At 44.7% G+C, this 144,179-nt stretch overlaps 1 protein-coding gene across 2 annotated transcripts; it reads left to right on the forward strand.

Moving 5' to 3' along the window:
• Positions 1–30,929: 30,929 nt before the first annotated feature.
• Positions 30,930–108,272, forward strand: COL6A3 (collagen type VI alpha 3 chain). Of its 2 annotated transcripts, XM_068544172.1 has the most exons (42): positions 30,930–31,047; positions 38,637–39,239; positions 42,887–43,471; positions 45,169–45,768; positions 47,047–47,619; positions 49,086–49,694; positions 59,463–60,068; positions 61,435–62,049; positions 63,286–63,885; positions 64,528–64,865; positions 65,960–66,038; positions 67,046–67,191; positions 68,530–68,622; positions 69,136–69,189; positions 70,713–70,784; positions 71,936–71,962; positions 72,053–72,097; positions 72,217–72,270; positions 72,725–72,787; positions 73,401–73,466; positions 73,901–73,954; positions 76,166–76,201; positions 76,799–76,861; positions 77,358–77,420; positions 78,743–78,805; positions 79,693–79,755; positions 81,207–81,257; positions 81,449–81,484; positions 81,965–82,027; positions 83,057–83,119; positions 84,378–84,410; positions 84,492–84,528; positions 84,632–84,643; positions 84,741–85,234; positions 86,808–86,904; positions 87,522–88,220; positions 89,415–89,517; positions 92,041–92,630; positions 93,990–94,253; positions 95,287–95,385; positions 106,569–106,733; positions 107,480–108,272. In XM_068544172.1, exons 1-42 carry the CDS (start codon positions 30,960–30,962, stop codon positions 107,518–107,520), a joined length of 9,105 nt encoding a protein of 3,034 aa, XP_068400273.1. In that variant the 5' UTR covers positions 30,930–30,959; the 3' UTR covers positions 107,521–108,272. The 2 variants fall into 2 exon arrangements, with proteins under 2 accessions (XP_068400273.1, XP_068400275.1); XM_068544174.1 differs by lacking the exons at positions 38,637–39,239; positions 45,169–45,768.
• The last annotated feature ends 35,907 nt before the right edge of the window (positions 108,273–144,179 follow it).

Below are 144,179 nucleotides of genomic sequence, written 5' to 3' on the forward strand. Positions count from 1 at the left end.
ATATTTAAGTTGGGGTTCTTATAGAAAATATATAGTTGGGTCTTTTTTAAAAATACACTCTGACAATCTTTATCTTTACTTGGCACATTTGACTATTCCCATTTATTGATATAGCTGGATTAGTATCTACCATGTTTGTAACTGTTTCCTATTTATTGCACTTGTTCTCTATTTCTCCTCCCCACCCCCATCCCCGGCCATTTTTATGCCTTCTCTGGTTTTAATTAAGAATTTTATATAATTTAATTTACTTTCTTGCTTCAGGATATCAGTTACACATCTTTTTAAAAAGACTTACTGGTTCTTCTAGAGTTCACTGTACACATTTACAAATAATCTGAGTCCACTTTCAAATAACACTATACTGTTTCACAGGCAGTGCAGGTATCTTATAACAGAGTATTTCCATTTCCTCCCACCTGTCCCTTATAACATTGCTGTTATTTATTTCACATCCATATGCTATAACCACCTAATATATTGTTTCAATTATTACTTTGAGCAGTTATCTATTATATCCATTAAGAATAAGAAAAATAAAGTATTTTGTTTTACTTACATTTGTTCTTTCTCTGACACTCTTCCTTCCTTATGAATAAACAAGTTGTTGATATCCTGGCCTTATTAAGCCCAAGGGATAATCTCTGGCTCGTACTGGAAGAACATTAAGAAAGCCAGGTACTATGGAGACAGAGGAATGGGGAGCAAGGGCTAGAGGTGATGGAGCACAGCAGTCTGAGGTTATGGGCTCCAGTGGGGCCATGGGGCCAAGTTTGCTTTGTTGGGTGCTTCCCTCCTGGGATGTGGGTGAATTCAGGGTACTGACAACCCCCAGAGTCCTATGGGGCTGTTCAGCAGCCTTTGCTAAAAGTTCTTGCCAAGTTTGGGACAAACTCACGCTTATTTTGGGGCTAATGGAAGAGAAGAAGTTTGGTCCCAACTCTATACTTATTCTGACTTTAATTTTTGTACATCAGACTTGGGCTACCTACATGTTCATTACCTGGGAGACTTGTGACCCCAAACGATCTTCTTAAAAGCTGCATCAAAACTTCAAATGTCTTACTCTTGGATATGAACCCAGGGCTAGAAAGCTAGCAAGGAAAGGCAAAAAAACTCATTTCTTTTCCCAGGAGCATTGCAGGGATGTGACTCAGAGCCACTTAGGTGTTGCAGATGACATGAGGGAAAAATCAGGGTTGAGTTGTTCTGTGAAAGAAAAATCTCACCACAGTGTATCTTCTGATGAAGATTTAAATAGTGAAAAGCTGTCTACATTTGGAGGCTGAAAATAGGCAGGATAGAGAAAAACTCCATGTTCTTTTCAGGCAGTTTGTGGTTAAGGGTGAGAGAATGTATCAGCCCACAGGGAGAACTGCAGAAAAATGAGAAAGTCATCAAGAGGAACCCTGTGGGGGCTTCCCTGGTGGCGCAGTGGTTGAGAGTCTGCCTGCCAATGCAGGGGACACGGGTTCGAGCCCTGGTCTGGGAGGATCCCGCGTGCCGCGGAGCGGCTGGGCCCGTGAGCCACAACTGCTGAGCCTGCGCGTCTGGAGCCTGTGCTCCGCAACAAGGGAGGCCGCGACGGTGGGAGGCCCGCGCACCGCGATGAAGAGTGGCCCCCGCTTGCCGCAACTGGAGGAAGCCCTCGCACAGAAACGAAGACCCAACACAGCCAAAAATAAATATAAATAAATAAATAAATTTAAGAACAGTTTAAAAAAAAAAAAAAAAGAGGAACCCTGTGACCTGCAGGGCTGGGGAGCCTGGAGCCTGAGTTCCAGAGCTGGCTCTGCAGCCAGATCTTCCTGTGGCCTGACGAGTCTTTTCTGGCCTCGGTTTCCTCACCTGTACAATGAAGAATTTGTGTTAGATGCTCTTTCAGGAGACCTTCAATTCTCAAATCCCCTAATGCTATGGATTGACACGTTTTGACGTGAGGTGAGGTTTTCCTTTTTCTGTTGCACCAGTGGTTTGAACAGACTCATGGGACTAGACTGAAGAGCAAGTTGAGTGTAAGCATTTGTCTCCTTTGCTGACCGACAGCATCCAATTAAATTGCAAGGAGAAGAGGTTTTGTTTGGCAAGGCATTCGTTTGCACACCAGGAATTGAGGAAGCTTGATTTTCTTCCAGCTCTATTCCAGAACTAATCTCAGCAGACATCAGGATATTTTAAGAGGAGGGAGAATGGAGGAGTTTTGAGAAAAAGTTATGAATGGAGGAAGAAAGCACAATGAGGGGCTGGGGCTGTGGGACTCTGTCTGTCTGATTCCCAAGCACCCTTAGGACTAAACTCTGGATCCAGTTGATGTCTTTCTTCATCTCCCCCCTTGGAAGAACGTATAGGGGCCAACTGCTTGGGTACAAATTTGTGCCCTACTATTTATTAGAAGGGTAAACTTGGGCAAATGTCTTAACTGCTCCAAGCCTCAGTTTCTTCATCGGTAGATGCCAGTTATGACAGTGGTATCTTCTGGGGTTGTCATGAGGTCAGAGGAGGCAAAGCATGTGATGCCCTTGGCGTTGGGTCTGTTCAATGCTGGTCGTTATCACCTGAGGGTGCAGACATCCCCACAGATCTCTCAGACCCTATAGCAGATGAGGCTTCCTGACCTCGAGCCCCACTGTTCAGAGACTGGGCCCCCCAACAGCGACCCAGAGAGCTAAGCATATGCTGATGACTCAGGGACACAAAATTGGACGTATTTAAGGAAAAGAGAAAGCACAGACTATCTTCCACCATCTTTGGAGTACATACCTGTTGCAGTCATACTACTATCCTAGTCTAGTAGTCAGCTCTGCTGTGATAACAAACAATCCCTGAATCTTAGGGCTTTCAACATTGAATGTTTATTTTTTTTGTCATGTTGCATAAAAGTGGCTATGGGTTGGCTGTAGCAGCTCTATTCCATGCGTCCTCTAGCTTGGAGAAGCAGCTCCTGTCTTGGACACACTGGTTTTGTAGCCGATGAAAAAAGAGTTAGAGGGCTGCAGAAATCTGTGAGGCATTTCTTTTATATGATGTCCTCACACACTCCACTGGCCCAAGCTAGTCATGTGGTCTAGCTTGACAATGGGATGAGAATTATAATCTGCAGGAAGGTAGATGCTGTAAATCAATGACCATTGGAGGGAACACATACTCTTCTACTGGGGAAGAGGATGAATATTAGGGGGACAATTATATACTCTACCACACCCAGCATGTTTTCCTCTCTTTCTTGTAAACAAGGGAAAAACAGAGAATACTGGGAATTTCAGATAGACTTTAAATGGTGGAGTGGGCTGTTCATTAGATGGAACCCTTACATTTAATGCAGTACCTACTGCTTACTAAGCGTTTGTTGAGTTAAATAATGACACAATACAGATGTACTCGAGAAAATCACTAGTAGCTGTTTTATGTGTGTTGTTTCAAATATTTTGAAACACAGAAGCTGCAGTGAATTTCAATGATAAAACAAGGTACATTTGGGGAGCAGCTCTCAAGATTACATTTTGACCTTTTCTAAGCAAGGAAAATTCCTTGGAACACAGAAATGGCAGTTCATTTAGAATTAATGAAAACCAGATATTTATAGCAATGTTTAGAAGGGTTTGGAAACCTTCCCTGAATAAGCCTTTTGTCTTAGAAGAGTGATTAAAGACACTTTTTGAAGACAAAATGGCATGGCACAGCTAAAACGTCTCAGTCCATGTAAATATCAGATGTGAGTTGTAAACAGCCCTGCTCTCTTTGGCATGCCGCCATGCTCCGTATGCAGTATCCCACGCTACGCCATGAACATTCGCTTCAGATCACCAGGGAGGAGGTTTGCTATTGGTTTGTGATGAGGTTGGACTCTGTTTCACAAAACACAATGTTTTAATCATGACAGAGACTCAGTTGTAGAAGAATAGATGAGAGAAAAGCATTTTAGATGGAGGTTCTCCTTGCTTCAGCCTCCTGTAGGACAAATCCTTCAAGCTGAGACCTCAGACACAGTAAAGCATCCTTTGGTTATGTTCAGGTTATTACTCATAATTACCTGCTAAGGCTGTTTATGAAGGGTGTTGAGTTTTGGATCTTAAGAAAGTGTGTCAACACTTCTTTTTTTAAATGATGGAAATGTGTATATAAATTTATGCCCCGAAGTTTTGAACTTTATGCCAAAAAATCCATTCCTCCAAATCAAAAAGTAGTACTTTGGGACATATAAACTTGATGCTGTTGTTAGGGATCCTGCTCAGAATTTTCAACCCTTTAATCATCTTCAGAAATTTTGGAAACCAAGTATTAAACCTAGAGCTAAGTTATTTGATTTTCTTCCTGATTTTGTTTTTCTCTCTTTTTTAAAAAGGGAAGAGAAAAAAATTTTTTTAACAAACTAAACCCAGCAACCCTTTGTCCTACCCTTCCTGAAACCATTTTAACTCTTTTTTTCTTTCTTCTGATATTTGTCTCCATCTACGTGTAATACTTGTACTGTTCTTCTCAGCTTTTTCAGTCACAGGTGTCTTCTGACTTCCTTCCGTGGAAATGAGTGCTCAGCTTTCTTATGTCCACCATTCCCCTCCCTACTGATAATTTTATCATGTGTTTTGCTTCAACAGTTCTTCCGTGTTTACATTTTTAGGAGAGTTACTAGTGACCTCTTCTTTGTTGTGCTAGTCTCTGTACCTATGCGTATTTCTTCCCCAAACTCCTTTCAATAATCACCCAACATAACACGAATCTATCTGTTTCCTAAGTTCCTGGGGGCCTCCCTTTTGGACCCCACCTATTGTTCTGGTCCTGGCCCGCTAACTTCCAAGCTGGCTGTACAAGCTCTTGTTTTACACCAACTACCTGGAAATGCCCCTTTCCTGCCTTTTCTGTTAGATCCCTCTCTCCCAGAGCCCTTGTTTCCCTCTTCCTGGTTTTCTTTCTCATTTTGGTGGAGCACATCCTTTAGTAGACTCCTGAGAAAAGGTACTGGAAAATAATTTTCTGAAATCTCACCTAATGGTGTCTTTGCTCTTACCTTTGATTAGTTGGGTGTGGCATTTTAGGACGGAAATATTTTTTTCCAGACTTTTTTTTTTAATTTTTAAATTTTAAAATTAATTAATTAATTAATTAATTAATTAATTATGGCTGAGTTGGGTCTTTGTTGCTGCGCGTGGGCTTTCTCTAGTTGCGGCGAGCAGGGGCTACTCTTTGTTGCGGTGCGTGGGCTTCTCACTGCGGTGGCTTCTCTTGTTGCGGAGCATGGGCTCTAGGCGCACGGGCTTCAGTAGTTGTGGCACGTGGGCTCAGTAGTTGTGGCTCGTGGGCTCTAGAGCTCAGGCTCAGTAGTTGTGGCGCATGGGCTTAGTAGCTCTGTGGCATGTGGGATCTTCCCAGACCAGGGCTTGAACCTGTGTTCCCTGCATTGGCAGGCGGAGTCTTAACCACTGTGCCACCAGGGAAGTCCTTTTCCAGACTTTTGAATGCATTTCTCCATTGTGTCCCTGTTTCTGGTATTATTTTTGAGAATGTCTGATAGGTCTTCTGATTCCTAATCCTTTGTGTAAACCCCCAATCTTTTTTCCTTTTTGACTTTCTATAAGTTTTCAGGATCTTCTCTTGATGGTCAGTGTTTTGTGAAATGTGGCAAGGATGTGCCTTGGCAAGGATCTTTCTTCATTCATTGTTTCATTCATTGTCCAGAAACTCAGACCCTCCAATTCTGGGAAGTTTTTTCATATTATTTATTTGATAATTTCCTCCCTGCTGTTTTCTGTTCTTTCATTCTGTACTTCTATTTCTTAGATTTTGGGCCTCCTGGATGGGCCTATAATTTTCTTGTCTTTCCTGTTTTATTTTCTCTCTCTTTGATTTTTGTCATACTAGCTGAGGGATTCCCTCTTGTTAATTGTCCAAACACTTCTATCGAATTTTTTAGTTTTGCTATGATATTATTTTGCATATTACCACAATCAAGCTAATTAACACATCCATCACCTCACATAGTTACCATTTTTTTGTGTATGTACTGAGAACACCTAAGATCTGTTCTCTCAATAAATTTCAAGTGTCCAATACGGTTTTGTTAACTATTATCACCATGCTGTTCTGATCCTCAGAACTTATTCGACTTATAACTGAATTTGTACCAATATCTCTCCAACATCTCCCCATTTCTCCCAACAACCAGTCTCTGGAAATCACCATTCTACTCTCTGCTTCTGTGAGTCAACTTTTTTAGAATCCACATATAAGTGAAATTTGCTATGGTATTTTTAGCTACTAAATGCTTTCTTAGCCAGTAAATATTAAATATTCTCATTTAAAAAGTAGCATCCTTTTCTTGTTTCATGGATGCAATATCTTTTCTTGGATTTCTATGAATGCTCACCATTACTCTGTAGAAAACTTTTCTCTGCTCCCTACATTGTCTTTGTTTCCTATAAGTTTAATTAATTTATCTGTGCTCAGGTAAGGGGCTTGTTGAATAATGGGTTCCACAGTGGGGTGAAGACCTGCCTATCTTCTCAGCTTTTTTTCTTGGTCCAGTGAATTTAGTTATGGAGGAACTTTCCGGTTTTCTGTTGGGAGGGTGTAATGGGTTGAACTGTGTTTCCCAAAAAAGGGATGTCCAAGTCCTAACCCCCACTGCTTCACAATGTCACCTTATTTGGAAACAGGGTTGTTGTAGATGTCATTAGTTAAGATGAGATCACAGTGGAGAAGGGGGACTCATCCAATTTGACTGGTGTCCTTATAAGAAGACAGAAGCACACAGGGAGAAGCTGTGTGATGGCAGAGACAGAAATTGGATGGAGAAATGCCTGGGCACCAGCAGCTGGAGGAAAAAAGGGAGGATCCTCTCCTAGGGGCTTTGGAGGGACCATGGCCCTGCTGACAACTGGATTTTGCACTTCCAGCCTCTAGAACTGAGGGAGAATAAATCTCTATTGTTTTAACTTTACTTACCACGTCCCCTCATGCTAGTTCAGGGTCTCGCCCTTGCCCTATTCTGTGCCCGGTGTCCCTGGACCTGGAGTTCATTGCTCTTGGAATTAAACTTCCGGTTCCTCTTGGGGTGAGGAAGGCGTGAGTCTCAGGGGGCAGGGATCTGGGGCTGTGTCCTCCTCACTCAGACTCCCAAGTAGCCTCAACTCACTCTTGAAAAGTAACTGGAACCTCCTGTTCCTGAAGGACCTGCCTCTGCACACCAATGTCCCGTTCTCAAGTCCCGCAGCCAGAGGTCACAGCTTCTAGGAATCCCTGAACCTTCCCAGACGGAGACGAGGGCGCCCTCTCCTGGCCTCCCCAAGCATTTTCTCTGGGCTCCCTTTAGGTCTCACTTGGACCATAAGATCCTGGAGGGAAGCCTTCCTGTCGGATGCATCCCAGCTCACCTCCGCCTCCCAGCAAAGTGCTTTTCTACACAAAGGCCCCTCAGTACATGTCTGCTGAATGAATGAAGGAATGGAGATGGCCTGAAGCTAAAATGAGGAGACATTTGACTTTATGACTAAGGCTAAGATTGTTAAAGAAAGAACCAATCCACCCATTCTTTATGAATGGAAATTTATATCTCAAAGCTTGAAAAATGAGTCAAAATTGGTGTCGTCTGATAATTATAAGACCAAACATCTCCTTGCTAGAATTTTTGAATTCCAATCAACTGCAAAAACTTTCTTGGCCACTCTCACAGTTGGGTTTGCCATCCTTAAAATGAATCAGCTGAGCATGGTTTATAGCTCACGAAGTTCTAGGAAGAATGCTATAATTTTAACTGGGAAATTTTACACAGATTTTCCTAGAGCCGGCTCAGTGCTGGCAGATTACCTCTACTCATTGCATCTTCTTATTCCCCCAAACGGAGCGGGTTAACATGTTCCCCCAAAGTTACTTATTCAAGGTAAGTATAAAATTCCTCTTGTTAGGCAATTCTTTGCAACAACGTGTATTGTTACGAGGTGTTTCCCGTGCACTTAAAGTTGAAAACTCTCTTTAGGATGCAAAGCCCTCCCCCATGTCTTGCTGGGTGGAGGCTTTGGAGAATCCACTGAATCTCTAGTTTCCATGGCAGGCTTTTGAGTCTATGTGATACTCAGTGACAACACTTTCTGTCTGTTTGATTAGAAAAATGGCTTTAAGAAAAAGCAAAGAATTAATGGAAAAGAATCTGAAAAAGAATATTTCTATATTCAGATATATATCTGAATCATTTTGTTGTAAACCTGAAACTAACAGAACATTGTAAATTGGCTATACTTTAATTAAAAAAAAAATCAAGGAAAATAAAGACGGGGTACATTTTTACTGCAGCAGACGTAATCATAGACTTGCCATGGTCATTATTGCAACGGTCTGACTCATCTGCTAGCCTAGGACATAAATTAGAAGGTTGCCCTGTGAACAATTTTTATTAGTGCATCAGGCAAGACTCTTTTGGTTGCAAGTCTTGAGATCCTAACTCGAATTAGGGTAAAAATGAATAAGTTTTGGCTCACATAATCAAAGGGAGAGTTGAGATGTGTAGGATGAGACCAAACAAGGGGGTAGGCTCAGTCTTGGGACATCTGGAACCAGGAAGCTGATGGTACTCATTCTCCTTCTCTCCTCTCTGCTTCCTTCCCTCTGGCTGCCTTCCTCCCCACGGCAGGAAATGCGGCAGCTTCTGGGATCCCGAGATGGGCCGGCTCTAGGCGCGAGCTGGTAACCCCGGGGAAGGGCTGCTTGGACCACTTGTGTCACATGCCCATCCCTGCATCAACCAGCGGAGGTGGTGCTGGCAGGTTCGGCAGGAAGATGGCGGCTCCCTGTTGAAGCACATGATGAAAGCAGGGGAAGGGCCTTTCCCACAATAAGGGAAGTGCTGGTCTAGACAAATGACGTAACAGATGTCCCTCCACGACCCGCAGATATTTTCCTTTGTAGCCTGCTATACTTTATTTATTTTTATATTTTTTATTTAAAAAAAATTTTATTGGGTATAGTTGATTTACAACGTTGTATTAGTTTCAAGTGTACAGCAAAGTGAATCAGTTATACATATACATATATCCACTCTTTTTTTTAGATTCTTTTCCCATATAGGCCATCACAGAGTATTGCGTTCCCTGTGCTATACAGAAGGTCCTTATTAGTTATCTATTTTATATATAATAGTGTGTATATGTCAGTCCCAATCTCCCAATTTATCCTTCCCCACCCCCCTCTCCCTTATTACCTGGTAACCATAAGTTTGTTTTCTACATCTGACTCTGCTTCTGTTTTGTAAATAAGTTCATTTGTACCATTTTTAGATTCCACATATAAGCAATATCATATGACATTTGTCTTTCTGTGCCTGACTTACTTCACTCAGTATGACAATCTCTAGGTCCATCCATGTTGCTGCAAATGGCATTATTTTGTTCTTTTTTATGGCTGAGTAAGTATATATGTACCACATCTTCTTTAGGTAGCCTGCTGTATTTTAGTAATTGGAGGTGAGATGTCATTTAACTTTAGACTCAAAAATTGCTGCAACAGCATTATTTGAACAGTAGACCAGAGTTATGGGAAGATTGCATCAGGGCATGTGTACCAAGTGCACGGGGAGCAGGGAGAAGGGGCAGCGAGCCCACCGTGTTTTTTATCCTTGCCCCTGAGACTGGGGTTGGATGGGGCTGAATCTGGAGGTGGAGAGTCTGAGTTTGCATCCCGGGGCCAGGGAGGAAGTAGAGGCTGGAAATCAGGCCGAGGCAAATGTGCTGATCTAGCCCCAACTCCCCAGGGGCTGATGCTGGACCGTCCTGGACACCTTGGTGCACAGCTGCCCTTGGTCTACAGATGAGGAAGTTGAGCCGCCCTGCCCAAGACCTGCAGTTCATTAGTGGCAGAGAAGGACTAGGGCCTCGTTCCTAGCCGGGCGACCCACTTTCCACGGTGCTGCTTATGGAGGCTGAAAACCGGCATGGGGATGGAATGAGGAATCCCAGCCGCCCTCCAGCTGCAGGGTGAGTGGAAACCTCAAAGCCTCCCCGTTGGTTGGACTCACAATCCTTCTTCTCTTGAAATAGTAATGCCTCTGTGAAAATTAATGTGCGGTTGTTGACAATGTGCTTTTCCTTTTAGTTTAGGATTTGTACGATCTTTTAAGATCGGGACGTAATTATGCAGAATTGGGATGCTTCTTTTCCCACAGTGCTGTAGTCTCCATGTCTGCTTGTTATTTGCCAAAGCTGTGGTTGCCTGTTGGGAAGAGCTTTTTGGTCTCGAGCAGCATCCTGGGGGCTGAGGAGTCGGGGATGCTGGCTGTGACCCAGAACAGGCCTTTCCATTGTGGAAGCCATCGAGGCACCTCCCGACTTGTCAAGGGACCATGAGCTCAGAGGACCAGGCCCCCGGATCACGTTATCTCTGAACTGGAGACCAAAGTCACAATGGCGGACTTCCGGCTCCCTTCAACTCTGTTAGGGCTACCAGTGTCTATTATGGGATGCTGGTTGTTATGACAATGGGGGTTGGGGGTGGCAGTAGGGAACTGATCTGAGGGGGGTTATTAAAGATGTAAAGTGGAAAAGGGCTCAGCTCACATGCACTTCCAGAAGCTCACTCCTGTGAGCTGGTTGTGAATCATACAACCCCTTCCTCCCAAGGCATCTGCCAGGGAAATTTCTTAAGATTCTCATGAGCTCCCTGGGGGTCCTTCTCAATGGAGATCCAAGTTACAATTTCAGGGTCATGCGAGTTGTGGTATGTACATTCTCCTCTCCATCAGCATGGACTTATTATGTTGAATTAAAAGAAAGAGATGGCACTTGAGGAGAAGTCATTTCACATTTCTTCTAAAAATGTACTAAAATTCCATTTAAGTGTAGACTTCCACATGTACGATAGTATAGCTGAGACATGGCAATTCATTGTAAGAGTCTGTATCCATGTGGGCTGACTCCGTGTGTTTGTTAGTGTGATGAAGTCTGCAAAAGGCAGAGAGAATTTATCAGTAGTGCCAAGAGAGAAGTACAAGAAGAACAATAAAGGCCATCTTCTTTTTTTGGTTTCCTATGTTTTTTTTTTGGCCACGCCATGCAGCATGCAGGATCTTAGTTCCCTGACCAGGGATCAAACCCGCACCCCGTGTAATGGAAGCATGATGTCTTAACCACTGGACCGCCAGGGAAGTCCCTAAAGGCTGTCTTCTAGGGAAGAGACCAAAGGCAGAGAGGCCACCAGTTACAGAATAATCTATGTATGACTGAGCCAGAGACTAATTAATACAATATTACATCTACAATCCCATTTGGGCATAGTGCTATTTTCGTTTTGTTCTGTCATATAAAATATATAAGCACAGGCTGTTGGAACTGAAAGAAGCTTTAGAGCTGATGTAATACATCTGTTCCAGTCGGGGTTCCAGGCAGGAAACAGAAACCGCTTTTGCTACTGTGAGCAGAAAGGAATTCTTCACTAGGAATTATCAGGAAGGGCCAGAGGAGTGGGTTTGAGGCGGGGCCTCCAGTAGTAATTCCCAGGGCATCCCAGCTTGATCCTCTGGCCCGTTCTGGGAGGGAGGGAAGCATGGGGCTGCACTGCAGAGCCTGAGTTTAGGATCACAGCGGCAATCCAGGGGTAAGAGAAGGAAGATGGGGGAGGGGCATTCCCCAGCCACCACCCGGATGCTGGGCTGAGGGGTCTGACTGCTGCTACTGCCTTCACCAATTCCCTTCAACTCACCCTCAGCACCTGGGAAGCTGGCGTCTCCCTTAGACCTACCACACACATCCCAGCCTCCCCAGAAGAGGCAGCTTCCAGCAGGAAAGAGCAGTCCTCCAAAAAGGGTGCTGTGTTCCAGCCTTGGAAGGGGTCTGGGAGGGGCTCCCTTAGGACCTCTGCACTATACTTGCCAGGAGGGAAAAGACCAGATAAAGTAGTAGAGAAATCTCCATGCCTCTCCCCACCTTCCTATATATCACAGCAGTGCATAGGGAAGCCCTAACTACAGCGGAGCCTGGGAAATGGGGTTTGTAACTTTCTAACTTGTGCAGAAGGAAATGGGAAGAGGTACCCAGGTTCAACACAACATTTAAGAAGAAACTGGACTGAGAGATTCTGTAAGGTCCCTTGGGTGGCCAGGCCCAGACCCAGGACCCTTGATGTTGAGGTCAGTTCTCACCTTTGAGATGGTTTCCTCTTGGGACCAGATGGCAGGAGGAACTGGTCATTTCACCGAGAATCCCAAATCCCAGTGATTAAGTGAGAAAACCATAGGAGCCATAATGCTCTCTCTGGTGAGTTCAAGGGAGGATGTGGGAGGTTTTCCACCAACGGCTGCCAGCTTCCAGAAGTTTCTGAGGCCACAGACAGTGTTGGCGAGGGTCTAGATTGTCAATGATTAGTTACAGTTAAATATTACAGAGAACCGTTCCTGCTTGAGCAGGGGTTTTTATTTCTTTAAGTCTTGTTCTAAACGATGCATCACCCTTGCCACTGAAATAGTAGAAATTCCTAATACCAAGGAATGTGTATTCCTAGCTATTTTGAAAAGCAATAGTTGTATTGGTATTTGGGAAAAAGAACCACTGAATGGAAGTACATAGGCCACGCTTGTTCCATTAATCTCTCTGAGCAGAGCTGCTTGGAACAGAAAGTTGTAATCAATCGTTGCCTTAATTTGCAGCAGGCGATGTGCCTCGGAGAAATGGTTCGCTCCAGAGCTGAACTTGCAGATGCCAACCGATGAAGTGGCAGCACATGTCCCAGCTCCTTGGGTCCAAGTCCACGCCTGCCGCCTGGAGCAGGGACTCTGGTGGGAGACGAGCTGCCCTGCGTGAGAACATTGTCTTCCCACACGTCACACAGGCAATGTGGCTCCTTCTCAGAGCCTCTGCTCATTTCTTCTTCCTCTACAGGTGATGGACAGGGAAACCCTCAATCCAGGTCTCCATCCCCATTCTGACATTCCTCGAGCTGAATCCCCAGGGTGTAGAGAGGGGGTGAGTCTTCCTGTGGATGAGTAAGGGGGCCCTGGAGCTGCAGGAGGGGAGCAGGCACTGTCTCTCCTGTACCATCTCCCCTTCCTCCCTAAACCGGAAGGACATCGTCTGTGCAAAGGAGTTAATGATACCTTTACTCCTCAAACTTGGCTTTGGAAGGATCTCCAAGTCAAAAGTATCCTTCAGATGTCTCTCTCTTTTTTAAAATTTTTATTGGAGTCTAGTTGATTTACAACGTTGTGTTAGTTTCTGCTGCACACCAAAGTGAATCAGTTATACATATACATATATCCACTCTTTTTTAGATTCTTTTCCCATATAGATCATTATAGAGTATTGGGAAGAGTTCCCTGCGCTATACAGTAGTTCCTTGTTAGTCGTCTATTTTATATATAGTAATGTGTGTAGGTCAGTCCCAATCTCCCAATGTATCCCTCCCTCCCCCTTACCCCCTGGTAACCATAAGTTTGTTTCTTCAGATGTCTCTTGATATCTCACATGAATGGAATTTTCAAGGGGGGGCCATGTGATGGGTGAGCAGTGAGCAGTTTGGGGGTGTCCACGGTCAGGGTTCTGATCTGAGCTCTGCTACGAACCCAGATTCTTCTCATATGTAAAATGAGACCATAATCTCACTTAAGAAAACACGACACATATCTCTTTAACAGGTGGAGATGTTCTTGGTGCAAGAGATAATGCATATCAAAGTGCTGTGAAAGGTACAAAGCTTTGCCAAAACACAAATTCTTTCTCAAGAATTTTCCTGTAAATCTGAGCACGATAACCATTCTTGTTCCCCTTGCATGTGTCCTGGAATTGGGACCATTAGCTTCATGATCAGAATCATTATATACAGAATTACCAAAAAAAAAAAAAAAAAAGTATTCTTTTTTTTTCCTTGTCTTCTCACCGGCAAACAGAACTTTGGTTAGCAGAACGCCAAGGCGATTTTAACGGCTGGTTTTTTATATTTGAAAGGGGAGGTTATTAGGAGAAGTCTCACTTCAGAAACTTCAAGAAGAAATGGGAGGGCGTGGTGAGGGGGGAGGCGGGAGACTGCATTTCCTGTTTTCCTTTCAGATGATGTTGGAAAACACTGCAGCAAAACCATGGAGACCCACGGGAACATTCCAAAATTCATTCTCTTTGTGGCCAGGGACCCAGCCCCAAAGGTGATGAGTAGAAGGGGTGGATTTTTTTTTTTAAGAGTTGAGGTTTGCAGGCGTCCAGCTACGGGCTCGTAGGGTGAAAACAGCCTTCCGAGGTGACATCAGCCTGTGGCTGGGCCAGAAGCAACAGAGTGAGAGTCTGGTTTTCATTTACAGTGTGGGGCAGGCCCGAGTGGGGAGGGGGAGAGGAGGGGTCGGAGGAGGGGTGGGAGGAGGGAGGAGCTGGAGGGAGCCTTGGCTGTATCCCTGGACACGGTCCAGTTTGGAGCTCAGTCCTCCACCGAAGGCCGCTCAGCTCTCCCGCTCACCAGCCCCCCACAAGGACCACAGGGGGAGTTTTCTGCCTGCTCGGGGTCCCCTCTCCTGCAGAAGGAAAAGGAGACGCAGCCAGTGGGAAAAACATGTGTCAGATTCGCACATAATTGAATAGCGAAGCCCAGGGACACACACTTCTCCAGGTTTGCTCAGGGTAAGTGCCACTTCGCCCCTGTTCCCCCTGTGTTGGGTTTGTGGCCAGAGGGAAATGCTTTAAACCCCGCTGACCATTTCTTGATGGCTCTCAGGTTCGCTCCCATAGTCTGTTTTCTGTACACGCTGCTGGTCTCTGGAAGACCCAGCCGATTTTTCTTTCTCAGTTTGTGCCACCTGTGTTTCCTTAGCTGGGCCGAGGCCCTGCTTGCCCACGAGTCGTGCCGTGCCCCCCGCTACCTCCCCCCCGCCCATCACCCTCTGATCTCCTGACTGCGGTGCTCTTCGGCTCACGGTTTATTTATTTGACATAAATAAACTGAAGCTCAGCTGGAATCTGAGAATCTGCTTTGTTCTCAGAAGTGTCTTTCCGAGGATTCGAGAGCTACCTTGGGGAGACCCTGAGTTCTCCCACGTCCCTGGGGCGTGGGCTGGTTGGGTGTATCTGTCACCTCCGGGGGATCGTGGTGACTTTGGTGTCCAGGAATGGGGCCAAGTCAAGAGTTACTCAGCTATTACCATCAGGGCTCCATCTTTTCAGGAATCTGAAGTTACTGCTGGAGCTTTAGTCCTCTGGGGCTGCTTAAAGGAGCTGCAGGGGTCAGAGGAGGAGAAGGAATTTGGTGTTTGGGCAGCACTCCCAGTGGCTAGGGCAGGGCCCCTAGGGCCACGGGCTGGCCTGTGTTGCCCAGAAGTGGAGCAAGTACCAAGCCCAGAGGCCGGGAGCCCGTTCCCCAGCCAGGAGGGTGGGGTTCCGGCCCCCTCGCCCAGGATGGAAAGTGTCCTCTGACAGTTGCCAATCTACTCTGGGGACCTGTTTCAGGGGATACCGTGTTGGAAAATTAGGACTGAAGCAGGGGTGGGGTCCCTAGGAGGCCCCAGAGGAGTACTGGGGGGTGTAAACAGAAACTGGCATTTCACAGCCAGCCCAAGGAGCGAATTGAAAGGCTGATCTGGACCCCAAGAACAAACTGCTGTAGACGGAGGGGAGTGTCCCCCCCCCCCCCAGTGGGGACTCAGAGGAGCTGGCCCATGCCAGCCTCCACACAGCTGCCTCCACACGAGAACCGTAGGGTCCTTGAGCTGCAGGGGTGCTCAGAGCTCATGCAGATAGACTATTCTCACACTGGGGTCCCCCAACTTCCCAGGGGACCCATTCTTAATACTTCAAAAAACTGAAGTGGCTTTAAAATCAGGTATTTTTTGTTCCTAAGCAAAATGATGTTGAAAACCACCAGTTGGCTGTTGGACATTATTGAAACTTCTGAGTTCTTTGCTGGGCTAAAGATAAAGGAAGAGATTCTTGGTTAGAAGGCACTGAGGTGTGGTTCCCTGGCTTTAAAGATGAAGGCTCAGGGGCTCTGAGATGCTCAATTACTTGCTGAGGCCACAGCACCAGTAGGTGGCTCAGACAACAGTAAAGTCTTTACCATTTCAGGAAAGCAGATGGCCCAGCACTGGAGGATCCTGAGCTAATTTACGTCTAGATTTGGAACATACTGTTTGATTTTTCTCCCAGAAGACAGCGTCCTCCTATCATATTCTATTAAAAGCGATGGGGAAATTGGATTATGCTTCCTGGGGCCTCTACCAACTAACAGGGAAAGAAGTGCCAGAGAAGAGAGCTGGTGCCCAGGGACCGACACTGGCTTTGTGACCAGAGTAGCTGAGCAGGCATCCCTCATCCAGGCCACCTCTGGGGATGGGGGCCTGGAGGGACGGCACCAGCGTTTTGCTTCATTCTTTCTTTTTAAAATTTAATTTAATTAATTTATTTTTTATACAGCAGGTTCTTATTAGTTATCTGTTTTATACATATTAGTGTATATATGTCAATCCCAATCTTGTGTGGGCTTTGCTGAGGGTGAAGGCAGAAGGGTGGGGGGGTGAGCGATTTTGTAGGAATTCAAGCTATACGAATGGTCTTGTGGTCTTGATCTCTTCTTTGAGGAGGCAAGGGTTTTCCATTACCATAAGGTTTATTTTTCTCTTTCTCCACTCACGGCAGTGAGGAAACCATTAAGAAGATACCTGGTGGAGAGGAGGACTTGGGGAAGAATCCCATAGCAGGGTGGTGAGTGTGGGTGTCCTGCCCTTTTCCAGTGGGGGAATTGGAGGGTGTAGCTACTCCCAACTTCCTGGGAGGCAGCTGGGGAAGTCTCTAGAATGTTAGCCCTTGGCCCGGGCTCTTCCAGCACTTGGGAGGGTGTGTGCCTCACCCCACCATGCTTTGTGGTCCTTAGGTGATGGGATGTATGGTGAATGTCCAAACTTGGGGTCTTAAGGATACTTCTGATGTAAGGCAAGAAGAATTCCTATCTTTCTGAATACGAATTGTTTTTATTTCTGCACATCCCTCTATTTTCAAAGTGTTGAGGATTCACTGCATCTCATTCTGTCATCATAAGTGCCTTGTGTGATTTTGTGCCTTAGAACCTAATACAACACTGATGATAAAGTAGGAAGAAACCCCTCTCTTCAACTGATGATTGATGATGGATTCGTGACTCAAATGAGGCTCCCCATCTGACCTTAGTTTTAGGTTAGGTGGTTACAGATGCCGCCGCTTAAAGCCAGCTTGAAATCAGACCTCCTTCCCTTTTGAAAGTTAGTAGACTTTTGCCCTGGAGGCTTCATCTGTGCTATTGCTCAGAGTATTTAGACAACTGGTTACAGGGGTCTTTGTCATTACCCACTTTTTAAAAAAAAAAATAATTAATTAATTATTTTTTTGCCTGCGTTGGGTCTTCGTTGCTGCGCGTGGGCTTTCTCTAGTTGCGGCGAGTGGGGGCTCCTCTTTGCGGTGCGCAGGCTTCTCATTGCGGTGGCTTCTCTTGTTGTGGAGCACGGGCTCTAGGCGCGCGGGCTTCAGTAGTTGTGGCTCGTGAGCTCTAGAGTGCAGGCTCAGTAGTTGTGGCGCACGGGCTTACTTGCTCCACGGCATGTGGGATCTTCCTGGACCAGGGCTCGAACATGTGTCCCTTGCATTGGCAGATGGATTCTTAACCACTGCGCCACCAGGGAAGCCCTCATTACCCACTTTTATGTGAAATTCCACATTTAGGATTTAAAATATACTGGCAGGTCACGAATTCTGTTGCATGAGACTGTCTTGCAGGAATGCTAATCACTTTAGGCAAAAGTTTTATTTGAAAATTAGTTCTTGTCACTGTTCTTTTTGGAAGAAACTGAGGATTTGTTATCTCTTGGAGAAGAATCGTGGGCTGGTTCCCATCTGAATGGGACTTTGTGTCTTGGGCAGCCTTTCCACGGAAACCCACAGGAGCAAACTTTTCTTGGTGTCTTAGCTGTGGAAAGCAGGCTGTAAAAACCACACCACTGCTACATAAATAGTTGACGATTTGAGGAGTGACCTGGCATTTAAAAAAATCCTATTAGTAGCTCTCACTGAGGAAAGGAAAGCTCAAAATGATTCAGGTTTTCAAGTAGGGAAGCTTTAAAAATTTCCTGCTTCTTCAGACAGCCTTGAGTGAGACAAGGAAAGGTTCTTTTCATCCGCATTTCTAGATATGGATTCCCTCTTTCCAAAAATCTGGGAGATAATCCTGCCCTTTCAAGAAAAGACACTGCTTGTCCCCTCCAAACCATGGGTGATGACCGTCTCACACTCAGGGAGCGCCTGCAGCACCCTGATTTACAAAGAGGGGTTCTTTTCAGGAATTCATTATATTAATTTTTGAAAACGCAATTTTAGTAGCTTCTGGTCTCATCAGACTATTTTAGGAAGGAGATGAAATTGTGAAGTAGCACCTTCGTCCTGGTATAGTCTTTCCTGAAAGTGTAGAGGAAAGATGCATTGTCCTTTAGAGGACAACGCATCCCTCTGAGCTCCAGAAAAATCTCCGTGCATTGTAGGGAGTCCCTGGGGTGGGGTCGCAGGGAATCTGTTGATACACATCTCAGCAGAGCTTGTGGGTCACTTTGGGACTCACCTGGAGACTGTTTCAATACATAATTTTTAAAAATGTGACTGTAATATCTGAAGTAAGTGTACATTTAGAATTTTATTTTTTCCCTATGCTCAGGTATGCATGTATTGAGGTGAACTTCTGCTTGCAATGAAGCATTCTGCTTTCTAAAATACCTTCATGACAAGGGCATGAACCAAGTGAGGACTTTTAAAGGAAACATTTTACTGATATCTACTGAGAAAAAAGTTTAAATTAAACGAACAAAAAGGTGTTTCAGAACCAGAGTAAGGCTGCCTATTCGTGCAATGCTGTATCCCTGTAGGAGTTTTGAATTTTAGAACTGGAAGAGATGTTAAGATGAACTAATCCAGTAACTCCCAAACTTTTCCTTACCTGCCCTTTGTCTATGTGTCTCATATTCCTTTAAGCTTAATAAACCCCCTTGTGCTCCAGGGCATGGAGCTTTGCGTCAAGGGAGGGGAAAAAAATGACTAAGACTTAGGCCCTGCCCTCTGGTTGGCAAATATGTGATTTCCGTTTGGCTACTGGAAATATCCCCAAATTACTACCTTGGTGGATGCTCTCCCCACACCCTTGACACCTCAGATGAAGAAATGGAACACAGGGAGGTGAATTGCTAGTTTGAGGTCCCAGTACTAGAAGGAAAGCAAAATCAGCATTTCCTGGGCGCTCCTGTACATGCTCATGTGTTCTCACAGGTAGGTGTCTAAGGCCAGACAATATCAAGGGAATACAAGGGAGTACAAGTCTTCAGGAGTATATTTTGGAGTTTCATGTGAAGAAAGGCACTCTTTGCCATCGACCAGTCTTTTATAGAGTAGCATATTTTAAGTTTGTTTAGCAGAGAGGTAATTGTTGTTTCAAAAAATCTGGAAAGAGAAAGCAAAGCAGAAAAATAGGACAAATATGAAAAGTTCTGCCAAACCCTCTCCCAAAGGCAGATTGTTAGTCTTTTGTAGGGGTCTGGCTGCATTTTGCATAGTGTAATCCTGCTGTTCTCCTGAATTTTAAGACTCATGAAGTACAGAGAAACATTTGCGAGGTAGGAATGGCTAGGGAATGGTACAATGGCAAATGTTTCTGTCAGATGCCTCTGGTTTGACCCATACCTTCAGTTTTCATGGACCCAGAGCATCGAGAATTGGCCACTGGATGGAAGAGCTCGTGGGTTGGTTGCATTTCAAAATTAAGAATTGAACAGCAGCTGGAGATGACTCAGGTCTCAAGAGAAGCCATTCCAGGAAACTGGTTTTTCTCTTCTGGAAACCTCATCAGTTGATTCAGCAGTGCAGTGCCAGCACCCAGAGCCAGCTCAGCTAAGCCCACAGACTGCCCCGCCATGCACTGCGGGGCTCTCTGTTTCTTGTGGGGACAGCAGGAAACCCACCGGTGGTCAGAGCCTAGGGTAATAGATGAAAGAAAGCGGTCACAGAATCACTGCCAGTTAGAGCACCAGGCCATCAGCCTCATTTTACACATAAAATTAGTGAGGCTGGGAGAGATTAACTGACCTTTACTGATAGAGACAGGAACTAAGTAGAATTTTTCCCAGATATTACACTAAATACAGTGTGGGTGATATTTTATCTGATGTTTCAATGTAATTTTTAAAAAAATCTCTTAAATAATTTCCTCTTCTAGACTTGATCACGAATCAGACTAGAAAACAAAATGTTTAGTTTTTCCTTACAATAGGAGGACATTTTAGCCGCTGTGTTTGGACAGTTCTACAATGGAACACCATGGTTTTGGAGAGGCCAGTAGCCCCAAAAGTCCATGGCCAAGGCAGGAAGGGAGGATTACGCTGGGATCTACCCTGGAGCCGACGGCACTGTGTGTGTCACGGGGCAGGAATGGAATGGGTGTTTGTGCAATTCCTTTTGAAGCGTCTTCTAAGGCATTCTCTGCCCTAACATTAAATCTGAACTAATCTCTGCTTAATGTTTATAATTAGCAGGAAAAATGGAGGAAATGCTTTGTCTGGCTGCCTTATATTTAAGAGGGTAAAATGTCTTTTACATGTGCATCGTGGTGTCTAGCTTTTCCAACTATAGCAGATATGGAACTTTCTGCTTCATGTTTATTATCTTGGACCCTAGGAATATGTCTTTAAATAAATTTCCAAATATCTGGGCAGTTAATCTGGAGGTTCTTCAAGTTGCCTTTATGAGGAGAAGGAAGGTAACCCCGGATGGTGCACGGGACATCCTCACGTGACCTCATTCCGGGAGCAGGCTAACTTGCCAAGGCACAGCCAAACCCTCCCCTCCTGGATTGCTCTGTTCTAATGCATGAGCTGTTGAACAGACATTGTTTATTAACAAGATAGACACTTAAAAAAAATTGAAGTATAGTTGATTTAAAATACTGTATTAGTTTCAGTTGTACAGCAAAGTGATTCAGTTATACATATGCATATATATATTCTTTTTCAGGTTCTTTTCCATTATAAGTTATTACAAGATATTGAATATAGTTCCCTGTGCTATACAGTAAATCCTTGTTGGTTATCTATTTTATATATAGTGGTGTGTATCTGTTAATCCCAAGCTCCTAATTTATCCCCTTTCCTCTGGTAACCATACGTTTGTTTTTTATGTCTGTGAGTCTGTTTCTGTTTTGTAAATAAGTTCATTTGTATCATTTTTTAAGATTCTACATATAAGTGATATCATAGGATATTTGTCTTTCTCTGTCTGACTTACTTCACTTAGTATGATCATCTCTAGGTCCATTCGTGTTGCTGCAAATGGCATTATTTCATTCTTTTCATGACTGAGTAATATTCCATTGTATATATATACACCACAACTTCTTTATTCATTCATCTGTTGATGGATACCAAAAGTCTACAAATAATAAATGCTGGAGAAGGAGTGGAGAAAAGGGACCCCTCCTATACTGTTGGTGGGAATATAAATTGGTACGGCCTCTATGGGGAACAGTGTGGAAGGTCCTTAAAAAACTAAAAATAGAACTACCATATGACCCAGCAATCCCACACCTGGGCATATATCCAGAAAAGATGAAAACTCTAATTTGAAAAGATACACGCACCCAATGTTCATAGCAACACTATCTATAATAGCCAAGACATGAACAGACACTGTTTTACTTGAGCCAAAGATCTTGGGTCCAGTACTCAGTGTCTAACAAGGATACCAGTAGGTGGCAGTGAGACCAAGTCGACACACAGGATCAGAAGACTTAAGTTTTGCTATCACAGAACACACCTTCAGAGCCTGGGTCAAGCAGATAATTGTTTACAGATGGGTACACGTGGCTGATATTTTCTCCTCTAGCACAATTTCATAGAATGGAAATGAGAGATTCAAGTTGTAAAATAAACTGTAAAAAAGCAGCTTCCGATGCATTTCTTTGGAGGAATCTTCTTAGAGTTGTTCCAAATTGTTTGCTTTTGAAGATTCCCCCAAAGCTCTTTCAAGTAACAATAACATGTTAAATTCCGCTCTCCTCCTTCGCTAACCGGAGGAGAATAAGTCCTCTCTTAGCTTCCTCTCTGGGGACAAGAATGGGGGCTCTTTTCCCAAGATTCAGGCAAGAAAGAGAAGAAGGGTAAGAAAAAGAGAGAGAACTAGGGTGGCTGCAAGCTAGAGACCCCTAGGGTTTACTGAAATGTGACTTTTCATTTCACGGCAGGTGGGCATAGTTCTGTCGCTGTGGTCTTCCAATATTTCTGCAGCTCCCACTTAAAATGGGACAGTTAGGAGTTAACAGAAGTCCTAGAACTTGTTAGGAGGACCAGCCTGATTCTAAAAAGCAGTGCTTGGAGAAGACCAAATAAATGACTTCAAAATGGGAGCTCTGGATGTATTTAAGTCTTTGTTTGAAAGAGATTGCCTTGTGTGCATGTGTGTGTCTCTGTCTTAAAAGAGATTTCCAGACATGGAAAATGAAAAAGCTTCTGAGGAGACTTAATGAAAACTAATTTCATGGAATTGCACAATGGCTGGGGAATGTCACTGGACTCTGAATACAATTTTGAGTTGAAGGCCCATGTAGAGCAGTCTTCATAATAAGAGGTATCTTTTTAAGTTTCAAGCGGACAGCTACAAAAAGGAAAAAGGCACCTCAAATTCTTTTCAGAATGAGGCCGAGTAAAAAAAGGAATGACTAATGCTCAATAGAAAGATAAGAATTTAATGAAGTTCTCTGGTTGAATCTATTGCCTTTAGGACAGAATCTGTGACACAAAGCAGCTTGACACCCCACCCAACACAAGGGTCTCAAGCAGCCAATTTTGACTTTTTTCGTATTTGAAAGAACAGCAGCAGACAAACGGAGGCTGTTGATGCAGAATCTGTGGTTTGTCACCACCAAAGAAATTTAGTGTATTTTTTCCCCAAAAGATGTCGGGAGTTTCTTTGAGATTGGGGCCAAATCCGGCACATACTCTTAGGGTTTCCTGGGGTTCTTCCCTTGGGCTTTGGAAACACAAATTTTCATTAGGATTCTGGTTCAATTTTTAAAAAAATTTTTAAAATTTTTTAATGTGGCAGTGGGCAAAACACTTTGTCTCACCTGCTTTCAGTTTCCCAGCTATAAGATGGGGGAAAATGCAGCCATTGGGCTACTGGGAGAAGGGCATGAAATCCCACCCACGAGACAGGGGCCCAGCAAATATGACTTGTGCTCTCTTGTCTCTATTTCTTGGGGGTGGGAGGGAGAGTTAAGGAAGAGTAATGGGAGGGTGGCTTGTTCCCCCTTATTAAAATGGACAAACTGGGTGATCATTTGAGGAGATGCTATTTGACATCTTTTAAATCTAAATGAAAAGATTCTCCAAGCTTTGTTGCCAGGAACTGCAGTTTTAAAAAGTGGGATGCCATGACATGGTAAACACTAGGAGAGATTTAATTGCAAACAAAAACATTAACAAATATTCACCAGCTGGTCTAGGAATGCTTGAGCCGCATGACTGGCTCCTAAGCCCTGTGGCAGGAAAAGTGTGTGGATCTAAAGGCCTTTTCCCCACCTGGGAATTCAGCTCAACTGAATATGAGAGTTCATTAATCATCAGTGGAGCCTGGATAACTCATCATCCAACAAACATCATTTTCTGTCCTTCACTTTCAGAGTTGGAAGAGCTTCTCCCCTCTGCCCTCCTGTGCCCTCCTCTGCCTTTTCCTCCCCTCCCCTGCTTCCTCTCTCCCCTCTTTCCCGTTCCTCAACATCTGGTTAGGTTTTAGAAAAGATAACTCCAGTGCACTGAATGTTTTTTCATTACTTTGTGTCCCAATGAGAAAGAATTCATTTAGGGATCTACTCTTTTATAAGATTAAGATCTTGGAAATAAAAATCTTTACATATAATTTTCAACCAATTTAAAATTCATTTTCCTTAGAGAATAGTTGAAGTAACTCCTTAATGCCTCAGAAAGACATTAAGACTTTGTTCTATCATGATTTTGATTTTATTGAGCTCTACCAAAGACTACCAGATTTTGGAATTTGTTAATAGAGATCCCACACAGGGATATAGGGATAGTATAGGGATAGTATAAGGACAGTATAGGGACAGTATAGGGATAGTATAGGGTTAGCATAGGCATAGTATAGGGGCAGTATAAGGACAGTATAGGGACAGTATAGGGATAGTACAGGGACAGTATAGGGATAGTATAGGGATAGTAAAAACAAAACAAAACCAAAACCAAAACCAGTGAAACCTACTCAGTGCACAGTTCATCCATGTTCTCTGTCAAGGTTGTCTGCAGAGAAGCCTGAAGCTCGTCCCATCCCACACTCAGCAGTGGTCATGTCCTATTTCCTCCACATGGATTACATTGTCCAATGCTTTGCAGTGAGGTCCTATACTATTTTTTTGCCCTCATTCCAAAACAAAAATACTACTTTAAATCCTGCCTCTTGTGCATGGATCAAATATTTAAAACAATTGAACTGGACCTCCCGGAAGAGTTGCATCAAATCTTTTTCTCGAAGGAATGGTGCTTGAACTTTAGTGGGGAGTTAGAATAGAGGCGGTTAGAATCACATGTGAACTTGGATGCTATCCCCAGAGACTCCCACATACACAGATACAATGTTGTACACTTTTGGGGGAGGTTGACAGATCCTTTGAAATCTGTGGATCCCATATTAAAAAAAAAAATCTGTGGATCCCACATTTAAAAAAAGTTCTCGACCAATTAGAATATTACAGGCTGTCTTGGAAAGGACAGTATATATTTCTGGAAAGAATCCAGTAAAATTTAAATAATGTGAGCGGACAATTTTCCCACAAAATAGTTTTCTAGTAGGACGCTTATTGCTGGTAGAGAAACCTGATGTTCAATTTTAATGGAAAGAATCAAGAATAGCATATGTATGTTATACTTTTACATTACTCTAAAGTGTATATCCTCAATTAAGAAAAATAACAAAGACCACAAATACTGCGTGTGCTTTTTTGTTTTTCTTCAAAAGGCAAACTCAGGAATAGGTCTAGCAGAGTGTGGGGAAGAAAGGTGGGACTGGATGGAAAGGCCTAGAAGATTCCTAGAGTAGAGCATGGTCTTGCAGGATTTCTAGAGAGCAATGGGGCAACATTGGGGCGGTGGCTTGGGCATTCATCCTCATTGAAGAAAACAGACCAACCAGCCAAGCGTGGGTTTCTACACTGCCTGAGGGAACTCCCTTGAGCACTGACCAGGACTTGGGGGCGCTGTGGAACCGAAGCGCTGCGAGCTGAGGACTGCCCTCCTATATCGTACAGATCCGTGCCTAACACGTGTTGACCATTTCAAGCCAAGAAAATTGGGCTGTGTTTTTGGAATGTCACCATTATCACCACTGGCTGTCACTTCATTGTAGAAAGAAATACGTTCTCTTGATGACTGGCCTTCTGATCATCAAAAAAACCTTTCCTTCTCACTGTTGATACATTTCCAAGAGAAAGTTGTATTGACAGGTGGTTTTGTATTACGTGCTGGGGTTGTATCTTCAAGCTCTCAGAATTTGAATCACAGGGTAAATTTGTTTTATCACAGGTGATACTTTTGGTTTGACCTCCCTGGAAAATCCAAAGCAACAGTGGGTCTTGGAATCCATTCTCTTGTTTATGGTTTTGTCTTTTTCTATCCCACCAATTTGGCTGACTGGGCTGGCCTGGGGCCCACACTCTGTTGTCTTGCTGTTCCTCACAGCTGGGCCACAGGATCTGGACCCCAGCTCCTCCCTCCGGGCCTGATCTCTGGCAGGAAAAATCATGGGACTGAGCCCACTTCATCCACGTCCTTGGGTGACAGCTTCGATAAGGGGCTGCCTTTTGCTCTCCTTGGCCCTCCGTGCATCTTGCTAAGAAGTCCAGCTAGACACTAGTCCCCGGCCAAGGCCAGGTCGCTAATTAGCCAGACAGATTTTCCTTTGCTGTCATTATTTCTGTTGCTCTAGATGGCAAGGTTGAGAACCTTAGACCACCCTTAACATTGTCTTCCTTAGCAATGTGGGGAAAATGGGATTCCTGAATTATATATACAACGGACAACCACAAATAGAATCACCAGGCCCGTGGAAGGCCTATGGCGAGAGGAAGGTCAAGGTAGGAAGGTCAAGCAGGTACAAAAGCCTAGGCCTTAAGCGGAGCTGATTTCGTAGCTCTAATGACACTAGTTGGGGTAGAAATAACTTTTGTACCACATCTCAGTGTTCATGTCAGATTTTTTTCGCTTTCCTGGGACTGAAGTCTTCTTCCCCAAACCTTAATATTTTGCTGCCAAATACTTCTTTTCTTCTTCCTTTCCAAATATTATTTAGGAGCAAGGACAAATGTTGTGTTATTTAATTATAGGGGCACATACATACGCTTTAAGAAGATATGTGCGGTTGTATTGTTTTCCTGTTTTAGCTCTTAAAGACTTATGCCTCAAAAAAAGATGCCACATTTATACCATTCCTGTTAAACTGATGGCTACATTTTAGGGGTACGGAGTAACCCATACTTTTAAAAATCTCAGGTAACTTTTCCTATCTTTTTAAAGATTGTAGTAAAACACACATGATATAGAATTTACATGATTCTAAACTGTATATCCTCAATTAAGAAAACTTACAAAGACCACAAATATTGCATGTGCTTTTTGTTTTTTTCAAAGGACAAACTCAGGAATAGGTCTAGCAGAGTGTGGGGAAGAAAGGTGTGATTGGATGGAAAGGCCTGAAAGATTCCCAGAGTAGAGCAAGTGAGCAAATCTTAATCATTTTTTATATTTATTGTTATTTATGGCTGTGTTGGGTCTTTGTTTCTGTGCGAGGGCTTTCTCTAGTTGTGGCAAGTGGGGGCCGCTCTTCATCACGGTGCGCGGGTCTCTCACTGTCGCGGCCTCTCTTGTTGCGGAGCACAGGCTCCAGACGCGCAGGCTCAGCAGTTGTGGCTCACGGGCCTAGTCGCTCCGCGGCATGTGGGATCTTCCCAGACCAGGGCTTGAACCCGTGTCCCCTACATTGGCAGGCAGATTCTCAACCACTGCGCCACCAGGGAAGCCCCCTTAATCATTTTTATGTGAATAGTACAGTAGTGTTATCTACATGTACCTTGTTGTGTAACTGATCTCTAGAACTTTTTCATCTTGCAGAACTGAACCTCTGTACCCTTTGGACACTAACTCTCCTTCCCACCTCCCCCTCCCTCTAGCAACCACCATTCTATTTTCTGTTTCTAATAGTTTGACTATTTCAGATCCCCCACATAAGTGGAATCTTGCGGTACGTGTCTTTTTGCGACTGGCTCATTTCACTTATCATGATGTCCTCAAGGTTCATTCATGTTGTAGCCTATGACAGAATGTCTTTCTTTTGTTTAAGGCTGAATAATATTTCATTGTATGTATATACCACATTTTCTTTATCCATTCATCCACTGAGGGGCATTTATATTGTTTCCACGTCTTGGCTATTATGAATAATGCTGCATTAAACTTGGGTGTATATATATATCTTCAAAATCTTGTTTTCAATTATTTTGGATACATACCCAGAAGCTGGATTGCTGGCTTATATAGTAATTCTATTTTTAATTTTTGGAGGAACCTCCATACAGTTTTCTAAGTGGTTGCAGTGTTTTACATTCACACCAACAGTGCCTAAGAGTACCAATATTTCTACATCCTCATTAGCACTTCTTGTTTACTGTTTGTTTGATAGTGGCCATCTCAGTGGATGTGAGGCAATATCTCATTGTGGGTTTTTGTTTGTTTGTTTGTTTTTGTTTTTTTTAACATCTTTATTGGAGTATAATTGCTTTACAATGTTGTGTTAGTTTCTGCTTTATAAGAAAGTGAATCAGTTATACATATACATATGTTCCCATATCTCTTCCCTCTTGCGTCTCCCTCCCTCCCACCCTCCCTATCCCACCCCTCTACGTGGTCACAAAGCACCGAGCTGATCTCCCTGTGCTATGCGGCTGCTTCCCACTAGCTATTTTACATTTGGTAGTATATATATGTCCATGCCACTCTCTCACTTTGTCACAGCTTACCCTTCCCCTTCCCCATGTCCTCAAGTCCATTCTCTATGTCTGCATCTTTATTCCTGTCCTGCCCCTAGGTTCTTCAGAACCATTTTTTTTTTTTTTAGATTCCATATATATGTGTTAGCATATGGTATTTGTTTTTCTCTTTCTGACTTCACTCTGCATGACAGACTCTAGGTCCACCCACCTCACTACAAATAACTCAGTTTCATTTCTTTTTATGGCTGAGTAATATTCCATTGTATATATGTGCCACATCTTCTTTATCCATTCATCTGTCGATGGACACTTAAGTTGCTTCCATGTCCTGGCTATTGTAAATAGAGCTGCAAAGAACATTGTGGTACATGACTCTTTTTGAATTATCTCATTGTGGTTTTGATTTTCATTTCTCTGATGCTGAGTGTTTTTTCATATGCTTATTGGCCATTCGTATGTCTTCTCTGGAGAAATGTCTATTCAAGTCCTTTACCTATTTTTAAATCAGATCTTGTTGTAAGGTTGTGGGAGTTCTTTATGTGTTCTGATATGAACCCCTTATCAGATATAAGGTTTGTGAATATTTTCTCCCATTCTGTAGGTTGCCTCTTCACTCTGTTGATTGTTTCCTTTGCTGTGTAAAAGTTTTTAAGTTTGATATAGTACCATTTGTCTGTCCTTGCTGTCTGTGCTTTTGGTGTCATATGGAAGAAACCATTACCAAATCCAATATTATGAAGATTTTCTCCTATAGTTTCTTCTAAATGTATAATAGTTTCAGGTCTTACATTTACATTTTTAATCCATTTTGAGTTAGTTCTTTGTAAGTGGTGTAAGGTAAGGGTCCAACTTCATTTTTTGCATATGGGTATACAGTTTTTCCAGCATCATTTGTTGAAGAGACTATCCTGCCCCCATTGTGTAGCCTTGGTACCCTTATAGAAGCTTATTTGACCATATACTTGAGGGTTTGTTTCTCGGATCTTTATTTTATTCCATTGGTTGACATGTTTGTCTTTATTCCAGTCCCATATTGTTTTGATTACTGTAGTTTTGTAATATGATTTGAAATCAGGAATATGAGGTCTCCAGCTCTATTTTTCCTTTCCCAAGTTTGCTTTGGCTTTTCTGGGTCCTTTGAAATTCCGTATGCATTTTAGGATTTGTTTTTCTATTTCTACCAAAAAATGCCCCAGAGAAAGAGGTTTTTGATTTTTATTTATACTGATGATGATTACCTTTTCATGCTGTAATTCCCAAGGCTGCCTTCTTAATCTTCAAACCCTAACAATGAACTGTAAATTATGATGGTAACCCAATCTCTCCAGATGAAAATATTTAGGTTTCTTAAACCAAATGGGATTTCTCGCTTGACTGTAGTCTATAGTACATAATTTTCAATATCAAATAGTACTTCTTGAAACTAAGGACAAGAAAAAATAACCAATAATTTTGACCGGCACACCCCTCCTCTCTAATGCTGTTACCCAAGGCTCTGACCAGGGAACCCCTGCCAAGTCTGGGTAAGGGTAAGAAGAGTCATTGATACACATGCACAGCTGTAGCCAGGACCAGCTCCAGAATCTGTGGGCTTGATGCAAAATGAACACGAAGGGTCCTTGTCCAAAAGTTATTAAGAATTTTAAGACAGCAACAACAAATCATTAAATCAAGCATGGGGTCTAGTGGGTCTGCACAGGTCATATACCCAAGACCTAAGAAAGAGTTGGGGGAAACCAGAGCCTTGGATCAAGGGGAAGAGAAAAGAGGTGATGTCCTGCAAGGGGACCTAAGCTCAGATGCAGAAGACCTAGGCTGGCTCTCTGGAGGGTCATAAGGAAGAGCCCAGACCCTCAAGCTGCTCTCACTGGAGATTGGGGGGTGAAGATGCTGACCTGAGGGTTTGGTGTGGGTCAGGGTGCTTTCAGATGTGGCATGGGGAGAAGGTGGTGTTTGCTTGAAGGGAAAAGTGATGGTGACACAGCCTACTGCGCCCATTCAGACTTGAGCCAGGCTGGCTGGAAGACACAGACCTACTAGAGAATGAACTTGAGGATATGGGGAGGGGGAAGTGTAAGCTGTGACAAAGTGAGAGAGTGGCATGGACATATATACACTACCAAATGTAAAATAGATAGCTAGTGGGAAGCAGCCGCATAGCACAGGGAGATCAGCTCGGTGCTTTGTGACCACGTAGAGGGGTGGGATAGGGAGGGTGGGAGGGAGGGAGACGCAAGAGGGAAGAGATATGGGAACATATGTATATGTATAACTGATTCACTTTCTTATAAAGCAGAAACTAACACACCATTGTAAAGCAATTATACTCCAATAAAGATGTTAAAAAAAATTTGCATGGGAGACCATGCTATGTGGCCGTCAGCCCTCATGACTGGCTTCAGTCTTGCTAATTCAGTATCCCAGGGTGTGCTCCATCCTGCGATTGGAGTTGGACACACAGCAGGTTTTTGTTGGAGGGAAAGTGCTAGATATTAACAGAGAATGAGGGCAAGATTCGAAATGGTCCCAGCTGCCATGGTTGTTTTTGCACACGTTGTGATTTGGACGAAACCCGTTCCCTCCCTGAACGAAGCTTCCCTGCGGGATTCCTTTAGACACGATTGACAGTTAGGCTGGGCATCACCAACCTGCTCCTTTGTGCCTCTGAGCACCTTCTCTCCTGACCCTTTTTCATTCTGCCATTTGTTTCGTGATATACTATTTTTGCCTGCCTCAATTTGAGAGGAAAATATGTTGAACTGCACAATTTTTAGCTATGGCCAAAGTCCTACAATCACTAGATTCAAAGATTCTCCTGTCTATGTTTAGTCAAAACTATTTTTCATAAAAGGGATAAATCCTCGATTCATTCGTTAGTAATCGGAGAGTCAAGACCTGATCATTCTCCTTTGTCCTGTTTTCTCTCGTAGGTTCTCACTTGGTGCTTAGACAAAATCAAAATGAGGAAGCATCGGCATTTGCCTTTCGTGGTCACCTTTTGCCTTTTTTTCTCAGGCTTTTCCTTTACTCGTGCACAACAACAAGCAGGTAAGATCCAGAAACATCTCTCCATTTCATTAAAAGGAACAGTATTCTCTGATTTTAGATCTTGGACGTCATGTGCTGAATATAGAGCTTAGATAAGCTTTGAAGAGATAGCCAAGCCATTGACTACAGGATGTTCATTTATTTTACAGACTTTTTGCTCCTCTTTATCCAGTGAGAGAGAGATTCTTTTTACTGAAACTTGGGTTTGATATCTTGGCGGTGGTTGGCAAGTGGTTTGTTTTTACCTTGGGTGTGAGCAGAAAGTTTGTGTCGAAAATATTTTACCATCTGAAGAGCTTTTCCACATTTCTCGCACTGGTTGATGTCTGAGCACATAAAACCCAGAGAAGACAATGGTTGAGAGTAAAAAATTAATTTTCCCTGACAAAAACAAACACAAATGTCACCATTTCTTTCTCACTCTGGACAGGAAAAGACATTTTTCATCTAGAATCATCAAATCTTTAAAATATCAGTTTCCCCAAACTACTTAAAAATAGATCCCCCCCCCCCAAAAAAATAGATCCCAACTAATCCTATTAAGAACTTGCTCACAGAGTTTTAGAAAAATGAGAAATGGTTCATGTATTGTGAGCTGGGAAGGATTGACTTGGGTCCCTCTCCTTTGCTTGGAGAGCTGAGCTTCTGATGGGGATTCTCCCTCCAGACCTGGTAGTTCTTAGATGGTGGCCTGGTGAGGACCACCTCAATGCCAGGGGAGCATGGGTTGGGGCATCGGGTCAGCCCCAGGTGAGTAGAGTCCAGGGGCCTGCTGTGCGCAGCCAGCCTGGCCCAGTGCAGAAGGGCACTTCCCAGCCACCCACAGCCTGGCACTTGGAGTCTCCTGCTCCTACTTTTGAGAGAGAACTGGATTCATCTTTGAAAGAGATGAATACTGTTCAGCATCTAAGAGGGCTTCGATGGCTCTGAAAATGTAATGACGAGTTAGGGTACCTTTCTTCATGCTAAAAAGTCTGAAAAAAATGAGACTTTGCCCTTCCCTACAGTTATACAAGTCTTCTTCACTTAAGATGTATTTATGACATTTATTTTTCTGGCAAATTACCCAAAGCATGGGAGGTAAAACAGTAGTAGATTTAGTTCAGGTAAAACAGTAGTAGATTTCAGTATTCTATCTTGTCAGGGCCAAGTTTCAGACCCAAAGCTGAGGAAGGAATTTCTAAGATGATGCTTGGTTACCTGTGATAGGATATCCTTCCCGTCCGAGCAGGTGGGTCTTGGGGTTCAAACTACCACAAAGAATCATCTAGAGTTAAAGGACACCCCAGGGAATGTTTCTCCCCATTGTGGAACCTGCTACTGGTCCATGTATGGCAGTCATTGCATATGGAACTTGGCCCAGTGACTGGGCGCCGGCAGCTGTTGGGTCCATGTGTCCAGGTGCCTGTTTCTCAGGTAAGTCAGCGTCCCCGCCTGTTTCACACATGAGGTGTAAATTATTTAGTAACAGCACAGTGGAAACTGAATGAGTTGAGGAAGGCTTTGCACTGATGGGAAGTCATTTCTTGAACAGGAGAAACATCTAAACCAATGTCTTTTTTAAAAGATGTCATAAATGGCGCTGCTGCCGATATAATATTTCTAGTGGATTCCTCTTGGAGCATTAGAAAGGAACATTTCCAACTTGTTCGAGAGTTTCTATATGATGTTATAAAATCTTTAGCTGCGGGAGAAAATGATTTCCGTTTTGCTCTGGTCTGGTTCAACGGCAGCCCACATACTGAGTTCCTGTTAAATACGTATCGTTCTAAACAAGAAGTCCTCTCCCATGTCTCCAACATGTCTTATACTGGGGGAAGCAATCAGACTGGAAAAGGATTAGAATACGTAATGCAAAATCACCTCACTGAGGCTGCCAGAAGCCGGGCCAGTGATGGAGTCCCTCAGGTTATCGTAGTGTTAACCGATGGACACTTGAAGGATGCCCTTGCTCTGCCTTCAGCGGAACTTAAATCTACTGATGTTAAAGTGTTTGCAATTGGAGTTGAGGATGCAGATGAAGGAGCGTTAAAAGAAATAGCAAGTGAACCGCTCAATATGCATATTTTCAACCTAGAGAATTTTACCCACTTCATGACATAGTAGGAAACTTAGTGGCCTGTGTGCATTCATCCATGACTCCAGAAAGGGTTGGAGGCACAGAGACCCTTAAAGACATCACAGGTAATGGCAACATCGCCAAGCTGCTGCCTGCCTCGCTCTTCTCTGGAGATAAGCTTGGCAACCGCTGGTGTTAGGGCAATATTATGGCTAAAAGATGGTGGGCGGATTAGGGAAGAGATGCCTGTTCACAGGTCTAAAAACAAAGGTTTGAATATTCTCTGTAGTCTCCTTCCAAAACAGAGCAATTCACCTATCTTCAAGAGGAATTCTTTGCTTTTGAGACAATTAATATTCTAACTCTAAAAAAGCACATCCTGATATTATGACCCCACAAGAGGTTGCTTCTACCTTCCTTGGACAAGACAGACTCAGCGTGGCTGGGCAGGCATCTAACAAAAATCCCTTCATTGTTCCTGGGATAGAGAGCCCGTTTCCTTTAAGGAAAGCGGAAAGAGCTTGAGTGGAGGGGGAAGGGGGGGTTCCACTTTTGGGTCCAGTGAAGCAACATGCAGAGCTCCTCTCTTTGACTCTATGGGATTTATTTCAGAGATTTGACGGAATTAGAATTGTGAGAAGCCTTAGAGATGATCCAGTCCAAATCTATTTTGAAGAAATTGAGTTTTAGAGCTGGAGGCCCTTACATGTTGGCTCTGGAGTGGGTTTCCTCACTTCTCCTCCACGCTGTCACCATGGTTGTGCCCATAGAGATGCTTCTGATTCCAATGGTCCTTTTCAGTGCCACTCTGGAAGTACTGATGATGCAGCGACTTTACATGGATGTGTTCGTGCGTGGTGACGTGCATGGAACTAATTGCCTGGCAAGTCACTTAACCAGTCACACCTATTAGCTCTCTTGCCAGTGCTAAGTGCCTAAAGACTGATAGGGAAGGAATTCCACAGGTAAATTTCAAATGTATTGCACCACAGCAATTCTGACCAGGGCTAGGCTTCCTCATCAGCGACGGGCAGGACAGAGGGACCTCCCTGTGTCACAAAATGGGTCCATGTCGCCAACTGACAATGGGTAGCAGAGAATTCTAGGAGAATGGGCAGAAAGCTAGGGTGGAGTCAAGGGCCTCAAGGGAGAGATGAGCTCCAGAAGGAGAGACGTGTGTCCCCCAAGATGAAGGGAAAGGAGGAGAAAGGGATCATATTTCTAAGATATTGAGGTGGAAAGGGGAGAGGTTGAGAGTGTTCAGGTTGAGTTGGCATCAATCATCCAATAAGAGAGGATGACAGAGGGAGAGAAGCAGTGGTGCTTGGGAGCTTGGAGGTATCGAAGTTATTTTTGAACAGCTGCAACAGGGCTATGAGGAAAGGATCACAAAACGTTCAAGAAGCAACTGCTGACTTGCAGTGATGTTCAGTTGTTGTCAGAGACCACAGCCTGGGGTCTTGTCCATGAGCGTGGCTCCCTGGTGTTCTGAAGGTATCTCAGGCACTCTTGGAAGAAAAAAGTTACCAGGTTGGAGCTTGCAAAGAGAGGATGGTAGAGAGGCAAGAAGATCTTCTTGGGAAGGAAATTTACCATTGCTAAGATGGTAGCTAGTAAATTCCTGAAATAGCCCGCCCTGGGGACCTGGCTGGGCGGGGAAGCAGAGGAGAGCTGGAAGGGGCTGGGAGACTCCTGGAAAGCCAGAGGAGCAGGGGCCAGGATGAGGGGGAAGAGACCTAGAGGCAGTTGAGGAGGAGTCCAGAGAAAGGCTTTCTGGATTATGATCAGAATAATGGTGTTTTTTAGGCAAATAGTACTAGACATCAGTTTTTCATAAGAGAGATTCAGAAAACGAGGAGTGGGGAGCAAGATGAGTAGATGTCATTAGATAGGAGCCGGGCAGGCAGATCATGGTTAAGAGAAGGGTTTCAGAACTAACCAACCCCAAGGTGTTTCAGGAGATTGTTCATAAAATGGTTTCCCCAGTGGTTATCTGTGATTTCAGCTTTGATAGGGGTGGGAGGGCTCATGACCCTACCAGTGGTTCTACTTCTAATAGAGAGGGGTGAGGCACAGTCTGGATTATTTGCATTAAACCTGAATAGCATTCCCTACTTCAAATGATGTGTCTCACCTCTGCATTATGACACTAGTGTCGATCCTGCCAATTACAGGAAAAGAAGGTGGACCCTGAGAGCACCCCAAACCAGGCACTGCAGTTCACAAGGAGGTTACAAGATGGCAGCTCTAATGACCTTTTCCATTTGCTACAATGTTCTCAGCATCAATAATTCACTAATCATTGCCTTTCTGAATATAGGGATAATAACTCATCCATGTCAAAAAAATGAAAGGGATCAAGAGAGAAATGGAACATCTTCTCTTTATTGGTGTTTTGGCCAATTTAGGAAAAAGGGTGGATGAGTTTGCCATTATGTTTAACAATTATATAAATGGATAAATGATTAGATTACCATATGAATGCTAAATGAGCCTGTCAACATAGTCTGTTTCCACACAGATGACAAAACCTTTGTTTTTATGCCAAGAAAGCATCTCTGTCTTCTAGTGTCCAAGCCACTAGCAGCACCAGGGTGGAATATTAATCCATTTATGTTGTCTTTTCTAATTAACTTCACTCTGCAATTCTGCCAGTATCATGTCCACTGCATGTTCCACAGCAAAAAAAATAAAATAATAAAAATTCTCTGCTTATAGTTGTTGGGAAAGGTAGTCAGGAAGGCATCATGGAGCTTGCTAATAAGTTAGGGCCATTTCTTTCCGTTTCCTGCCCACTAGGTAGGTAACTTTTTCCCATGAATATATATATGAGGGCCACTGTTCTAAATGAACTGTACTCAAGTAATCACTGAAAGTTGTGTTTTTTAAAATCCCTTTTATCAATGGATATAAAATACAAAAGCTTTACTAAAGCAAAAGCTAAAGTTGACCTATATATCAGTGAGGATGAGCTTTCTTTTCTTTGCAAAATATAAAGATTTAGAAAACTCGCAAAACCTATCTGCAGTTTTGTGTTTGCATAGGAAATACAAATGTGATCTTTTAAATTTTGCTTGAAAAAAGGAAGCATCCCATGAGCTAAGGAAAGCATTGTGCCCACACCAACGTGCTCAGGAAAGTAGTGTTTCCAACGATGTTGAAGGAACCTATGATTTTTCCATGGATGTTTCGAAACTTTTCCATAGAAAATGCCACACATGGTGTGATACGTGAGCCATAAAAGCAGAAAACCAGACAACTTCACATTTTAAATTTTAGAAAGATCTGATTCCTCTTAGAGTTAATATTGATCCCTGGTATGCCTTGCTGTACACAAGAACCGGTGTCTCTTGTGTCTGTCTGAGGCTTCGGCTCTCCTGGATAACAGCATGCCCTTGTGTGTCCCATCATTGTGTGCCTAAGAGGACAACGTGGTTTTTTCAGTGATGACAAATTATCCAACATTTTTCTATGACCTGCTGCGGTTCAGCTTTTTAGAAGAGCAATAATCAAGGGTTTTCCCTCAGTGTTTGTTTATTTTATTTATTCTATTGTGAACCGTAGTCAAAAAGTAAGTAAGAATAAGGAATGAGTCATCTGTGATTTAGGGATCGTTCTTCTTTTATTGATCTTAGGTTCAGAATTAGCCCTTCCTTTAAAGGTCTCGGTTTGCTGAGTAAGGGGCAAATCTTCCTTTGTCCCTCAGGGTCATTGGTTTAGGCCTGGGAAGTGTTGAGGAATTTTGTGGTATGGTCTGCTGAGCCTGGAGCTCCCGGCACCATGTGGGCTATTTCTATGGCTTGGAACATAATTCACACTGCTGGCACTGCACCCTCCCATAAGATCCTTCAGGATCCCTATGGTTTGGTTAAAGAGTAGCAAATGCTTTGGAATTCTTAGCAAATGCTAAGTTAATATCTTATAAAACCTTATAAGATATTTTCACATTAGTATCTTTCCCTATGAAAGGAATTCCTCTGCAAAATTGTTGTTAGGGGTTTCATGTATGTAAGGGGAGAAAGAGAGCAGTTCTGATTCCAGTAATCCCAATTGCAGCCATCCTTGGCTCAGATTACCCAAGGGGAGAGCTTGGGTAAGAATATCATTTCACTATAGCAAAATTCCTTAATTTCATGAGACAAGATTTGTATCCTGTTTCCATTGTGGAAATAAAAGCAATTTTGTCGGTACCAGGAAAAATTAATTTTACATATAAAATGTTCACTGTCATTAAAAATATCAGAATGAATGATTGTTCATATAATATTACAATTATACTCCAAACATAGCTTCCTAAAATCCAGAATATAAATACCATATATGCTCACATAAAATCTCTTCCTATTCCTAACACACACTTAAGTTATTAAAATATATTTGCTAGAATAATTTTGCTTTTCGTATCGTTTAAATCAGCCTGATTTAAACATTCTAGCAGATGAGCCTTTGAAATATTCCACCCAGGTTCGTAGTTTATTGATTGCCATTCCTTGCTCAGTGCTTCTGTGAAACTCCCATTCTCAGTAACAGAATGGAAGTGTCATGTTTGCCATTGTGGGGAGAAAAGAGATCTTGGTCAGCCTTTTTATGTCCATTTGTGTAACTCCAGAGCTAATTCTGATTCAGGGTTTACTAGATGCCCATGGTCCTGCCAGGCACTCGGTCTAGGATGTCATAAAAATAAGGTTGGATAATTATGTCATGACTGGTTTCATATCACTCTGCTTAACATTGTTCTGCATTGTGTGATTGAATATAGAGGCAATGGCAAAAATAAATGAAGAAAACATTTAGCTGAATTCCAGACTTGCATTTGAGTTTCACGCAACTAAACGTCATTTGAGAAACGAAAATCAAACCAAAATGGATCAGAGTATTTTTGAATCAAAACTGTAAATGTTGTGTGAGTTCTTCTTTTCATATTCCCAAAGTGGTAGATACACAGCCATTTTGGTTTTTAAAGTAAAAAAGAAGGAACAACATTTGCTCAAGGAATCAAGTGTTTAACATACTGGGGTGATGAATCACCAAACCCTAAATCTGGGAATTCTGTTTTGTGCTGTGGATTTGGACAAAGAAAATTCTTATAATGACTTGAGGATTATAAGAGAAATGTCCTCAAATTAGAAATCATCTTTGGACCTTTGTTAATATACTCCTTTACTTTCTCCTGTAGGTATGGTAATGCATACTTCCATGCAACTACAGTTCCCTCCAAATTTAGTAGAATATTTCAGAATATACCCAGAAGTTGAATATGTTGTGAAATTTGACTACAAAGATGGCACAGAAGAAAATTTGATATTAAATGCCCCTACTTAACACCATCATTTCTGTTAAGAAGTTGCCTCTTATCCATTCAGAATGCAGAACTAAAAGAGAATTTCACATTCCTTAATCAACATGTGTTTTGTTTGTCCATATTTCGTGTTTCTTATTGGTTTCCCAAGAAACATGTCAGAACACTGAACGGTGCATGTGGTCACTTGTTCTAATGCTTTCACATTTTTTGCATTTCTCTCTTTTAAAGCACAAGACTCTGCTGACATTATTTTCCTAATTGATGGATCAAACAACACCGGAAGTGTCAATTTCGCAGTCATTCGCGACTTCCTTGTAAATCTCCTTGAGAGACTCTCAGTTGGAACTCAGCAGATCCAAGTGGGGGTGGTCCAGTATAGCGATGAGCCCAGAACCATGTTCTCCTTAAACAGCTATTCCACCAAGGCTCAGGTTCTGGACGCAGTGCAAGCCCTGGGGTCCATTGGTGGGGAGTTGGCCAATGTCGGCCTTGCCCTTGATTTTGTGGTGGAGAATCACTTCACCCGGGCAGGGGGCAGCCGAGTGGAGGAAGGGGTTCCCCAGGTGCTGGTCCTCATAAGTGCTGGGCCTTCTAGTGATGAAATCCGAGACGCGGTCATAGCACTGAAGCAGGCTAGTGTTTTCTCGTTTGGCCTCGGAGCCCAGGCCGCCTCCAAGGCAGAGCTTCAGCACATAGCTACCAATGACAACTTGGTGTTTACTGTCCCGGAATTCCGTAGCTTTGGGGACGTCCAGGAGCAATTACTGCCGTACATTGTTGGCGTGGCCCAAAGGCACATTGTCTTGCAACCGCCAACCATTGTCACCCAAGGTACGTATGCTTTTCTCACCATCTGTGTGGTAGTGGGGTGTCTGTGTGTGGTTTCGTAGAAGTCAGGGGGGCACCTTGCAGAATGATTTGCCTCGGGAGAACCCGTAAGTACCCACAGCCGAGTCCTTCCAAGATGAGCTAGTTATTGGATGTGGTGCCTGTGACGGTTGCAGTGTTCCAAAAAACCCAGAGATCTGAGATGGAGTGGAAAGTTCTTGTTAGAGCATGAGTTGTCAAGAAGTGTGCTTTTAAGGCTAATTCAACAAACCTGGTACATTGAGGTTATTAAACATCGTCGTGTGACCTACTTATAATGCAGTCATCCTAAAAATGGATCTCAGGGGAGCATTACGGTTCCGAGACAGTTACTCCAGGATAATGGCATTGAGCTCTAAAACTCAGCCCGTTAGAGTGTGCTGACATGTGAGAACTGTCTCCCCAAAGTCAGTTTTGTGATGTGAAGCAGGAGTGGCATTTCTGGAGGCAAGAAATAACAAAGCACTCACTTGGGGGGATGTTTATGAAAACCTTGTTTCCTGTGTTTACTGAATTGTAGGGTAGCTCTGTTGACGGAGAGATTATACACTCAGATGGGAGGCCTTTGGCAAAAGAGCCCGACTGGAGTCATTTTACAAAAACAGATAAAGCTAATCAAGTCACATAAGAAAATACATTTCACGGACATGGGAGGTGGGAAGAGTATTTAAAAATTTAAGTAAGAACCCAGTGGTGCTTGATGCTGTGGCAGGTAAAAATCTGGCAGATCCAGGTGGACCAGGTTACATCACTGGTGATCTCACCCATCCATCAGGGATTTTATTATTAATGGTTTTAGGCATATTGCTGGGTGGGGTAAATTAAGAATTGATGCAAAATTACATCCAGAAAATTCTCTTGATATTTCCAGAATTCCCTCTGATTGGAATACAATCTATCAATATTAAGGTTTCTCCGGGCTTGCATGCTTTTGGAAACAAAAGAATGACGTCCATAGGTTTTGTAAACACTCAGGAAGCGCCATGGCTGCTGTCCGAAGAGTGGGCCTTTGGTCCTAGGTCTTACGTTAACCTGCTGTGTGATCCTGGGCAGCCCACACAGACTTTCTGGGCTCCAGTTTTTTGAATTGATGACAAAGGATGAAAGGATATTTCTGTTCCAGGAGAAGTTTCAAGTTCATTTTTATCTATGGCAGTCCAGGCCCTTATTTCAGCTTTCCCCAGCTAACTTTCACTCCTCACTTACAAAACCGTCTTCAATCTTTGTGCTTCATCTGTAAATATTCAACAGATATTCTTAGCTATCAGGTATGTGCTGGACACCTTGCCAAGCACTGGGGACCCAGTGCTGGTGGACCAGACTGATGTGGCCGCTGGCTCGTTGCAGTATAAGGGGGAGATAGATCACAAAAACGTAAACCAGCGACCAGAAAACTACTCCCAGAGCGTGACAGATGAGGACGATAAAGGGGGCTGTCGTGGAAAGAAGGGGGAAAGAGAGCTGTAGGTCAGGTGGCCAGGGAAGGCTGGTGTGAGGAGCTGCAGGGCAGAAGCAGACGAGGAGTAGAAGGAACAAGGTACCAGGCGTGGCGGTCAGTCGTGCAGCATGAGGGAGCCTGGCTGCACCCAGAACTGTCGGGGGAGGCGGGGCTGGAGCTCACTGAGGCCCGGAAGCCTGGAGAAGCCTCTGGTTTAGGGTGCGAGCATCACCAGCTTGGGTGAAGTCCTCCAGTGGCTTCTATTTTTTTCAGTGAAGCTGGGGGGATAGGAAGACCTGCTTTATTGGAGGTCAGGGTCCCCAAGTCACTGAGAAGAATCACCTAAGAGTAGCCTTGAGTCACCCTAAGAGGAGGGTGCAGAGGAAGACAGCACCGAGGACGGGCGATGGGGGCTGGACGTTTGCTGGAGGAGATTTTGCTTGGCAACAGGAGTGTGAGAGAGAGAGGACTGCCACGGACCTGGGCTTGCCAGGGCTGCAGGGGACTTGGCATCCTGTGGGTCAATAGGGAGGTGAGGGCTGAAGTCGACTGGTTACAGGACCTTCAGGGTCCCCTTGATAAGGGGGTTTCACACCCAGCCCCAGCAGAGCCGTGTGAAAGAGGGGAGACGGCTCTGTTGGCATCTCACAGCAGGAAGAGGAGGACTCTTACTGGAGGGGGAGGGAGGAGACAAGGTGGGGGTGAGTCAGCCCAGTGACCAGGGGATGAAAGGGATCTGCCTTCCTCTCCATCTATCCATGTGTTGCATACATCTTATTGAATTCAGGAAGCTCTGCATTTATCGTTTCAACTCCTACATCCATGGTGTGGAAGGAGCGTGTGTGAGAGTGGGTGTTTCCAGGTGTGCTCGCTGTCTTTGTATGTGTCTAGAAAGCACACATGTGGTTAACTGCACAGCTGTATATATGGCTTTTAGGTGTATATGGAGAGAGGGAGAGGGAGGAAGCAGGGGGTGTGGCTCTCAGGGTCTCTCAGCCCCCCCGTGTAGGGCGAATCCACGTGTCTGCAGGCCTCGATGGAGAGTTGGAGGACTTGGAATTCACTGTTTACACCACGACTTAATGCCAAAGCAGTGGTCCCCACGTGCCTGTCCCTGAATGCTTTGTATCTATGGTACATTAACATGTTTTCTCTTAAAGAGGAGAGTTTGGACCCATGCTGTCAATATAATCAAACGTCAAGTGAACTAAAGTGTTACGTGCCATCCATCTGACTGCAGGGAGTAATGAGGCCTCCTCATATCCAGATGATCACTTAATAAATTGCAAACACTCCTGCCTCTGCTTGAACCATTTACAATCTTACGAGTCTTGGAAGCCTTCTCCGTTTTCTGGATGGGGTGCTGTGGTCCGATATGAGCCTCGGTTCCCGAGACTCAGGTGTGCTGCCTGGGTGTCGATACAGCAGGTGGACACAAGTTCATAGTCACTTGGAGGCAGTGATCTTGTTAAGGTGTTTTTGCTTTGTGGTTTGTCTTTGGATTATCATAACCTTAACATGTAACGTGGGACCTGCACAATGCCTCTCTCTTAAATACAAATACTTCTGGGCCACTTGCTAGTTTTGACATCAATTTCCTTTTTATAAGTTTATGATGCCAAATAATTGGTGTTTTTTTCCCCTTGCCTGAAAAAATCAAGGCATGGACAAGAGTACCAAAAGGAACAGAGGTGCTTATGCTTTTTCAAGTTTTGCACTTGGCAATAGGTGTTCATGAAGTCAGGATTGTGAAGCACGGGGCTCTCCGAGCAGACACTGATCGCTTCTTTAATTATTTGAGCTACGGCTTCGTTCTCACCTCTAAAACCCAAGCTATGGATTTATGGTAGAAAAGAGCTTTCTGACATTTTTAGTGACAATATGGTAAATAAGTGGCAAATAAACCTACATTGATTTTTGTGCAACTATTTTGTAAAAAGTACTAAGAGAGGGTGGGGGTTTGGGGAGCGCCACTTGCCAGCCGTAGGGAAGCTATAACTAACGCAGCTATAACTAATGGGTGTGTTAGGACAAATTCCTCAGGGGCTCCCATGGACTTGACATTGGCCAGGGCAAAGGGAACTCTCCTTGGGTGGTGTTAGCTGTGTAGAGAGTCATACTGAATGTGATGCGTAAGGCTATTCTACTCACCTTGTCACGTTGCTACCTACAGTCATCGAAATCAACAAGAGAGACATAGTTTTCCTGGTGGATGGCTCTTCTGCCCTGGGACTGGTCAGCTTCAATGCAATCCGCGACTTCGTTGCCAAGGTCATCCAGAGGCTGGAGATCGGACAGGATTATATCCAAGTGGCAGTGGCTCAGTATGCAGACACAGTGAGGCCGGAGTTTTATTTCAATACCTACCCCACCAAGAGGGAGGTCATGACCGCCGTGAGGAAAATGAAGCCCATGGATGGCTCGGCCTTGTACACAGGCTCTGCTCTGGACTTTGTTCGGAACAACCTGTTCACGGAGGCGGCCGGCTATCGGGCCGCCGAGGGGGTCCCTAAGCTTTTGGTGCTGATTACAGGTGGTAAGTCCTTAGATGAAGTCAGCCAGCCTGCCCAGGAGCTGAAGAGAAGCGTCATAATGGCCTTTGCCGTCGGGAACAAGGCGGCCGACCGGGATGAGCTGGAAGAGATCGCTTTCGATTCCTCCCTGGTGTTCATTCCTGCTGAGTTCCGAGCCGCCCCTTTGCAGGGTGTGCTGCCTGGCTTGCTGGCGCCTCTCAGGACCCTCTCTGGAACCACTGAAGGTGCGGTGTGGAGGGTGTCGGACATATAAGAGGGCTGTCTCCAGGCAGAGTCTTTGGGGAAAAAGCAAACCCAAGTTTTATTTGTGTTCAGCTGAGAGACACCTTTTAAATGATGGAAACCATAGCAGCAAACAAGATTTATTTCGGGTTTCCTTTTACCCTGACTTGGGAAATATATGACTTAAAACACCATGTGATACAACTGTATGTCTTAAAATGTCATAAAATAAGAATCGTGTGACTTAGGCTATAGGACCAGAGACCACCTGTCTTTGAAGCTTCTGGCAGAGGAGATCATCTCTCTGTTCTGATCCCTCTTGAGGTCCCAGTGTTCTGTCTCTACTGGTGACTCCTGTCCAGCCCCCTCCCCCCTCCACCAAGATGAAGCCTGGCTCTTCCTTTCCCAAGTAGACAGTCCACTTCTAAATGGTCCAAACCTGAGCAGCATAGAGCATTCATCCTCTGTCCTCTTTCTTTAAGGGATTTCCTTCAATGGGGAAGCATAGTGAGGGGATGCGTGTGCAGATAAAAACCCAGTGGTTCTCCAAACCCCTCATTTATTATGGTTATCACTGAACAGTTATTTTTAAAGACAGGATAACGGTCAATGAGCTTACGAATTGAATCAGTGCAATTCACCGTCCTTAAAGAAGATGGATATCACAGAAACAAGCTTTTCCGCCTCACAAACTTCACCACTGGAAGAATGTTCGGTGCATGACCTACGGTGCATGGATGCATGCTTTCTCCTCAAGCTCTCTGGTCTTCTAAAATCCTCTCTCTCTCTCTCTTTTATTTCCTTAAGACTTCTAATCCACACTTTCAGAGCCAAAGTTCAATTTGATAGAACATAGGATATAAGTAGTTGTTAGGCTTCAATTTTAGTGAAACCTCAGGGAAGAGATGGGGAAGAATTTGGTGACATGTGTTGGGGAAAACACTCTGATTTGAGAATTGTACTTTCGATTCTTTATGAGCACAACCTCAGCCAAGCATAGCAAAGAGTCTCTTTGCATTTTAATGTGTTTCCATGATCCTGTGATCTCACTCAGGAGGAATCCCCATGGACACTTGTTGGATTATTGCCTGGCAATGCCGTGACTCTCCTATAGAAGAGTCTCAGTAGAGAATGACAAGTGGGCCTCCCTAGGAATATTTCAAGATGAGAACAGCCTAATTTTGTTGATTTTTTTTAGCCTTAGGGAACTCATGTTCTCAGGTTAACTTGGGCTAACCCTTCTAATCTATCTGTAAGTGGAAATTTCTCTGTAAATGTGCAGAGGGAAACCCAGGGGGACCCAGTCTCGCCCAGGTAAACCTGGCTCTGACCGTGGTCATAAGCCGAGTGATGCAGAAAGGAGCAACACCCTTGCAGAATTCATTTCCAGGGAAGGAATGTTCTGTTTCAAGGATTCTGATCACCTTTGTTGGTTGTAAACATTCTAGCTTTTGGCACTGTATCTCTCTGTGAGCCAACTTGGTTTCGTAATGTCGGCTATCAATACTCCTCACAAACACCAGCCCCCACTGGAGGAAAATATGCAGCTTTCTGCCATATTTTACGAGATGGACGTGCTTGGCCTCACTGATGTTCTCTGTGTTCTACATGTTGGCATGTGTGCCTGGGCTGTGGGCACACATGAGGAAGCCCTCTGCGGTTGTGTATGTCTCACTTTGTTTTCTGTGCTCCACTGCAGTTCACGTAAACAAAAGGGATATCATCTTTCTTTTGGATGGATCGTTCAACGTTGGAAAGACCAATTTCCCTTACGTGCGGGACTTTGTCATGAACGTAGTTAACAGCCTTGATGTTGGAAGCGACCATATTCGTGTCGGTTTAGTGCAATTTAGTGACACTCCGGTGACGGAGTTCTCTCTAAACACCTACCAGACCAAGTCAGATTTGCTAGCTCACGTGAGGCAGCTGCAGCTCAAGGGGGGTTTGGGCCGGAACACGGGCGCAGCCCTAAGCTATGTCCACGACAACCACTTCACCGAAGCTGGCGGCAGCAGGATCCGGGACCAGGTGCCGCAACTCCTGCTCCTGCTCACAGCCGGGCAGTCTGAGGACTCCTATTTGCAAGCTGCCAACGCCCTAGCACGCGCAGGCATCCTGACCTTTTGTGTGGGCACTAGCCAGGCCAATAAGGCAGAGCTTGAGCAGATTGCTTTTAACCCGAGCCTGGTGTATCTCATGGATGATTTCAGCTCCCTGCCTGCTTTGCCTCAGCAGCTGATTCAGCCCCTAACCACTTATGTTAGTGGAGGTGTGGAGGAAGTGCCACTCGCCCAGCCAGGTAACGCTCTCCGACTGCTCCGGGCTCCCTCTTCCCCCCTGACACCACTTTGGCAGGCAGATGGCCCGATCTGAACTCCAGAGCGTGGCAATAAGCTATAGAAAGATGATGGGCTCTCTTTGGTTGAAGGATTTTGAAGGGGGGTTTGAGACACTGTACCAGCAAGCTTAGATGCTCTGTCTAAAGGGTGTTGGTTCATGAAAGAAAGTCTAGAAAATCCAGCTTACGTTCTGTCCAGGTTATCCTACTCTTGATTCAGAAGCTTTACTTATTTATTTATTTTGCCCCAATGCCTCTGAAGATTCTGGTGAGCAAATCCAGATGGAAATGGGAGAAAAACAGAGAAAGACAGAGAGAGATGGATTCTCTTTCATACATGAGTATGCATTGGGAGCATTTAAAAATGGAAAGGATTTTCCTGATATGATATTTTTATGTTCCAAATCTGCTGTATCTAGAAAGTTATTTGTCATAAACCCAATGAAGGCTGTATCTTTATGTGATGGCAAAATGGCTTCCAAAGGAAGTCTGGATGGTGATGATGACTGCAGGTTACTAGGGTGATGAGATACAGACTCTTAGCTCTACCAGTGGCTGACATCACACAGATGGGTAGCAAGATCGATCCCGCTGAAACATAATCAAAATAGTTCTAAGGACCGTTTGTGCCGAAAATAATGTTCACATGACATGCTGTAGTCCCCTATGTCCGTGTTTTCTGTTGTCTGATCACAGCAGATTGGAAATCACTAACAGAGATCCTGACCCACAGACCGATAATGGACACTATTTTGGGTTCTAACCCATAAGCTCAAATTTAATGAAAAGAGAATCGAATTAGAGCATGTCTATGTGTCAGGTGGATAACCCATATCAGCCTTTGTCACTAGAGACAGATCAATTTTTAAGCAGAAGAACAACAGGACCATATTTTCCATAGTTCTGTTTGTAACAATTTGAAAACACTGTCTGTTCTCCTAGAGTGGTTGCCACCTGATATAAGAACAGGGCCCTCTGGGCTTTTCTTTGGCCTGCTTTGTTGAGGAAGCGTGATGTTAGGCTGGGCAGACCAATCTAGTTGTCCTAATCCTGTGCATAGATGAAAGAGGGCATTTGAAAGACACCTGGTGTGGGTTTTCTCTTCCCTTGCTGGTGCAGTGATCATCAGATGAATTTTGTGAACTCCCCTTACCAAAAGCTGGTGGTTCTGGGCTCAGGTCAGTTTGGTGCCTGTTGTGTTCTTGCCCCTCACTGTGTCCTAACTCACTTCCATTGTAGAGAGCAAGCGAGACATCCTGTTCCTCTTTGATGGCTCAGCCAATCTCGTGGGCCAGTTCCCTGCCGTCCGCGACTTCCTCTACAAGGTCATTGATGAGCTGGATGTGAAAACTGACAGGACCCGGATTGCGGTGGCTCAGTACAGCGACGATGTCAGGGTGGAGTCCCGTTTTGATGAGCACCAGAACAAGCCAGAGATCCTGAATCTCGTGAAGAGAATGAAGATCAAGACGGGCAAAGCCCTCAACCTGGGCTACGCCCTGGACTACGCGCAGAGGTACATCTTTGTGAAGTCCACTGGAAGCCGGGTCGAGGACGGAGTGCTTCAGTTCCTGGTGCTGCTGGTGGCGGGAAGGTCATCCGATCGTGTGGACAGGCCAGCTCTCAACCTGAAACAGACTGGGGTGGTGCCCTTCATCCTCCAGGCCAAGAACGCAGACCCTGCCGAGTTGGAGCAGATAGTACCATCCCCCGCCTTTATCCTGGCTGCGGAGTCACTTCCCAAGATTGGAGACCTTCAACCACAGATCGTAAACCTCTTAAAATCGGTGCAAAATGGGGCGCCAACACCAGGTAAGGCATAGAACTTCTGGTTGCTTCTGCAGCCCAACTGTCCCATGCTTGAGTTGATGGTAGGCCGCTGGCTCCCAGTCTCAGGGTAGAAGCCCTCCTTGGGTTTCCAAGAAAGATAGGTGATTTCTGCAGGAACAATGGAATATGACTTTTCTTTCCCCGAGATGACTCTCTAACTGCTCTCTAGGGCAAAACAGGAGAATCAGGGTGATTATTTTTAAGGACACTAGAATGTTTTGTAATAAGATACATTATAAAGATTTAGCTATAGCAGTGGTTAAAAATAATCCTTTTTTTTTAAAAAAAAACACAGTTTTTACTATATATATAATAAAAGCCATATAACACGGTTACATTAGAGCTAAAACGGTCTTCATCTTCATATATTTCCCCGATTTCTTATTTTAAGTGGGTATCACTGGTCATAATTCATTCTCTGCATTCATGAAAACCATAAAGCATGAAGAGAGGCAGGCACGTTCCCGTTATAAACGCTGCATTAAAGTTTTTCAGTACTAATCTTTGTTACCATGACTTCATGCTTAACCACTTTGCATTTGGTGATAAAACTGCAGCAATAAGAGTAATTAATTTCACATATAATCCCTTTGATTGAAAATAGAGAATATAGAGCTTATCTACATTGACTATTGAGCACGTTCGCTGTTGGTTTTGGGTTGTAACCTGGACATCTGGGTTACATTTTCCCCCATTGATCCGCTGTGACTTGCAGTACATCATTCGAAACCTCTCATCTATAAAGTGCTAATGGTTGTGCAGACTCCGCCGACCATGTCTCTCTCCCTGCCCCCAACATTTCTTCTTGAGTACAATGTTGAAAGTTAACAATACTGTTCAAACGTGGAAAAGTTCTAAAATAAAAGGGCTATCTGTATGTATTGGTGCATCAGTTTCCTAATCCTGCTTTAATAAATTATGATAAATTTAGTGGCTTAAAGCAAAATGAATTTACTATCTTAAGTTTTAGAGGTCAGAAATCCAAAACCTGTTTTACTGGGCTAAAATCAAGGCGTCAACATGCTTGCTTTCCTTCTGGAGGTTCTGGCCGATTACCCACTTCCTTATCTTTTCCAGTGTCTAGGGGCTGCCTGCATCCTTGGTCCATGGCCCCCTCCTCCATCTTCAAAGCCAGCAGATCTTCAAAGCAGATCTTCTCGTATCTCTGGCCTCTTGTTTCCATCCTTACCTCTTCTCCCTCTAACTCTAATCCTCTTATCTCCCTTTTATAAGGACACATGATTGATTACACTGGATCTACCTGGATAATCCAGGGCAATCTCCCCATCCCTCTAATCCTTAATTTAATCACACCTGCAGATTTTCTTCCATATAAATTCCAGGGGTTAGGAGTTGGATATCTTAGGAGTTATTCGGTCCACCACAAATTGGTATGAAATTATCCCTATTGTGTCCCGTGTGAGTCACAGAGGCTGTCTTCCTTCTAGTTTCAGGTGAAAAGGATGTGGTGTTTCTGATTGACGGCTCCGAGGGTGTCAGGAGCGGCTTCCCGCTGTTGAAAGAGTTTGTCCAGAGAGTGGTGGAGAGCCTGGACGTGGGTGCGGACCGGGTGCGCGTAGCTGTGGTGCAGTACAGCGACCGGACCAGGCCCGAGTTCTACCTGAATTCCTACATGGACCAGCAGAGCATCGTCGGTGCCATCCGCGGGATGACCCTGCTGGGCGGGCCAACCCCCAACACCGGGGCCGCCCTGGACTTTGTCCTGAGGAACATCCTGATTGGTTCCGCCGGGAGCCGCATAGCGGAAGGCGTCCCCCAGCTCCTGATCGTCCTCACGGCCGACAGGTCGGGGGATGATGTGAGCGGCCCCTCGGTGGTCCTGAAGAGGGGAGGGGCTGTGCCCATCGGCATCGGCATCGGGAACGCTGACATCACCGAGATGCAGACCATCTCCCTCATCCCGGACTTCGCAGTGGCCATTCCCACCTTCCGGCAGCTGGGGACCGTCCAACAGGTCATCTCCGACAGAGTGACCCAGCTCAGCCGCGAGGAGCTGGGCAGGTTGAGGGCATCTCTGGTCCCTGTAACGAGCCCGGGTAAGGAGCGGATTCTTTGGCTCTTCATTCCTTGAAATATCTGGGGCTACTTGTTTGGACTGTGGGTTACAAAGTATCCTCAGTTTTGTTTCCTCAGCTGTAGGGAGTGAAAACCAGAGTTAGGCGAAGAATCAGGAAACACGTGGGCTCGGTGCCAGAAATGGCTTGGGGAGATGCTAAGGTTCATGTTTTTGGCCAAATTCAAGTCTCAAAGATGGGCGTAGGCTTGGCTTTCAGCTCAGACCCCTAGTTCGGCATAAAGGCTCTGTATAGCTAACCGAAGAGACAGGCCGTCTAATTGATAGTTCCAGTTCAATGCCGGGTCCAGGCTTCCCCTGGTCGGTCGGTCCAGCTGGCAGCCTCCTGTGATCGAGGAGGGAGTTTGACCACAGGTGGTCTATCAAGCTGGAACACAGTCTCTGAAATATTGTTATTTCCAGAGCCAACGTGTGAAGATTGCTTTTGAATTTGCTTGGTGCAGAGAAGTAAGTGTCTTAACTGGCAGGAAGGCCACCTGGCTGTTATGACCTCGGCTTATTCTATTTCCTCCTTCCTGTTCCCCTTTCCTAGGCCTGATACAATGAACTGGAAAGTGGAGGGAACCTCACTTGCTCAGAAGGAAGGGGGCTCAGATAGACCCACCCTTCCAAAAATGCCCACAGAGGGCCTGCCCTCCCTGGACACTCGGGTGGGGAGGGCGCAGTGGTGAACAGGCACATGCATCCTCGCTCCTGTGTGGTTCACATTCTACAGAACCATCTGCATCAAGGCTTGGGGAGGGGAAAATAGGAAGGGCTGGTGGGGAAGGGGGAGGGAAGAGTAAAAGCAAGTGAGAGAAAAGTCGATGCAGGACACAGTGCTGTCTGGGCGGGTGAGGGAGGGAGGGTGAGTGGCACGGTGCTGCAGAGAGGGATTGCTTCCCCTCACTCATGTCCACGCAGAGTGCAGCACGCCCTGCAAGCCTTCCCTGGAATGTTCTAGAGGGCTTGCCATCAAATAAATTTGGGAAGGCAGTGGGATAAATGAAGTGAGGGTCTTTTTGGTTTTGGTTTTGCCCTAATTGATATGTTTTGTGTATCCCCAGTACAATAAGCGAACACAACATTTCCAAAACTTGTTTGGCTACAGGAGTCCTTTTTCTTTTCTTTTCTTTTTTTTAGTTTTTACTTTATACTGGAGTCTAGTTGATTTACAATGTTGTGTTTGTTTCAGGTGTGCAGCAAAGTGATTCAGTTATACATGTACATATATCTATTATTTTTAAAATTCTTTTCCCATTTAGGTTATTACAGAATATTGAGTAGAGTTCCCTGTGCTATACAGTAGGTCCTTGTTGGTTATCTATTTTAAATATAGTAGCGTGTCTATGTCAATCCCAAACTCCCAATTTATCCCCCCTCCATCTTTTTTTTTTTAACATCTTTATTGAAGTATAATTGCTTTACAATGGTGTGTTAGTTTCTGCTTTATAAGAAAGTGAATCAGTTATACATATACATATGTTCCCATGTCTCTTCCCTCTTGCATCTCCCTCCCTCCCACCCTCCCTATCCCACCCCTCTAGGTGGTCACAAAGCACCGAGCTGATCTCCCTGTGCTATGCGGCTGCTTCCCACTAGCTATCTATTTTACATTTGGTAGTGTATATATGTCCATTGCACTCTCTCACCCTGTCACATCTCACCCCTCCCCTTCCCCATATCCTCAAGTCCATTCTTTAGTAGGTCTGTGTCTTTATTCCCATCTTGCCACTAGGTTCTTCATGACCTTTTTTTTTTTTTTTTCCCTTAGATTCCATATATATGTGTTAGCATACTGTATTTGTTTTTCTCTTTCTGACTTGCTTCACTCTGTATGACAGACTCTAACTCCATCCACCTCATTACAAATACCTCCATTTCATTTCTTTTTATGGCTGAGTAATATTCCATTGTATATATGTGCCACATCTTCTTTATCCATTCATCCGATGATGGACACTTTGGTTGCTTCCATGTCCTGGTTATTGTAAATAGAGCTGCAATGAACATTTTGGTACATGACTCTTTTTGAATTATGGTTTTCTCAGGGTATATGCCCAGTAGTGGGATTGCTGGGTCGTATGGTAGTTCTATTTTTAGTTTTTTAAGGAACCTCCATACTGTTCTCCATAGTGGCTGTATCAATTTACATTCCCACCAACAGTGCAAGAGTGTTCCCTTTTCTCCACACCCTCTCCAGCATTTATTGTTTCTAGATTTTTTGATGATGGCCATTCTGACCGGAGTGAGATGATACCTCATTGCAGTTTTGATTTGCATTTCTCTCATGATTAAGGATGTTGAGCATTCTTTCATGTGTCTGTTGGCCATCTGTATATCTTCTTTGGAGAAATGTCTATTTAGGTCTTCTGCCCATTTTTGGATTGGGTTGTTTGTTTTTTTGTTATTGAGCTGCATGAGCTGCTTGTAAATCTTGGAGATTAATCCTTTGTCAGTCGCTTCATTTGCAAATATTTTCTCCCATTCTGAGGGTTGTCTTTTGGTCTTGTTTATGGTTTCCTTTGCTGTGCAAAAGCGTTTAAGTTTCATTAGGTCCCATTTGTTTATTTGTGTTTTTATTTCCATTTCTCTAGGAGCTGGGTCAAAAAGGATCTTGCTGTGATTTCTGTCATAGAGTGTTCTGCCTATGTTTTCCTCTAAGAGTTTGATAGTGTCTGGCTTTACACTTAGGTCTTTAATCCATTTTGAGTTTATTTTGGTGTATGGTGTCAGGGAGTGTTCTAATTTCATACTTTTACATGTACCTGTCCAATTTTCCCAGCACCACTTCTTGAAGAGACTGTCTTTTCTCCACTGTATATGCTTGCCTCCTTTATCAAAGATAAGGTGACCATATGTGCGTGGGTTTATCTCTGGGCTTTCTATCCTGTTCCATTGATCTATATTTCTGTTTTTGTGCCAGTACCAAACTGTCTTGATTACTGTAGCTTTGTAATATAGTCTGAAGTCAGGGAGCCTGATTCCTCCAGCTCCGTTTTTCGTTCTCAAGATTGCTTTGCCTATTCGGGGTCTTTCGTGTCTCCATACAAATTGTGAAATTTTTTGGTCTAGTTCTGTGAAAAATGCCTGTGGTAGTTTGATAGGGATTGCATTGAATCTGTAGATTGCTTTGGGTAGTAGAGTCATTTTCACAATGTTGATTCTTCCAAACCAAGAACATGGTATATCTCTCCATCTATTTGTATCATCTTTAATTTCTTTCATCAGTGTCCTATAATTTTCTGCATACAGGTCTTTTGTCTCCTCAGGTAGGTTTATTCCTAGATATTTTATTCTTTTTGTTGCAATTGTAAATGGGAGTGTTTTCTTAATTTCACTTCAGATTTTTCATCATTAGTATATAGGAATGCAAGAGATTTCTGTGCATTAATTTTGTATCCTGCTACTTTACCAAATTCATTGATTAGCTCTAGTAGTTTTCTGGTGGCAGTTTTAGGATTCTCTATGTATAGTACCATGTCATCTGCAAACAGTGACAGCTTTACTTCTTCTTTTCCGATTTGGATTCCTTTTATTTCTTTTTCTTCTCTGATTGCTGTGGCTAACACTTCCAAAACTATGTTGAATAATAGTGGTGAGAGTGGGCAACCTTGTCCTGTTCCTGATCTTAGTGGAAATGGTTTCAGTTTTTCACCATTGAGGACAATGTTGGCTGTGGGTTTGTCATATACGGCCTTTATTATGTTGAGGAAAGTTCCCTCTGTGCCTACTTTCTGCAGGGCTTTTATCATAAATGGGTGTTGAATTTTGTCGAAAGCTTTCTCTGCATCTATTGAGATGATCATATGGTTTTTCTCCTTCAATTTGTTAATATGATGTATCACGTTGATTGATTTGTGTATATTGAAGAATCCTTGCATTCCTGGAATAAACCCCACTTGATCATGGTGTATAATCCTTTTAATGTGCTGTTGGATTCTGTTTGCTAGTATTTTGTTGAGGATTTTTGCATCTATGTTCATCAGTGATATTGGCCTGTAGTTTTCTTTCTTTGTGACATCTTTGTCTGGTTTTGGTATCAGGGCGATGGTGGCCTCGTAGGATGAGTTGGGGAGTGTTCCTCCCTCTGCAATATTTTGGAAGAGTTTGAGAAGGATAGGTGTTAGCTCTTCTCTAAATGTTTGATAGAATTCGCCAGTGAAGCCATCTGGTCCTGGGCTTTTGTTTGTTGGAAGATTTTTAATCACAGTTTCAATTTCAGTGCTTGTGATTGGTCTGTTCATATTTTCTATTTCTTCCTGGTTCAGTCTCGGTAGGTTGTGCATTTCTAAGAATCTGTCCATTTCTTCCAAGTTGTCCATTTTATTGGCATAGAGTTGCTTGTAGTAATCTCTCATGATCGTTTGCATTTCTGCAGTGTCAGTGGTTACTTCTCCTTTTTCATTTCTAATTCTATTGATTTGAGTCTTCTCCCTTTTTCTCTTGATGAGTCTGGCTAATGGTTTATCAATTTTGTTTATCTTCTCGAAGAACCAGCTTTTAGTTTCATTGATTTTTGCTATTGTTTCCTTCATTTCTTTTTCATTTATTTCTGATCTGATCTTTATGATTTCTTTCCTTCTGCTAGCTTTGGGGTTTTTTTGTTCTTCTTTCTCTAATTGCTTCAGGTGCAAGGTTAGGTTGTTTATTCGAGATGTTTCCTGTTTCTTGATGTAGGATTGTATTGCTATAAACTTCCCTCTTAGAACTGCTTTTGCTGCATCCCATAGGTTTTGGGTCGTCGTGTCTCCATTGTCATTTGTTTCTAGGTATTTTTTGATTTTCCCTTTGATTTCTTCAGTGGTCACTTCGTTATTAAGTAGTGCATTGTGTAGCCTCCATGTGTTTGTATTTTTTACAGATCTTTTCCTGTAATTGGTATCTAGTCTCATAGCGTTGTGGTCGGAAAAGATACTTGATACGATTTCAATTTTCTTAAATTTACCAAGGCTTGATTTGTGACCCAAGATATGATCTATCCTGGAGAATGTTCCATGAGCACTTGAGAAAAATGTGTATTCTGTTGTTTTTGGGTGGAATGTCCTATAAATATCAATTAAGTCCATCTTGTTTAATGTATCATTTAAAGCTTGTGTTTCCTTATTTATTTTCATTTTGGATGATCTGTCCATTGGTGAAAGTGGGGTGTTAAAGTCCCCTACTATGATTGTGTTGCTGTCGATTTCCCCTTTTATGGCTGTTAGTATTTGCCTTACGTATTGAGGTGCTCCTATGTTGGGTGCATAAATATTTACAATTGTTATAGCTTCCTCTTGGATCGATCCCTTGATCATTATATAGTGTCCTTCTTTGTCTCTTGTAATAGTCTTTATTTTAAAGTCTATTTTGTCTGATATGAGAATTGCTACTCCAGCCTTCTTTTGATTTCCCTTTGCATGGAATATCTTTTTCCATCCCCTCACTTTCAGTCTGTATGTGTCTCTAGGTCTGAAGTGGGTCTCTCGTAGACAGCATATATATGGGTCTTGTTTTTGTATCCATTCAGCCAGTCTGTGTCTTTTGGTGGGAGCATTTAATCCATTTACATTTAAGGTAATTATTGATATGTATGTTCCTATTCCCATTTTCTTAAATGTTTTGGGTTTGTTATTGTAGGTGTTTTCCTTCTCTTGTGTTTTTTGCCTAGAGAAGTTCCTTTAGCATTTGTTGTAAAGCTGGTTTGGTGGTGCTGAACTCTCTCAGCTTTTGCTAGTCTGTAAAGGTTTTAATTTCTCCATCAAATCTGAATGAGATCCTTGCTGGGTAGAGTAACCTTGGTTGTAGGTTTTTCTCCTTCATGACTTTAAGTATATCCTGCCACTCCCTTCTGGCTTGCAGAGTTTCTGCTGAAAGATCAGCTGTTAACCTTATGGGGATTCCCTTGTGTGTTATTTGTTGTTTTTCCCTTGCTGCTTTTAATATGTTTTCTTTATATTTAATTTTTGATAGTTTGATTAATATGTGTCTTGGCGTGTTTATCCTTGGATTTATCCTGTATGGGACTCTCTGTGCTTCCAGGACTTGATTAACTATTTCCTTTCCCATATTAGGGAAGTTTTCAACTATAATCTCTTCAAATATTTTCTCAGTCCCTTTCTTTTTCTCTTCTTCCTCTGGGACCCCTATAATTCGAATGTTGGTGCGTTTAATGTTGTCCCAGAGGTCTCTGAGACTGTCCTCAATTCTTTTCATTCTTTTTTCTTTTTTCTGCTCTGCAGTAGTTATTTCCACTATTTTATCTTCCAGGTCACTTATCCGTTCTTCTGCCTCAGTTATTCTGCTATTGATCCCGTCTAGGGTATTTTTAATTTCATTTATTGTGTTTTTCATTGTTGCTTGGTTCCTCTTTAGTTCTTCTACATCCTTGTTAAATGTGTCTTGAATTTTGTCTATTCTATTTCCAAGATTTTGGATCATCTTTACTATCATTATTCTGAATTCTTTTTCAGGTAGACTGCCTATTTCCTCTTCATTTGTTAGGTCTGGTGTGTTTTGACCCTGCTCCTTCACCTGCTGTGTGTTTTTTTGTCTTCTCATTTTGCTTATCTTACTGTGTTTGGGGTCTCCTTTTCACAGGCTGCAGGTTCGTAGTTCCCGTTGTTTTTGGTATCTGTCCCCAGTGGCTAAGGTTGGTTCAGTGGGTTGTGTAGGCTTCCTGGTGGAGGGGACTAGTGCCTGTGTTCTGGTGGATGAGGTTGGATCTTGTCTTTCTGGTGGGCACGTCCACGTCTGGTGGTGTGTTTTGGGGTGTCTGTGGCCTTATTATGATTTTAGGCAGCCTCTCTTCTAATGGATGGGGCTGTGTTCCTGTCTTGCTAGTTGTTTGGCATAGGGTGTCCAGCACTGTAGCTTGCTGGTCGTTGAGTGAAGCTGGGTCTTGATGTTGAGATGGAGACCTCTGAGAGATTTTCGCCGTTTGGTATTATGTGGAGCTGGGAGGTCTCTTGTGGACCAGTGTCCTGAAGTTGCCTCTCCCACCTCAGAGGCACAGCCCTGATGCCTGGCTGGAGCACCAAGAGCCTTTCATCCACACGGCTCAGAATATAAGGGAGAAAAAAATAGAAAGAAAGAAAGAAAGAGGATAAAATAAAATAAAATAAAGCTATTACAATAAAAAATAAGAAAAAAAATCATTAAGAGTAAATGTATTCAGAAAAATTTTTTTTTAATTTTTAAAAATAGATTTATTAATTTTTTATAATAAAAAATAAGAAAAACAATTATTAAGAAAAAAATTTATTAAGAAAAAAATTTTAATTTTTTAAAATAAAAAATATGAAAAAACTTATTAAAAAAATTTTTTTAATTTCTAAAAATAGAAAATAAGGAAAAAATTATTAAGAAAACATTTATTAGGAAAAAAAAATTTTTTTTAAGTAAAAAAAAAAACAAAAAAAAAACGGACGGCCCTAACCCTAGGACTAATGGCGAAAGCAAAGCTATACAGACAAAATCTCACCGAGAAGCATACACATATACACTCACAAAAAAAGGAAAAGGGGAAAAATTAATATATCCTGCTCCCAAAGTCCACCTCTTGAATTTGGGATGATTCGTTGTCTATTCAGGTATTCAACAGATGCAGGCACATCAAGTTGCTTGTGGAGCTGTAATCCGCTGCTCCTGAGGCTGCTGGGAGAGATTCCCCCTTCTCTTCTCTGTTCGCACAGCTCCCGGGGTTCAGCTTTGGATTTGGCCCCGCCTCTGCGTGTAGGTCGCCTGAGGGCGTCTGTTCCCCGCCCAGACAGGACGGGGTTAAAGGAGCAGCTGCTTCGGGGGCTCTGGCTCACTCAGGCCAGGGGGAGGGAGCGGTACGGAGGAGGCGGGGCGAGCCTGCGGCGGCAGAGGCGTCGTGACGTTGCAGCAGCCCGAGGCGCGCCGAGCGTTCTCCCGGGGAAGTTGTCCCCGGATCACGGGAGACTGGCCGTGGCGGGCTGCACCGGCTCCCGGGAGGGGCGGTGTGGAGAGTGACCTGTGCTCGCCCACAGGCTTCTCGGTGGCGGCAGCAGCAGCCTTAGCGTCTCATGCCCGTCTCTGGGGTCCACGCTGACCGCCGCGGCTCGCGCCTGTCTCTGGAGCTCGTTTAGGCGGCGCTCTGAATCCCCTCTCCTCGCGCGCCAGGAAACAAAGAGGCAAGAAAAAGTCTCTTGCCTCTTCGGCAGCTCCAGACCTTTTCCCGGACTCCCTCCCGGCTAGCTGTGGTGCGCTAACCCCTTCAGGCTGTGTTCACGCCGCCAGCCCCAGTCCTCTCCCTGCGATCCGACTGCAACCCGAGCCTCGGCTCCCAGCCCCGCCCGCCCCGGCGGGGGAGCAGACAAGCCTCTCGGTCTGGTGAGTGCTGCTCGGCACCGAGCCTCCGTGCGGGAACCTCTCCGCTTTGCCCTCCGCACCCCTGTGGCTGCGCTCTCCTCCGTGGCTCCGAAGCTTCCCCCTCCGCCACCCACAGTCTCCGCCCGCGAAGGGGCTCCTAGTGTGTGGACACCTTTCCTCCTTCACGGCTCCCTCCCACTGGTGCGGGTCCCGTCCCTATTCTTTTGTCTCTGTTATTTCTTTTTTCTTTTGCCCTACCCAAGTACGTGGGGATTTTCTTGCCTTTTGGGAGGTCTGACATCTTCTGCCAGCGTTCAGTGGGTGTTCTGTAGGAGCAGTTCCACGTGTAGATGTATTTCTACTGTATCTGTGGGAAGGAAGGTGATCTCCGCGTCTTACTCTTCCGCCATCTTGCCCCTCTCATCCCCTCCATCTTTTTTACGGTGCATTGGTACTCCCAAGAAGGCACTTTGGAAATGCTGTCATCGTGTGTGTGCAGCTTAGTTATACACAAGCCTATGTTTCTACAACAGTACGACTCCTGGTCCATTGGCTCTCCCACTCTTCAAGATGACTGTTTTCTACCTTCTCCTTCTCCTGCTTCTTCTACACTTCTCCTCCCTCAGCTTACTCTGAGCTGGTGATCTTGATTCCCATTTCACTGAGAAAATATAAGTAAATCGAAAAAGAACTTCCAGAAGCCATACTCAGTCTGTCCCAGCATCAGTGTCCATGTCTCGGCTTCCCTCCCGTTACTTGGATGAAGTGTCCCTGCTTCCCTGGGCAGCCTCACTGCTTCCCTACTCAAGGGTGTCACCTGCAACTCTCCTTCTCTCTCCTGCATCATCAGTTCTCTGACGTACTGGGTGATTCCTTTCACGATACAAACGCAATGCTTTTTCTTTTCTCGTAAAAAACTCTCCCTGGATGCCCTGCTCCCCCCTGCAGGAGTGCTCCAGGCTCCTTTATAAAGTGTTGCTGTCTACAGTTCTTCTCTGAACACACCCTAACCTGTTGTTTGCTCTCCCTGCTCCACAGAAAGTGCTCTGGTCAAGGTCCCTCCATCTGGCAAATCCCAGTAGTCAGTTGTCGGGCACTGTCCCACTTGACCTATGAGTGTCATCTGTCACAGGTTCGATCCCCTCCTTCCCGAAACCCCATCCCCACTCGGTCTAGACCTGGCTCCTGTGTGTCTAGGTTCTTCCTCCTGCTGACTTACTTTTCCTTGCCCTTTGCTGGTTCCTCCTCTTCTCTCTGACTTGTAACCACTGAAATGCCCAGGACTCTCACCTGGGACTGGTATTCTAACTCAAATAGTCTGAATTAGGATACCTTACCGGTCAGGTGGCAATTCTGTGACAAATTGGGAGGCTGTTCATTAACACTAAGAATTTGGTGTCCATGAAGCTGAAGCCCTATGATAACATCTGATTCACAGGTGTCGGCGGCAAGAGGGATGTGGTCTTTCTCATCGATGGGTCCCAAAGCGCCAGCCCCGAGTTTCAGTACATCCGTACCCTCATCGAGAGGCTGGTTGACTACCTGGATGTGGGCTTCGACATGACCCGGGTGGCGGTCATCCAGTTCAGCGAGGACCCCAGGGTGGAGTTCCTGCTGAACGCCCACTCCAGCAAGGACGAGGTACAGAACGCGGTGAGGCGGCTGCGGCCCAAAGGCGGGAGGCAGATCAACATTGGGGGCGCCCTGGAGTACGTGTCAAGGAATATCTTCAAGAGGCCTCTGGGGAGCCGGATTGAAGAGGGTGTCCCTCAGTTCTTGGTCCTCATTTCTTCCGGGAAGTCTGATGATGAGGTAGATGAATCGGCAGCAGAGCTCAAGCAGTTTGGCGTGGCGCCACTTATAATCGCAAGGAGCGCAGACCAGGAGCAGTTGGTGAAGATCTCCCTGAGCCCTGAATACGTGTTCTCAGTGAGCACCTTCCGGGAGCTGCCCAGCCTGGAGCAGAAACTGCTGACACCCATCACAACCCTAACCTCCGAGCAGGTTCAGCAGCTCCTGGCCAGCACGCGCTACCCTCCTCCAGGTAAGACTGGGCGTTTCTTGTTCTTTGTTGTGTCTTCTCAAAAAAATATAAAAAATGACAGGCTCTAAGGCCATGGTGCTCACAGGTAAAATTAAAATAATGGGACACCTGAGATTGAACAAGTTGGGTCTATTGCTTGTGGCAGGGAGGAAGGACACACACGCTGGTGAACCACAGGGCATCTCAGCCAGAGGGTGTTAGGAAGGGCTTATGATAGGATTTGAACTCATCATAGATGATTTTGTGGAAGGCTTGAGGAAATGGGACTTTGCCCCGGATTGAATGCTGTCGAGAAGGAGTAATTTTATGATTGGATATCTTACCAAATCTCACGGCTAAAGCTGAAATTGATACAGAAGCAGTGGTCACGCCTATGATCCAGGATGAGGAGTGTCTGGTGATTTTTGTTTTCTTCTTGTCAGTGTTCAGATAAGATCAGGGCATGGCTGTCTCTGATACTGATGTTCTGTGAAATCTTTTATGTGCCACTGGAGAATCCAAGTCCTGGCTATGTGTGCCTGGCCAGCTTTTCTCTTTCTCAAGATAAATGGTTCAATTCCATGACCTGCTCAGCTTTTGCTGTGCTATGTTTCCACTATAAGTAGCCAGTGATTTATGAGGCAAATGTTGAATTTGTTGAGAGGCAAGATATGAGCTATTTAATAAATGGCATCCAAGAAGTACCTAGAATTCTAATTAATAGGAAGCCATGGTTCATCTTTCCTAGGACTTTTGATTAACTTTATAGTTAAAAATGGATTCATGCAAAGAAAATAGGGGCATAATAGTGAAAATAAAAACTTTGTATAGATGCTAGAGATATGTGAGAAAGAGAAATACTATGAATCAAACACCAGGAACGATGGTGTGGCCTGCTGGAGCGAGTTGGGATTCGCCGGGCTGTCACTAGCTAAGTGGTGGCCTTGGATGAAGTGAGGGCCTTTGTCCTCAGCTATCTCTCTTTTCTTGCACAACAAAGATGTTGATCCTGGTGATCTCAATCCCTTCTGGTAGTAACAGTTCACGATTCATAGATTTTGGTAACCCAGGATTCGTTTCTAAGTGCTGTTTATATTTTTGAAATGAGTTGTAACCCAGACCCCAAAGCCAAAATTAAAATCGAATAAACTCAGAAAGAGAAAGTTTTGGAGAACTTAAAATATTTCAAGAAGCAGAAATTGTTTTGATGCAAAAGGCCCAATTTGTAATGATTGATTTAAAAAAGCCCAAGAGATAAACACATGCACATTGGCTTATAATTTTCATGTTAATTGATGTTATGGTGCAACATAGAGCAAAATTCAGAAACGAAACCAGATGCGTGCCAGTCTTGTACTGAGTTTTCTTTTTTCCTTTTCATCCACAGCCGTGGAGAGTGATGCTGCAGACATCGTCTTCCTAATCGACAGCTCTGACAGCGTGAAGCCGGACGGCATTGCACACATCCGGGACTTTGTTAGCAGGATTGTGCGGAGACTTAACATTGGCCCTAATAAAGTGAGAATTGGGGTCGTGCAGTTCAGCAATGATGTCTTCCCAGAGTTTTACCTGAAGACCTATAAATCCCAGGCCAGTGTGCTGGATGCCATACGTCGCCTGAGGTTCAAAGGGGGGTCTCCGCTGAACACTGGCAAAGCTCTGGAATTCGTGGCAAGGAATTTCTTTGTCAAGTCTGCCGGGAGCCGGATAGAAGACGGGGTGCCCCAACACCTGGTTCTGTTTCTGGGTGGCAAATCCCAGGACGATGTTACCAGGTATTCCCAGGTGATAAGCTCCTCGGGGATTGTGAGTTTAGGGATAGGAGACCGAAACATTGACAGAATGGAGCTGCAGACCATCACCAACGACTCCAGACTAGTCTTCACGGTTCGGGAGTTCAGAGAGCTCCCCAACATAGAAGAAAGGGTCATGAACTCCTTTGGACCCTCCAAGGTCACCCCTGCACCTCCGGGAGTGGACACGCCCTCTCCCTCACGGCCAGGTATGAGCTGTGGGACCCATGACTACAGAGCGGGACACCAATTATTTTTTTTTTTAATTGAAAAAGAGCAATTAGCATTCATTTTAATAGTTTTCTTCTCTCAGGGTTGTGGCTGCCATACGATTAGAAACTAAATATGGGAAAAATAATTCAGTTGAAATTGTAGGAGGAATAGAAGGAAACGCGTCTCAGAAAGCATATGGTCATTGATTCTTCCATGAGTTTCCATGAGGCTAATCGTAGCCCCATTGAAAGGTTCTATAAAAGTGCATTGAGGGTTAGCCACAGACTCATTGGCTCTCAGAATAAAATGGCATCTTTGAAGTTGTTCAATCCACACCCCTCCGAACATGACTGGAAGTCAGCCTCTCTCCTAGGTGGGGTCATGGTCCAGTCAACCCTCTTTCTTTGGACTGGTATTGCTGGGAATTTAGAGCTGTCCGCCTGTAGCTTTGACCTCATGCTCCTGGGTCTGACCTTTGGGGCTGCCAAGAGCGAACTGAGTCCCTCCACCAGTCCACGTCTTTCTTAGCTCCTACCCCAGGTGATAGCCCCTCAGACATCTGGAGCAAATGATTAGGGTTGGTTTTCCATCGGGCATCTGCACTCCACTTAGCTCTTTCACGTCTTCCTTCTGTGCTGGTGGTGGAACATCTCACACTGCTCCGGATTCCCCTTCTCTCTGCTCCAGTCTTGATCCCTTGATTGGAATTAGGGAATTATCTCCAACGTCATTGAGTTTCACAGGCTCCAACAAAGCTCTTGGCATGCTGGCTGGTGATCCTCCAAAGGTGCACAGAGTCTGCTTCCCATTTTCCAATCTGTTTCTCCCAGCCCTCCCTTTCCCCGCCTCTAGCACACCTCCCCCAACTCCTTCCAGACACTATCATTTATTTTTGACCAGGAGGAAAGTGTGTAGTGGCATTTCCTAAAACCCCTGATATCACGGACTGTTGAATCCATGGCATAATCTCATTTTGCACGGGACAACTGGGACTCAGTTCCGCTGAGTTTTCACATCTCCTTTCCTTTTGTTTAGGTGATTTATCATTTATCACCTAAACATGTTTTGAGGACTGTGAATTCAGGAACTCTAGAGGCATGGAATAGAGCCCAAGGTGTCCACTGTGAATGAATTACAGGAATGCCTTATTTTAATCATTTTACATTTTGTGTTTTTGTCCTGGATATAAAACCCAAATTTCTCCTTTTTGTTTTCATTGTAATCATCTTTAGAGAAAAAGAAAGCAGACATCGTGTTCCTGTTGGATGGTTCCATCAATTTCCAGAGGGACAGTTTCCAGGAAGTGCTCCGTTTCGTGTCTGAAATTGTGGACACGGTTTATGAAGGGGGAGATTCCATCCAAGTGGGGCTGGTCCAGTACAACTCTGACCCCACTGACGAATTCTTCCTGAAGGACTTTTCCACCAAGGAGCAGATTATCGATGCCATCAACAAGGTGGTCTACAAAGGGGGGAGGCACGCAAACACCAAGGTGGGCCTGGAGCACCTGCGGCTGAATCACTTCGTGCCAGAGGCAGGCAGCCGCCTGGATCAGAGAGTCCCGCAGATCGCCTTTGTGATCACCGGAGGAAGGTCGGTGGAGGATGCCCAGGACGCGAGCCTGGCACTCACCCAGAGAGGCGTCAAAGTGTTCGCGGTGGGCGTGAGGAACATCGACTCAGAGGAGGTTGGGAAGGTCGCGTCCAACAGTGCCACGGCGTTCCGAGTGGGGAACGTCCAGGAGCTGTCGGAATTGAGCGAGCAGGTTTTGGAAACTCTGCATGACGCGATGCATGAAACCTTATGTCCTGGTGTGCCTGATGTTTCCAAAGGTAATGCCCTTTAGGTGCATATTTTCAACCATGTCCTGTCGATGTTGGTGAGTTACCTGGTTACCCAGATCCCCAGCGCTGGCCTCTGGGCTCCTATAGCAACCGGTGTGTCAGGCATTGACTGACATCCACGTGGGTTGGGTCCTTGTTGTCACCTACCACTGTGATCGGATGTGGTTCCAGGATAGGAGTGGATGTCTCTCTTTTCTTGCTCTTACCACATTTACTCCCCACCCCCTACTCTTTAATCCCCTAAATAATTCAGACTGATTGATGCCTGTTTCTGTTTGTAGGTTTATTAGATCAGTTATTTGAGATCAGAGTGTTTGCATTCTCAAGTGTGTTTAGTCTAAAGCACAAACTCGGGATGCATTTAGATAGACACTGACTGTATACCATGCCAAAGTTGATGAATATCAGCAAAGCAAACATACTGAATGGCCAACAATTTTGGCTCCTAAGAGTCAGCATGAGTTTTCCCAGTGAGAGAGGCAGATGTAATTGCTTCTCAGCGCTCATACACAGAAGGTCCCATTTTGCACTTGAGTGTGGTGTCCTGGTCCACGTCCCGAGCTGTGCCTGTAGGTTGAACACATCTCGGCAGCTCGACTTCGAGCTCATGGCCTGCTTTTCCCTTTACAGTCTGTAACCTGGATGTGATTCTGGGCTTTGATGGTTCAAGAGATCAGAACGTATTTGTGGCTCAGAGGGGCTTTGAGTCCAAGATGGACACCATCCTGAATAGAATCAGCCAGATGCAAAGAATCAGCTGCAGCGGCAGCCAGCTGCCCACGGTGCGGGTGTCCGTGGTGGCCAACACGCCCTCAGGCCCCGTGGAGGCCTTTGACTTCGCTGAGTACCAGCCAGAGCTGTTTGAGAAGTTCCAGAACATGCGCACCGAGCACCCCTACGTCCTCACTGCGGACACGCTGAAGCTCTACCAGAACAAGTTCCGGCAGGCCTCACCAGACAGTGTGAAGGTGAGGACGGCTGCCTCGTTTCCGCTTCCTGTGCCATCTCTGGGTTTTACTGGGCAGGGGCAAACCTTGATGCCTGGAAGCCCCCTCCCCAAACTGTTCTCCTATAGATGCTCTTCATGTTTGATGGGGTTGGTGGTGCCTATATGTAAGAGTCCTTTATTATCAACTGGGCTGAAATGGGATATCGTCTTCTAGTTTTACTAAAGCTCTAAAAAAAATCTTGGAAATCAGTAATTAAGCCTGAATGCATTGAATTTGTGAGTAATTCATGTTTAATCATAGTCCTGCCCATTAAATGCATTATGTTCTCTATTTGTATTTACTTTTATCTCTCTCTTTCTCTGTATTGGTTCATACACACACACACACACACACACACACACACACAATCAGTTTGCTAGGGCTGCCATAACAAAGTTCCACAGGTTGGGTGGCTTAAACAACAGGATTTATTCTCTCACAGTCCTGGAGGCTGGAAGTCTGAGATCAGAGCGACGTCAGGGTTGTTTTTTTGGAGGTCTCTCAACTTGGCTTGGAAATGGCGTCTTCTCCTTCTCTCTCCATGTGGTTTTCCCTCTGTGTGTGTCTGTGTCCTAATCACCTCATCTTAGAAGGACACCAGTCGTACTGGATGAGGACCCACTCTAATGACCTCAGTTAACTTAATTGCCTCTTTAAAAGTCCTATTGCCAAACATGGTCACACTCTGAGGCACTGAGGGTTAGGACTTCAAAATATGAATTTTGGAGCCTACAGCACGGGCACACAAACACACACGCACGCATGCACACGCACACGCATACGCATGATTTCTAGAAACCACGTCCCCTAATTAAGAGAATAAGATAAACTTCTTATTTCTATTGTTGATTGTGCTTTTCAATAAATCAAGTCCTACCCTATACCCATTTATTTTATACCTCATTTATTGCACAGTATCAAGGAACTATGAACATGGGGTGATTGTTTCTCAACCTTGGCCCCCAGTTTCCTCTGTTGTAAGGTGGAGGCTTTGGACTGGCTAATCCTCCTCTCAAGGGTCTGTGATGTTTCTTTTACTTTTGGCTGGCGCTTGATGTATCTTTTATCTTCAGGTGGTCATTCATTTTACTGATGGGGTGGATGGAGATCTGGCTGATTTACAAAGAGCGTCGGAGGAACTCCGACAAGAAGGTGGGTTCTGGGGCTTTCTATGGGAGAAGTAAACCTGGGGGAGGCAGGCGCACTGCTGGGCTGGAGAGAAACTACTCCGCTAAGGGACCCTCTGGGAGAGCGGCTTCTCTTGGAGGATACCTCATCCCAGCATTTTGGTCCTCTGTCGCCTGCCTGGGGCTACAGGATGGGGCAGCAAGGATCCCATACTTAACACAGACAGCTCTATTACCAAGTCCTGGCACAGACCCCATGGGGTCTCAGGCTCATTCCTGTGGTAGAACATCTAGAAAGCATGATGCTTTTGTAAAAGAATGTGAAGTTTTGATTCATTGGGCTGTATTATATAAACTAGGAATTAATTTTATAGCAAAAAATCTTGCTGTATTTTCCGTTTGCAGTTATCACAGCTCAAAAATACTCTAACGTTAAGAAAAGATACACTTTCACATAAAATTTGGAAAGCATACTTTCCAAATTTAAGGTGACTGGTTTGCAAGGATACCTGTTATCAGATGTACTATTTGACTGTTCAACTGCTTTGGAATTTGGTAGCACTGGCTATCAAAAAAGTGGATGCCAACACTAGAGGTTTAAGAAGAATTTGTTGAAGCATAATTTATCATAGGAATGTTCTATTTATTAGCTTGCTTTTCCAGAGCAATGGAGATGAGACCTGCTATCAGCTGATTTTGGAGATGTGGGATTTCAATTCTTCCTACAGGATACCTGTGTTAAGTAAGACCAGAGCTCGAGAATTTATGTATGAATAAACTTCATGGTGTCGTTTCCCAGAGTTACATTAATCCATTTACTTACTGACAGGTCAGAAACAATTGCTCATAGGAGTCCAGAGTTCCAGTATTCCAACTCTTCGGAGCAGCTAATTAGTGTGATTCAGCATGTTTCAGTTAAAGGCCAAATTTTATACTGAAGTTTTCTTTAAAAAATAAAAGAGAGTCAGGAGGAAAAGTGCTGTGGCTCTTGAATGCCTAAGTGAGGCTTCTTAAGTGTACCTGTGCCCCCAGGCGTCCGAGCTCTGATCTTGGTGGGCCTTGAACCTGTCGCCAACTTGGAGCAGCTGATGCAACTGGAGTTTGGGCGAGGATTCATGTACAACCGGCCCCTGAGACTGAACTTGCTGGACCTAGACTACGAACTAGCGGAGCAACTTGTGAGTGTTTTATGTATCTACACACAAACTGGTTTAGATAGCACAATATTGGGCATCTCAGGATAACGCAGTCTGCTCTCACCAGGCAAATGGAGGAGAGACCGCTGGGTAGGCAATTTAATTCATGTAATTTACTTGGGACCTACTTTGTTGCCATAACATGAGTCATGGAAATGGAGCTATCTGAGAACTGGAAAGACGGCCACCTGGGAATGGGTGTCGAGGTAGCTGTCGCCTTAGAGTTTCCTCTGCTCCCTTTAATGAGACTTCTTTTCATTTATAAGATTGTCGAGAAGCCATAACATTGAGATTGACCCTTCCCTCTGTAAACAGGAAACAGGGAAAACAAGAATATGCAGGAAACGAAAGACTATTTCTGGGTGGAAACGGGCTTCCATTGCTTTCTCTTCTAGTTTCCTTTGGAGCAAATGAGGGCGCCCCATGAGGCTTCCTAATCCTCTTGGGTTCAGCCTCTCAGCAGGTGGGGTTAACGCCTGGGTTTGGAGGTGAGGCTGGGGGCTTTTGGGACATGAGGGGGCTGAGCGTTCAACTCAGAGGTGCTTTGGCGGAGGCAGCGGTGCCCTATGGGACGAGCTGACTCCCTCCTGCCCTCCGACCTTCTTCCCAGGGCTGCAATTCGGATTTTTTTATTGAGTGGAAGGAAGTTCAGTTAATTGACAAACCTAGGACATGGGAGAAAGTGAAAACTCTAGGAAATTCACAGCAAGAAAAGGCATTGACCATCATGAGTTTAGCAGGTGGAAATGTACTTTGGGTGTGCGCTTTCCTGTATAAGGCCAGGGGCTGGGATGGGAGGCAATGTCCAGGGTGTCTGATGGGCGCTGGAGTCATTGGTGATGGGCGGTGCGGTGCTTGTGGCTCAGAGGCAGGGATCCCACCCCACAGCTGCTCCCAGGCCTCCTCCAGGCTGGCGCCGTGTTCCGTGACTCTGACCAGGGTTCTGGGGAAGGGCATATGGTCTCTGCTCTGAAACCACCTTCCGTCCTGGCCATCTGCAGTGGTTTGTCAGGTTTTGCCTTCTGAAGCTTAAAAATATGTAATCTATACTTAACATCTGAAGCTTGAATATCTATGTTGGAAACTTCTAGAAATAAGGCCCAGCCAGAGGTGACATTGTGAATAAGACGCCATTATCTTTGGTGGCTCTTCAGAGTCCATTTGTGACACTCTATTACCCACCAATGGCTAAGCCTTCAAGGGAGTGCCGTAGGAGGTGACTTTATCTCTCGCTGTGGATGCCACAGTCCTCAGACGGCACATTTATGCCTTTTTCCTAGACATTTACTGAGATCTGAACTTCGTTTTTTGTCTTGGTAGGACAACATTGCCGAGAAAGCCTGCTGTGGGGTTCCCTGCAAATGCTCTGGACAAAGAGGAGACCGAGGGCCCATTGGCAGCATTGGGCCAAAGGTATGGTGGTTTTACCCTTTTCTTATGCCTGAGACTAGATTTCAGAGCCATCATTACTTTGACTGGGGAATTTCTCTGCTATGATGGTGAGGAGATGGAAAAGGGAGGAGAAGGAACTAGCTGTGCTGTAGGACAGATCTGAGGGGCAGACCCTGTCCCTGTGTCTGCTCCCTCCTCCCTTTCCACTGGGTTCTTTTATGCGTTGGTTCTTCATTTTATAAAATTATGTTAAGACCAGTGGCATCATTGACTGGCAGCCTCTCTAGGACGGCCAGCGGGGATTCTTCACATTTACCTCTAAGTTATAGGAAATGCACAGGATTTCTTGGTGGATCAAGAGCCTTAAAGATCCTGATAGAACAATTGCACTGAAATAATGAGTAGGAAACTGTCACGTTCCAGGGACACCGAAAGCACTGCTCTACCAAATGCAGGGGGGGGTGAAGAGATGCTTAAGTAGGAAACAGAGAAAGCCACAGCATTTAACCAAGTAAACGATTTACTTTGTTCTAGGGTATTCCTGGAGAAGATGGCTACCGAGGTTACCCTGGTGACGAGGGTGGACCTGTAAGTAAAAGTTGTTTTATTCCTTAAATCTTTGTTCCCTCCTTGTTCTTTGTTCCCTCTTTGTTCCCTCCTTGTTCTTGGGATTGAATTGTGGGGTTCTTCATCTGTTCTGTTTCCAGTCTTTTCCACCAGAAAAAAATTACTTTCTAACTTTCTTAACAACTTGACTCAGATTTCTACACTACGGAAACTAGTCTGAGGATGACAAATGTGGGTAGGAAGTGCAGGTTTTTACGTGTTCCATCTCCGAGGGAGGGACTAAATGGCTTCTGAGACAGAGGGCCACTGAGGATGGCAAACCCAGCATCTACCAAGTTCAGACATCCAGGCAGAGATGAGAGGCCGCTGGAGCCGGGGGTGCAGGGGAAACCCAGTCAGGATTTCAGCGGCGACACCTTTTGAGGGGAGCCTCGCAGAGGCCGGTTGCCGGTATGGGTATCTGTCACCAAGGGGTCCATTTGGGGGTGGGCAGAGCCTGCAGCAGGGCCTTCGGGAAGCAGAATCCTGCCCAGAAGTGGTTTGAGAACTTTGGAGACACTAGAACAAGGCCCAGCCCTGGGATGGGGAGAGAGGGCCCCCAGCGGGAGGAGTTGAAGCCCCCAAGGTCCCGTCCGGCAGTGCCGGGTGTCAGGGCTGAGCCTGGACCCCATAGAAGAGCTGGGAGCCCAGGACCATGGGCAGCCCTGGGATGGGGAGAGAGCGCCCCAGCGGGAGGAGTTGAAGCCCCCAAGGTCCCGTCCGGCAGTGCCGGGTGTCAGGGCTGGGCCCAGACCCCACTGGAGAGCTGGGAGCCCAGGACCATGGCCAGCACTAGGATGGGGAGAGAGGGCCCCAGCGGGAGGAGTTGAAGCCCCCAAGGTCCCGTCCGGCAGTGCCGGGTGTCAGGGCTGAGCCTGGACCCCATAGAAGAGCTGGGAGCCCAGGACCATGGGCAGCCCTGGGATGGGGAGAGAGCGCCCCAGCGGGAGGAGTTGAAGCCCCCAAGGTCCCGTCCGGCAGTGCCGGGTGTCAGGGCTGGGCCCAGACCCCACTGGAGAGCTGGGAGCCCAGGACCATGGCCAGCACTAGGATGGGGAGAGAGGGCCCCAGCGGGAGGAGTTGAAGCCCCCAAGGTCCCGTCCGGCGGTGCCGGGTGTCAGGGCTGGGCCCGGACCCCACTGGAGAGCTGGGAGCCCAGGACCACATGGAGGAGAGCCAGCCTGAGGGTTCTCCACGGGGCCCAGCCTCCACCCAGACCCAGTACCCTGAGGCCTGCTTATCCTCCGCCCACCAGGAAGTGCCCTCTGTGCTGCAGACACTCCCAGACCCCACCCCCTCCAGGGGAGGGAACTGCAGGTTCAAGGCCCTGTGCAGAGGTCGGCCTGCGGGGGCCGCGGGCGGGGATGCTGGAGGCCCCGCCTGGCACATCAGCCCACCAGCGAGTGGACCGCTTCCTAATGCACGCCTTTCACAGGGCTCCCTACTCAGTGGAGACACGTGACAAGAAGCTCCAACTTGCAAAATGCCTCTGTTTCTCCTGACAGGGTGAGCGCGGCCCGCCTGGTGTGAACGGCACGCAAGGTTTCCAGGGCTGCCCCGGGCAGAGAGGCATAAAGGTACAGTGCGGTGGCCCCCATGTGTAGGGAGGGGACCATGGCACCAGGCCCCAGCGGGGAGAGGGCGGTCGGTGGCGCGTGCAGAAGGGGGACACTTTCTCCAGTGCCTCCTGGGGAAGCAAGATGCCTGCCCCGGCTTCTCTGCTCAGCGCTGGCAGCCAGTGGCCTCGCACAGAGGCAGCCCAGGGTCTGGCGGGTTCAGGAGTGCACATCTTGCGGGGAAGGGAGCCTGAGGTTGGAGAAACAGTTTCGTATGGCAATATGAAGCAGTCAGGACACACTGATGAGGACAGACAGAATGTGGGCCAGGGCAGAGAGAAGGCCAGTGCCTGGCAGCTTCAGCCCCTGGGCCTGGGAGGAGTGAGGGAAGTGGAGGGGGGCGGAGACAGAGGGAAAGGACTCATGTGCTGGAAGGTTCTGTGTGTGAAATACTTGGAGTCAAGGGCTGATGAACTTTCTCCTCAATTTGCTGCAGTTTGAGAGACAGGCCACTGCAATGTTATAAAGGGGCCTCCTTGGAGCCCCTGTCCCTGGCCTTCAGGGCCCAGCCCTTCTGCCCGGAGAGCCAACACTACCCAAGTGCTCAGGTCCAGGCCAGTTAGTTTTATGATCCCCTCGTGATAGAGAGAGAGCTAGCCAAACAGACGAATCTCTAACAGTGAATTTTCAGACACTGACTATTTTTTAATATAAATTTATTTTATTGATTTTATTTTTGGCTGCGTTGGGTTTTTGCTGCTGTGTGCGGGCTTTTCTCTTGTTGCGGTTCGTGGGGCTACTCTTCGATGTGGTGCATGAGCTTCTCACTGCGGTGGCTTCTCTTGTTGCAGAGCACGGGCTCTAGGCGCTCATGCTTCAGTAGTTGCGGCACACGGGCTCAGTAGTTGTGGCTCGCAGGCTCTAGAGCTCAGGCTCAGTAGTTGTGGTGCACGGGCTTAGTTGCTCCGCGGCATGTGGGATCTTCCTGGACCAGGGATCGAACCCATGTCCCCTGCATTGGCAGGCGGATTCTTAACCAGTGAGCCAGAGGGAAGCCCCAGACACTGACTTTTAAGTTGGGGATGGAGAGGGGGGAGCCCTTAGCCTATTCTAGCCTATTCTATTCAGCCTCTGGGAAGGAGCTAATGTTTCCTCTTTCCCTTCCCTTTTAGGGCTCTCGTGGATTCCCAGGAGAGAAGGTACTTAAGCTTGCTTTTCTTTTTATATTTAAAACTTTCCCAGTGTTTTGCCGTATTTTACACTCACCTGTGTGTCTTGTCCCCTCACAGGGTGAATTAGGAGAAATTGGTCTGGATGGTCTTGACGGTGAAGATGTAAGTGATTTTACACTCTAAGTGAAAATTGCTTTTGGTCCTGAAGATTCCAGTGACTAACACCTCAGTCTGTGGTAGAAGTTGTGCCAGGAATGACATTTTATCATTGTCTTTGGCAGGGAGACAAAGGATTGCCTGGTATTTCTGGAGAGAAAGGGAATCCAGGAAGAAGGGTAAGTATATTTCTGCAGTGTTACCGTCATGGAAAAACTATGAACATTTCACTTAGGGGTTATTTCTTTTACTTGTGTATGTTAAGACCGCTTCCGCCAGGCAGCCTTCCCTGACCTCCTGGGGTACATCCTTGGCATCTCCTATGTCCCTTGTCAGCTGTGACATATTTACATTATATTTTCTTGTTTGGAGAGTATGTCCCATTGGGCAAGGACTGAGTGTGTTTTGTTGAAATAAATCCCCAGCGCCTGGCACAGAGTGGGTCCCCAATAAATACTTGTGGGTTACCTGAAGTATCTGGAAATAATTTTACCTTCATGGCAAATGAGTAAATGGTAAATGCTGAAACACTGTTCTTTTTAAGATTTGTGATTGGAAGAACACAATTTTGAGGGTGAGATAAATATGTGAAACTCATCTAATTCTCAGTCTCTGCTTGTGGTTTTTATTTAGGGTGACAAAGGACCCAAAGGAGGCAAAGGAGAAAGAGGAGATGTTGGGATCAGAGGTGACCCGGTAAGGGGAAATCCTTGTCACCGATTTGAGACTTGAGTCCGGGGAAGGGGTTTGTGGGGAGAAGTGGGTTGAAAGGAAGAATTTTACTCTTGAAATTGCTTTAAAACATGTTGGCAAAATATGTGGTTTGCCCTTTTCTTAAAATTTTGGGGTGGCTGGAGATGTCTTTGCTCTCTCGCTGCAAAGATAAGTCTTTGCAAAGCCTCTTACGTGAAGACCCGAGAAGTTTCCCTAAAATGTGGTCTCAGGACACTTTAAGTTCGCTTTAGGAAAAGGGAAGAGTTTGCAGCTTTTCTTGCTTTATGGGTCTATAAAACCTCTCAACAAGTGACCATCGCTGGGACAGCCTCTTCTGGTCCAGACCAGGACAAGGCAAGAGTCAGCCTGGCCACCATCCTCCTGGGGGAGGAAGAGCCAGCTCCCCCTGTTTGGGGCTCAGAGTGATTGCTGACCCCACGACAGGCTCTGTCAGGGTGGGATGGGCGTTATCTGGATCGGATGTGGCCAAAGCGACTGGCATTCGAACCATCACTAATATTTTCCTGGTCACTGATCCAGCAGCAGCGGCTTTCCCTGCACACGTGGCTTATTCCTGGACCTGTTCTCTTTTCAGGGTAACTCAGGACAGGACAGCCAGCAGAGAGGACCCAAAGGAGAAACCGGAGACATCGGCCCCATGGTACAGCACTCTGTGTACCTAGACTCCCCCTGTGCCGAGAGCCCGAGAAACTAAACTCAAGCTGGTTCACTGCCAGCCCCGGAGGCCGCGACGTGGTCTTCAAAGCTGTGGATGTACAAGGCTGAGGTTGGGAGCAGCAAGCCCCGGGAAGCCAGCGTGCACGCTCGCAACGGGGTCTCCAAGAGGGACAGAAACGGTCCCTCCCAAGAGGGGCTTCCTCTCGGCAGAGTTGTGCCCCATAGATACTTCCAGAAAGTGCTCATCAAGCCTAAGCCTTGTGGGGGGCAGAGTGCACCTGGGTCTAAGGCACCCCCAGAGTGTGCGACTGGCCCTGTGTGTATCCATTCCTTTTCCCCAGCGTCTTGTGCGATATTTGAGTTACAAGTTCTTCTTTGCAGACGAGAATCTTACGTTAATTTTCTTTCCCATGACAGGGTCTCCCCGGGGCAGATGGGGTGTCTGGAGGGCCTGGAGAACCTGGGAAAAGCGTGAGTACCTCTTGGGGTTTGCGGGGGCTCTGTGGTGATATTTACTTAACTCTGCTAGACACTGTTTGGGGCAGAGCTGCTCAGCAACTTTTTATTTAGGGAATTTAAGGTGATTTCGGAAACCCTTGTCCCCCACGTGTTGCTGCTTCTGCAGACCTTTCATTCTTATCATTCACTCTGGGCTCCCCCAGCCTGCTTCCCTCCCCTTCCAGAACATACTGAATAGACACCTTTAAAAGTAATATCTTTGCTGCTTTCAAATATTTGGCCGGGCTTTATCCCACTGAATGTTTAAAAAAATCTAAACAGAAACACAAATACAGAGGGAGTGAGGGGATAAAGGGCGGGGAGGCTGATGAGGTGTATATTTGTTTTGTGTGATAGTTGTTTTTCTGGTACTGCTGTAACGCCAGCAGTGACACCAGAGTCAATTTCCTAGTGAATTGCATCTCGCAATTGCTTTTTCAAGACGTTTCAGAAATGCCTGCTGTAGACCGCTCAGTGCGTGCCTCACCTTTGAGTCTTGTTGAAGAATTGCTGAAGCCAAAGGGAGATGAATGATCTTTGGGAAGCTGTTTGAATGCTTCCAGGGCCCAGGGTTACACAGAGCTCAGACCTCCTAGCTGGGAGAAGATGTGTCTGGACGTCTGTAAATTCTCAGGGCTAGTTCAGAGCTAGTTCAGGGCTCTGGTGGGTGCCTGAGACAGGTGTCTCTGCTCAGCATCTGGCTGGGGATGGGGGCCAGATCGGGGCCCCCTCAGCCCTTTCCCCCGTGGCAGTCACATGGTTAGGGATCCGTAGTTGACGATCAGAGGGTGTGTGCTGACAAGGGCTTTTAAAAGAAACACTCTCGCCCCTCGGCAAATGATACACTATGGGCATAACCTTGCTTTTAAAATTCAGAAGAAAACTTAAAATTTTGAAAATGCTATCTTAAAAGCTTTTGAGTATTATTTTTGAATAATGCTGTTGATTTCTACAATGAAAAAAAAACATGAGGAAAGCACTCCATTGTTATAATGTGCTGAACAACTTAGTTCGTGAGTAGAGCCAAAGCTTGTTTCCGTGAAGAGACTTAAAATGCAGTCAAGCATACAGTTCGTGTTAATTCTATGCACAGGGTATCAATTTGGGTTTGAAATCAGTGGGGTCAAGTTAGGGCTGTCTTCCCTTAGGGCATCACTAAGCCAGGCTCACGCCCAGATGAAAGGCATCCTTCCCCTGGGCTACCTCACTCCTCATGTGGCCTGAGCACAGGTGGCCTCTGGGCATACTCTGTGAGGTCCCCTTTGGAAGGGGCCGGCAGATTGCTACTCTGTGGAGACTGGCCTGGCCACGCCCCTCCCCCTCTTGTCCATGTGTTATCCCTGGAAGGAGGCCAAGGTCTTCCATTGAAGAAGCTGCCATTATAGTGAATCAGGGCAGAATGGTGGCCCCAGAAGATCATGGGGCTTGTTCACTGGGAGCAGAGAAGGTGGTTCTTGGGTTGATGCAGAAGATAGGCCAAGCCTGTAACAGGCTGGTGTGTCACAGGCTCCACAATTCAACCCCTAACCTTGCAAAGATATATCCAGGATGGTTTCCCACCCCAAACCTTTCCACTGAAGAGGAAGCCATCTTGAGGTGGGAACTAATGGATTACTTAAGAGCGAGCCCACGTTTATTTGAACTAAGTTTCACTTCTGGAGCATTGGGGAAGACGTTGCCAAGTCATGAGCCCAAACCAAGTACAGCCGGGCTTTTAGGTTCACGTACGCCCACGCTGAATACTTTACTTAACCGAGTGTGTGTTATATTTGGCCGGGACAGTGTGGAGAGTCTGGGACTCCCTTCCGTTATAATTAACGTCTTACCTCTCCCTCCAGTTAGGAGAATGGAAGAAAAATAGACAGATCGACATTCCTGTTTCACATTCCTTACTTGGAACTGTCTGGGGCCGTGCAGCCCGAGGGGTCCTTATTTTGGTTGGCAGGTCTGAAGTCATCCTCAAAACTTCCACGTGGATGACTGACAAGGGCAGCGTGGAAGAAAAATTTTGGCGAGGGGAGGGCAGGAGAAAAGGTGTCCCTTCATGAGAGTTTCCTCTGGGCTGGGTAGGCACAGTGTCTGGGGCCCAGTGGGTGTCGTGAAGGTGCGTGTTAAGTCCCAGGGAGCCTGGCCTCCCCCAGCCTCCCCGCCTCCCTTTCACCGTTTGTGTGATTTCTTCCTCAGGGGGGTTTTGGCCGAAGGGGACCAGCAGGAGCTAAGGTAAGCCTCAAAGTCACCATCTCTTTGCTGTCATCACAATGTCAGTCACTGTGTGCTCTCGGGAGATGGTCCCCACCCCACCCACAAATTAAAAATTACTCTCTCCTTCGCCATCAAAACTTGTAGCTCCCATCTTTTCTACCATCTCCTTAAATTTAGCCTCTTCTATAAGACTTGCAAAAACGATGATGGCGGTGGAAACGATTATCAAAATGAAAGTGACAGTGGGGAGGGGAGAAGGGAAGGGAGATGACTGGGGAGGCAGCGTCCTGGGGACCTCTTGCCCGTGACATGCCCACTTACCTGGTCATCAGCAAATCACGTGTCTTGGTGGCTCTGTCCTCTCACCTGTGCAAGACAGGTTTGGGTCCAAGATAGCTTCATGTCATGAAGTCATCGTGAGGAAAAGGTGAGGGAAGAGTGAGAATCGATCCTAAGAGTGAAAAGTGGCTCCAAGTATTGAATGTCTCTCCCTGGAGTTATGGTGCTCTCACTTCTGACCCCTGGTACAGCTGTGACTGTCTCCCTGCACCCTTGTGCAGATGTGACTGTAGAACAGAGGGCTGACCCTTCCCTACATCTTCTCTTGTTTCAAAGGGCAACAAGGGCGGTCCCGGCCAGCAGGGCTCTGTGGGAGAGCAGGGGACCAGAGGTGCACAGGTCAGTACCCCCAGTGTGGTTGCGTGCCTTGTGACATGTTCCCAGATGCCCTACCATTTTTTAAAAATTGAGGTGACCATTGCTTTTACAAAATTGAACACAAAATTAATCTTTTAAGGTGGCGTTTAGTACATCCCCAATGTTGCACGACTATCGTCTCTATCTAGTTTCAAAACATTTTCATCGTCCCCCAAAGGAGACCCTGTACCCATTAAGCAGTCATGCCCCCTCCCGCCAGCTCCTGACAACCAACTAATTTCCTTTCTGTCTTTGTGGATTTGCATATTCTGGACCTTTCATATGAATGGAATCATTTAATAGGTTTTGTGTCTGGCTTTTTCACTTAGCACCATGTTTCTGAGGTTTATCTATGCTGTAGCCGGTGTCAGTGTTTTGTTCCTTTCCATGGTGGAATAATATTCCGTTGTGTGGATATTATGGCGGTCATGGTGTGTCACCTCCACACAGCACTTACGTTGGCATTTGACTTTTTCAGGGTCCTCCTGGTCTCACCGGTCCTCCAGGCCTGATCGGTGAACAAGGCATTCCTGGACCTCGGGTAAGTCTGTCTTGATCCCACCCCTCTCTTTAGCTAAATGGATAGCATGTTGCCCTAGCAGGCTGAGAGTTCCATGTTTCGTGAAGGGTGACAGGAGACAGACCCCTCAGCCCGACTCTTTGGCAGCACAGACCTGGGGCCAACCTCAGTCCTCAGAGCAACTGGCTCGTTCACCCCGAGGAAGTTAGAGGGCGTTTTTCTTGATGCTCCAGGGGCTAAGTCCCAATGCTGCCCCTTCCAAACATAGGCCACCTGGGAGGTGAGCAAAGGAAGGAGGGGCCTCATTGCAGAAGTCTTAGGGTGGGTCTGCAGGAAATCAGATGAATCGACCAATATTCTCAGATTACTCTGTATTATTTCATATTTGGCTCCTGGAAATTGCCCCTGTGGTTTGGTATTTGTGTAAGGAGTTCCCCGTCCTCAAGTTCGACATGGAAGATGTTCCTTAAACTCGCTGTCACTGCAAACATCAACATCTATCTTGGCTGTTATCGATGATGAGCAGAAACATGGTGTAGCTGAGCTAGGACCAGGTGCCCATACTCTGGTGTCCCTTGGGTCTGCCAGGGACAGGGAGCGATCTTATAACTTGTTACAGAAATTAGTAATGACTAATAAACTGGCAATGAACTGGCCTGAGGCTACATAAATGCACAAAAATGTTTTACAGGGGAAGTAGGAACTTTGTGAGAGCTCCTATTTGCTTGGAAAGTCCTTCCCAAGTTTGAAATCTGATAAATACCTATTTTGTTTTAAATATTTATTTAAGCTCTGATTAGTCAAGAATTTAAGATGGTGCAGGGGTGAGTTGAAGCTCTTCAAATAGTTAACAGTACAAACAGCTGCCACCATCTGGATTTGCTGCATCTGTCAGGGTCATTTCTGGGCTCTGTAGGCTGCACTGCATTTTAAGAGCTATGTTCCTTTGTTGACTTATTCACTCACTCGATGAGAAAGTGTGTATAGGTTTCCACACCTGTAAAGTCAGGTGCTCGTTGTGGAGGTGTGGAATGGGAGAGGAGGTAAAGCCATATACATCCGGGTGTTTGTCCCCTAGCTGGTAACTTAGGAGGTGAACGTTAATTACTGAGATGTGTGCACACCTGTGAAAACTGGTCACACTCATATTTTAGGTTTGCACAAGCCATCTCCATGCATGTTTGCACTGGGGTCTCCAGGGCTGAGAGTGGCAGAGAGCTGCAGGATCTGACCTCCACACGGGGGCAGCAGGGGGTGGGGTGGGGCTTGCGGGAGGCGGGCTTCGGATGCCTTGGGTTGGAGGGCGAATGTTTCACTGACTCTCTCCTCTCCTCGTGCTCCAGGGAAGCGGGGGGACTGCAGGTGCTCCTGGAGAACGTGGCAGAACCGGGCCCCTGGGAAGAAAGGTTTGTCTGGAGCTCGTGTTTCCCCAGGCCGGGGCCTGGCCAGACACCATGTCACCGCTCCCTCGTTTGTCAGTCTGTCCAGCTGCTTGGTTTGCACATCCCTTCTCCTCCCCTCTGGTCTTTTCCACCAGGCCTCCCCCGTTGACAGTGGCTGGGCCCGTGGGATCACTCTCCCCGCCTTGAGGGCACCCATGGGCTGTGTGCAGTGGGTTGGCCTGCGTTCTCATAACCAGCACTGCCAGCTGCTGCTGAACTGCCGTATCTTTTCGCGCCCAGGCTTATGAGGACAGTTCAGCATCCTCAGGGCCCTTGGAGCACACGAGCGGCACTAGGACCACTTCCGTATTGCGCTGAATATTCTCCGGATATTGACTGTGCACAGCAGCCCCGCTGGCCACGTGCAGCTAATCCAAGGGTCCCAGAGCCCGGCTGCTTTGGATAACAGCAGCTTGCTCTGTGCAGGCTGCCTTTCTATGAGCCTTGAGAACAGCGACTATTCGTCATAACCAGTCTGAGAGGCAGCATTTTCTCGGGGAAAGCTGTGTGTTCATGTGACTCCAGCCTTGCCTCTCTGCCCCTCGTGGGGCCACTGGCTTTCACTGCTGACTCCACGCCTTCCTCTTTCCCGTCTCTCTCTCCTCCCCGTCGGCACGTCCCCGTGCCATGATGATGAAAAGAACAAACACAAGCCTTCCTGGATTCTCTTCCAGGAGTCCACACGTGGAGGTTGCAATTTAAAAAATCATTAACATCAACATCTAAAAGGTGAAGTTAGCAGCTTGTGGCAACCCTACCGAAGATGTCACCCAGAACAAGGGCAGGGCTTGGAATCGCATTTTAAATCGTCCCAGACCCACAGGTGTCTCAGCCCTGTTTCTTATGTCTAGGGCGAGCCCGGAGATCCAGGACCCAAGGGAAGCATCGGGAACCGGGGCCCTCGTGGGGAGACGGTAAGATCAACACGTGCACGGGGCCCAGGCTGCCGCTGACTCCGCTGAGGTGCTCAGGAAGCAGGGAGATGTGGCCTGTGCTGGGCTGGCCTTTGTCATTGCAACTTGGGTTGGTTCCACAAAGAGACAGCTTGATAGCTGCTTCTTATATTACTGGGGATGTGATTGAACATAGTGAAACCTGCTGCTTATAAGTTTCAAAATAATTTTTATTTCACTGGAGGGGGAGTGAATAGAGACATTTTTTCTTGATTTCTTTCTGAGAAGTGAATGTGGTGGTTTACTGACCCTTGAACCACCTTCATTTCAGGTCTTGCAAATGCTTTTGGAGCTCAACTAGATGGAGTTTTTCTGCAAAGAAATAAATGTCCTTGGTTTAAAATGGAATGGGCTTTGATAAGATCTCAATTCAGATTGAAACGGTTTGTTTTGAATGAGACATCCCAGCACCGGAAATTCTAATTTTGAGAATTCATTTAAAAAAAGTTATTTAAAAATACCCTAACTGCTCTCTTGCAATAATGTTGTAACATATGTTTCTATCCAGGAAAAATAAATCTCCAGTACATTGGGAATTTTTCTGTAAAATGAGTCATTACACCTAAAAACTACATAAGTGGACCAGGTTGATCTGATTCACAATCCCAAAGCTTGAAAATACTTTTCTTGTGTTTGTAATTTCTGCACAGCTAACTGAAATTTAAAAATCCATTGCTATTACTGTCTCAGAAGCAGAGGGGAAAAAAAATCAGACTTTAAAATCTATTCAAACGATTGAATGAAATCTCTTCCTGACTCTATTTCTATAAATTTGGGGCCACAGCTCTTTAGCTGTTTAAAACTGTAAATTAACTAAGGAGCATGTTCTGTGCATGTTTTAGAGATATTAATGCATATTTCATGCAAATTCTTTTGATTCTTTTGAAATAATCAACAGTGTCCAGTTCGGAAAGCCCCCCAGGAGAGAGTGGTAGGGACAGATCTCCAAGTACAGGGAAGTGGGTTTGGGGAAGGAAGGCAGTCTAGAGGCATGACCTGGAAGGAAGGGAAGGGGCACCGGGGAGAGGGGAGTAAGGGCTGAGCACAGAAGACTCAGGAGGGTGTGAGACTGAGTCCTGCATTCTTGCTTTAAAGTAGAATCAAAGACTCATATATGCATAGACCACGGTGGCCTTCAAAAGTCCTATCAACTCTAAGATTCCCTGGTTCCATGCGTCTTTGATTCTACATCCAAACAGCATCTCTACTAATAGCTCGTAGTAGTTCTTTAGTACAGACATGGTCTTGTTTGCACTGTAAGGTGGGATAGGACTAGGGACTCTTCCTTGAGCTGTACCTTGATCTGGGAACATTCCAGGGACGCAAAGACCCACTGCTCAGGGCTTTAGAAAAAGAAGGTCATGGTGTGCCTGACAGGGGCACCTGCAGTAACACTGTCTTTCCACTCTTAGGGAGATGATGGACGAGATGGAGTTGGCAGTGAAGGACGCAGAGGCAAAAAAGTATGTGTCTGCCGAGGATTCTTGAACTTCTGACATGCTGTATTTTTAAAGAATTATCTCTCAAAATTGAATTGTAATGCAGTGAATTTTTTCTCTTGGTGACGCTACGGATATATTTTTTCTGCTCGAAAATAATTTATGTTAGATGACTTTAAGTTGGGACCAAACATTGAGTCATTTATTTTTTATAGGGAGAAAGAGGATTCCCCGGATACCCAGGACCAAAGGTAAATATTCCCCTAGGGGGTAAACAGCAGCATTGTTTTAGGGTGAGTCTGATGTGACCATGGACTGAAGGTCGCCATATCTTGGGTCTAGTCTTCAGTCAGACACTTACTAATCAAGTGACCTTGGGAAAGGCCCACCCTCTCCAAGACACTCCCTCATCAGTCACATGGAGATGACAATATGCCCTTGTCATGGTGCTCGTGAGAATTAAATGAAGTGGCACTGCAATAAAATACTTTATAAACCTTAAGATGCCAGTATAATCTGTATGATGTTATCATTAATGTAAGTTCTAAGTCCAAGTTCAGTAAGCTTAGACCGAGTCTGCAAATGCCACAGCTGTGCCGGTAACTTGGTGGAAAATCCATCAAAATTAGCCATTTGGCTGCTCTGGGAAGTGTGGTCCAGAGGCCCCCAGGGACCCTCAGCTAGACCTGCCTCTCAGAGCTTAATGTGCTGCTTCCTGGCTCTCTTTCCAGGGCAATCCTGGTGAGCCGGGGACAGACGGAGCACTGGGACCCAAAGGCATCAGAGGCCGAAGGGTAAGTTTGCCTGCACCTTCCTGGTAGCGGGTCTGAACACTGAAGATGCCATTGCTTCTTTGAAAGTTACCCTTCTTCACTTGCAACCTGGCCAGGGATCGTATGGGGTGGGAGTACAGGAATCCTAAGCCTTAGACGGATGTACTCAGGACACCCTGCAGTTGTGTCTGTGCTGTCTTCCTTTGGTCACGCTCCCTTTAGAGGGAGGTCTGGAGGGCCCCCTCGTCTAATACGTCTCAAAGGTCACTAGCCTATGGTCCACTCCTCTCCTGGTGCCGGGGGACTCAAGTCTCACAATGAATGACATCAGAAGTCTGCGCAGACATATTTGGCCATGCCCACCAGATGGTGCGGAGACAGGATTTCATGAGCTGCACGAAGTGCTTACCAGGGTTCCAAGTTCAGGGGCGAGCCAGGCTGAGACCATGTATTCTCTCGCCTCCCCACCATGAAAAGACTCCTCTTTCTTAAGCTACTTTTCATTCTGGATTATCCTCCGTAGTGGATGTTTACTCATCTTTTTAAGATTACCCTGAGTCTTGAATTAGCAACTTGTGCCCTAGAATTGGGTAAAGGCTTCTGACAGTTATTTTTAGCTTAAAATATAGTGAAATTCATTGTAATTATCCTGTTAATTCTCTCAGTGAGGACATTCAAACTAGATCATTTATTACTCACGGTAGAGTTTTAAAACATTGGATTGGTTATCTGCATCGAAAAGTGAGCTAATTAATTGTCAGTTACTGCTTTCTTATGCATCCATAGTGGTCTTATTACAGGTTCTCAGGCAAGCATCTCTCTCACCTTGACCTGCCAGAGAACAGAGTTGTGGGAGATGCACATCAGTTTTGTTAGGGCCACTTGTCCCTATACCTGAATTTTGGAGACACTTAAGGTCTCTTAAAGTGAGAGATTCCTTGTGGTGATGGGGGACATTAGACGAGATCACCTCCACCACCCCTTCCAGCTGCAGAAGCTGAGAATGCTCTATCTTCTGCCACAATTGAGCAATGTTTGTTCTGCTTCTAGGGAAATTCAGGACCTCCAGGGATAGCTGGCCAGAAGGGAGACCCTGGTTACCCAGGACCATCTGTAAGTACCTACCCATTTCCAATCAAGCTGCCCGAGGACTGGATGCCTTACACATGGTCCTCCTTGAAAACTTTCCACTATCTCTTTTCCTCACAAAAGACCTGTCTGCATTTTTGTTGTTGTGGTTTGTTTGTTTGTTTTTTAACCACTTCCCTTCTGATACCACAGTGGAGAAAAGAGCTTTTGAGTTTTAGAGTACCAAGAAAATTTTAAAGCAAGTGGAACTCTGTAATCTAGGGTGTATCGTGATTTGCCTTTACAATTTCCTGGTGTAGGTTTGTTTGAGGTTTGTGTTGAGGACAAACTAAAGAGAACACATTTGAATACCTCTTGATTGCATCTTGTGGAAGGAGTATAGTATAGACCTTGGTTTGGGGAAGATTCCCTTTGGTCTATAAAATCCCCAAGGGAGCTATTGATTAGTGGTTGAAACCCCACTAGTGACCTAGAGCCAGGAGGGCACCTTTCTCCAGTCCTTCCATATCCTTCATCATGAATGTCTTTGTTTCCTTGCTTGCATTTCTTCCTGTACTGTCTCCTGACATTGAAATGGATGAGGTTCACAGAAGAATGGAAAAGATAACTCAGGAAGTGGAAAAACCATCCTTAGAAAGAAAGGTTAGAGGGTTGGATTGGTTGAACCCAGGAGAAGATGGTAGAGTCAGGTGTTTAATCTGGAGAGGAGCTTTTAACGGGAGATGGTTAGTCCAGTTGCAGCGGGGGACGGACAAACAGAAGCAGTTGGATGGAAAGACGTTGGCTAGCCCACGAGGTGACAGCTTGACCCTCGGTGGCCACGCATTGGGATGAGATGCCGAGGGCAGCCGTGAGTGTATCCCTGGGGTGGAATTCCGGGATGCTTAGACCTGGAGCCTCAGGGTAGCTAAGTGACTTCTGGGTGTCCCTCCTGCGACAGGATGTAGGAAGCCAGCAGGGGAAAGGCAGCTCTTCTCTCAGGAGAAGCAGCATTTAGACTCAAGTTCAAATGTGTGATTTACGTTGATTTGCAATGAGTATCCTGGATTCCAGGGCGTGGAGCTATTTATCTTACAGGGGAAACACTTCTGTCCTCAAAGTCTCTCCTTTGCTCTTCGAGCAGTTAAATCAAATTTATAGGGAGAGCCTGTAAATGATCAAGGTCAGCCAGGGCCCACCTTGTTCCCTCTGTCATGTGTCTGTGGGCCCCGGGCTGTTCCTTGGCGGGAAGCTCCACAACCCTCACGTCTGCGAGGTCTGAGCCCCCGTCCTTGTTTTGCAGGGTTACAAAGGCAGCAGAGGTGACTCGATGGACGTAAGTTGCATGTGTGCCTCGCGAGCCCTTGCCCTGTGAGCTTTCTCTATCTGTTCTCTTACATCTTCTTTCCTTTTCCAGCAATGTGCCCTGGTCCAGAGCATCAAAGATAAATGTCGTAAGTACACGATTTTCTGCCGTCTATGCCTCATTTTTATCCTTATGTGTGAAATTCGCACCCGGTGGACCAGGCTTTCACTCTCCTCTCTGTTCTCTTCTAGCTTGCTGCTACGGTAAGTCATTTCAGTAATTGGACTTCCTTCCGAGGAAAGCAGAAGACCCCTTTTCCAGGAAGTAGTTTGTCTGTGAAAACCCTCCCCCTTCCCACAGGGCCCCTGGAATGCCCCGTCTTCCCGACGGAGCTGGCCTTCGCCTTGGACACCTCCGAGGGGGTCACCCAGGACACCTTCAGCCGGATGAGGGATGTGGTCCTGAAGGTCGTGGATGACCTGACCATCGCCGAGAGCAACTGCCCGCGGGGGGCCCGCGTGGCCGTGGTCACCTACAACAACGAGGTCACCACGGAGATCCGCTTTGCTGACTCCAAGAAGAAGTCCGTTCTCCAGGACAAGATCAAGAACCTCCAGGTGGCTCTGACGTCCAAGCAACAGAGCCTGGAAACTGCCATGTCCTTCGTGGCCAGAAACACGTTTAAGCGGGTGCGGAATGGATTCCTGATGAGGAAGGTGGCTGTTTTCTTCAGCAATAAACCCACGAGGGAGTCCCTGCAGCTCAGGGAGGCCGTGCTCAAGCTCTCGGATGCTGGGATCACACCGTTGTTCCTCACGAGCCAGGAGGACCGGCAGCTGGTCAACGCCCTGCAGGTCTGTGCTCTGGGCATCTCTGACTCTGAGAAGGTGCTCAGGTGCAACTGTACCCTCCCTGATGGGTTTGCACCCCATAGCTTCTAGATGAGGCTGGTCTCACTTGTGAGACTTCCAGAACAGCCTGATGGCTCTGGCACTAGATGGACATCCAAATGCCCATGACTTATTCCCACCAGGTCCCTCTTCGCTTCTTGGAGGAGACTCTCCCAGGCTGATCCTGGAGGCCTACAGTCTCCTAGCGAGGTTCTCCAGACATCAGCGAGCCCAACACCCAAGCTGCATCCCTGTTCAAACATTTCTCAGCCAGGCTGGCATCTAACAATTAAACAAGTTGTTTAAGCATAGGACAAGGAAGCATTAGCTTTAGCCTATGAAGCAGCTAAGTGTTTCCTTATTCTTTGCTTGAATGACTTGTATAATTGTCATACTAATAATATATATATATATATATATATATATATATATATATATATATAAAAAGATTAATTAGTCAATTAATATTTACTCAATGCTGATTCTGGTTTTGCAGTCCAGGGTGGGTGGATGATGGGCAGGAAGGGCCACAGCGGGACCAGGAGTGAGGAGGACTTGCCTCTAGTGTTAGTACGATCACCTTCTAGCTTTAAGTCACCGAAAGTAACATGGCTCTGTCACTTACCCTCTCTGTGTCTCAGATTTCTCACCTGTAACAGAGGCTGGTGGATGAGATGGTCCCTAACGTCTTCCTTTCCAAACTGGATAGTCTATGGTTTTATCACTGCCACGTCAGCAAGAGACAATTGGGTCACTGGCACCATCTCTTAGGGTTTATCCTGCCAAACTCCAGGCCAATTTGAGAACACAGTATTGGGCTTTCAACTCCAGCTTGGGCTACCAGCCTTACGTTCCTATTAGGGGATCATGTATACATCTCCCCTTGTGAGGGCTGAGTGATCCAGAACCACGCATGTTTCCTAAAAAGCATAGTTTCAGCAAGTTCAAAAAGTCAAATATTCATTCATTCATTCAATTTAATGATGATATGCCAGGGGCTGTGATGGGCAGGACATTCTGAGTCTTCTGGAAGTGATTTCATAACTTGCTTTGTTGTTAAATCCCTTTCTAGACCTGGGCCCATGGGAGAGGGACGGAGTGAATATTTATTAGTTGCTATTATTATTGCTAGATAACAATGACATTTAGGTCCCTGCTGTCTGGTAGAGGCTATACCAGGTACTTTACATACATTATCCAATTTAATCTTCCAAATAACTTCATGGGAATTTACCATTATCTCCACTTTGCAGCTAAGGAAACTGAATTCCAGAGAAGTTAAATAATTGTGCTTCAGGTCCAGCAGAAAGTGGAGGAGTGGGATTTGAGCTCCGGTTCATCTCATTGGAAGAAAACCTATGTTTTCCTGTCATAATCAGTGCCTTCCTTCCTAACCCCGCTTCCCAAGAAAGAGAAGATATTGATCTATTGGGGGGTTTATTTAATTAATGTGACTCTAATGTATTCTTCGGCTACATTTTCAAATGGGAACTTATCCTGTGTACTCCTACTAAGGATTTCCTTTTGTTTAAACCAGATCAATAACACAGCGGTGGGTCATGCCCTTGTCCTACCAGCTAGCGGAGACCTCACGGACTTCTTGAAGAACGTCCTGACTTGTCACGTTTGCTTGGGTAAGGTGCTTCTCTAAGAGAAAAAATCTGTCCGGCTGCAATTGCGAAACATACTATCCACAGAGGGACATTTGAGTGAATAATCATCATCTGTACAAAGAGCTTGAGTTAAATGAAGATTCACATAGCCTTGTATTTACCAGTGTGTATGCTGCGTAAGTAGTTTCCATGCTTAAAGCTGACTGCCCCCAAACAGAGCCTCTCTTTGTTAAGAGAATGATTAGTTCTGTAGGTAACAAAGGAGGAAGTGGGCTCTGCTTATATTTTGACCTTGGAGTCCAGAATTTTATTACCTGGTTTTGTTTTATTTTCTGGTAATGTGTTTCTGGAACACATTTCTTCAAGGAGTGGCAAAGAAGTAAGGTAGTTTTCTTTTCTTTTCTTTTCTTTCATTATGCCAATGCCATAGTCTATTAACAAGGATTTCAGCTTGATTTGTTTCCTCTAGTAAGTGCTAGGTGACGAAAACTGAAATCTGGCCACGATATTGTCAGCAAGGTATACATAGGTTTCTACATTATGTGACAATTCTAATGATCCCAGACTCCCTGCAGACTGATGTGCAGTATCTCGCCAGGAGAGTCACAGAATAAACGTGCTGCCATGCTTCTTTCTAGACATCTGCAACATCGACCCATCCTGTGGGTTCAGCAGCTGGAGGCCTTCCTTCAGGGACCGGAGAGCAGCGGGCAGTGACGTGGATATCGACATGGCTTTCATCTTAGATAGCTCTGAGTCCACCACTCTGTTCCAGTTCAACGAGATGAGGAAGTACATAGAGTACCTGGTCCAACAGCTGGACGTGAGCCCGGACCCCAAGGCCTCCCAGCACTTCGCCAGAGTGGCGGTCATGCAGCATGCACCCTATGAGTACGTGGGCAACGCCAGCGTGCCGCCCGTGAAGGTGGAATTCTCCCTGACTGACTACGGCTCCAAGGAGAAGCTCCTGGCCTTCCTCGGCAGCAGGATGACACAGCTCCAGGGGACCAGGGCTTTGGGCAGTGCCATCGACTATACCATCGAGAACATCTTTGAAAGTGCACCCAACCCACGGGACCTGAAGCTCGTGGTCCTGATGCTGACGGGCGAGGTGCAGAACCAGCAGCTGGAGGAGGCCCAGAGAGCCATCCTGCAGGCCAAATGCAAGGGTTACTTCTTCGTGATCCTGGGCATTGGTAGGAAGGTGAACGTCAGGGAGCTGTACAGCTTCGCCAGTGAACCAAACGACGTCTTCTTCAAACACATGGACAAGTCTACTGAGCTCAACGAAGAGCCTCTGATGCGCTTTGGGAGGCTGTTGCCATCCTTCATCAGCAGTAAGTCCTGCGCACGCTTGGCTCCCAGGGGTGGGGCTGCGGGCATGGGAATGATAGCTAGTGTGCCCGTGTTGACCCGTCCATTCATTCAACAAGTATATACTGGCACCTACCACATCCCAGACACACTGTTAGGAACTGGGGTTGGCAGTTGACACAGATGGGAATCCTGCCCTTGTTCACTTGTTTATTCAACCAGACTTGACTAGACCCCTCCCAGCCATGGACTGTGTCCCTGGGAGTTTATAGTCTAGGTGGGTGAAGGGGTCAAGTGCACATTTATTAGGCATGACATAATATGCTGTTATGTCACACTGAGTGTGCCCTGATGGGGATCAGGGAAGCTTCTAGAAGGAGCAGCATTGATCTGGGCTTAGCCCCCAACCCTACACTTGGATACCTCTGAGCCTTTACCCAATATGGGTCTCCCTCCGCTAAATGATCTCCACCCTTGCTTCAGCAACAAACCCGCATTCGTCTTCAAAAATTATCTCCAGAGCCCCTGCTCACTGCGATGGTCCCCACTCCCAAGGCTTGGGCATTGTTAATCTGGATGTTGTACTTACCGCATCTATTACATGGCCCGTTGGTCATTCATTTATGGGTATGTGGTCCCAGTAGACTGCACATCCTGGAGGAGGCGTATCATTCATCACTGCCTTGATGGAGTCAGGCACAGGAAAGCATCTAACAAATGAGGGAGATTTATAAAGTATGACCTGCCCCCCTAAAGTTTTAGGGGAAAAATGTGAAGCAAGGGTAGGCCAGCAAGTTCACCCAGGAGCCGCTATTAACGTCTTCGGAAAATTAAAACAGAAGTTCTGTTAAACAGCATTGAGAAAATGCTCAAAGTAATTCTATTATAATGTGATGTTCAAGAGCTTGGAACTTGGTATATTCTGCACTTGATTTTTCTTCTATTCCTGTCTTCCCTCACATTGAGTAAGCGTTACCTTTAACCTAATCACCCAAATATTGCCAAATAAGAGATACAGGCTTAAGATGTTTTATGGATCAAGTACCATTATGCTTCATGTTTCAAATCACTGGACTTAGATTGTCTGGAAGAATGAATTAATTCAACAAATATTCACGGACTACCTATACGTGATCCACTTAACTCCTTAGCAGATTGATTTTAATTTGCATGTGGTTCACATGCCCTTAAATATTTCTTTCTCTCTTTTTCTCTAGGTAAAAATGCTTTTTACCTGTCCCCAGATATCAGGAAACAGTGTGATTGGTTCCAAGGGGACCAACCGGCAAAGAATCTTGTGCAGTTTGGTTACAAACAAATGTAAGTGATTATAATAACTGCCTCAGAAATTAGAGCGCTAGAAGGAATGCAGAGGTCCTTCAGCCAACACCTAACTTTATGGGGTGAGGATGTTGAAATCCAGAAAACGTGACTTCCCAAATGTCACGTGGGGCATTTCAGGGGAAGAGTCTGTTGTATCCGTTAGCTTTTGCTGTGTAACAAATTACCTGAAACTTAGCGGCTTACAGTAACAACTGTTTATGTAGTTTGAGATTCTGTGGGCTGGTGGGTTTTGCTTGGGCTCAGCTGGGCAGTTCTTCTGGCCTCTACGGAGCTCATTTTCATGTTTGTGGTCAGCTGCTGGTCAGCTGTGGACTGGTGGTCTAGGGTGGTCTCATGTGGGTGGCTCATCTGGGCTCCATGTGGCAAGCCTGGGTTTGTGCACAAGGAGACTGGGAGGGTTCCGAGAGAGAAGGTGGAGGTGAGCAAGGCCTCCTGAGGTCTAGGCTAGAGCTGGCACACTCTTACCTGTGCCCTATCCTATTGGCCAAAGCGTGTCCAAAGCTGGCCTCTCTAGATTCAAGAGTGGGGAGCTGGGCTTGTTGGGGGGGACCTGCCACATCACATTGCAAAGGGCATGGGTACAGAGAAAATGGGCCACTGGGGCCATATGTCCCAACAGTCTACTATAACTGGTGTGCAATGATTTCATACAGAAAGATTGGATACATTAAGCAAAAAATGGACTCCCCATCTCTCAAAATGATTAATGCTGTAATGACACAGGTGGTGGTGTCAGCAAAGGGAGGTGACACGCAAGGTCTCCTAGGAAGACTGATGAGATGGTCGGGAGGTGGGTGGGGCTGCAGTGCCCATGGTGATGCTGGCTGCTCGGCACATGCTCCGTGGCCTTATGTCCAGCACCATTTTTGGTGCCAACTGCAGGGGTAGAGAGGAGGGCACTGTGGCTGTGTGACAGAGGGCTGGGCAAGGGGGACATGGTGGCAGGAACTGAGGTCAGGCACTGTACCAGCAATTTGTGCCCCTCAAGAGAAGGCCACAGAGGATCATGCTTTGGGAGAAGGGGAGGTTTTGTCTGTTGCATCCAGACGAGATGCAGATTCGAATTATCCTTGTAAAGTGACTATCTGCCTTACTCTTGGCTGAGCCCCAGGGTGACCTCTTCCAACTGCCCATACTTCTCCCTATACCCCTTAACTCCTTCAGCTTTTGCCTTTGTCCTCAGAGGGAACGCTTCACATTTCAGCCTAGTAAGTTGAAAATCATTCCCGAGGCAGTGGTGACCCTTCTCTGGTGCTATCATGCTCATTCTGCTTGATCTAGCTTCACAGGTTCTGTTTTTCTAGCCTTGTATTATCTGTATAATTTCCCTCGAACATTCCGTCAAGTTGGCTCAACTTTATCTTTAGGAAAACAGAATGAACAAAGCAACCTAGTATCTGAAGTTTTATGATAGCAACTTGAAAATATACTGCCTATGCCATATAGCATGACATTTCTATAAAATAATGAATGTTCATCTCAGGGCAAGTAATGAACAAAATTGGGTCTGTGCTACCATGTCTGATGGTTATGTTGCTGTTCTCTTTAGAGATTCATAGTAAATCGAGAAATTGTGAGAAAAATAACCACATACACAAAAATTAATACAAACAAAAATATACAATATGCCCTAGGAATGAAAGCGTATGCCGACTTGATCATTTTCCAGCTCAACACAGCATCTTGCTTATTTTTTTATTTAAACTTTTTAATGGAAGTATAGTTAATTTACAATGTTGTGTTAATTTCTGCTGTACAGTAAAGTGATTCAGTTATACATATATACGTTCTTTTTTTAATATTCTTTTCCAGTATGGTTTATCACAGGTTATTGAATATGGTTCTCTGTGCTATGCAGTAGGACCTTGTTATGTATCCATCCTGTATATGACAGCTTACATCTGATAACCCCCAACCTCCCACTCCATCCCTCCCCCAACCGCCCCCCGCCCCCACCGCCGGGGCAACCACAAGTCTGTTCTCTATGTCTGTCTATTTCATAGATAGCTTCATTTAACACAGCATCTTGTTGAGTGGCTACTTTCTTATAACGAGCGTAGCTATTAACTGATCTTAGTTTTTGGTGTATGTGTTTCAGTTGGTCAATTTTTATAATTAGAGCATTATTTAAATATTTTATTTTTACTATTTATTATTAACAATAAGTATTATTATTATGACAATATTTATTTCTGTTTCTTTACCCTCTTCCAGCTTTTATAAATTGAAAATAAGATTTCAGGTGTATTTACAGTACAATAGAGGCTTCCTTTTTAATAATTCTATTTTTTATATGCTGCTCAATGTCTTTTCTGTGGCACAGATCCTAAAAGGAAGGAATTTAGTATATGCAATGCTATATATAATATATAAAAGCTACTGCGTGCATTTCGGTGAGATAGCAAATTTTGCATAGAGCATGGAGTTATGTCTTTGTCTATTTTAGATAGCAGGAGAAAATATGTATGAGTTGAAATAATATTTAATATGTTTTAACAGAAATGTTCCAAATAATGTTACTTCAAGTCCTACATCTAAACCAGTGACCACAGCAAAGCCAGTGACCACAGCAAAGCCAGTGACCAACACCACCAAACCAATAACAGTGGTAAACCTGCCGGCCTCAAAGCCAGCTGCCATGAGACCTGTGGCCGAGACACCCGTGGCTGGGAGACCCATGGCCACCAAGCCTGAGGCTGCCAAGTCCATGGCCACCAAGCCTGAGGCTGCCAAGTCCATGGCCACCAAGCCTGAGGCCACCAAGCCCAAGGCCGCCAAGCCCTTGGCCAAGCCTGTGGCCACCAAGCCCGAGGTCGTCAAGCCTGTGACCACCAAGCTCGTGCCCACCAAGCCCGAGGCCACCAAACCTGAAGTTGCCAAGCCCATGGCCACCAAGCCTGACGCCACCAAGCCTGAGGTTTCGAAGACGGCCACAGTTAGACCCGCAGTGGCTGTGAGGCCCGCAGCAGCAAAGCCGGCCCCTGCCAGACCCCCGGCTGCTGCCAAACCCATGGCCGCAAAGCCCGAGGCCCCCAGGCCCCAGGCAGCCAAACTGGCCGCCACCAGGCCAGCCACTGCTAAGCCCATGGGTAAGAAAGCCATCTACCTGGGATGTCTCATTTACTGTGTCCAGGGCTTGTCCCTTGAAGCCTGTTTACAAAGCAATCCAGACACGGTCCTTGATCTGCAATCTGACATCTAGACGATGTATTTTGAAAGGTGCTGGTTTGAGCATGGAATTACCAAAACATCCCTTTTTTTCTATATTAGAAAGCAATCTTTCTCTTGCCCCCCCGTGAGGCTGGTGAGTTCCAAGCAAAGAGCAGGTGAAATACCCACCCCTCCGCCGCCTCTGCTGCCCGTTTTCCCGCTCCCCGCTCCAGCCCCGAACCCCCATCGGGGCGAGCATGGGAGCGGCACATTCTCTCAGGGATGTCCGTGGGCGGCCACCACCCAGCTCTCCTGGAAATGCAGTTGTCTTCAGTTAAAGGGATGAGCTCTAAGTAGACGTAGGGTTTTAGACCCCATCGAGGGAGTGAGAGAGAGAAAGAAAAAGCCTGTTGTCAGCTCTTAAATGGTGAAGTTTATGTTTCTATGCTTTAGTTCTGGAGCCAGACCCGCCTCCCTTAGAATATGACTCCCGAAGATCTGGATGGAGCTTTGTAATTGCAAGTCTTGTCCCCTCTGTGAAGCATGTACCCATAGAGGAGAGGCCCAAGCCTTGTGCTGTGGCAACACTGGGGCGTTTCGTTTAGCAAATTGAAAAGTTAGAGCCCAGACGATCGTTCTGTCCCAACAGACTGAACTACGTGCTGGTACTGTCCCTGGGAAGAATGCATTCCAGGCTGGATTAGATATGGGTGGGGGGTTGGTGGGCTTAATGGGACTCAGACTGTGTTATTTTATTTTTCCTGCAAAGAAGATGCTAGAAGTTCCTATAGAGTCACAAACTGTATAGAAAAGTGAAGGCAGGATGTATGTGCTCCTGAAAAAATAGAGATTGTCTTCATTTTATGAAGAGAGAGAAGCAGGGATTCCTTGAAAGAATTTCATGTCATACCCTAAAGTTCCATGATGTATATTTAACATATTTTAAATTAGGGGCCTCATTCTGTCTTGAACGCTTCAAATTAAGCACGCTGGACCACACGTTTTCAAAGTATTTCCTTAATAAGAGAGATTTTCAACAGAAAAAAAAGGTAGTTGTGTACCTGGCCGATGAACAATGAGATTTTTGATTACTGTGAATTTCACGTTTCACATATGCTGGTAGGTTACAAGATCAATATTTCTCAGGAGCTTGAAAGAGAAACTAGTTGTCTGCCTCACCTAAATTTCAGATCGACCGTCTACTGGTACATCTCTTTAAGAGTTCATCTCTGGCCTGTGTGTTACAGTCATTTAGGGTTTTATTTTTTGTCTCATGCTCTCAGCACTCTATCTTGCAGTTAAGGCAGCCCGAGAGGTCCACGCGTCTGAAATCACAGGGAACAGCGCCAAACTCCACTGGGAGAGGCCCGAGCCCCCCAGCCCTTATTTATACAACCTCACCATCACCTCGGCCCACGATCAGTCCCTGGTTCTGAAGCAGAACCTCACGGTCACGGAGCACGTCATCGGGGGCCTGCTCCCTGGGCAGACGTACCATGTCATGGTGATCTGTTACCTAAGGTCTCAGGTCAGAGCCATCTACCAAGGCAGTTTCAGCACAAGTAAGTGCACTTTTGGTTTAAGGAAAGTTGGTACCTATCTCTGCGTGGGATATCCAACGGGGCCATAAAGGGAAACATGCTTATTCACTGACCTTTTTCTGAAACAGCAACGAGGTTAAAATGAAATCCTGTGTGTTTCGGTTGCACCCAACTTGATAACTTAACAAAATGGAAAATGGGTTCCTTGCGAACTGTTGTCCTGCCTTGGGGGTCCTGGGCTACTTGATGCAGGAAACCAGATCCATGTGGCCCGAGTGCAGCCCCTTCCCAGGGAGGAAGAAATATGGCCACGGAACCTGGCTGGGTCTCGGCTGCCCAGCATGTCCCGTGTCGGAAGCATGTTTCCATGCTCAGTGAACAGAAAACACCACTGAATCATGGCTCCTTAGGGAGTCTCATCCCAGGGGCCACAGGTTGTCCACAGGCGCTGTAGAAAGGGCACCAGCATTTCCCTCCCCTGGTCTCACCGTGCTCAGGCTCCGCGCTCTGCTGTGTTGGCCCTGTGGCTCCTTTGCTGTCCCGAGGCCTGGCCTGCATGATTTCCCAGCCCCCTCCCCAAGTTCTCCTGGACCCTCACCCCCACCCCTGACTCTTCTCGACCCCTGCTGTTCCTGGGACGTGGAGGGGAGGCTCCCATTCTTTTCTCTTGGGCCAGAGTTATTCATATCCAGGAACTATGATTGAGGAAAGGCAATTCCCATCAGTTACCATAAAACCCGTGAAGATTTGAGTCCAAAGACCCTTCAACCCCAGGGCTCTACTTCCTTGGAAGGAAGCAGAAGATGTTATGTGGAAAAATGAGAGGATCTCTTCCAGGTTCAGAAATTTCCTCCGTTTGCTTGTTGAGATGAATGAAACATGCAGACCACAGACATAAGCAGTGTGTGTAGAGACCTCTTGGGTCTCTACGTTTCAGTGGCCCCTCCTTACATAAGACATGACCCAGAACGGCAAGCCTGCCTCAGTCCCATAGGGTTCCTAAGCCTTTCATTTTCTGAGTTACCTATTAGTGGTGTATCTTTTTCTTTTATAGAGAAAATTCAGCCTCCACTTCCGCAAACGGCGAGGTCAGCTTCTAGTTCAACCATCAATCTAGTGGTGAGCGCAGAACGGCTGGCTGGGAGTAAAACAGGTGAGCTATGAAACTATCAGGTCCACTAAGCACTAAGCACTAAGAAAGCAGCACTAAGAAAGCATTCTTCTGAACAGTTTAATCTGCTGGGTTTCTAATTCTCAGACCAGGAGTGACTTGTATGGAGAAAGTTTCAAAGTGGCTCTGTGTGGCCCCTCCTGGGCTTATTCTGCACATTCCAAGTTGCCTGTCCCCAGGATCTTAGAAAAAGTTGAATGAGGGCTGCTTTGGGGGCCGTAGCCAGGAACTCATGTGTCCCTTAGTCATTTCCCTGGTGCCTCATCTTGGGACTCGAGTTGATTTGTGGTCTGTGATGCAACGAAGCATAGGATTTCATCCACTTGGTGATTTAATCTAATAAAAAACTGCTTAGAAGAATACAAGACAATTCAGACTGGAATCCATGAAATAAATGGGTTTGGAAGTGACCCATGGGATCAATGTTCTGGTCCCAATTTCCTAAGCACACACCCTGGCTTAGTCTAGCCTGCCATTGTCTATGTGTCTGAGCCCAAGCATGTGCACATTTTATGTGAAATCCATGATGAGTTAGACGTGTTTCTGGAAGTGACAGTTGTGACTTGCTTTTGTCCTGGGCAGTGGAACTCTGGGGGACCCGTAACCTCTCCTTCAGGGGAACATGAGCTATGATTGTTCATCTGTGGGAAACTGGTTATTGAAATAGCCGATATGCTTTGCTTAAGAGTAATTCTGCAAAAGATATTGGTACTAATTCCACAGTCAAGGGTATTTAGATGTCTTATTGGTTTACAGACCCCAAAGCAAAGGGTTTCCACTAATTATAGGGACAGCTCATTAGTTTTTGATATATTGGCCACAGTCAGGAGAAGGAAGGCGTATCTCTTTACGTTGTTAATTTCTGTAACGGATTATGACGAAAGCCATATATCGAGTGCCCAGCTGCTTTCCTACAGTGCTAGATTTAAAAGCAGCTGTGCTTTCTCAATATGCCCTGCATTGTCAGAAGCAGCAACAAGTTATTTTTTGAGCTGTTGGCAAGGATTCCCTGTTTTACTCTTTCCAGTTTAAGTTTTAAAGTGGCCCTTGTTTCTCCACCTCATCCTTTTTGTAGAGTTTGCATCGTATCTCATCTGTGTTTAAATGAAATTGGGTGGTTTCCGACTCCACACACCCATCTCTTTGGGGCCACTTGGAAATACAGGGCTCTCGATTCTTTTAGTTGTTTCTAGAGGGAATCTTCTCTATTACTAGAATAGTATTTTTTTTTAAACGTCTTTATTGGAGTATAATTGCTTTACAATGTTGTGTTAGTTGCTGCTGTGTAACAAAGTGAATCAGCTATACATATACATATATCCCCATATACCCTCCCTCTTGCGTCTCCCTCCCACCCTCCTTATCCCACCTCTCTAGGTGGTCACAAGGCACCAAGCTGATCTCCCTGTGCTATGCGGCTGCTTCCCACTAGCTATCTGTTTTACATTTGGTAGTGTGTATGTGTCCATGACACTCTCTCACTTCGTTCCAGCTTACCCTTCCTCCTCCCCGTGTCCTCAAGTCCATTCCCTATATCTGCGTCTGTATTGCTGTCCAGCCCCTAGGTTCATCAGAACAATTTTTTTTTTAGATTCCATATATATGTGTTAGCATATGATATTTGTTTTTCTCTTTCTGACTTACTTCACTCTGTATGACAGACTCTAGGTCCATCCACCTCACTACAAATAACTCAATTTCGTTTCTTTTTATGGCTGAGTAATATTCCATTGTATATATGTGCCACATCTTCTTTATCCATTCATCTGTCGATGGACACCTAGGTTGCGTCCATGTCCTGGCTATTGTAAATACTGCTTCAGTGAATATTGTGGTACATGACTCTTTTTGAATTATGGTTTTCTCAGGGTATATGCCCAGTAGTGAGATTGCTGGGTCATCTGGTAGTTCTATTTTTAGTTTTTTAAGGAACCTCCATACTGTTCTCCATAGTGTCTGGAATAGTATTTTATTCCATTGATGGACTTTCCCTGTGTCCATGTATACATGGTATATCTATATCTGTACATCTACATTTATCTATCTATCTATCTATCTATCTATCTATCTATCTATCATCTCTTAATTCATCCACAACCCATACTGACATGTGGCATCAGGAGTTACTAGAAAGAAGATGATGAGTCAATGCAGGAATTATGAAACTATTACGTACACAGATGTGTGATAAGGGTCAAAAAACCAACTATCTATAGAGCTGCAAAATGTTTTAAAATAGTTTACTTTTAGAAACAAGTTTAGGAATTGGTCTTTGTTAGAGACAGCCATGTGTTTTTCAGACTCCTTTTGCCTTTCCAATGGAAAGATTGACAGAAAAACAAGAAATTCTCTCCTCTTGACATAAATTTATGGGAACAATTCAAGAATTCATGGTAGATTGGGTAATTAAGTTTTAACTTAAGAGTTGTATAAAAAGATTTTATAAAAACTTTTAATGCTATGATTTTTAACTCAAACTAAAAAAATGGCAGTAAGGATGTGGCATGGTGGTTTGGGATGGAGAAGAAAACAAGTCTCAACCCCTTTGATTTCTTTTTTTTTTAATTGAAGTATAGTCAATTTACAATGTTGTGTTAGTTTCTGGTGTACAGCAAAGTGACTCAGTTATAAATATATATATATTCTTTTTCATATTCTTTTCCATTATGGGTTATTACAGGATATTGAATATAGTTCCCTGTGCTATACAGAAGGACTTTGTGTTTATCTATTTTGTATATAGTAGTTTGTACCTGCTAATCCCAAACTCCTAATTTATCCCTCCCCTGCCCGTTTTCCCCTTTGGTACCCGTAGGTTTGTTTTCTGTGTCTGTCAGTGAGTCTGTTTCTGTTTTGTAAATAAGTTCATTTGTGTCATATTTTAGATTCCACATATAAGTGATATCATAGGGTATTTGTATTTCTCTGACTTACTTCACTTAGTATGATAATCTCCAGGTCCATCCATGTTGCTGCACATGACATTATTTCATTCTTTTTTATGGCTGAGTAGTATTCCATTATATATATGTACCACGTCTTCCTTATCTATTCATCTGTTGATGGACACTTAGGTTGCTTCCATGTCTTGGCTATTGTAAATAGTGCTGCTATGAACATGGGTGCATGTATCTTTTCTAATTAGAGTTTTCTCAACTCCTTTGATTTCTGCTCATAATCAAGGGGCAATGGATAAGCCTTTGTCCCCTGCACTGGGTGTTCCCTGCAGGCCCTAGCACACCCCAGCTACCTTCCTGAGTCACCTCCCAACATGATGCTTGAGCTCAGAGAAGCCACAATGGACCTACTAGGTCCACCAAAGATATGGGTCAGGACAGATGACATTCTGACTTCGAAGTCCCTGAAATCTGTGCATATTATTTGCCACTTGCTGGTAACTTCACCCCTCACAGAGTGTGGGAAAAGTAAAACTTCTAGCAAATTCAGTGCTTCACTGAGAGAAAATGATTAGGAATAAATTACACAGTGAGATTTGGGGATGTTTTTGGTTCTCTTATTTGTGGTCCAGAGGGGATAAGAATATATAAGCAGTGTTGAGTTAATATAAACAACACAATCTTTAAACAAGAATCTGGCTGGGCTGTCTTGTTTTTTAAGACTGAGTCACAGATTCAGACGTACGAAGGTGTTTTCAATCTAGACCTTCAACACTTAGGTCTCCTCTCTTCATGTGACAGACAGAAAAGAGATTTTGAGACTGGGGCTTTTGTGTCCTTCAAGGCGATGGGTGGTAGTTAGATACAAATGAGTCCAAAACCTTTCTCCTTCCTTCTGATCAGTACAGAGCCCTCAAACCCAGGACTTGAATGTTTTTTCACCCTTTCACGTGTGTGTGCGCACACACGTGTGTGTATTTCCCCCCTAGTGATTCAAGTCAGCCTGAAAATATAAATTACTTGCTCTTCTTTTTTTAAAAATTTTTGTTTATTTTATTTATTTATTTATTTTTATTTTTGGCTGCGTTGGGTCTTAGTTGTGGCACGTGGGCTTCTCTCTAGTTGAGGCGTGTGGGCTCAGTAATTGTGGCGGCACGTGGGATCTTAGTTCCCCGACCAGGGATCAAACCTGTGGAAGGTGGATTCTTAGCCACTGGACCACCAGGGAAGTCCCTTACTTGCTCTTCTTAAGAACAAGTTTCTGCATAATTCATCTCTAGCCTTCAAGTAACAAAACAGCGCTTTGAAAAAAAGAAAAACCCAGCACTTTGCCTAGAGAAGTCGCTTAATAAACATTTGCTAAATGAACATATGTAGGTGTACACATACACACCATTTTGAAAGCTCTTCTTGAAAGAAATTAATTGGATATTTAGTTTAAAATGTATAAATTGAAAATGGGTAAACAGAATTAGGAGATGGAAGCTTGTTTCCCCTCCTCCCTTCCAACCCCTCCCCCATATAATCAAGGCATCTTAGAAATTTTTTCCAGGGGGTGAAACATTTTAATATAGTCATATTTTTGCAGATAGAAAAAGGAGTAACAACAAATCATTGTTTATAAGAGACTTAAAAAAATATACTAACTATATTATTCCTCAGTAGTTTCATGTATATTTCACATCTAAATATCAGTTGCCACAATATGCATTATTTCTCCAAAGATGTATTTTCTAGACAATTCAGGCAAAAATAAGTTTTAAAACTAGCTTTTATATGTGGACGTGAATGCAGTTTAATTCCAGCACCAGTTCATTACAGTTCATCTCTGTAAGCACAAACACGGTTTGTGCTTACAGAGATGTGTTCCTTTCTTAGTTTTAAATGCTAGATACTATTTTTGTTTTTTGGCCTCGGCACGCGGCTTGCGGGATCTTAGTCCCCCAACCAGGGATTGAACCTGGACCCACAGCAGTGAAAGCGCCGAGTCCTAACCACTGGACTGCCAGGAACTTCCCTAGACACTTCTCCTTGCTTTTTTACCTCTATGAATAAAAGATTTACTGGGTTTTGATTCTGTCTTTAGGAACTGAATTTTGTCATAGTTTACCACTTGGGGTTTAGGAAACATGGTGACCAGTGTTTGAATCTATGCAGGAATTTGTGGGCAAAAATCCTGTGAAATGAAAAGGTCTTTGGTTCATGGCATCCAATGAGGGGGGAGAAGATTGAGCAGTACTAATATTTGAGTTTTCATATGTTAATATTTGCCCCTTTTGAAATTCACATTTAATAGGTACTTCTTTACCAGAAATTTGACACAGGCATGTAATGGGAGGATAGCCTAGCGTGGGGATTCTTTGTCCCCCAGCTGAGGCCTGGCCCTGTGTCACATGGAGTGTGAGGTGTGGCAGTAAGGCCTCAGCTTGAGATGAAGGTTGATTACAACAACAAACCAATAGCATCATTACTAACCATTCAGGATTCCAGACTTTGCAATACTACATGATTCCATTTTAAATGGTTAATACTTGTATTTTCCTCAACAAAACAAGCCCTGCAAAAAGAAAAATCCCACCCCGCTTTTTGCTTTCCTCAGCACCTAAGGGAATCACACCCACTTTTCTGAGATACATTTGCTGCCTGAAAATGGCAGTTAGCAGCAATTAAACAAATCTTTCAGTGCTTATCACAGTCTTAAGAAAGCATTGACTGTGCTAGGCATTTTTGCAGTATGTTTTGTGACTGCTAGTTTTGAGGATGTTGTGTTGTTGCTAATGTTGGTTTTAGGTTTTTGTTACCATCTCTCTCGTCCTCCTTCTCATTTTTGGCCAAAGAAGACTTGGATGAATATTTTACATGCATATGATTAGTAAAGCTAAGACTCTGAAGTTTCTAAACAGCAAAAAAAAAAAAAAAAAAAAAATCTAACTCAGAAAATTTACTTTTTACAATATTAAAGAATGAATCCTAAATTATTGGCCCACCCATGTGTGAAGAAATGTTTCAATGCAGAAGAGAATAAAAATAACTAACACAACGTGTAACATTCTTTTTTACTTACCCTAGAAATTAGCAATCTGTAGAAATGACCATATTTTGTCTGATCAGTCATTCCTGGGTCAGTTACACAGCTCGGAAGGAAATAAGTTCACCAATGTTTTACTTACTTTATCGATTCTAAGATGTACAATTTTCCCCATTGTAGTACCTCTGAAATTGAAATGTGACTTGAAGTTGATGACATGTCATGGCTTATTGGCAGCATTTTCTCTTACTTAGTGGATTATAAAACAATAGTACATTATAAGATTAAGATATCTTAGATTTGATGAAATCCAGTATTTGCTTGGCTGTGTTCCACCATGAATATACAGCATTGGCTGCCACAAAATGATGTGATGGGGCAAATATATGACTTCATGTTGATAATAATTTAAAGAACTAACTTAACCCCACAAGTTGAGGTACATTAAATGACTACAAATGTTTTCTCTACTTTGAAGAGACATAGCCATCTTCAAGGCTGTGTGTTTAGTGCTGCATGAGAATGTAGCTAAGTCAGCTACCATGTTTGGGTTATGACGGGTCTCCAAGGGCATTTGGTATTTTTTTATTGTGAAGTATAAAAGTCTTATGAAATAAAAACTCTATTGGTCAAGACCTGAAACTACATTTAAAATGCAACTACAGCTACATTTAAAATAAAGTTAAAAGTACAAAAAAAGTTCCTTTGGTATCTTTTGAGCCAATCCACACTCAAAATGTAGACACAGGAAAGTTTTATTCATTCCTGCCAATTGTATCTGCTTCAGAGGTTTGGAAGCACTTTATATCATGTCAACAATGTCTGATCCTAAGGCAATTAAACCTTCTTCTTGTTTTGAAACCATTAAACTAATGAGGAACATATTTACACATATTCACAACTGCAGCCTAAACCCTTTCCCCTCCTCTCAGCTCCCACGATTTTGCTTAAGAAAGAACTTAAATACTGATAACTTGCTGGTTTGGAAAATGTCAAATTGATGCCTTTAAAAATGCTGCTTTGAAATAGAGACACAGACATAGAGAATAAACGTATGGACACCAAGCGGGGAAAGGGGGTGGGTGGGATGAACTGGGAGATTGGGATTGACATATATACACTAACTAATATGTGTAAAATAGATAACAATGAGGACCTACTACATAGCACAGGGAACTCTACTTCACTTCGCTGTACAGTAGAAACTAACACAACGTTGTAAAACTACTATACCCCAATTAAAAAAAGAAGTTTAAAGAAATAAATAATGAATGATAATTTTAGAATCACAGAACTAAAAAAAATATGCTGCTTTTAGACACTTTACAAATCTCAACTGATAAAAAAAGGCAAGATTTTCCAATTCAACATGTTTTTGGTTTCAAACACTTTTTCTAGTAATAAAATAATAGATATTCATTGTGAAGAATTCAGAACATACAGAAAAATGTAAGAAAAATATGATTCCCATAATCAAAGTATTGATGGACATTTATGACCACCATTAATGATCCAATGCATATCCTTCCTGTTTTTTTCCCATGAATATTACATGTGCACACACACACGTCTTTATTACAAAAGTAGGCTGTGTTTCTTTGGGTGCCTTCCACCCCATGGCTGTTGTTCCAGGATGTAGGTTGGCTCCTGTGGTTTCTGTGAACATGGGATTCCTTGGACAGGGCTTTTCCAGACATCACGCTTACATCAGTTTCCTCTCATATTTGGAAGCTCACTGAGGACCAGTAACCATTGACTATTTCACCAGGAAGTTTCACCAGATGGGGATCTGAATCAGGCAGCCTTTCAAGTCTCTCTTTTAAAATTTAACTTATTATTATTATTATTTTTTATAAATTTATTTATTTATTTTTGGCTGCATTGGGTCTTCGTTGCTGCGCGCGGGCTTTCTCTAGTTGCGGCGAGTGGGGGCTACTCTTTGTTGCAGTGTGAGGGCTTCTCATTGCAGTGGCTTCTGTTGTTTTGGAGCACTGGCTCTAGGAACGCGGGCTTCAGTAGTTGTGGCTCGCGGGCTCTAGAGTGCAGGCTCAGTAGTTGTGGCGCACCGGCTTAGTTGCTCTGCGGCATGTGGGATCTTCTTCCTGGACCAGGGCTCAAACCAGTGTCCCCTGCGTTGGCAGGCAGGTTCTTAACCACTGTGCCACCAGGGAAGCCCTAAACTGAAACTTATTAAAAAATAAAAAAATAAAAAATAAATAAAATGAAACTTCTTTACATTGTTATTCTAGGCAAAAGTGAACCAGGAAAGGTTGGTGATAACTTTCACTCCCCATGGTCTCTTAGGCTCTGGTTGGATTCTCAGTATGAGGAGGAGAAAATCAATGAATGTGTAGCCAGACACTTCTCTTGGATCAAGGACCCCAGGCTCCCCCAGGGCTGGGCCCCAAGGGGAAAACTCTTTCTGGAGGGAAACATAAATAGCTGTCACGTCCAAAGACTTGTTCTAGGGAAAAACTCAATGAGATCCAACCATCCTTCTTCGGACTATAGGACATTTTAATTGTGTAGACTTTGAAACCATTGTTTTAGCATATGTAGACATAGCTTGGGTGAGCCCAGCCTGCATGGGTCTCAGAAATCAAATGATGGGAGTTTAAAACTTTCTCTTCTTAAGAACATAAAACCTCCCATTTTGATGCTTTAAAAATGGAGGGGCTTCCCTGGTGGCGCAGTGGTTGAGAGTCTGCCTGCCAATGCAGGGGACGCGGGTTCCAGCCCTGGTCTGGGAAGATCCCACATGCCGCGGAGCAACTGGGCCCATGAGCCACAACTACTGAGCCTGCGCGTCTGGAGCCTGTGCTCCGCAACAAGAGAGGCCGCGATAGTGAGAGGCCCGCGCACCGCGATGAAGAGTGGCCCCCGCTCGCCGCAACTGGAGAAAGCCCTCGCACAGAAACGAAGACCCAACACAGCCATAAATAAATAAATAAATAAATAAAATAAAATAAAATAAAAAAAAATGGAGAACCCCAGGCTTTTGTCTTTGCATAAAGTTGAGGCCCACATTAACATATTTCTCTTGGTTCTCCAAGAATTTACGTGTCCAGAGTAGTAGCGTCCTTATATTGCATTAGTAAACCTTAAAGGTCTTGGCAGTGACTCCTGCTGGAATAAAGGAGGTAGAATGCAAGAGCCGTAGTTTGGTACTGGAGGCTGAAGGTGAAAGTCAAGGGAAGTTGGAAAAGCCAGTTGGTCAGGGAGCAGGGTCCTGCTGCTGGGCTGCCTCCGGGCTGGGTGTCCTTGGGTCTGGGGAGACTTCTGTTGCTTCAGAAGAGCACAGGGGAGTAGGACCCAAAGCGCTAAACACAGATGGCCAGGACTGGGTGCACCTGGAACAAAGTGGAAGCCACCTGGGCCACTGGAGGATGCTCTGGGGAAGAAAGGGGAGGGGATGAGGCGACCATTTGGCCAAGTTCCCGTGCTGACAGGGGCCCCACCGGTAAACAAGGGATGTGTGTTGGTGCTTGAATGATCTTGCCTTGCTCAGTCCCCTCATTCCTTCAAACCAGGCCTTCTCCTCTAGCGTTGGCACATCTGAGAGGAAGAAAGTTGTTTTTGTAAGTTGTCATCATTTTATCCTGGCCTCATTTGGGTCTTCAAAAGCTCTTGGTAGCACTGCTGGCCTTCTGGGCCTCTGAAAGTGTCTGCAACTCGGAGATGCTGTAGGTGTGGGGTCACCTTCCTCCTGGAGGCGGGGGTGACAGCCTCCCCAGAGCCACCAGGTAGCGTCTTAGACCAATTCTGAGCCTCAATCCTGTGCCTGGAAGTCTGGTCCATTCTGGTTGACCTGAGCTTTGGTTTTCGACCTGAAGACCTAGATTTTCCTTTTACTTCTTGGTACCAACCATCCCTGAAGATGCCTACCACCCCTGCCATCCATGGAGCTGGGGGAAAGGCCCCAGGAAATGTCAGCCCTGTGTGGGGAGGGCCGGTGATTCACGGGTGTTAGTTACGCACGTAGACATGTAACATTGTCCACTCCAGGGGTTTGTTTTACGTTTTTTCAAACTTTCAGATAACAGTTGATATTAATGTTTCTCTTTTCCAGCCAGATCTAATGTTTGCCAGAAAACACTGTAAACAGAAGTTTTACTGTGTGTGAACTGTAAACTTTTCTTTCTTTCCAGGCGTGGTGGAGAACGTAGTTTTTACTCTGCAGCTGGGCTGCATCAGAAGCATGCATTTAAAACATAAACTTCCTTAACTGGAAAAATAATGCTTCTCTGTCTTCAAAATAGCTTTGCTATGTGACATTTTTGCTTCTCTGAATTTTGCATCAGTGTTAGCATTTCTTTTGGCTTGTTAAATTTGACTGGCCACAAAGGTAGTAGCTACACACACACAGACACAACACATGTGTGCATATACACACATTTAAAAAAAATTATTTATTTATTTATTTTTGGCTGCATTGGGTCTTCGTTGCTGTGTGCGGGCTTTCTCTAGTTGTGACAGCGGGGGCTACTCTTCGCTGTGGTGCGCGGGCTCTAGGCACTCGGGCTTCAGTAGTTGTGGCACGTGGGCTCAGTAGTTGTGGCGCGCGGGCTCTAGAGCGCAGGCTCAGTAGTTGTGGCGCACGGGCTTAGTTGCTCCGCGGCATGTGGGATCTTCCCAGACCAGGGCTCGAACCCGTGTCCCCTGCATTGGCAGGTGGAGTCTTGACCACTGTGCCTCCAGGGAAGTCCCTACACACATATTCCTAAAGGATTTTCTTTTTGCACTTTGACTTTTGTTTTTAATCTACCTGGCTTGTAGTGAAATGGAGAGTCTTGTTTTTGAATGACATTCTAACAGAACTTAATTGCTATTTTGCCAAGGAGTAGAAAACTCCAAGGTTTTAAAATTAGGTTTCTTATCCGGGGGTTGAGCATTGAAAGAACTGGAGACTAAGTGACCCAGTGATTGGAAAGGGGAAAGCACAGTTCATTTAATCTGAAATCATCCAATAATAATTGCCAACATTTGGGATTACAAGTGTAGTTTATGAAGTCCTTTCATCGATAAGATTGTATTTATTGCTCTCAGATCTGTAGGTGATTATTATGTCCATTTGACAGTAAGGAAACTGAAGCTTGGGGAGGTAAAGGAAGTTTTCCTCCTGGAAACTCTTCTGTTTTCTCTCTCTGACAGCACTGTGATGAGACCTTCAGCCCCTCACGCTGGGAGCACAGTAACTTACACGTTCTCATTAACCCTCTTTCCCCATCTTGTTCTTCAAGATATATGTAAGTTGCCAAAAGAAGAAGGAACTTGCAGGGACTTTATATTAAAATGGTACTATGATTCCGTTACTGAAAGCTGCGCCAGATTCTGGTACGGAGGTTGTGGTGGAAATGAAAACAGATTTGATTCGCAGGATGAATGTGAAAAGGTTTGCCCTCCTGGTAAGTGATTCTTCTTTTGTGTTGGTGGTTTTTGCAGGTAAGGGATCCAGGCCAATAATTCACCTTTTAAAGATATTTGAATGATAATGATGATGATAGATTTGAAAAAGAAGATAAATTGGATTTTCAGATGAGGAAAGTGTACAAATAAAACACGTGGGGTTAATTTTCTGAGTTATTATGGTTTCCTAAAAACATACTTGTATACTTGTATTTTTGCCAATGAAGAAACATATGGTGGACCACTCCTCACCCTTCAGAAATATTACTAAGTTTCTGTTATTCATAAAATATTGTAACAGACATGGTTATTAGGAAAATAATATAATGAACAATTAATAATAACTGCTATATAGTCTATTCATCTTTAAATAATCTTGCTTCCTCTAAATAATAATGTTGACCGCCAGGCCATGCGATAACTCCATTATGCTGGGCAACGTGATTGGTAATAAAATCAGAGCAGCTATACAGAGAGTCTGGGGCCAGTGCGGAATGGGAGCCCTGGGTTTGCTTAAAGGCCAGGCAGGTGATGCCAGGGGAGAGAAAGGGCTCAGATGGCACAGAGAGCCCCAAACCCCAGGCCAAGAAGCTCCAGGGGAGCCACTGAAGGAAGTGAACTGAAAAGTGAGATTGGTGATGGAAGCCAGAGGCCATGGGTATTTTCATGAGAAATACGGTGTCCTTTTGGGTCAGTAATTTGACTTTCCCCCTCCTCTTCCTTTCCACCCTCACCCACCTCCCAGTGCTTATCAAGCCCGGAGTCATTGCTGCGATTGGGACCTAAGCGTGGCCGACCAGTGACACATACCTCTTGAAGAAGAAGGAGTCAGCCATCGCCAGTCATCTTTGTAGAAGCTCTGGGTATAGATTCCCTTGCACTGTACCATTTCATGCTTTGATTTACACTCGAACTTGGGAGGAAACGTCTGCTGCATGACCTATCAATATGGTGCTAAATGTGTCTGTGGAGTCAACCCTCTTTGTCTCCGGGCAATTACATCGTATACTTTGAACGTTGTGTAATAGTTATCCACTGCTGGTGTTTATGTGAACATTCCTATAAATTCAAATTCCCTCTGGAGTTTCATGTTATGCCTGTTACAGGCAAGTGTAAGATCTAGAAAATAACCCCCGATTTCACAGCTACTCTATATACTTCTGCTTGGTTCATTTTTTTCCCCTCTTAATTAAGCATGACTTTAGATGGAAAGCCTATGTATGGAGAAAAAACAAGAGTCTAACTTTTCCATTTCGCCCCCAATTTCCTGGATTAGATTTTGAGCTAATTTCCTTTTTCTAGAGCTTCTAACAAACAATCTAGTTAGAAGGAAGCAAAATCCCCTAATCTTTGTGCACTGTTGTGGGACCAATGCCTTAATTAAAGAATGAAAAGAAAGTCACAATAGAGAAGATTTTTTTGGCATTCCTCTAATGTTGTGTCTGTGTTGTTTTTTTTTGGGGGGGGGTTAATTTTAATTTTAAAATTTTTAGGAAATTTATACAAAGAAACTTTTTAATAAAGTATATTGAAAGTGTTGTGGGTTTGGTGTTCTTGGCTGTGTCGTTTCCCTAGCAACTGTTGTCAGAATCACCCCAGGACAGGGGAATTGGAGTCCGTTCAGGCCCACAGTCTTGGGTACCACCCTTTGATTTCCAGTGAAGGGGCAAGGGCTCTCTATCGACAGTGGGAAACCTGGTGGATCCAGCTCTCCATGGCTGGGTGGGTCACGTTCCTTGCTTAGGGCCCCTGGAGTCTTCCTAGTCTTAAGAACCAGGCTGGCTTTCATGCTCTCCTTTAACTTCTAGCTGTGTCCCAGAGATGTGGCCTCCTTCCCTGCCTCTTTAAGATAATTGTTTCCTTGGGGTTCCCTTTGCTCTTGCCTACAGTGGCTGAGAGGTGGGATGTCATTGGCCCAGGACTCCCCAGTCCCCTTTCTGGAGTCTCAAAGATGAAGCATAAAGTTTCTTTTTTCTTTAAAGACCCTTTTGCTCCTGTCTTCAGAAATAACACAAGAAACAAATAAATACATATTTAGGTGGTACCTGAATTCCACTTGGGAAGGAAACTGAATTTGTTTGATAAAACACATCTACTCTGACAAGTGCTTCTGGCCGAGCTCTAGGGACCTTGGGCGTGGACAGAACTGTTTTATGTAAGATGGGGAAGGATCTGTCAGTCAATCTATTGATCAGAGGGAGGGAGGAGGAGGGAGAGGGTGTGTAGAGCCATGGAGATGGGTGGGGAGAGTCTGGGTAGTCACAGAGACCACTCCTTGTGATTTCCACCCAGATCTTCGGGTGCAATTTCTAAATTCACAAATGCGCTCAAAGCGAGCACGTCTGCATAGCAACTGGAGGAAGAACTGATTTTTGTCCCTCAGTCGGTGTGTCAGAAAATGTAGCCAAAGGCAGAGATGGAAGGAAGATGCTGTGGGCAGAGGACCCCTCTGCTGGAATCTGCAGGAATCTGGGGGAAGACTCAGCATTTCACAATCCAAGGCGTTGGGGATTTGAGCTTACTGGCACCTTGTAGGGATGAAGAGAGACTGGTTGAATATCAAGGCAGCCAGGGGTAGATTGCATGGCTTTGAGGACTCCTGAGAAGCTCTCACAGTCAGGGGGCTCCTGGACCACGTCTGCCCTCTAGGTCATGCTGACTGCCTCCCCACATTTGAAAGGCCCCCTTTTTAGCATGAGGCCAAGCCAATGGAACTACCAAGAGCCCCGTGATGGTCATGAATTCCTTTCAAACAGGTACTCAGCCTGGGCGGGAAATGTGCCTTTTGTGACTTTCTTAGAGATTTTTCTCTCCAGCCCCACAGGAACAGCCCCCTTCCACAGAAACAGGCCTGCGTGCCTCCCCTCAGGCTGTGGGTAGTCAAGCCAAGTGCATCCCATCCCATTGGAGCAGAGAAACATTTGCAGGGGGATTAGGAAAGGCAGCTTCACTGGTGTAGTGGATGGGACAGTCTGTGTGCATTTGTCCTGGGGCTGCCATAACCAAGTGCCACAATCCAGGTGGCTTAAAACAATAGAAATTTATTCTCTCACAGCTCAGGAGGCTGGAAGTCCAAAATCAAGGTGTTGGCAGTGCCATGCTGCCTCAGAAACCCGTAGGGCAATCCTTCCTTGCTTCTTCCTACTTTCTCGTGATTCCTTGACTTGTAGGCAAGTGAGTCCAATCTCTGCCTCTGTCTTCACATGGTCATCTTCTTATAAGGACACCAGTCAAACTGGATTAGGGACCCACCCTGCTCTGGTATAACCTCATCTTATCTAACTATATCTGCAACGACCCTATTTCCAAATAAGGTCACATCCTGAGGTCCTGGGGGTTAAGACTTCAGCATATCTTTTGGGGGGGGAGGGGCACAATTCAACCCATAACACAGTCTTAGGGTTTCCAATACCAGTTCCCAACTCTGATCTGTCGATCCACTGTTAACAGCAAGGTAGCAGCTGTAGTTAAGAGATTTCAACTGAATGTTGTCACTTCCTCGTCGGCATTGGTTATTGAAACCATCACTACTGGATCTTCAGGCTGGGTCCTATTCATTTCAAAACTTAAATCCCAGATGCTGTGCAGAGCCTTTTCCCTGGAGACCAGCGCAGGTACTGGATGATTAGAGTGGAGAAGCCCATGGCTTGTTCCCTCCCACCTTCCTTTTTACTCCCCAAGCCTGTGGAGTTCTGGGCTGGAGCTCCTTCCCAGGCTCCAGAGGTGAACTTGGAGCTGACTTTCTGTTGGATTCTGTTCTCTCCTTGACTCCTTTCCGTGGCAGGGTCCCATGCTGACTCTCTCGGGGTGTATGTCGGTCCTCTGGCGGAACCTGGGGGGCCCGAGCCTGGCAGTTCTGTGCACCTCTTCCTCCCCTCACAGCCCCCTACTGGGGGTCGTCCTCCTCGCAGACCCTCGGGGCTGGTGTCTTTGCGCAGGAGAGCATCCTCTTGGAGAGCAGTGTAAGCCAGTTGGCTCAAGTCCGGCCACCTTCTCGGGTCACTTAATCCACAGGAAACGCTCATGACCTTGCCACATCAACTGTCACATCCCTCTTTCCACTCAACCAGGGGTCAGGGGTCCTGCGGGTTCAGGAGTCAGGAACATGGTCAGTTGAGAGCTGGTCTCCAGCCCCTGACTTGGTGGTGGTGGGAAGGAATGATTCAGACCATCATCTCCAACTCTTGAGTGTTTCTTTGTCTTCAGGGACAGGGTCCAGTGGACGCTCCTTCCTGACGCCGCAGGGAGTGAATCCCTTCCTCCCCACTCCCACCAGGGGGTGAGGGAAGAGCGTGGTCTCTTCATAAGCACTTTGTTGCTCTCGAAAGGCCCCGGCAACCTCTCCCTTGGCCCTGTTCTACCTCATTAGTGACTGGTTACTGTGCTCTAAGCTGGGGCCCTTGGCCGTCAACTCTGGGAAAACAGGACCCACCAGGCACCCACCACCAGCCTCGTGTAGGAACTTGATGAGTGGAGAGCTCTGAACCCCAGATCTCTAGTGCAGGCTGAACACTGCTTTTCCTCCTGCCCCTCGATTTCCTAGAAGTGAGCCTCGGCACCCCAAGGCACCCCACTAGTGTGTATGAGTCTGCCTCACCACACGTTAGTGACTGAAGGCTCCTCGAGGGGATGGGGGAGAAGACTCATCACATGTCCATGGTTTGACTTCATACACACACCCTTTAACAAGCTGTCTCAGCCCCAAAGTTCCTCTCCCCCAACAGTGACCTCAAGTTTCCCCTCCTCTTCCTTCCCCCTGCTGCTTAAGAGTCCCTCCATCCTTGCAGCAGTTTTCAGGTCTTCCCCTCGGTGGGGGCACTTCGACTTGGAAAACCAAAGCCCGAGAGAGGGTGGAATGGTGGGCATCTTGCTTCCTGCACTGTTCACGTGGGGTCGGTTCACCCCATCACATTTAAACTTTACGTACAATAAAATGCATCCACTTCTGTGTGCTGCTTGATGAGTTTTGACAAATGAATACACGCACAGAACCCTCACCACACTCATGATGGTCATCATTCCCATAACCCCATCCAGCAGTGTGCGCAAATGAACAGCATTTAAAGTTATCATGACTTTTCTCCCAGTAAATGTATCCTAAGGAAACAATCGGAGATGCACAAAAATTTATGTTTAAGGATACGGCTTTATTTGCAATGACAAAAATGAATTCGAGATCATCAGAATGGCCAGCAAGAAAAGGATGCTTACATATATCCTGCTTCACCAACAAAAGAAAAACATAGCCACTAATGTGATTGATATATATACACTACTATGTATAAAATAGGTAACTAATGAGAACCTACTGTACAGCACAGGGAACTCTGCTCAGTGCTCTGTGGTGACCTAAATGGGAAGGAAAACTAAAAAAGAGGATATATGTATACAGATAGCTGATTCACTTTGTTGTACAGTAGAAACTAACACAAAATTGTAAAGCAATTATACTCCAATAAAATTTAATTAAAAAATACATCATAATGCTGGTAAATGGTCGATGCCATTAATCAGTTGATATATATGATATGATGTTAAAAAGATACAAATCTGTATATTTAATATGATAGTTTCATATATATGTGCACATGCACACACGTATATTTCCCTTTTGTGAAGGAAAATAACAAAAGCAAATACAACAAAATTTAAGCAGTGGTTGTTTCTGGCGTGGTGATTTAAACGTTCTTTAAATGTTCCTACACTTAAATTTGTTTTCTAAAATAAACCCGTGTATTACCCTTATCAAACAGTTATTTTCAACTTGAAGATATTTTTATATACGAATTGCACTATTCATAAATTTTAATTGTTTTATAATCTGTGTTGTGTGGATGCACTTAACCACTCATCCTTCCTTCCTTCCTTCCTTCCTTTGTTCCACAAGTGTTTACTGAACATGTGTCATGTACTAGATCCAGGTCTAGGCACTGGAAATGCAGTTCTGCTGGAACTGACCTACTGGGGGAACCAGACAACACAAATGCATCTATAAAGCATGAAGACGTGGGGAGAGCTGAGGAGAAAAATAACCGCAGCCGCCTTTCCAATTCCCTCGGTTTCTTACCCTGCCCTTGTGCAGTTAGCATGTGCTGGTCCCCAGGAAGAGAAAACGTGGACTTTAGGAGAGCTTGAGGGCACACACATCGCCTGTGGCCACAGCTTACATCCACACCCAGGGATGCTAAGATGTGCTGAATCAAACACCACTGGAGGGAGGGCTGTGGTCCTAGAAACACCATTTGGCCACCAGACATGTCCCCTACCCAGCTACAGCACTTTCCCTTGCCAGTGTCTAGACCCTAATCTTGAAGTTGCATTTTACCCCAATGTTAGTTATAAAATAGAGTGGAAGAGTCATTAATGGGTTCATTCCACCCCTGGAAAATCAGGCTGATTTTGCATCTCACAGTAAGATCCCATTGCCACATAATTCTGCCTTGTTCAATGGACACAATTGGTTACACTAATTCATTTGACACCTGAACACATTGTATGTGTTCCTCTGGGCTTTTAGGATAAAGTGTTGAACAAACCAGACAGGATCCCTGCCCCCGAGGGGCTTACATTCTGCTGGTGGGAGACAGAGAGAATGCAAGGACCGTGAAGAAGCAGCAAATGGTGGACGTGCTTTTGCAGGAGGCGGCGAGGCTCTGGGGCAGGGAAGGTGGGGTAGGGGAGGCGGGGCAGGGGAGGCGGGGCAGGGAAGGCGGGGCAGGCAGTGCTGTGCTGGGCCAGCCACCACGTTTCAGTAGCGCGATCACCGTGGGCCTCGCTGAGAAGGAGTGTTTGAAAAACACCTGAAGATGGTGAGGGAGGAGCCAAGAGGGAAACTGAGGAGAGAGCTTGGGGCAGATGGGACCCCTACAGCAAAGAGTGTTCATCAGATGGAGGAGAGGGCCATGGGCTGGGTTCTGTCAAGTGAGGGCGGGGACCCAGGGGCCGCTGGTGGCCCGGGTTGATCTACCGGCTTTTACTCAGTGACATGGAGCCATGGTTCAGCAGCTCCATCAAGGGACCGACAGGAACGTCCTTGAACTCTACAGGATCCACTAGCTGCTCTGTGTGGACAAGACCTCAGAGCAATGAGGCGGTGACACCAGTGATGGGGTGGTGACATCGGTGGTGAGGCCATGGAAGAAATTCAGGCGATGGTGACCAAGACCAGAGCAACAGCAGAGGAAATGAAGTGTGGACTCTGGGTACCTTTTGGTCTAAAATGTGCAAGAATTGATGTAATGTCTGTGTACAATTTTTTACACATTATTTCCACAAAGGAACTAGAACCAAACAGATGTTAGGTCATCTGTCCTGACTTTGTGTTCAGCAAAGCCTGGTCTGAGCTGCACTCCTGACCTGAGACAGCTGTGGACCTCTTTCTGAGACCTGTTCTTTGTCAGACGATGCCACTGTCTCCACGTCCTTGCCTGCGCTGTGGCATGCCCCTGACCCGAGGGTCCACCCGGTGCTTTATGGGGCAACCTTGGACAGCTTCCAGCCTGGCTGTGTGCATGGAAGTAGCTTGCCAGAAAGGAACACCTGTTTTGAATTTTGTGAGCAAGAACTAAACTTCCACTGGGGTAATGCACTGAGGTTTTGGGCTGTTCTAGAAGATGGTGGAATCTTAACACAATTTACCTCTACCCAGTAGCAGTTGTGTGTCAGGCACTGTACTAGCTGCTTCACCCACATTATCTCAGGCAGTGCTGTCTGGTAGCGGTCACTATACTAGTTCTTTAGATGATGAAACAGAGGGTCAGAGTGGTCCAGTTCACCCAGTTACGATCTAATGGAGGCTGTATCTGAGAAAGTCACCATGACCCAGAAGCTCCCCCTGAGCTCCCAAATGTGTACTGGTTCCTGTGGGACCCTCACTGTCGTTCCCCAGGGGCTGTTTCCCTGGAAGTTGGATCTAATCTCAAGCTCCGTATCTTCTTGCAGCACAAAGCACGCCCTACCCAGTCCCTTTCTAAGACCTTCTGAAACTCTCAGTGGGCAGAAAGTCCCTCTCTCCTTTCCTTTTCCTTTAACGACAGTTTTCCCATCTCTTTTTCATTATCCGGAGCTGCTCAGGGGAGGACTTAGAAAAGCTAGCCATTCTGGGCTTGTGCCTGGTTCTCCGAGGCCAGGTCATTGAGACATCTGTTTGGACTGTACTATTAGCACATTTCGATCCTTTCATCAGCTTTGCTGGATTTGTGAATATAAGTGCTTTCTACTCCTCCCCCCCGCCCCCACCCCCTTTACAATTTTCTACATAATTAAAAAAAATCATAAGGAGTGTGAATGGGCACCAGTCTTTCTATAGGAAGCCAATATCCTGAACCCTCAAGATCAGTTTGATATTTCTCCCCCAAGGTGATTCATTTTTAGGGAATGGTTCAGATTTCGCTGCCAAATTTCCCTCGCTGTCAGATTTCCAGCTGGACCTGGCTGTTGGTCAGGTTCTCGGAGTCCAGCCTTCTGGGTGTGGCTTCTGGAGAAATTGGGGTCTGCTGATGGTGCTGAGCTGCTAGGCCCCGGTCCAGGGGCTGCCCAGGGGTCTGCTCCTTCTCCGATTTTAGTTCAGGGTTCTGACCTTTGATGCTGCGTGTGCCTCCTGTCTCTCCCTGGTGCTGACGTGCTATTCTCAGTGCCATCGGATTCCCAGGGGGTCTTCCTGTTTGTTTGGAGTCAGGACTTCAGAGCTGGACAGTCCTCCAGAGGTCCTGAGGCCCAGCATGAACCAGTTCAGAGATCCCTTTTCACACTATTCCTGATTCTGCGACTCACGTGGCGGGCATAAAATTGCCCAAGAGTGAAACACTGAAGAAGGAGTGTTTAAAAATCCAGTTGTTTCAGCCCAAAGACACCTGGTAGAGGGTAATGGGAAACAAAGAAGGAAGGGTCTCTGTGCATAAGGGTGACAGTTTCCAAGTAAGACTCAACCTGGAAAGTACATAGGATTTTCCTGCCTTAAATCAGAGGTGTCTATGAAAACCTTCAGGCTACTGGTACAAAAAGTCATCTAGGGAAGGGATTCGGGGAGCTGCAGAGAGAACCAGCCAAGCATGTGTGAATTCAAGAGGAATGCCGAAAAAAGAAAAAAAAAAAGAGGAATGCCGAAGTTCCAGTATCTGCACAAATTTTCCAGGAGAGGTTAGACAAAGAAATAGTGAGACAATACGAAAAAACGGGTGGAGCCTCTATATATTCGAGGGAAAAAAAATGTCTATTTATTTATTTATTTATTAGTTCAAACAAGTTTTTTTTTAAACATCTTTATTGGAGTATAATTGCTTTACAATGGTGTGTTAGTTTCTGCTTTATAACAAAGTGAATCAGCTATACATATACATATATCCCCATATCTCCTCCCTCTTGCGTCTCCCTCCCACCCTCCCTATCCCACCCCTCTAGGTAGTCACAAAGCACCCAGCTGATCTCCCTGTACTATGCGGCTGCTTCCCACTAGCTATCTATGTCACTTTTGGCAGTGTATATAAGTCCGTGCCACTCTCTCACTTCGTCCCAGCTTACCCTTCCCCCTCCCCGTGTCCTCAAGTCCATTCTCTACATGTGTGTCTTTATTCCTCTCCTGCCCCTAGGTTCTTCAAAACCATTTTTTTGGGTTGTTTTTAGATTCCATATATATGTGTTAGCATACGGTATTTATTTTTCTCTTTCTGACTTACTTCACTCTGTATGACAGACTCTAGGTCCATCCACCTCACTACAAATAACTCAGTTTCGCTTCTTTTTATGGCTGAGTAATATTCCATTGTATATATGTGCCACATCTTCTTTATCCATTCATCTGTTGATGGACACTTAGGTTGCTTCCATGTCCTGGCTATTGTAAATAGTACTGCAATGAACACTGTGGTACATGACTCTTTTTGAATTAAGGTTTTCTCAGGGTGTATGCCCAGTAGTGGGATTGCTGGGCAGTGTGGTAGTTCTATTTTTAGTTTTTTAAGGAACCTTCATACTGTTCTCCATAGTGGCTGTATCAATTTACATTCCCACCAAGAGTGCAAGAGGGTTCCCTTTTCTCCACACCCTCGCCAGCATTTATTGTCTGTAGATTTTTTGATGATGGCCATTCTGACTGGCGTGAGGTGATACCTCATTGTAGTTCTGATGTGCATTTCTCTAATGATTAATGATGCTGAGCATCCTTTCATGTGTTTGTTGGCAATCTGTATATCTTCTTTGGAGAAATGTCTATTTAGGTCTTCTGCCCATTTTTGGATTCGATTGTTTGTTTTTTTTGATATTGAGCTGCATGAGGTGCTTGTAAATTTTGGAGATTAACCCTTTGTCAGTTACTTCATTTACAAATATTTTCTCCCATTCTGAGGGTTGTCTTTTCGTCTTGTTTATGGTTTCCTTTGCTGTGCAAAAGCTTTTAAGTTTCATTAGGTCCCATTTGTTTATTTTTGTTTTTAATTTCCATTTCTCTAGGAGGTGGGTCAAAAAGGATCTTGCTGTGATTTATGTCAAAGGGTGTTCTGCCTATGTTTTCCTCTAAGAGTTTGATAGTGTCTGGTCTTACATTTAGATCTTTAATCCATTTTGAGTTTATGTTTGGGTATGGTGTTAGGGAGTGTTCTAATTTCATTCTTTTACATGTAGCTGTCCAGTTTTCCCAGCACCACTTATTGAAGAGGCTGTCTTTTCTCCATTGTATATTCTTGCCTCCTTTATCAAAGATAAGGTGACCATATGTGTGTGGGTTTATCTCTGGGCTTTCTATACTGTTCCATTGATCTATATTTCTGTTTTTGTGCCAGTACCATACCATACCATACTGTCTTGATTACTGTAGCTTTGTAGTATAGTCTGAAGTCAGGGAGCCTGATTCCTCCAGCTCCGTTTTTCTTTCTCAAGATTGCTTTGGCTATTCAGGATCTTCTGTGTTTCCATACAAATTGTGAAATTTTTTGTTCTAGTTCTGTGAAAAATGCCACTGGTAGTTTGATAGGGATTGCATTGAATCTGTAGATTGCTTTGGGTAGTATAGTCATTTTCACAATGCTGATTCTTCCAATCCAAGAACATGGTATACCTCTCCATCTGTTTGTATCATCTTTAATTCTTTTCATCAGTGTCTTATAGTTTTCTGCATACAGGTCTTTTTTCTCCTTAGGTAGGTTTATTCCTAGGTATTTTATTCTTTTTGTTGCAGTGGTAAATTGGAGTGTTTCCTTAATTTCTCTTTCAGATTTTTCATCATTAGTGTATAGGAATGCAAGAGATTTCTGTGCATTAATTTTGTATCCTGCTACTTTACCAAATTCATTGATTAGTTCTAGTCGTTTTCTGGTAGCATCTTTAGGATTCTCTATGTATAGTATCATATCATCTGCAAACAGTGACAGCTTTACTTCTTCTTTTCCAATTTGGATTCCTTTTATTTATTTTTCTTCTCTGATTGCTGTGGCTAAAACTTCCAAAACTATGTTGAATAATAGTGGTGAGAGTGGGCAACCTTGTCTTGTTCCTGATCGTAGAGGAAATGGTTTCAGTTTTTCACCACTGAGAACAATGTTGGCTGTGGGTTTGTCATATAAGGCCTTTATTATGCTGAGGTAAGTTCCCTCTATGCCTACTTTCTGGAGGGTTTTTGTCATGAATGGGTGTTGAATTTTGTTGAAATCTTTTTCTGCATCTATTGAGATGATCATATGGTTTTTCTCCTTCAGTTTGTTAATATGGTTTATCACATTGATTGATTTGCATATATTGAAGAATCCTTGCCTTCCTGGGATAAACCCCACTTGATCATGGTGTATGATCCTTTTAATGTGCTTGTTGGATTCTGTTTGTTAGTATTTTGTTGACGAGTTTTCATCTATGTTCATCAGTGATATTGGCCAGTAGTTTACTTTTTTTGAGACATCTTTGTCTGGTATCAGGGTGATGGTGGCTTCGTAGAATGAGTTTGGGTGTGTTCCTCCCTCTGCTATATTTTGGAAGAGTTTGAGAAGGATAGGTGTTAGCTCTTCTCTAAATGTTTGATAGAATTTGCCTGTGAAGCCATCTGGTCCTGGGTTTTTGTTTGTTGGAAGATTTTAAATCACAGTTTCAATTTCAGTGCTTGTGATTGGTCTGTTTATATTTTCTATTTCTTCCTGGTTCAGTCTCAGAATGTTGTGCTTTTCTAAGAATTTGTCCATTTCTTCCAGGTTGTCCATCTTATTGGCATTTAGTTGCTTGTAGTAATCTCTCATGATCCTTTGTATTTCTACTGTGTCAGTTGTTACTTCTCCTTTTTCATTTCTATTAGAAATGAATTTCAATTCTATTGATTTGAGTCTTCTCCCTTTTTTTCTTATGAGTCTGGCTAATGGTTTATCAATTTTGTTTATCTTCTCAAAGAACAAGCTTTTAGTTTTATTGATGTTTGCTATTGCTTCCTTCATTTCTTTTTCATTTATTTCTGCTCTGATGTTTATGATTTCTTTCCTTCTGCTGACTTTCGGGTTCTTTTGTTCTTCTTTCTCTAATTGCTTTAGGTGTAAGGTTAGGTTGTTTATTTGAGATTTTTCTTGTTTCTTGAGGTAGGATTGTATTGCTATAAACTTCCCTCTTAGAACTGCTTTTGCTGCATCCCATAGGTTTTGGGTCATTGGGATTTCATTGTCATTTGTTCCTAGGTATTTTTTGATTTCCTCTTTGATTTCTTCAGTGATCTCTTGTTATTTAGTAGTGTATTGTGTAGCCTCCATGTGTTTGTATTTTTTACAGTTTTTTTCCTGTAATTGATATCTAGTCTCATAGCGTTGTGGTTGGAAAAGATACTTGATATGATTTCAATTGTCTTAAATTTACCAAGGTTTGATTTGTGACCCAAGATATGGTCTATCCTGGAGAATGTTCCATGAGCACTTGAGAAGAAAATGTATTCTGTTGTTTTTGGATGGAATGTTCTCTAAATATCATAAGTCCATCTTGTTTAATGTGTCATTTAAGGCTTGTGTTTACATATTTATTTTCATTTTGGATGATCTCTCCATTGGTGAAAGTGGGGTGTTAAAGTCCCCTACTATTATTGTGTTACTGTTTATTTCCCATTTTATGGCTGTTAGCATTTGCCTTATGTATTGAGGTGCTCCTATGTTGGGTGCATAAATATTTACAATTGTTATATCTTCTTCTTGGATTGATCCCTTGATCACTATGTAGTGCCCTTCCTTGTCTCTTGTAATAGTCTTTATTTGAAAGTCTATTTTGTCTGATATGAGAATTGCTGCTGCAGCTTTATTTTGATTTCCATTTGCATGGAATATCTTTTTCCATCCCCTCACTTTCAATCTGTATGTGTCCCTAGGTCTGAAGTGGGTCTCTTGTAGACAGCATATGTATGGGTCTTGTTTTTGTGTCCATTCAGCCAGTCTATGTCTTTGGGTTGGAGCATTTAATCCATTTACATTTAAGGTAATTATCAATATGTATGTTCCTATTACCATTTTCTTAATTGTTTTGTGTTTGTTATTGTAGGTCTTTTCCTTCTCTTGTGTTTCCTGCCAGAGAAGTTCCTTCAGCGTTTGTTGTAAAGCTGGTTTGGTGGTGCTGAATTCTCTTAACTTTTGCTTATCTGTAAAGGTTGTAATCTCCATCAAATCTGAATGAGATCCTTGCTGGGTGGAGTAATCTTGGTTGTAGGTTCTTCCCTTGCATCACTTTAAATATGTCCTGCCACTCCCTTCTAGCTTGCAGAGTTTCTGCTGAAAAATCAGCTGTTAACCTTATGGGGATTCCCTTGTATGTTATTTGTTGCTTTTCCCTTGCTGCTTTTAATATTTTTTCTTTGTATTTAATTTTTGATAGTTTGATTAATATGTGTCTCGACATGTTTCTCTTTGGGTTTATCCTGTATGGTACTCTCTGTGCTTCCTGGACTTGACTATTTCCTTTCCCATGTTAGGGAGGTTTTTGACTATAATCTCTTCAAATATTTTCTCAGACACTTTCCATTTCTCTTCTTCTTCTGGGACCCCTATAATTCGAATGTTGGTGCATTTAATATTGTCCCAGAGGTCTCTGAGACTGTCCTCAATTCTTTTCATTCTTTTTTCTTTATTCTGCTCCCTGGCAGTTATATCCACCAATTTATCTTCCAGCTCTCTTATCCATTCTTCTGCCTCAGTTATTCTGTTATTGATTCCTTCTAGAGTATTTTTAATTTCAGTAATTGTGTTGTTCATCACTGTTTGTTTGCTCTTTAGTTCTTCTAGATCCTTGTTAAATGTTTCTTGTATTTTCTCCATTCTGTTTCTGAGATTTTGGATCATCTTTACTATCATTACTCTGAATTCTTTTTCAGGCAGGTTGCCTATTTCATCTTCCTTTATTTGGTCTTGTAGATTTTTACCTTGCTCCTTCGTCTGTAATATATTTTTTTGTTGGTTCATGTTTTTTTTGATGGGTAGTGCTATATTCCTGTGTTACTCGTTGTTTGGCCTGAGATGTCCATCACTGGAGTTTGCAGGCAGTTGGATAGAGCTGGGTCTTGGTGCTGAGATGAGGACCTCTGGGATGCCTCATTCCGACTGATATTCTCTGGGGTCTGAGGTTCTCTGTTAGTCCAGCGGTTTAGACTCAGAGCTCCCACCACAGGAGCTTGGGCCCGACCTCCAGCCTGGGAACCAAGATCTCACAAGCTGGTCGCTGGGGGTTCGTCCTGTCCCCTTAGATGTCCGTGGTCCCCCACTGGTGCCTGGTACGTGCCTTAGTTGCGAGGAGACGTGAATTCCACATCCTCCTAGTACGCCCTCTGGACTCCGCCCCCTGAAGAGTTGATTTATAAGTTAAAACCCCAAAGGCAAGAGGGAGCCAGGCACAGGGAGACCTGAGGGAGGAGGATTCTGGGTTGGGAGTAGAGCTGGGTCTTCTGAGTCTGACACGTTGAGTCTGGCATGTTGGAGAACGAGCAAGATGGCTAGTGGGGCTGGAGCACACCGGGGAGGGGTGGTTCGGAATTGCAGTCCTGGTTGGAGAAGACAGAGGACATGGAGAAGAGAGGGTGGGTTTGGACTTATTTTGGGAGCAGAGTCAATAAGACTTACTTACGAATTAGACACACAGGGAAGGAAAGGGAGTTAAATGGTTGATGAGATGCCTTTTACTGTGATGAGGGCAAATGAGGGAGAAATGGTGTTTTTGGTGTGCCATGTGCTTCTTTTTAGAAACGGGTGGTAAAAATCAAGAATTCCCTTACGTGCATCGTAATTTGGGATGCCAGTTGAACTTTTGAGTCAAAATGTCAAGAAGGCAGTTGAAGTTCAGAGCAGTGACTGGGACTAAGGGTATAGAGCTGGCACTTTGGGAGAGCATATGATATTCTAAGCCACGGGTCCAAAGGAGATAACCCAGTTTGCGAGCATAGGTAGAGAAGGGAAAGGAGGTTAGAATAGACCTCTCAGCACACTGACAGTTAGACGGTGAGCAGAGGAGATGGGCCCAGGCAGAGTCTGAGAAGGAACATCTGCAGCAAATAGAAGAGAACCAGGAGAGAATGGTATCTTGGAAAGTATGAAAAGAAACTATTTCAAGAAAATAAGCATGTTCAGCTGTGTTGAGTGCTACTGAAATGAAGGCAGGGGAAATCTCGAGAAGATTCGTGCAGATGTTGACACGTGTATTAGGTGGCCTCAGCAGCCAGGAACAGTATCCCCATATCATACTAGCTTTGCCTATAAAGATATTTTTTATCCCCACCTCACAGGAAATCCAGAGCATGGGCTGTAGGGTCGGTCAATTAGATGGTTGAATGATGTCATCAAAGACCAGGTTCTCTTCATCTCTCTGTGTTATTTTCAGTGTGGGCTCCACCCTCAGGTTGGTAATGAGATGGTCCTCCCTTGGATGCGGCAATATTTAATGGAAAAGGAAGACCATCTCTTTCTGTGGCTCTCTCGGGAGTGACAGCGTGTTTCCCAGCAGCTCCCCAGTAGATGCCCCCGCCCCCCCGAATTCCAATGTTTAGAATTGGCTGAGGTGGCCTTCCTTGAACCAATCATTTGCAAGATGACTGACATTACTCCCAGACAAACAAGCCCACCTCCTTTAGGCTCAGGACGTGAAGGTCAGTGGGGCTCTGGTCAGGGGGATGGGGGCTGACTGTATTCATTGCTGTGCGTGCATAGGTTTGTGTGTGTCCACGACATAGCGATGTGCCATTTAACAAACCGTGTGTACTTCACCCAGTGCTGTAAGCTTTATTCTTCTAAATTAACTCTTGATATTTTCCAAAGCAAAATAGAACAGCAGAAACAAAGCTATATAGTTTTCGTTAAAGAAAGCACTTGAACTAATGGCGCTTACTGACATTTCCTGTCTATTGTGGTTCCCTCACTGTGGTCCAGGAAAAGTCATGACTGTCAACTTAACTCTATCAGCAAGGCAGCTGCTTTACTGCATCTCTCAACGTGGATGTCAGTGGTCCGTGCCCGACACTCCAGCCCACGCCTAATTCCCCACCTTCGGAATTTTTTTGGTGGCCTTAACTCATCCCTGCGCCAGACCTAATGCTTGTGACCCATGGTAATGCTTGGAAAACAGTAGGTGAAAAAAGACTTCAAACATTTCTCCATCTTTGTTTTTCTCTACTTCAGTGGGGCAAAAGAGGGATTCGGTGTTAGAGTGTTTGGCCCTTATTTATATACAATAAATAGTTTGTTAGATTTCCCACCTCATCAAGGGAATTTATGCTACTCGTGATAAGACACAACTTCAGGATAATAAAAATAAGTATTAACCATTTCCAGAAACAAGAACTTATGCACGCTTTATACTATTCAGAATAAAGGTCCTAAATTAGAATATATTCTAATTCTGTTCTATTATCTTCTACTTTACTCTATTCATTTTATTCTATAATAGAATATATTCAGAAAACTGTTTCCTTCTGTGGGATTGCCCTGGGAAAGTCTTGAGCTGAGACTGGGTCTGTTTAGCATCCAACTCTAACCAAATGGCCCAACAGCTTTGATTTGTAAAGTAAATGTCTGAAGGGAATTTATATGAGCGGCTCTCAAGTTCCTGCCACAAATGAATCACACAGGGATAGTCTCTCCTTGGACGACCAGAATGCAACATATATCCGCTCAAATCCTCATGCTTATTTCAGTTTCAAAATGAAAAGCCGTCTTCGCTGAAAGGACACTCGCATGCAGGCTCTTGTTAGTTTGCTGGTCCCCAAAGAGCTCTCTAGGATGGAAATTCACCGTCCGCTTGGAGTCCGCGCTCCTGCCCCTGTAGCCGTCGGATTTGACATTCTCATGCCTTTTAAGGGAACACTCGGCCGCTGGAAGTGGTCCAGTCTGCACACATGGATCCCATTGCCTGCCATGTGGCAGCACGGCCTCGCCAGCGTGGCAGAGAGAAGGCTAAAAATAGCAGGCGGGGTGAAGCAGGCTTCGCTGCGACAGCCATTCTCAGCTGCTGTGAAAATATAGGAACAGCTGCTGGGTCTCGCTGGGGCTCTGTGATTCCCTTGTTTGGCAGAAGTTGCTACTCCAACCCCACCCCAAATTAATTTTTGCTTTTCAGAGAAGAGCTTCACCAGCATGGGGCTCTCAGGCCACGCCCTTCTGTAATCGCAGTGACAGTGAGGCTCACGCCTTCCTAGGCTTCTGGGCCCTGGGGTCCCCACCCTTCAAAGTGGACAGAATGGGACAGTGCGGAGGAAAGGTGTCCTTTCAAAGCAGCCAAAGCAGCCACCGTGATGCATCAGAGACCTACCCTCAGTCCCAGCCCCCATATCTGTTTGCAACTCCTTCAGTATGTGGGGTGGGTGGCCTCATGGACACACATACCTTCAAGACCTGGCAGGTTTCATAGGTGAGCAAGGCCAGGGGAGGGACTGCTAGGGCTTGAGTATGGAGGGGGGAATGTCCATCTTACGGGCATTCAGATTTACAGGTTTAATACGCTGCTACCAAGTCAACTCGGGCCACCACTTTGCAGTCTCCCGTTTAGAGGCACTGAGTTAAAATTCATTGTTGCTGTGTCTGCTCTGCTGTATACGACTATGCAAAACGTTGAGCTGTGGCCTGGAAATACACCCCAACTTGACCTCAGAGTCATTGGATGTGACCCCAAGAGAAGGACAGAGCAGATGCCAAGGTCTGCAGGTCTAGTGGTAAATGCGTGCCTGACTGTGAGAGTTGCCAGAATCGTCTGAAGATTCGTTATGTTCAGCAAGGCTGTTTTCACAGAGAATAAACAGAATACATGATACAGTGCAGGGAGTGTCCTGGAGGGCATTCAGGGTCGTGAGGAAAGAGGAGGTCGACCTGTCACATGAGCCAAATGCTCAAGATGTTATCATAAACGAAGTGCCTGCAGGAAGAAGCTTCTGGAAGGGAAGCTCAGACCTGCTCCTCCTTCTCACTCCAGCCTTGGGGATTTCGCCCCTACTGGTCATCATTATACCTGGTCATTACAAAATCCAAACAGCTCTAAGAACAGTCATGCTGGCGTGCATGCGGGTACGTGTGAGTCTAACAGCTGTTTTGGTGCGTGGTGTCAGACCCTGAGCGCCGGGGCTGTGTGTGCATCTCTCAGCTGGACTCTGTGTTGACGGCAGTGGAAACGCTGGAGTCGTCTTCTGTCTGGTCATGTAGGGGAGACAGACATGCACACAGTAACCGCAGTGCAAATGAACTTATCTACAAAGCAGAAGTAGAGTTACAGATGTAGAAAATAAACTTATGGTTCCCGGGGGGTAAGGGCGGGGAGGGATAAATTGGGAAATTGGGATTGACGCATACACACTACTATGTATAAAATAGATAACTAATAAGGACCTACTGTATAGCACAGGGAACTCTACTCAGTACTCTGTAATGGCCTATTTGGGAAAATAATCTAAGAAAGAGTGGATATATGTTTATGTATAACAGATTCACTGTCCTGTACACCTGAAACTAACACAACATTGTAAATCAACCATACCCCAATAAAAAATTAAAAAAAAAAATTCTCAGTGCAATACGGCAAAAGCTTTTTTTTTTTTTTTTTTTTTTTTACTGTACAGCAAAGCGAATCAATTATACGTATACATATATCCCCTCTGTTTTGGGTTTCCTTCCCATTGAGGTCACCACAGAGCACTGACTAGAGTTCCCTGTGGGCAAGAGCTTTGATAAAGGCACGCACACGATGGACACACCGCTGCCATTGGGCCCTGAGAAAGGCGGTAGGACGAGAAAAAGAAACACCCTGGCCCCGGCTCTTAAATAACATTTAGAGGCCAATGTACAGACAAGATACAAGATATTTGTTCCAATGGAGGTAAGAATGCTGTGTGCCCCTGAGCACGTGCAAACACTTGATGGCTTTGGAGAGAAGTGAGTATTCAGGGGACGTGAACTTTGTTATTGCTGGACCTTCCTGAGATGGTAGAGATGAGGCTGGACTGAAAGCCAGCTAGTTAGTCTTCAAGGGCCCTGCTGTCACTCAAAAGAGTGTGTGTTTAATACCTTCAGTGTCCTCTGAAGGCAGAGGACACTGTCTTGAAATGTAAGCAGGGAAATGACACGATTATATCTCAGCACAGCCGGACAATCTCCTCCCAGTTTCTTTTGCTGCCAACTGTTAGGTTTGTGTCAGGGGAGCAGGGACGTAGGAAAGGAGCCTATTAACAGCGCTTCATTTTGTAGGCAGGGCAATGGAGGCTCAGAGAGGGTCTGTGATCACCCTTAGCCACACAGCTGCTAGTGGACAAATTGGCTTTTGAATTCAACATGGTCTGAAAGTCTGTCTGGACTTCTTGTCCTCTTTGCCTATTTTCCTTTTGGCCTATTTATTGTTCTATTTGAAAGACTTCTTTACTTCTTAAGCGACTTTCACAAATATCGCCAATTTTTAAAGTACTCACCATTTTCCTTTTATTTATGAGGCTCTACATTTTTCTGAGCTCATATCTATTTTTATTTTCCCTTATAAACTTCATCTTTGCTACCATGCTTATAAATGAAATCTCTATTTCAGGTTATAAAACTGTGTGTTAGATGCTGCTTGGCCATCCGCCCAGGCCCTGGGCCCCTTCTATGACAACTGCTCCGTGACCTGATGCCCCCAGCCCCAGGGTCAGAAGCCATATCTCACTCAAGGAACCACAGCAAAGGGCAAAATCCCCAGATCAACCGTTAATCAGTAGAAGCAAAGTGGTTTTGATTGTCACACTAGGCAGTCAGGGGCTTGAGAATGGCTGGCTCAGAGATGTCATGCCGTGGCACAGACATCACGGGTACCACAAGCTGAAGCTGAGAGGCAGCTCACCAAGGTTCTATAGCCGGGGGAACCCAGGGGTCGTGAACAGAGGCCTTAGGTTGCTCAGCGTCTCGGTCATCCCTGGGCCCAAGAACCGAGTGTCTGACCCCAGCTCTAAGTGGCCTGCATGTGGAGAAAGAGAGTCCTCTGGAAATGGGGGCACAGCAGCAGTAGCACCGAGGCATCACGTGGCAACAAGTGGCACCTGTCCCCAGCCTCACCCCTCTCCTGGCAGGATGCCCAGACCAGGAGCACATCTTCCTCTTTGCTTGATGCAGGGCATGGCAGAAGTGGTGCCTCTTGCATCTTCTCTGTTTCTTGACTCTGACACCCCAGAGTGTTGGTTTCTTTTCCTTTTGGCAGGGTCTAGAAGAGTGCCTTATTTGGTTGAAACATGCAGGGTGAGGAGCATTGAATTAGGCTGCTTGTAAGTTCCACAAGCAGCCCAGAAGCCTTTCTGCAGACGCTCCGGACCAGCTAGCGTGAGGCTATCTTATCGCTTCTTCATGAGCGGTTTTCTCATTCATCACTGCGCACAGTCTCCTCCCACACGCTCTTTACATCGTCCAATACATCGTCCAACTAGACTGTTCATCCTCCACTTCTTCCCTGCTTCCCAAACCTTTCCCCTGTGTCTTCTGAATCACGGCTATCATCAGCAAACTCCCCTTGTATCGTCAATAAATTTTTCAGAGTGATTTTTTTTTTCTCCTATTCGCCTTACTTGAAAACTGGTTTTCTGCTCTGGGGAATGCTCTCTGCCTCCATTCTTTTTTTTTTTTTTTTTTTTTTTAACATCTTTATTGGAGTATAATTGCTTTACAATGGTGTGTTAGTTTCTGCTTTATAACAAAGTGAATCAGTCATACATATGTTCCCATATCTCTTCCCTCTTGCATCTCCCTCCCTCCCGCCCTCCCTATCCCACCCCTCTAGGTGGTCACAAAGCACTGAGCTGATCTTCCTGTGCTATGTGGCTACTTCCCACTAGCTATCTACTTTACATTCTGATTGCTGTCATCTGCCCACCTCTTTATCACTGTCTTCACTGCAGTCTCCTCCGTCCTAATAACTGTGACCATTCTCAGAGATGGCAGAGTTGACCCTCAAAGCATGTCCCAATACATAACCTTTCTGCCGGCAAATCTCCATCTCAGATACCGGTTTGGGGTCCCTGACCTGTGGCAGTCAGGAAGCACCCAGTGGTCGGGTACCAGGAAAGAGATCTGGTGAGTAGGTGTCTGACTTTTTCAGTGACATGCTCTGTATGTAATGCATTACCTCTTATGAGCCAAAAAAATTTGAGTAAAACTATAAAATAGGAACATCAGTTCAAAGTTGGTGTGGACCCAAAGCAAAGTCCCTTTTCCCATGCAGATGGGAAAGGATCAAGGCTGGGGGTCAGTGGGGGTGAAGAAAACAGACATTTGGGTTCCAGTAATTTTTGTGTATAACTCTTGTTCCTAATTATTCCATGAGTCTTTGGGAGTGAGGATTTGGATTAGCTCATGTGTGCGTCCCTCGTGACCCACAGGACCTCTTACTCAACGCGTATGCATGGAATGGAGAATGAATGTGCGCATGCCGGCTGCTTGGCAGTGAAGGCTATTAGGACTTCTCTTGGGACACATGCGGCTATGTGCCAATGTCCCACTGAGGGCAAAACTGCCTCAACCACCAAGGCTTCCAGCTTCCAAACCCTTGCTTATTCAAAGGCAGGGAGCCAAGTGTTTGATTGGATGCCAACTTGAGGACATTGCCTGGTCTCCCCTCTAAACTGGAGGTCAGGGGGTCCATGTAGACCATTTGAAGGGTCCTTCAATGGGTTCATCTTTGTCAAGTAAAGCATTCGAGTTTGAATTGCCATCTTATTTCATTACTGTCTTTCTGCCCTTTTCAGCTTTATTCCCTAATCCTCCATCTTTCAATTATTTTTGTTTTATTCCTCTTGAATCATTTCAAAACTTTGTGTCATTTTAAAATCCTTTTTAATAACATCTTTGTTGTTCATAATCTCAGTTTATGCTACTTCATTTTTCCTTTTCAAATGTAAAAACTTTTTAGGTTGTTTATTTACTCTTCATTTCTTCCAAAACTAACTTTGTAAACTTCAGGCCTTGGATCTTTTAAATTTATTTTTACTGCTACTCGCTTATTTTCTTTTAAAGACTTTTGAGTTTATCATAAGACACATGGAACCAGCATATGGGGACCAGCTGTGAGGCCCTTACCTGTGTCTTTGGTCCAACATAGCCAGTCCTCCCCAAACTCTCTGTGGACGTGAGGGAGCTGTGAGGAGCCAGTGACAAACCCCCAGTGGAGAAAGAGAAAAATACAAGAGAAGTCATCCATTTAAAAAGGTACGCATTAAGGGGCCGGAACTTGAGGACACGGGGAGGGGGATAGGTAAGCTGGGACGAAGTGAGAGAGTGGCATGGACTTATGTATACTAACAAATGTAAAATAGATAGCTAGTGGGAAGCAGCTGCATAGCACAGGGAGATCAGCTCCGTTGCTTTGTGACCACCTAGAGGGGTGGGATAGGGAGGGTGGGATAGGGAGGGCGGGAGGGAGACACAAGAGGGAAGAGATATGGGGATATATGTATATGTATAGCTGATTCACTTTGTTATAAAGCAGAAACTAACACACTATTGTAAAGCAATTATACTCTAATAAAGATGTTAAAAAAATAATAGATATACAATAAATTTCATGCATTTAAATTGTACAATTTTATAAAAATAAAATAAAATAAAAAGGTGCGCATTAAACATTCAAAAAAAAAAACAAACAAAAAAAACCCCAGTGGATGGAGTCACCACAGAGCTCCCATGGAGATTGGCGCCATCCCCATCCCCTTGACAATGTAAAGACTCTCCTTTGGAAACAGCTCCTGTCATAGTAAGTGCAAGGTGACAATGCCACCTAGGTCCCCAGTCATGAACCGGCTGTTTCCCAGCCTACCTAGCCACCCACCTAGTCAGCTGTGCTCCGCATCACTCCATCATTCAGTGGAAGATTTGGGTCAGAGCAAGCAGGGTCTGCAGACAGTGGACCTTGGCGTGAGCAAGTAGCTCACATTCCTACTTCTGCTACAATGTCACCACCTCTTCAACCCGCACCGATAAGAGATTACGGAGAAGAAAAATAGAACACGGTGTATAGATGTTTCTGCAAGATGTGTCAATGCCATGTGACAGTGGGTGGATGCTGTGTTAGACTCTTACTTGGGGCGTCCTCAGCAGAGAAGGGAAACCTTCCTAAAGGCAGAACTCTGAACCATTCCCTTATCCACTTAGCATGAAGTCACCCTAACAGGGAGGAAGATAGCAACCAGCAGTCGTGTGCTAGGTACCATGTCCTCTTCACATTTACTTCTTTCGTGGTAACCAGCGGGGAGAAATGGCAAAAGGTGAGGCTCTACACTGATCCATGGACCATAGTGTGAGAGTCATCGACTCAAAATGAGCATGCCTGGAGGATTAGAGACAACGACACTTGGGGGAAAAGGTTGGACCTTTTGAGACGAGCCCAGAAGCTCAGACTGTTCACATCCTGTCTGAAAGCCCACCCAAAGACTCTGGGGGGTCTTCGTTAGCTTCTTTCCTCCAGCGATCAATGGCTGAACAAACCAAGTGGCTCTGGAGCTTGTGATAAAGCCTACGTGTGGAAACCGTGGTGTGGGCTCCACTTCATCAAGTCTGGCCACTGCTGCTGTTGTGTGGTCTACTTGCCAGCCAATGAAGGCTGACGCCGATCTCCTGACGTGGCATCTTGAGGGACCAGCCAACGACTCCATGGAGGGCTGATAGCACTGGTCTCACTCCACCACACGGGAACAGTGATTTGTCCTACTAGGAACAGACACGTGTTCTGAATTTGGGTTTGCTTTTCCTGGTTACCATGCTCCGCCAGCACCACGATCCATGGGCTTATCAAATGTCTTGTTCATTGCCACAGGATGCCACACAGGCTTGCTTCTAAAGGGAATCTCTTGGGAATTCCCTGGCGGTCCAGTTGTTAGGGCTCCACACTGCCACTGCAGGGGGCACAGGTTCAATCCCTGGTCAGGGAACTAAGATCCCACAAGCCTTGCCCCCCTCCGAAAAAGATAATAATAATAAAATAATTAAGGGACTCTCTTTACAGCAAATGAAGTTTCACTACTTTCATCATGTACCCCATGGCCTATAACATCTGGCCCTTAGAGAAGAAATGGTGAGTCAGTTAGAATGGGTTAGGTTATGGTGACATAATCAACATGCCCAAACACAACAATGGTTTATTTCTCACTCACATTTCAGGTTCAACCCAACCTGGACTTAGGCTGACAGAGGTTTCATCTAGGCAAATGCGTCTACAGTTACCGAGGTAGGAAAAAAAAAGGTAAGGCAACTCACACCCTGGCATGAGTTAGCTCTTCCCATTATATGTCATTGATCAAATCAAGTTACAAGGTTAAACTTGACTCCCAGGGCATGAGGAAGGACCTTCCTACTAGGTTTCTGGAAGGAGAGGAGAAGCAGAATATATGCGATCAACCTAATGATTAAAAGAAATGTCTTACTGAAGATCAGATCTGTCCTGGCTTGTGATTTTGAACAGCTGACCTTCAGCCTGTGTTAAATTCTCTTAGCCAGAGACCAATATATGCTGCTGTTTCTTCTGCAGTTAATAAATATGAATCTAAGAACAATGACGTGAAAAGGGATGTACAATTTCCCACAAGTATCCCCGATACCCCGACTGCATTTTTTTCCTTTGTGTTACATGACTCTGGGATATTCTGGGTTAGAGATTTTAGTACCCTAGGAAGGACTGAGTAAGATTTCCATTCTTTCAATAATGGTACATCCACTGAGTAGGAAATAGTGCTGCTACTTGGCCATTCAGGACTCCTCATGCTACTGGATTAAAGCAAAGAAGGGTTATAGTGCCTACGTGATTGAACCTGACCCTCAAGGGTAAAAAGCTGTTTGCTACAAATTAGGTGGAGAGGAGTATGGATGCAGCCCGCGGGATGTTCTGCTGTGCCTCATTGAACCGCCAAGTACAGTGATTAAGGTCCATTGAAAATGATTGCTCTTCTATGGAGGCAGGACCACCAAGGGCTCAGACTCCTCAGCCAAGAGAATTAAGGCTCTTCCCTGGCTAAGAACCTCAACCAACTGAGTTCGTCATTATAACAAATGCACCCTACAGATGCAACATGTTAATAATAAGGGAAGTGTGTGTGTGTGTGTGTGTGTGTGTGTTGGGGAAGGGATACAAGAGAATTCTCCCCAATATTTTCTGCTCAATTTTTTTATAAACCTAAAACTGCTCTAAAAAATAAAGTCTACTAATTAAAAAAAAACCCAAACAAACAGAAAAACCAAAACCCCAAACCAAATGACATCCAAAGAGGAAACCATTAACTGGGAGTGTTGTTCTTTGGAGAAGGCCCCTGTCGAGGGTGCATGGACAATGGGTAGCTGAACAGCTTACTAGAGGGCATGGTTGTTGTTTGTTGACTGCCCAGCATTCTCTGCTCTTCCAGACAGTCATGTCTTTCTTTGCTGTTGGAACAACAAATCTGGTGCCCACCTTCCTCCATGGTGGCCGAAAGGGGCAAGAATTTCTCACTGTCCTGGTTGGTCAGAGGGTGGCTGTGATGGCACTAAAGCCCATCACAAGCCATGGTACAGTTGACCTTCTTTGACACTTGTAGGCTGGGAGTCGCCATGTCATTGGCTTTGGCCAACGATAAGGTGGGTGGAATCGGCAAGCTCACTTTGAAGCAGAAGTTGGAAGAGGGCGCGATGGCCCGACTCCTTTTTCCTGCCTCTACAATTGAGGAAGTAAATACAACATGGGTCTCCATCAGCCTGGATCCCAAGGGCTAGGGTTAGGAGAGCTCCCTGGGCGGACACCTTGCATGAGTAGGAAATATGGTGGCTGTAGTTAATTTGCAGCTTGGAAGCATCATTTGCTACTTAAGCTCAACTAGGAAACTACGAAACTGAGAACACTTTCCAGTGATAGATCCTGATTAAAATGCAACCTTGAAGGATCAAATTAAGGGTAGAGCCATCACTCCCTTTGAAAATGCAAATAAACGTACTTAAAAGCAGGAAGGAAAGGCTCACTGCAGTCCTGTTCCTGGTTTCAGGAAAGTAGGGGATTTTCGTTTCTTCCCTGTGTGTTTCTCTTGGAAGATTCTGTTTTATTTGATATTTTCATATATTGTTCATCATGGATTTTCTTGCATTTATTTTGTTTTTAAAAATATTTCATTACAATATTATTTATCTTGATTGCTGAGGTTTTTGGTGCTCCCTTAAATTTTGTGACCAAAGTGAGTGACTCATCTGCCCCACCCTGATCTCATCCTCCCTTTGCCCATCACCAATGTACTTTCACAGCCTGTACCTTTCCGTGGTGGCAGAGGCCAGACTGCTCCCCTTACCATTGTATAAACACCACTTGGTACAACCCTTAGCTTGTTGTAGGAACTCAATGAATCATTATTGATCAATGGACATATAATTCTTTAATAATAGTGATAATATTATTAATATAACAACAACAGCAATAATAATAAGGCACAGCGGTCACAGGACAGAGGTGAAGAGGGTGATGCAGGTTGGATGAGCTCCGAGTTCCTTCTTTCTTGACCCTTCCTAGCTGGGCTCACTTTGACCTCCTCCCTAGGGTGGATCAGTTCTCATGCTTCCTGGGCCAGTTCTGACCGGGGCAGGGACTACGTCAGCATCCTTGGCTCATAACCTGGCAGGATCCTGACTTATTCTTCTGCCTGCTATCCCATGCCTGCTTCCCCAGCCCCTAGTGAGACGCACTTGGTGTGACTGAGGCCCGCTCTGTTTCCCTGCCTGATGTTGCCATTCACCCCGAGGCTGGAGCTCAGCCTCAACCCCTGTCTTGGCTGAGGTCTTGACTCCTGCCTGACCCCGCTCCCTCCAGGAGCGCTGGGTCTTGGTTCCGCTGCTCCAGACCCTGGCTGCTGATGACCTGAGCCCGGTGTACAAGGAGCTCGAGATCCTCCTGTTCGGGATGTGAGCGGATCCACATGCGGAACAACCTGATGGCTCTTTCTTGGTTGCCTCATTTGCCTCATTTGGATACCTCTGAATGCGTTTTCCCCATTTGGACACAAGCCATGGGGCTTCCTGGCTCCCCCCAGCCATGTCCTATTCCCCCCTAACTCCACAGCCCGTGTGACCCGTATCCTCATCCCTCGTGTCCGAGTACTCTTGATCGTAACCAGAGAGGGAAACATCAGTGGAGAGAGCTCAGGGAGGCATTTTCAGTAAAAGTCGGTGAAAATAATTGGAGGCTGTCTATAATAAAAGTAGGGCAGTGTTTCATCTGAGCCAAGCTGCGGGCTACAGCCCGGAAGCCAGCCTCCCAGATAACCCTGAGGAACTGCTCTGGAAGAACGTGGCTTTCAGCGTAGTTGCATATCTTGTCAGAACAGAGAACATCAAACAAGTCAGGGAACCACCTAAACGTCCACTGACAGGTGAATGCATAAAGAAGACGTGGCACACACACACACATACACACACACACACACACATATATACATATACATACAATGGAATACTACTCAGCCATTAAAAAAGAAAGAAATAATGTAATTTGCAGCTACCTGGATGGACCTAGAGATTATGATACTAAGTCAGAAAGAGAAAAACAAATACCATATGATATCACTTGTAAGTGGAATCTAAAATATGACACAAACGAACTTATCTATGACACAGACTCACAGACCTAGAGAACAGGCTTGTGGTTGCCAAGGGGGAGGGGGCGGGGGAGGGATGGATTGGGAGTTTGGGATGAGCAGAGGCAAACTATTACATAGAGAATGGATAAACAACAAAGTCCTACTGTACAGCACAGGGAGCTATAGCCAATATCCTGTGATAAACCATAATGGAAAAGAACATGAAAAAAAAAAGAAAGAAAAAACAATGTCAGGGATACATTTCTTCAAGGTTTCAAGAAAACAGACCAGCATGTACACAGAGAGTCAGCATGGCCTTGGCCCTGGGAAGGGAGTTTTATCATCGAAGGAAGACCGGCAACGGCGTCCCAGGAAGGGAGGCATTTAATCTTTATTTTTAACACGGACATTCTTTACTTCTGATCAATGCACCCTTTTGTTTAATGATTAAAGCAGATGTACAATATACGTTTGATAGACTGCTTTAGTTAGCATAAAATTCACGTTAACTCGTGTATAAGCCAGAACAACTTCCCCAAACCTCAATATGTGTACATTGCTTTTTTAAAAAATTTAAAAAAAAATTTTTTTTTTTTAATTAATTAATTTATTTATTTAGGTCTGTGTTGGGTCTTCGTTTCTGTGAGAGGGCTTTCTCTAGCTGCGGCAAGCGGGGGCCACTCTTCATCGCGGTGCGCGGGCCTCTCACTGTCGCGGCCTCTCTTGTTGCGGAGCACAGGCTCCAGACGCGCAGGCTCAGTAGTTGTGGCTCACGGGCCTAGTTGCTCCACGGCATGTGGGATCTTCCCAGACCAGAGCTCGAACCCGTGTCCCCTGCATTAGCAGGCAGATTCTCAACCACTGCGCCACCAGGGAAGCCCCTGTGTACGTTGCTTTTATCAAGTAATAGGGAAGAAAGTGGCAAGAGGTGACTTAAGAGTCTGGAGGCAGCTTGGTGTACAGGCAAGTGTCTGCTGTCAGAGAGAAAAGGCATGGGCTTTGGAGTGGAACAGATTGGATTCGGGTTTCGGCTTGGGCCCTGAACATCTGCGTAGAACTGAGGAAGCTTCCTAACCTCTCTAAGCTTCCGTTTTCTCATCTTCAGAAGGGGTTCATTGAGCTAAGGTGTGTGGAAGGTTCTTAGTAAATTGCACAGATCAATATATATTTTTAGTTTTAAATCTTTAATATTTATTATTCTACTACAGAACACTATTTTTCTTCATTATCAAAAGATATTATACACACTACTATGTATAAAATAGACACCTAATAAGAACCTGCTGTACAGCACAGGGAACTCTACTCAATACTCTGTAATGACCTATATGGGAAAAGAATCCATAAAACAGTAGATATATGTATATGTGTAACTGATTCACTTTGCTGTACACCTGAAACTAACACAGCATTGTAAATCAACTACACTCCAATAAAAAATTTTAAAAAATAGAGAAATAAATAAAAGTAAAAAAGGTATTACAAATATTACCATTAAAGCTGGAAGCTACTTTGCATTTCTGTTATTTCATATCTTAGTTAAGAGTGAATGGTCTCACTGCCCCCTACTTTTATGTGACTTCTTAAGTTTGGGATTTTGTTATTGCAAATGCAGACAAGGTCAGTTTATTCGGAAGTGCTTATACATTATACAAGGTTTTATTTTAGCCCAAAGTGGATATGCTGGGATTGTGGTATATTGACTGAAAGCTCTGACACCACAATGAATGTTAAGCTGGAGATAAAAGGCAATGTTCAGTCATCTGTGGAAGTTGGTCTCGTATGAATTAGCCATGATTCATCTCAAGGAAAACATTTGTTGCCGTGTTAGTCTTGGAAAATCCTGTGGTCTAGCCTGGCTTTGGAGTTGGCAATTTCATATACATTATTTCACTTAACCCTCACAACAGCTCTATATAGAAGGTGAAGTGTGGAGAATGCACAATGAACCCATTTTACAGATGAGGAAGTTAAGTTCTGAGACTTGGAGTGGCCGGGTCAAGGTCACACACTTGATGAATGAAGAGTGCTGGTCTTTTGCCTATTATGTTTGTTTCACCACACTTCACACACCTCAGGTCCCTGCTCTGTGTGTTTAGATGAGAGTTGGAGAAAACACACCCTCATCCTCTGTGTTGGTCATCTCTCTGGTTATTGAATGGCGCTAACTAGCAGGTGTGACCACACATGTATGAAAGGTATCCTTTCAATGTGATCGGCTAACTGTTTTCTTTGGACAAACCAACCCAAGGATGCCACAACTATGGCTTAAGCACTTTCATAAATACAAATTTGGTTGTGAATTAGAAATTGTTCTATTAAAAGGGTTACCTTTCTCTTGGGATTAGTACTATTAAAATTTTTGGCTATATGAATTGTTTTTTTTTAATTGATGTATAGTTAATTTACAATGTTGTGTTAGTTTCACGTGTACAGCAAAGTGATATATATATATATATATTCTTTTTCAAATTCTTATCCATTTAGGTTATTACAAGATATTGAATAGAGTTCCCTGTGTTCTTGTTGTTTATCTATTTTATATACAGTAGTTCTAGTTTCAGTAAGTTCCTTAAAACTGTACCTACTACATATGAACAGTTTGGAAGTTAAGAGCAATTCATATAATAAAAAATAAAATACATGAATTGTTCTTAACTTCCAAACTGTCCATCCGTAGTAGGTGCATTTTTGAGGAACTTATTGCTACTACAACTCACCTGAGGTTTGCACCCATATGTATGGTGTTCCCAAGCTGGTTGAGGATAATGAGGCAGGGCCGTGAAAGGTGTTCTTGGATGATGTCAAGATCACCTTAAATGCATAGTGCTGCAGCTTTCACAGTGCAAGTTCATTATCTTGGCTAAATTGATACTCACCACAGCCCAGGGAGACAGGCACAGCAGATAACTACATTCATTTCATTGACAGAACACTGACACGTCCAAAGGCATCAAAGGGAGACTTGGTTATATGACTCTGTTCTTTGATTCTATAATTTCCACAATATTAAAAAAAGATACTTGTAATTTTGTGTAAGGTGACTGGTTTGAAAATATTTCTACCACTGCATTTCATTCACTGGAAGATCTGGGGAAAATAGCTACTCGATGTACAGCGTCCACTACCCAGATCTCATTTCTTTCTTTCATAAGAGTTTAGCTGGGAAATGTTGTCAGCATAGTGAATCATCCCTTCTTTGTCAAGGCATTTGACCGGTTTCTATGATCTCCTTGTGGACACGCTGAAGAAATATGGGGTGGAGTCTGGGATAATAAGGTGAATTACTAGCTGGCCAATGGTGTCCAAAAGAATTGTTGACTCAGTCACCCAAAGGTTTTTGGTCTTTGTGTTGTAGAACTCTCTCCAATTCTAGACTATTGGGCATTTTTATCAGTGCCATGGACGGCAACAGAAGTCACTATTTTTACATTTATAGATAGCATGAAACTGGGAGGGGGACCTTGACTGAAGGGGGCTGAATCTGTAAAAACCCACTTTAATAGGCATAAATGTGAATACTTCTGTTTGGATCTGCTCACCCAAATCACACAAATAAACTACCTTCCAATATAGGATAAAGGAATAATAGTAATAGCATGTTGCAAGTATCTGAAGGACTCTAATCAATGTTACTATCAGTTAAATCTGAGTAAACACTATGAAATACCCACTGAAAAACTAGTTTGATCTCACATGAGTTTATAGAAATATGGCATCTAGGTGGAGGTCTGGTTAGACCACACCAAAGGAATTGCTACTCCATAATTGGAACCCACTGGTAAACTTGTATGTGCAGGAGAGAATGCCCACGGTGTGGAGGTGGTACCGGTCCCTGGCCTGTGAGGATGCCTGAAGGAAACAGAGCACTTCTACGTGGCAAAGAGAAGACGTGGGGTGAGAGGTCATTGGTTATTTCCTGCATATATGTGAAAAGCTTTCCTATAGAAGAAAGATTATTCTCGTTCTTTTCACTCCTAAGGTTTAAAACCAGATGGGTAGGTGGTAGAAGATGAAGTGGCCTGCATAAGGCTGGGTTCCAGTTATCCCAGACTCTGCAAGCACTTGGAAGGGAAGATTACAGATGGGGATTTGACCATGGCTTTGATGCTCACTGGGGGAGTTTACTCAGGAAATGCTCCACGGCAGAGATGAAAGTCATGCTGAGCTTTGAAGAATGAAGACATCTTGGATGCAGGCTTGAAGTGTCCCAAGAAGCCATTCAAGGGGCAGAAAGAGCAGCATGGTAATCAGATGAGAGGCTGGAGAATGTCATGGTTATGACTATGAGTTTTGTAATTGGACTCATATTTGAATACAAACTCTGCTATTTGTTAGCTATGCAACCTTGATGCAGATAGAATGATGGACCCCCAATGATGTCCACGTCCTAATCCCTGGAACCCGTGAATATGTTCCATTACATGGCAAAGGGGAATTGAGATTGCAGGTGGAACTAAGTTTGCTAAACAGCAGATAGGGAGATTATTTTGGATTATCCTAGTGGGCCCAATATAATCACAAGGGTCCTTAAAAGTGGAAGAGGGAGGCCAGAGATCAGAATCAGAGAGTGAGGCATGATAATGGAAACAGGTCAGAGCGATACTGTGTGGCTGGCTTTGAAGGTGGAGGAAGAGGCCATGAGCCAAGGAATGCTAGCAGCCTCTAAAGAAGGAGAGGGCAAGGGGGCAGACTCTCTCCTTGAGCCCCCAGAAAGGAACCCAGCCCTGGGCTGAGACGTTGCCCTGAATGTGGACTGAAAAAGGCAGATTTCCTGTGGGAGGTGTGTGTGTGTGTGTGTGTAACTACTCATTCTAATCCATTCCCGGGGTGCATGGAAGATCTTGAAACATGGGGGTGAATCCTGGAAACTGATGGAAAAATCTCAAGACTCTTTTAGCTAACCTGGAGAGTTTTCTAGTGACCTACGTACTTGAAATATTGCCAAGGTTCTTTTCTCTTTTATTTTCGGGGTATACACTAGTAAATTTTTAATGTCAGAAATTTTGGATAATCATGATTTTTATTCATCAGGCCCCCTAAAGGAAACTGCCCATACTTGGGCAACTTTGCAGCTTTTGAATCTCCTTAGTTCTGAATTTAATGATCTGCAGGAAATACACGTGGGGAAATAAACAGGTCGTGAGTCTGGGGGAGTTTGTTCTCAAATATGCCCTGGACTGTAGCCCAAGCCTTCTCAGGTTACATTCAAATCAAATTTGCTTCTGTTCATATTTTTCCTTCATTTAAAGTGAATTTATCGACTGTCTACTATGTTCTAGGCATTGTCCTAGGCATTGTGCATATAACCGTGAACAAAACAAAGTTGCCGTTTTCAAGTAACTTACATTTTAGTGGAAGAACATTCTATAGAGATTGTAAGCTGTTCAGCAAAATCCAGTCTCCTCTTCTTTGGACACACACCAAAACCCTGCTTTCCAATGACCCTTAAAGTTATGTATGGACATATGGCCAAGTCCTTCCCAATCAAGAACTAGAGCACAACTCACTGCCCTTTGCCTTAATTCACATTTTCATTTTCTTAGTTTCCTCTGAAATAATTATGACCATAGGAGAAACATCTGATTGACTTGGTCAATTTTTAAGTAAAAATATTTTGACATTCATTTTATTTCTCTTATGAGATGTCGGTTAAGAGAAACCTATGCGCCACATGTTTCTGTGAAAAATATGAAAGTGGAAATAGTTTTTTAAACTTTAATTCTACAGAGAAGAATTAAAAGACTTCTTGGAAATTTAATGTAAACCCAGACAGAGAGTGCAGCACTGAAATATACCAGAAGTACGAAGAAAAGAGACAATGTTTAGAATAAGTTGAAAATAGCTACAATGGCTTCATTTACTGAACTTCTCTGTGCCTTGGTTTCCCCATCTGTGAAATGGGGATAATTCTATAGTTGAAGAAAATAAGAAGCAGTTGAATCAGCTGTCTAAGAAAGTAGGTTCTGGTGCCAGACTGTCTGGAGTCTCTTCACACGACTGCCACTTACTCAGTGTCTGGGCAAGGTATTTAACTTTTCTGGGCCTCTGTTTCCTCATCTGTAAAACAAGGTTAATAGTACCTGTTCTGAGGTAATGTTGTGAGAATTAAATGAGTTAACATTCTAAGCACCACCTGGCACATAGCTATGATCATGTGCGAACACCTCTACTTCTGAAAAGTTTAAGATATCAAATACCTTATTTTATTAACACAATATACGTGGACCTCCAATTTTTCACTACTTTTATTATCATAAAATCTCGTGTTTTGCCAAACTCGAGTTTTGATACAATTTATTTCAATGCCTTATCAAAGGAATTCATTCTCCTTTTGTCTGCATTTCGAAAATAAAAATTGAGTAACTTACCAACGTAGAAGATGGCAGCCAACTCGAAACGATGTGGAAGGGAAGCAGTTCTTCTAAAAAAGGAGATACGCTGAGTAAACAGTCCCCAAAGTGGTCCTGAGTGTGTTCCAGATGAGTCATGATTTATGAACAGGAAATCTGGGTCGGCTAGGCTTCAGTTAAACAGTGCGGGGAGATGGAAACCAGATGTTTAAACTTCATCTCAGAGGCTCACAGAGCGAGGGCAGCATAAAGAGGCGGGTGAAGGAGGGAGGAAAGGGAGAGACCAGCAGACGGGAGACCATGGGGAACACATGTGGCAAAGGGAGCACACGGAGAGGAAGGAGGGGGCGGGAGAGAGGAGGAGAGGGGAGGGAGGAGGGGTGGCCAGGCAGGCAATGATGGAAATGAAACTCCCACCCCCCCAAAGTCAACTCATAAAATGTTTCATCAGCCAGAAAACCTGGTACTTGTTTAGGATATACGTTTTGTTTTCACCTGTGTTCCCATGGAAACTTGGAAACCAGCTGAGAAAGTTCGGACATTTTTGTTAACTTGGAGTACAGAGATCATATGTGTGTGAGTGTCTGTAAATATACACAATGTATTTCAAAAGTTATTTCAATGAAATACCTCTTCTCTTCCAATTACATCTCTGAAAGAGCCCAGTTTCCTGAAAACCTAAAAACAAGATTGACTTTTAATGGGAACAAAGAGAAGAAAGTTTATGTGTGTATTCTTCTTGATGTCAAACTGTCCAATACAAAGGAAATAAGAGATTAGAAGAAAGGTCAGCAAACTTTAGCCTTTGGGTCAGTTTGGGCCCCTAGACTGTTTCTGTATAGCCCACAGGTTAAGAATTTTTAAAAAATCTTTAAAGAGTGGTGAAAACAAATAAAAAGAATATGAAACACGATTGTGTGTAGCCCACACAGCACGAAATATTTGCCATCTGGTCCTTTACAGAAAAGTTTGCCAACCCCGGATCTAAAATACAACGTCATTGCAAGTGAAGCCAGGAAATAAGATAACAGGTCAGCCTGATAATAATTGCCAGAAACAAAACAATCTGAGACATATTTTTATAGCTCTACGCAGTGCTGATTGGGTTAAAGCTTATATGATCCCTTCATGCAAATCCACTGTACCCCATCCTCAAAAATGGGCAAAGCTAACAAGCAGCACACATGGGCGGAAAGGCAGGGACTGAAAGGCTCTCTGGCTGCATCGCAGGGAAAGCACATGACGCTCTGGGTCTGCGCAGAGCTGCCCAGCTTCCAGGTTCAGAGCTGGCACTCACCTTTCAGACCTCAGAAAGGAGAATGAGCAGTGAGTGTGGAAAGTCACAGAAAAGTGTGCCCGGGTCTTTGGAGAGACCCAAGGAATAAGGCAAAGAGAAGCAGTTATCAGATTATACCCTTGCTTAGATAAAAGTGACTCTGATCAAATAATAATGAAAATAATAATGTAATAAAAAAAAAAATAGTTAAGCTAATGGCAACTACAATTTATTGGGTGTTTATAAGGGGCCATACATTTTGCTAATCACTTCCCTGGAATTATATTTAATCCTCATAATAAATTTCTGAAGATGAAGAAACAGACTCAGAGGCAAAGTAACATTTCCAAAGTCAAAGCTGTTAAGAGGCAGAGCCATGGACTGAGAAGAGTCTTAACCACTACTGTTATTCCTTCTTAAATGTAGAAAGGCTCAGTGTAAAGTGTTTGAATACAAATATGCAGGGTGCAAATGGAACTGAAAAATAAATCTTTATTATCCATACTCTATTTCCCTTTTCTTTTAAAAACCACAATAATAAAACTCTAATCATTGAGAGGTCACAAAATTTCATTCTAGATTTTATTTCCCATGGAGTCTGAAATGTGCTGCATTAGGCCAACCTCATATTCTGGACTGGAATACCTCTCCTTCCGGGATACTCTGATTTTGTCTTTTTTTCCTGCTGGAAAGTCTATTCTATGGTGCCCAGGTCAGCTGACTATATAATGTATTTTGACTTGACAGCACTTGGAAATGAAATTTAATTATCAACATATGCATTTTCTTCTGTAACTGTTTCAGAATGTTCCCTTATTAAATAAGTGTGCAAAAGCCCACATGTGCCTCTCAGCAGAGGCCCTGCATGGGAGAGTCACTCCGTGCTTGAGGAGGGGTGAAGGTGGTCACTCGGTGAGAGCCATGAGTCAGCTTGACACACAGAGCTCGGAGGATAGTAGTCAGCTGCGACAGTCAAGATCAGTTTTTCTCTCACTCTGTGGCAGTTACCTTGCATGGTTTTTAACAACAAGTCCCCTGATTCTCATCTCTGTTCTTATGTTGGTCATGTATCTGATGCCTACAAGGTTTCTTTCTTTATTTTCATTTTTAGGTGGTTAGAATATGATGTATCTATGTGTGTTTTCTCTTTTTCACTGTGGGATCCTTTCAGTTTCTTGGATCTGTGGTCTAATGTCTTTCTTTCACTGTTTCAATAAGTCCTTATCCATTATTCCATCAAATATTTCTTCTGATTCTCTCTCTCCCTCTCTCTTCTTTCTGGGATGCCAATTACACTTATGTTAGACTTTTCGATATTGGCCCAAAGCTTTTGGGTTCTCTGTTCTCTCTATTTTTTCCATTATTTTTCTATTTGTGTTTTAATTTGGTAATTTACCATTGAGCTTCCATTATGTTCAGTGATTCATTGGCTGTGGGTATTTTATTTTATTTATTTATTTATTCATTTATTTGTTTATTTTTAACATCCTTATTGGAGTATAATTGCTTTACAATGGTGTGTTAGTTTCTGCTTTATAACAAAGTGAGTCAGCGATACATATACATATACATATATCCCCATATCTCCTCCCTCTTGCGTCTCCCTCCCACCCTCCCTATCCCACCCCTCTAGGTGGTCACAAAACCCTGAGCTGATCTCCCTGTGCTTTGCGGCTGCTTCCCACTAGCTATCTATTTTACATTTGGTAGTTTATATATGTCAATGCCACTCTGTCACTTTGTCCCAGCTTACCCTTCCCACTCCCCGTGTCCTCAAGTCCATTCTCTACGTCTGCATCTTTATTCCTGTCCTGCCCCT

Source organism: Eschrichtius robustus, chromosome 5 (genome assembly GCF_028021215.1).
Source record: "Eschrichtius robustus isolate mEscRob2 chromosome 5, mEscRob2.pri, whole genome shotgun sequence".
Classification (NCBI taxonomy): Eukaryota; Metazoa; Chordata; class Mammalia; order Artiodactyla; family Eschrichtiidae; genus Eschrichtius; species Eschrichtius robustus.

What these genes read in the sequence shown, in the direction of transcription:
- COL6A3 (XM_068544172.1), top strand. Translation starts at nt 30,960, where the DNA reads ATGAGGAAGCATCGGCATTTGCCTTTCGTGGTCACCTTTTGCCTTTTT. An exon ending in TGTGCCTGATGTTTCCAAAG is followed by an intron (nt 63,886 to 64,527) that starts GTAATGCCCTTT and finishes TTCCCTTTACAG; the next exon opens with TCTGTAACCTGGATGTGATT. An exon ending in CTGGTGACGAGGGTGGACCT is followed by an intron (nt 69,190 to 70,712) that starts GTAAGTAAAAGT and finishes TTCTCCTGACAG; the next exon opens with GGTGAGCGCGGCCCGCCTGG.